This window comes from Scomber scombrus, chromosome 5 (genome assembly GCF_963691925.1).
Source record: "Scomber scombrus chromosome 5, fScoSco1.1, whole genome shotgun sequence".
NCBI classification, from domain to species: Eukaryota; Metazoa; Chordata; class Actinopteri; order Scombriformes; family Scombridae; genus Scomber; species Scomber scombrus.
In genome coordinates, this window is record NC_084974.1 from 16,081,498 (window position 1) to 16,225,676 (window position 144,179).

General features: G+C 39.8%; 3 protein-coding genes across 7 annotated transcripts; all 3 read left to right on the forward strand.

The window, feature by feature from the left end:
• Positions 1 to 18,167: 18,167 nt before the first annotated feature.
• On the forward strand, positions 18,168 to 89,591 carry LOC133980223 (muscleblind-like protein 1). 5 transcript variants are annotated; one of them, XM_062418876.1, is made up of 11 exons: positions 18,168 to 18,265; positions 41,937 to 42,961; positions 70,420 to 70,590; positions 75,610 to 75,828; positions 78,860 to 79,099; positions 81,224 to 81,277; positions 82,142 to 82,292; positions 83,748 to 83,783; positions 84,566 to 84,657; positions 84,988 to 85,061; positions 85,919 to 89,591. In XM_062418876.1, the coding sequence occupies exons 2-10, from the start codon at positions 42,788 to 42,790 to the stop codon at positions 85,042 to 85,044; spliced, it is 1,194 nt and encodes a 397-aa protein (XP_062274860.1). In that variant the 5' UTR covers positions 18,168 to 18,265; positions 41,937 to 42,787; the 3' UTR covers positions 85,045 to 85,061; positions 85,919 to 89,591. The 5 variants fall into 5 exon arrangements, with proteins under 5 accessions (XP_062274860.1, XP_062274861.1, XP_062274862.1 ...); XM_062418877.1 differs by lacking the exons at positions 18,168 to 18,265; positions 81,224 to 81,277 and adding an exon at positions 24,062 to 24,129; XM_062418878.1 differs by lacking the exons at positions 18,168 to 18,265; positions 81,224 to 81,277 and adding an exon at positions 24,062 to 24,129 and having other exon boundaries at positions 82,175 to 82,292.
• A 20,448-nt stretch (positions 89,592 to 110,039) lies between these two features.
• On the forward strand, positions 110,040 to 111,729 carry p2ry1 (purinergic receptor P2Y1). The gene is made up of 2 exons (XM_062419476.1): positions 110,040 to 110,297; positions 110,546 to 111,729. Exon 2 carries the CDS (start codon positions 110,575 to 110,577, stop codon positions 111,634 to 111,636), a length of 1,062 nt encoding a protein of 353 aa, XP_062275460.1. The 5' UTR covers positions 110,040 to 110,297; positions 110,546 to 110,574; the 3' UTR covers positions 111,637 to 111,729.
• A 15,945-nt stretch (positions 111,730 to 127,674) lies between these two features.
• Positions 127,675 to 130,521, forward strand: LOC133980649 (ras-related protein Rap-2b). Its single transcript, XM_062419416.1, has 3 exons — positions 127,675 to 127,714; positions 127,883 to 128,797; positions 129,421 to 130,521. Exon 2 carries the CDS (start codon positions 128,187 to 128,189, stop codon positions 128,736 to 128,738), a length of 552 nt encoding a protein of 183 aa, XP_062275400.1. The 5' UTR covers positions 127,675 to 127,714; positions 127,883 to 128,186; the 3' UTR covers positions 128,739 to 128,797; positions 129,421 to 130,521.
• The last annotated feature ends 13,658 nt before the right edge of the window (positions 130,522 to 144,179 follow it).

Here is a 144,179-nt window from a genome sequence, read left to right on the forward strand (position 1 = left end):
AGCGTGAGAGCTAGTGAGTGTGTGTTATGCGCTGGCCCTTGAGGAGCGAACGCTCCCATTAGCCTCTGTAGATTTTACCGTCCCAGTTCTGGAAGGTGACACAGTTAAAGCTTTATCACCACAACTCTGCACTAATTATCAGTGTGGTTCACATTTGAGAGTGAGTTAATTGGATCAAAACTTGAGGTAGCATGTAGCCTCAGGAGTGTTTTAAAGTGTATCGCATGAGATTGTAGTTGTTCCTCTAAGTTATATCTGAACAGATAACTGAGCAAAATCTTTCCAAAATGTCAAAATCCAGCAAAACATTGTTATTTTATCCTTAGCCATTATTCAATATCTTTCTCATTTAGATCAAATGTATTTCTACTGTCAGCAGGGGCGATTCTAGGATCAGACCTTAAGGGGGGCTCAGCTCCTAATGAGAATTTGAGTGTTCAAAATAATTAAAGTTGTATAAAATAATTTTTAGAAGAAAAAAAACAAACAATCTTTATTTATTTATTTTTAGGGGTGCTGAGATCAAATTTAGGGGTGCTTGAGCACCCTTAAAAAGGGTGTAAAATCGCCCCCTGACTTTCAGCCTACCCTAGAGGAAGAGATCTTCTTACCTTAAGGACAGACCAGATGACCTCAGATACAAGCAAGGCAGGAGATTTGATTGGAAAGTATAAAAAACAGTCCAGTTTTATATGAGGATTACAAGATACCGAAAGTAAAAATAAATGTAAAAAGTACAAAAGTTAACAAAGATTAATGTTAAAGTAAAACACTGTCTCTCTGGTTAAAAAGATTCCAAATTGTCCCGAAGGGAAGAACTCCTCAAAAGGCAAAAAGGCCAAAAACACAAAAGGCGATCATGGACACAGAGGCCCCGAAATATCTCTCCTTTGCACTTATATAGCCTTTTCAAGGCTGCTTACGTCACTTTTTTCACGTAAGGTTAGCATATTTCCTGGTATACATGTAGGTGCAAATCTCTAAAGTATTCATAGTCTTTATACTAAGTAAAGAACAGAACAGAGATGAGATGCATGAGAACAGAGATGCAAAAAGCCACAGGTTGCTTAATTTATCTGTGGTTTCCATTAAAAATGGCTTCCACGTGTCAGATTAAATGGCGTGCTACTCTGAGGTATTACGTTTCGCCATAGTAATGTTGCTCTTGGTCAATGTTTAATTTCAGATTTCAAACTGTAGAAAATGTGCTTTCTGCTGCTAAAGAGGTAGGTTTGAGTTGGGTGTGTCTCAGACATAATAGGTGGACACTTTAACAAGATTAAGGCAGAGGAAGTGAGAGAGTTGATCTGCAAATACCATCTTTTTGCTGCATAGTGTTAAGGGTTGTTGAGTTGATTCCAAAAGTTCGGCACGATATTCTATATAATTCTGGTCTCTGCATGTTTGAGTTATTGTTTCTGTGTAGAGTTTTCTCTCCACCGTGATCCTCAGCCTTCTCTCATGTTCTTTTTCAATCCTGTCTTTTTTTTCTTCCAGACCTAAAATCCCAATATGCTCTCATAGGTGTGAGAGGATGTTACAATATTTCAGCCATATAAGCATCAGTCAAACTGGCATGCTCAGACAGAGGTGAGATTGAGGACTTTATCTGCTCTTGTTGTTTGTGGGGCTCACAGCCAGAACCAGTTACGCAGATTGTTTTTTTTTCAATGGCTTTAAAAAGTCCAAAACATTATTTATTTTCATGTTTCAAATGTCCATGATCATTCTATCTCAATGAAACATGATCGTCGAGAAAATATACAGCAAGCTATTGCTTTTTTGGCTAATTTAAAGTTTCCCTTCTGAGAGGAACCAGTTAGACCCATGCTGTTTTATCTGCGTCAGAGGCACTGTCAAATTAAATTCCCATTTCTCTTCCCTGACTTCTGCAGCAAAAAAAAAAAAAAAAAAAAAAAAAATTCAACCTTAACAGAGGAAATAATTTTCTTCAGAATTCCTTATAAATCACAAGCTTGCATTCAAACATATCATAATTTATTGGGATAATCTGCTCATTGTGTCTGTTAATAGAAAATCATGTACACACTTCATACCAGATTTTCCTGTTCACTTTCCTGGAATAAAACACTATTTTGGAGCCCTGATACTTGATAGGAAATATAATGGAATAGCCAGAACCTCATTTTGGAACCTACAAACCCATCAGTTTGAACTTTGTACCTCCAACATATCTTTTTGTATTCTTTCTGTGGATCTATTTCATTTTCAGTCACGGTAGCAACAGAGGCTTGTTTTACACACACGGGTGGTGCATGCTGTGTCAGGCTTTCTCAGCGTTACTGATATGATTGCCTCTGCTGTCTACTGGGACGTATAAATTCAAAACCACCCTCAGGTCAGCTTACCGTCAACTAATCGCTACGCTAGTCACTGGACACGTCGCAGATCTAAGAGTCCCTGGCTTCAGCAGGGGCTAATATCTAACACTGTCATGTTTTCACTCCAACCTCTGGTCTCAGGGTCAGCCAAGCACAACCAATCCACATGCTTTACGTTTGAGTGTGAAACTCTTACAAAATCTCTGCTTTAATGCTGGCCTGCTGTGTTTTTGTCTCAAAGCAGATTTTAAGATAATGCTGGGTTAGCTTTTCAATATAGTCGAACCATCAGAAGTGCAGTAAGCAGCTGCCTGCTTTTAATTTTCCCTAAAATGGTAGCTTGAGCGAACCTTTGTGAAATTTTCACAAGCTATGAAAGTTGTTTCCCACATTAAACTGGCAGCTGTGTGACACACAGGGTTGCGCTTCGAACAGCAACATCTGTGTGTGATTTGCCTGTTGCGTCCCTGTCAGACTGAGTTCATGTGAATGGCTGTCATCCATTTCGGCCGGATTTCTGTACAGGAGTTGTTTTCCAAGCATATGCATGCATTTTCAAAGTCTTCTCTTGTTTAATTAACAGAATCACCAGGTTTTACAGATGTGAACATTACTGCACCACACAGAAAATAATGGCCCTCCTGTTCTGTGCCTCGACTTGGTGACATCATACAGCTGCTGTTGGGGGAACCTAGGAGCTGTAAAACAGGTTATATTATGTAAAATACACATTGTAATGGTTTAGCAGGTTTTAATGGAGTTAGTGAGTCTCTTATAAGCTTTTAAAGGACTGTACATTGCTCAAAACAGTAAGAAGGGGAAGTATCATTTATATCTCAGGTTCTAAGTAACCTCATAGTATGTCAGCTTTCCTGTAAGTCTTTCTGTGAAGCCTGAATTGGCAGCGCTGACCAGGGCCGGCCCTAGGATTTTGGTGGCCCTAAACAAAATTCTGTTTGTGGCCCCAAAACACTTCAGACACAACTACCAAACCACACACGCTGCTCATAACTGAATGAACATGAACACTCACACTAGAGATGGAAAATGAATTAACAACAACTCTCTGAATTTATTTGAAAACAAAAGTTTATTAAAATGTGTGAAATGGATCTATAGGTAGTGCTGGTACTGGATGTTAGGGGGTAACAGATGAAGTGTGAGTGGAGTAGAAGGCTGAGGTTCAGCAGTTATGATCTCTGGAGCTGCAGTCACATCAGAGGAGGGAGGAGATGACCCTGAAGACTCTGACCATGTTCCCTCAGCAGCAGTCATGTCAGCTGATGAGGTAGATGGTCCTGGTGCAGTAGAAGTTGCTCCAAAATATTTAAATAAAGCAAAGAAAAGATTATACATTAGATTATTATTATTATTTAAATATAGGCTGGAAGACATTACCAAGGTACATTACATGAATCTTCCAGACCTATATATTAACCACACAACAAATGCAATTTTATCAAAATATTCAAATGATCCAGTTATCTAAATATGTCCAAATATGATCTACAGAAATACAATTTAACATAATTAGAAAACTAATGGTTAGCCTGAAACTATTTGGGGCATTTTGGACACACAAGGTTAGATAGGTAGGTGAATTAAAATAATAAAATAAATAGTTACTATGGTTACACTGAGCTGTTGCTGCAGTTGTAAAACAGTAAATTAATAGTTTGAGCAGAATTTATCCATCTGTCCTACAACATTTGGACAATCTGAAGAGCCACATAATTAAATTATTTCTTCCGAGTTGAAGTTAGCGGATAGCTAACCGGAAGTTAGCTTTTCAACCAGCAGACGTACATTTATCCAGCCAGTTCAGGAGAGTGGAAAGTTCCACAGACTGAAGAGAATATGAACTACAGAGATTTATACGCTGTGATAGGCGTAATTGGTATTGTGTAAACTCGTTTGGCAAGGGCTTGAATGTAATGGTTTATCATTTATATGTAAAAATACCGCACTGCAGTATGAAAAGCTGGCAAAGCATAAAGTCATACTGATCGTGTGGCCCCCCCTAGCGGTTGTTGCCTGCTTAAACAACCACATAGACCGTTTATGCCATGGGCCGGCCCTGGCGCTGACAGTCAAGTGTGGGCTGACAACAGAAAACATCCCATTGCAACACTGACATCAGCCGTTCTTCGCTTCCTTTCAGCTTAAACTTTTCACACATCCCCACCCCCTTCTTGTAATTCTCTTGACTCTGTTTTGCTCCCTCACTCTTCACAACAATATCAGGCCCAAAGAAACACAGCTAGGGAGGTTTTTTGTGTCAGTTACAGCATTTGGACCAATGGCTTGTCATATCTGCAGCCTCCTAATTGGTGTCAAACAACTGGTTTCTCATAGAAACCAAGGAGGATGTCACTGAAATTGGTCTCCAGTTCACTCTAAAGTAAAGAGTGTGCAATGGGTGCTTAGAAGAAAACAATGCAATGAGCAGTGACATAATGTGAATGGATTTCACTGTATATTTGGATAGATGAAAAGTAAAATTATGCAGTAAGATTTCACATGAAGGTATGGTTAGATAAGTTGACAAATGTAATGTAAATAACTGCAGCTGCATGTTCAGATCTCTTTATATCAGGGTTTAATGTCAGAGGTAGAGAATGAGAATTTTTCTCTGTGTGGTCTAAGACTTCCTGGTTTGTGTATGTTGGCCCCAGAGGACAGGACTCACTCTGCCAGCCATTGTTGGAGTGGTCAACAGTTCTCCTAAATAACACACCCACAGGAATGTGTTTCAGTCTGCTTGGTTTTTACGAAATATAAAGAGAGGAAATCAGAAAAGATCACGTTTGGAGGTACTCACATGAACTGAGCCACTAAGAGCTTGAATGTTTGCTCCGTGGTTGAGAAGGGTTATCCTGTTTATTTCCTCATGTGGATTGATGTGTAATATAAATACTGTTAGATGTCAAATATGCTTCATAATGTATGCATGCGTGTGTATGCTTGTTTGTGTCTCTGCATATGGTGGCTTTCACGTCCATCAAAACACCTGATCCAGTGTTTTCATCCTCTAGAAGAAGATTCTGTCTTGTTTTCCCCTTTTCTCTTGTCCCTCTTTCATGATTGGTCAGTAGTTCTGCGTTTTTCTCCATTCATTCCTCCCCAGGTAGCGATTATGAGTGACACGATAGTAATGTCTCAAATTCGTGCTCTGATGCACACAGAGAAGGGAAAAAAAGGTCAATGTTAGAACGAGGGAAACTTTCTACCATTGTCCATTTCCACTCCTGCTCCCTTTCTCATCCCCTCTCTCAGCAGGTAGATGGGTTAGAGGTCTCGCCCTGTGACATCACAGCTCTTTGCTTGTCTCATGGCAGCTCAGATTTCAGCTCCACGGATTAGATTAGGCCCACATTGGCTGGCTGACTCACTGTCCTTGAGTTATGTTGCGCTGTGAAGGAGAGTCTGCATGGCTATGTAGTCAAAGAGGGTTGGATCTAAATTGGATTTTTGCTCAGATGGAGATGAATCTAAAAATGAACCTGCACAGATTCTCTCCTCTTTCTCTGGTGCAGTTTCTCATGTGCTTTGTAATTCTAAGCACTACCTTACGTTTTATAAAGGTCTGACTAATGAAAATGTTTGTCTGTTTGTTCATCACTCTGGCTCAGATTGAAGTATCACAGCAACCACTGGATTGATTACACTAAAATGTTGTACAAACATCCATTATCTCCAGATGATGAAGCCAAACAACTTTGGTGATCCCCTGACCTTTCCTTTTAAAGGGATTTCCATGCAATGTGGTACAGATATTCATGATGACTTGATGATCCTTTGACTTTTCATGTAGTTCCACCTGAAGGTCTTCTGTGAAATATCTCATATTACATTTGTGAATTTTTCGAGACACAAACACAAACATTCATGCCCCCTCTGGATGAATTGCAACAGTTTTGGAGAATCTTTAGTATTCCATTTAGTGCCACCATCAGGACAAAATTTGTACAATATGTTCAATATGTATTCTGTAAAACTAATGATATTGCCATCAGCCTTATCTCTACTTTGTGTTAAACTTTACTGCTGACTAGCAAATGTTAGCATGCCAACACGCTAAACAAATATAGTGAATATGGTAAACAATGTACCAGCTAAACATCAGCATGTTAGCAGCATGTTCACTGATGTTAGCATTTAGCTCAGACTCACTTAACTGCTAGCATGGTTGTAGACTAGTGTCTTGTTTTAGACGAGATTGTCTGTATTGTTAGTACTACCAATATCATAGTTCTTGAAGCACTTACTCCTCCGGCTCTTACTCCTTCACATGAAACAATTTCTGCCGTCAAATTAACTTTTTTTTCTATCAACACCCTGACACCACAATCCTGATTATATTACGCCTCCTTTCCGACTCCTGAATTAACTTGTGTGACCTCTGTTCCACATATACCCAGGTAGAGAACGACCTACGTGTCCTGAGGCATGTTTCTATCTTAAACCTTAAACCTTTAAATATCAACTGAAACTGATCATTATCAGCCTAGGACACAAAGGATGAGAAACTGACAATCTCTATTAGATCCTTTTGTTTTATTGGTGTGTATGATAGGCTATGGTATTTCTGTTTGGATACTGTCTTAATATCACAGTGTTATTAGCTGTACCCCAAATGTGCTGCTGATAGGCAGCATGAAACAAAGAAGCTGAATGCGGTCTGTCTGCAGTGGAGATAGAAGTGGTAGACATGGTGCAGTAGTACAGGAAGGGCTTTGATCCAATTCTAAAGAGAGCTTCCCAGATTTCATTAACCTGAGACTGCATTCTTACCCGGAGTGTAAAACTCTCCTCAATGGACAACTCGCTTGAGCTTTCTCTTTATGGATCCCATTCTTTTCTTTTTATTCCCGTTCCCCCATTTTCTGTCTTTTCTTTATTTTTCTTTTTTTACCCTTGCTTTGGCAGAGCTCCAACATCTAAGCTTTTTCATTGGCCTGCTGACTCTACAAACTGCTTTACAACATTCCTGAGTAAGAATCATGCCTCCTCCTCACCTCTGTGTACACCTTGCCCCTCAAAATTTCTGAAACCCTTGACGAGGACCTCCCTGGAACAAACTCACCCTTGTGTTACTTAATTCCTGTCCTGTATTAACTACAAATCCATGGGCTGCAGTCTTACCTCCTGCTCTGGTTATATGTCTTTATCTGATCTGTGTAAACACCGCATACACATACTAGTGTGCGCATGGTCAGCCGCATTCTGTGTTTATATGAGCGGTGATAGAGGCATGCTGGCGGTTTAAGCACTGTAAACATGTCTTAAACGGATGTCTGCTGCACAGTGTGGGTGATGTCATCTTGTGTGCGGCACAGGCCAAGTTCAACATTCTACACATGCAAACGGGGAATAGGGTCGTCGCACACAGGAAAACATATGACCAAAAAAAGGCAATCCAGCATTGGCTGTGGCATCAGTAGTCTGGAACAAACATCATTAAGCTAAGAACTGTGACTAGCAGAGCAAAGAATTGAGTTAGCTCAGACAGTCAGCTTTCATCCAGACTCATTAGGTTACAGCTCACTCTTAGGCCTGACACACCTCTGTGTTTTTGTCTTCCTCCTCTCCCCTTCATTCCTTTGTAGCTTCCTCCTTCCCTCCTCATGTCTACATCATTTGTCTGTCTCTCTCTTTCTCACACACACACACACACACACACACACACACACACACACACACACACACACACACACACACACACACACACACACACACACACACACAGAGCGAGAGAGAGAGAGAGAGAGAGAGAGAGAGAGAGAGAGAGAGAGAGAGAGAGAGAGAGAGAGAGAGAAAGAGAGAGAAAACAAAACAATATTGACTCTGCATAGTGGAATGATTACTTATAAGCCGATGCTGTGGCAGTCTGCAGCCTGTTTTCAAGTCAGTGACTCACTGTGAGGAATGGGTAATGGCTAAGAGATGGAGCTGGAGTCAAGAAGCAGAGCGTTTGGCAGGCTGGCTAACAGGGGCAGGGAGGAAGGAAGACAAATCCGCCGCTGGTTGGCTTGGTGTTGCTCTGCCTTAGAAGGCTGTGTTTGGGAACAAGGTTTGCTTGCACTGCAGGGCTAATGGACCATTCAGAGATGACTACACATATACCCTTATGTTCTTGTCCTCTTTCTCTCTCTCTCTCTATGTCTATTTATCTACTATTTATCGGGGCGTCTGTGGCATAGGAGGTGGAGTGGGTCAGTTTGTTTGAGTGTGTGTTTGAATGAGTGGATGACCATTAGAAACATTGTAAAGTGCTAAATTACTCCTGAAAAGCAGGTTGGCACCTTGCATGGCTGCCTCTGCCATCAGTTTATGTGTGTGTGAATGGATGAACGTTGGCTTGTGTTATAGACACTTTGACTGGTCAGTAGACTAGAAATCAGTAAATGCAGTCCATTTACCATATATCTGTCTGTCTGTCTGTCTGTCTGTCTGTCCGTCTGTCTGTCTGTCTGTCAGTCTGCCTGTCTGTCTGTCAGTCTGCCTGTCTGTCTGTCAGTCTGCCTGTCTGTCTGTCAGTCTGCCCTACTCAAGCACAGACACATACTGTGTATTGCTTTTGGATAAACAAACAACAAATGCTTGTCTGCTCTGTATGTAAATGAATAATTCAAAAACAATGCTGCAGACTCCAAACACACCAGGATGTGGATGTGAATTTCAATCTGAAATATTATGTTAACATTGTTTAACATTGCAAAACACATAAAGATGCTTTGCAAGTTCTTGAATGTGTTTTATTTTTCATGATTTTTTTCTTCTGTCATGCATATTTACATACAAAGTAGCACACATTGATTGGCAGAAAAGTTACAAACAGACCTGCTGGCTCATTAAATTAAATGATATTTAATTAGCACTAAATAAAAAAGTACAGCTGTCGTGGGATCATCATTAGTTTTGCTCATAAATAAAAGTATTGAACAGATTTAAGCTGATACCTGATGGTGTTGATGAAAAGTTTAGGGATCACCATTATTGTTACAGATCATCCAGAGAGGAACATGGATATCAGTTTGTATTGCAATCTATACAGTTGTTGAGATATTTTAATCTGAACCAAAGTGGTGTAATCTATCGGTTGGTTATTGCCAGCGTGTAAAGAGAAACAAATCATTTGGTTTATAGGCCTATATAACTGCCTCCACTGAGAATCTCATATTTACTGAAACCACTTTTATGATCTTCCATACAAATCTCTCCCTGTAGCACACATACACACTGCTAACTGATAAAATAGGTTAATAATGTTTTGGGTTTATCATGTTATCTAGCTCTCTGCTACATCTTTTCATTCGCTACTTCCAACCAGCCACCCACCAAATCGCACAGTATCATTGACAATATTGATGTAATATTGCACAGCTCTCTACTCTTTAGTTCACCTTTGTTTTACTGTACTAATCTGAGTAAAGATGAGTAAAGTGCATGGATTTCCTGAGGCATTATGGGAAGCGTAGTCCCCCAGGGTGTCTGTCTCACTGTAGGTCTGAGCTCTGTGCTCCCTGTCAGGACTAAGGGGATTGGATATGCTCTGCTAATGCTATTAGTGCTGCAGCTGGGGATTACTGTCTCAAAAGGAAAGGGGAAAAGGGCGTGAAAAGTGAAAAATCGTTGCGTCGGGGTGGATATGCGTGACAAAGATTTGCATGTTTGTACATGTATTCCAGAGAGAGAGAAAGAGATTACAAATGGGATATCCATGCAAACTATTACACACCAACAAAATACTCAGTCACTGGCTCTAATGCAAAGTGTTGTGTGAGCTGTTTTTTAATTTCATTCGGCTGTTACAGTACTCCTGTGATTTGAGTTAATTAGTCTATTAAGCTGGCCAGCACCTCTTGGAAACTGACTTATTTTTAGCTAAAGGAGAGAGATGTTGTGATTACTCTCTTTTCATGAAGGCCAAAGTTGAATGCTGAGACAGAAGCAGAGGGCTGATCCATTTTGCCTCGCTCGTGCCAGAAAAGCCCATAAAAGCATTATGTTGCATGTTGACACAGCAAAATTTGAGTGAAAACAAAAAGTGAAAATCACATTTTAAACACCCGACACTATTGACAACCTTGTGAGTGGCACTTACGGTAAATATCATGCACCTTTTTTTAACATTTCTGCTTGTGAACAATAGAGTCCTCCTCCAGTCAGTGTAAGTGATATTTCTGCACTGAGAGCAGATTTCTTAAACGGGAAGGATCCATACTGTCCAGTGTGCATATTGCTTGAGATCAATACAAGAGGAAAATGAGAATGATCCTCTCCTAAAATAAGGTACACCATTCACCACTTTGAGTATGAGAACAGGACAGAGTTTTGAGAGGTCAGCGTCTTGTTTTCTTGCAGGACTGATAAAATAGTGTCTTTCTCAGACGGCCAAGTTGCTGGAAACTTTACATATCACTGCTGTTAAAGAACGAATGGAAGACAAACAGAGGATAATGATTGGACACTCTGCCCACCAGGGTCTGTAGCTTGCCCTCTAGGTTGATCTGGTCCATGGATTGTGCATCTAACCGGCTGTTGAAGAAGAGTGTGTGCCTTCAGGGAAGGACATTCTGATTTGGGATTATGAAATAAGAAATGAAGAAATGTTCTGAATCATTAAATACCTACCTCATCTGGTGAATAATATTGCCTTATGTGCAGTGCAGTGAGTGTTAGGAGTCCGATTCACCACTGGCAGTACTATTTCACAAGGCATTTGTTTGTCCAATCAAATCAATCAATCAGATTTCATATTGCTTGGGGGCTGCTACAGGTGATTTTGTGAGGTTTTCCCAACACAACAAAAGTAAGAGTTTGATATTCCCAGTCAAATTTTGGAAGCAGTACAAACTTGTGTACATCAGGAGTCTGTTTTATCATCTTTGTTTATTATTCATGGCCCCTAAATCCAACCTAGCACATAAAGTCACTGATTCAGTTATGTTGTATGTTTTGTGATTGTTTTGTTCATGCATCTCCAATCAGCTCTTAATCTCACCATAAACAAAGTCCAGTTAAGTTATGTTTATGCATTATAACTGCCATAATTGCCAATTATTTTCATCAAGCAGTCATCTTTCAGACCAAAGCATCCTAGTTTTAACTGTGTATAAACCACCAAAACCAATAAGGTTTTCTGTTTTTTGTTAATCCTTAGCCCTTCTGTCTCTATATCTTAGCATCTGTTGTCTTTCTCTAATACGCTCTCCAATATTTATTATATTCTCACATGTTTACACATTCTTTCTGCTAGTTGCTATGAGTGGAGAGATTGTCCTTATGAATATTTACCAACAGTAAGTTACCAAAGGCAATCTGCTGAGATTTGTTCACTCACAACATGTGTCACGTTTATGCATGCATGTACGTCTGCGTGCTTCACACTGCATCACTGAGAGCACACTGTGAGTGTGAATTATTTTTCAGTGATAATGCATTGACTCTCCTCTAGGCAGGGTCAGGTATTTGGATCAAACCCAAGAGTAACCTAAGCTATCAGAGATTCCTACTGTAGATTCATGCTTAAGCATCTCTTTTTCTTTTTTTTTGTTGACTTAGTATTCCTCACGTATACATTACAGTACAGTACACGCTCTTTTTATTACATTGTTAGGTAACTGACTGTACCTACAACAGATGCTAGCCGTAAGCACACAGTATATGTTACATTTTGCACCCCCAACAAGACAGCTACGAACAGACAAGGTTGCAGCTACATTGCACCATTCTGTGTGAGTGGCATTAATAAGGAATCTTCTTTCATCTAAACACTTTTGTTAACAATTCACATCGCTGTCCCAACAATGGAGTGGCATTCATCTGTGAGGACCACAGTCAGAGGGAGCAGTGCTGAAGAGGTCGATCAAATTCGGCAATCAGATCTGATTGAATTACTTTTAAGTGAAACAAATGGGGGTTATTTGATGTCTATTGAATACTTTGCTTTATACATGGCGCCTTTTAGATACAGAGTGGTTTGCGTGTCAGCCTTGGCATTTCTGAGTTCAAAGTGAGAACTTAATTCTATCCATTTTAGGCATTTCACTTTAAGGGATTTCTTGATAGGAATTACCGCTATACAAACATCATTTGTGTGTTACAATATTCGGATTCTTGCCAAACTCATCAGTGTTGATGCTGTTTCCTTCCATGCCTTCTTTGTTTATAACAGAAGCTGCACTTGGCATTTCATTGCTGTTGTGCAGCAGTTGTTTTCTAAGCCTCAAACACCACACCACTTTTAATTTGATGGTGACAACAACATTTTGGTATTCTGTTTTGTTTCTCGCCCTAACAGGAAACAGTTTGCTGTTTAAGCAAAATCATACAGTTGTATCTTTTGTTAAAGTTTTTCAACTGGCCATGAGCAAAGAGGAGATTTAATCTTGCATTAATAATATTACCCTCCAGCTGCTATAGCATTAGGCCTTTATTGTGTGGACAATAGTGAAGGGACTATCAATAGTCTGCATGTGAAGGAATATTAAAAAGAATGCTAGACTGTGATGCTTGCCCATTCTGTTTGGTGTGAGCCTCTCTGCGGTAACAGACTGATTATAAGAGAGACAGACATCGAACCCCTCACCCATCCCCACCTCATCTTTCAAATTGACATGAGGGGGAGGTGTGTTTAAAAATAAATGGGTACAAAAATATAAAATATTAGTTGGCTGTCAAATGCACCATTTGAAAAGCCTGTTCAACTTGCCACCAGCAACTGAAACCCCACACTTTTAACAGTGTAGCTCTGATGTTCACAGGTTACACCCAGGATCCCACTCTTTAAATCAAGGTTTGAAGTGCAATGCTGTTTAGATAGTCAATGTAAATTTGCATCAACCTTTAAGATATCTCTGCCTCAAGTGACAAAATATAATAGGCAATACATCTGTTATTAATACGTCTGCAGATGTGAGATCATGAATGATATCCACTCTCTTTGTTTTGCTCTTATTTTACAAGCAATATTACAAAGTTACTCAGATATCATGTTTGGGACGCCTACTGTAATATAGATTGTTATCCAAAGCAAATATTGAGATATGAGGGAGCAATCAAAAAATATACAGAGCTACCATATTCACATTCATCCTTCAACAACCCGTGCTTGTAATATAACAGTGAGGGCAACACCAACTATCTTAAAAAAACAACATTTGTGTAGGCCTCCGCCATTATGGTATATGTGGTGTGTTTTTGTTTTCTGGGGATGGTTGTCATTCGCAGATCTCCATTCTGATAAAAGTTCAAATTAGATGAACTTTGACCCTGGGCTGCACTGACCTTTGTGAGTGCAGCCAGTTGCTGAAGGCTAATGTGTGCGTAAATTAAAGGGGACATATTGTGCATATTTCCCGGCCTATTTATTTTTTTGGACTCCAGTGAAATATCTTTTCATGATTTATAGTTCAAAAATTCATCATGTATCTTTTTACTGACCCTTTATGCAGCACCTCAGTTCAGCCTCTGTCTGAAACAGGCCATTTTTGCTCCTGTCTCTTTAAAGCCCCCCTCCTGATGAGCCCGTTCTGTTCTGATTAGCCAGCTTGCAATAGACTTCCACTGGCTAAAGAGTCTATATGTAAAAAAGTAATAGTAGTAGAATTTCACTTCTATTTCTCATTCTTTATTCAAAATGTCAACTTCTCCAATACAGCCATACATGCTTGAGCTGAAATGTGATCTAGAAATATGCAAATGGCCAACGTGAACAACCCATGTTACAACATTAGCAATAACCTTAGAAACAAAGACTACAGAATGAATTGCCATTTTCTGGTGTGTACAAACAATCTGAGATCATTTGAGGGGGGAAGTAGAGGTAACTTGGTGGTGCTTTCAGAGCAGACAGAAGCCCTGGCTTTTGCCTTTCAGGGAACATTTTTGCATATATTTGTAAGTGTTGTTGTATCTGTATTAAGATAATAATTTCATGTAGTTAAATAATTTAGATAAAAATGTTAAATAAGTAAAGTCATGGGTTAATTTCATAATTTGCTTTATAAGTTGAGTAAAGTAAAATTTGGTGCTGTTGTGTTTCGGCCCGGAACCAATGTTTATTACTTGAGTGACGGCAGACTTAATTGATGCTGCACTGTGAAGCTAGACTGCTAAGCATGGCCTAAAGCGCGTCAAGAACCTCTCTTCATGACTAGCGGATAACGAGGTATTTTTCTTTGTGTTAGTGATGCATTTTGTTTATGTTTACACAACGTGACATTTATGTTTTATTTACTTCATGTACAATCTTTGTTGTGAGTTGATATATTTGTATGTTTGTATTAACAGTTCTCACGGCATAATGGCATAAATGCAGAAAGGCATAACAGCATTAAAGAAGAAGAAGAAACAAAATAAATGCCAGTAAGAACATAACCGTGTGTGTGTCGTGACGAGAGCTACAATATTCATCTCAATTTTTGGAATGTTCGACATCATAACAGTATAACAATAACAGGAAATGACAAAAAGCACAATATGTCCCCTTTAAAAAGCTGCAGTTCTATAAGTATATATGCAATAATAAGTCATCATCATATTGAGATCAAACAAAAGCATATTTGCTGGGTAAAATGTCAGCCTACAGATTAAGCTACCAGGTTTGCATTCATATTGGATATAATCTTTTGCTTGAAACCAATGCTAATTAGTGTAAGCATTTGCAAATTACTGTTTACCAATACATTTTCTCCACCAGACTTCCTCACAGGCCACCCAAGAATCTGGCACAGAGCAATGGCAAGCTCAGCTCAAGAGCCTTTTTTCTGCTATAATGTGAATACAGCTTATGAGCTTGCTGCAATAATGCAAGATAAACATAGAAAATTGTAGGACTACTGTTGCCATATAGTTTTTGAAAAAAAAAAGTCTGAGGGGTTAATTCACACAGAATGGATTGAAGCTGTTGATAGCACTATAAATTGCACATGACTTGCAACTGCTATCTGCCTTGTCTCAAGATCCAATTAACAAAAGATATTGGACTTATGATATTACACTGTAAATATGGCAATGAAGTGTTGCAGCTGTGCAGCTGCAAGTATTGCATTAAATTATATTTTCAGACCACAACCTACAAGTCCTGACTAACGAGGTGCAGAGGAAAACTTAAGGTAACACATTTAAACATGACATGATCACTTCAAAGTCTGGGTATGACACCCCTTTTAAATGCTCTTCAGTTACCACCAACTCTCTGAAGACACTAATAAATTGATTCTAACTGCATTTGGCTATTAGCGCTGCTCTTTGTAAATTGAACTGTTTTTGCAATGAGGCTCGTTTGCATAGAAAGGGACCAATTTTGCGCCAAATTACTGTATATTATCTAATTTAAATACATGCAAATTGCAAAGGAGCACCAAAGCGCTATTTACTTTGAAACACAGTTAGGGGTGCATTTCACCCTTTGTGGATGCTTTGTAAATTACACAGTTTCTTTTTGTCTTATTTGTGCAGGTTTTGCAGCCGCAAAAACCGCAAAATCCTTTTGTGAATTCACCCCTGAGGGTAGTAATAATTACACCAGGAGTTCCACAACCATCATTATGCATAAGCCTAATCAATGGTCATTGCGCTTAAGGGGAGCTGCAATGTTGTTAATGAATAGTTCCAAAAAGCAGTGAGCTCTGTGTGTGTGTGTATGTGCGCAAGTGGTTAGTGTTAATGTTGCTAATGAATAGATGTGGCACACAGAGCCTGTGGACACCTGCTGTTGCCGTTAGTCCCAAAGAGCAGACTAATCACCCTGGCTTTTAAATCTGGGCAGGTTATTCAGTGTCCCTCAAACTCAAAGACCCTTCATTACACGGAGGACATGACTGTTCAGTGATAATGCCAGCTTGTTCACATATACTTCTTCCAGAGGCAAACCAATGACATGGAAAAGCCTGTCTTATTGATTTAATGCAGTTTTGTCTTCTATAGGGCACTGAACGCCTGGAGGAGTAGCTTTTACTTAGTGGCACATTCTCCACAGACCTGAGAAATGAAGTAGAGCAGAAAGTGTCAATTGGCAGCCTGCGTGCACAAACAATAACACAAGTGCTGGCACATTCACACTTGTTGCCTCCCACATTGTCTATACCTTACTTGCTCCCTCCCCTTCCTTTGCCAAGCTCACTGATTAAATCATTCTCATAAGAATTTCAACAGTCAATGCTCAGTGTATCCCACTTTCTACCTGTTCCCATGGCTACTGTAAAGACAGAGAACAGGGCTGTTGGAAATGTAGTTTTTTTCTTAACTGGTCTGACTAGCATGTTTTGGTGACAGAGAGGATTATTGTAGGGTCATGACATATTTGAAGTAGGTAGTGCAATACTGTGAGTAGTGGGAGAGAAAGAGCAATGACAGCTACCAGAGAAAAAAACAGGAAGCCTAGATGTTGAAAGATTGAGCTTTTGGGGTTTACCAGTGCAATGGTTGCACTGCAGGACTCAGCTGCGAGCTGCTGATTTACAGGGCCTGAAGGACAGCCACGGCCTTCCACCCACTCTGTCGCCATGGGAGACGGTGGAGAGGAGGTCTCATCTCCTTTTCTTCCTCACCTTCATTCTATCTCCTTTACACACTTATCTCTCTTCCTCTCCCTCTGTTCTTTTTCTGCCTGTCAGCTCTCCCTTTCTTGATAATTCATTGAGCTCCCATTATCACTCTGAATCAGCCAGCTAAATAACTGTTAAAAACAACTTCTAGGAAGATTAATAATGATGAAAATGGAGATAATTACATCAAAGGGTACAGTCGGTCTTTCCTTGTGTGTCTGTCTATATGGCTGCATGCATGTGTGCACATGACCCATTCATCTGGTCGGTCTGTCCAGCTGCACTTCCCTTGTTGGTAATGTAACTGATATTTGTGTTATCAAAGTGCTACAGGTCTCAGTGCACTGGCAGTAGCAATGGATAAAGGGGAAGAAACTACAAACAGGAACTACAGACTGCTTCCAGGAACCAGCATGGGCCCCCCCAACAGTGCCGCGAAGCAAGCATGAGGTTTTCACTTTGCATTCTCCCCTCAGCAGCAGTCAGATGAGTCCTTGCAGAGACACAGTAAGTCTTTGCTGTTTACTCTGTATGTATGTGTGTCTGCATGAGTTGTGTGTACATGTGTTACTTTGTGTTTGTTGAGACACTAGTGAGTGAGTTTTCTGCTTACATTTTCTGCCATATCGCTTTTCGAATTATCTCTCTCACTATACACAACCCTCTTTTTATCTCCAAAGGCAGAAGCAACAGTTAGTGATCATGTGATCTATCATCAGTTCTGTGTAAGCAAGCTAGCTCAGGCGCAAAGTAAATGTTAAATAGAAGAAGTAGAGTGAATGCAGTTTATGAAAAAAAATTTTGTTCCACGCTATTTCAATATTTAAACAGAATACACATAGAGAGGGACTGAAGAGCTACAGTAGGGAGAAAAGGGGAGGGAGAGAGGGAGGCTGTTGCCAGGGTAACCAGAGCCGCGCCGGTCGTCATCATGAGGCTTCTTCTGCATTGTGTGTGTATATGTGTGGACACAGCGCGTGTGAGTTCACCCTCCTCTCTCCATACAGGAGGCGAGGACATCCCCCTCTAACACTGTTCCAACAGAGAGAGGAAGAGAGAGAGACACACACAGAAGAGAGAGTGAGAGAGAGAGAGAGAGAGAGAGAGAGAGAGAGAGAGAGAGAGAGAGAGAGAGAGAGAGAGAGAGAGAGAGAGGAGAGAGAGAGGGAGAGAGAGAGAGAGAGAGAGGAGAGAGAGAGAGAGAGAGAGAGAGAGAGAGAGAGAGACTGAAACCCCATAATGCACTGCATGCTGCAGGGCTGAAGTCGTGCAGATTCATCAGTTCCTGTTCGGAGGGATTGTGTGTGAGCTCACACTCACTCATACACCCAGACCGAGTGCAGGAGAAACACACAGACAACCTGGCAGGTAAGGCAGCCTTTCTGTGTCCGTTGGACGGCTTCTGGGTTTACAAGATAATCTGTTCGTGTGTCTGTTACTGCCTCTGAGAGGAAGAGAGGGGAGAGTTGCTCCATCTAGACGACAGGGTGTCATTAATATTTGACATGTTATGATTCCGACAACTTCCCTGCCTGTTGCTGGTGATTGCTGCTACATTCTTTTCTGACTTGGAAATATTTGAGTTTCGGATTTTTCAAAAGCAGGATTTACTTTAGAGAGAAGGATTGAAATAGCTGATATTCGTGTTGGATATGTCTTAGTTTGCTAGTTTACTTTGCACAGTCTTACATTCTTCCAGTGTAAATATGCTGCCTTAACAGTTGCTGATTTAAATATACTGAAGCTGCTTTGCATATAGTTATAATATCATGGGAGTGCTGATGTGCACAGTTTAATTTTTAGGAAAAGACTACTGATATAGAATTGCAGAGCATTCACTTTATAATTCTGAAGACTATTTACATTTTCATCTACAATGTATACAGAACAGGACATTTATGAAACTGAATAGTTTAAAAAATACAATTTCTAAATATGGAATAATTGAAAAGTAATATCAATTCACCATTGTCATATAAAGTAAAGTTTTAAAGGCTGAATTGCAAAGTATCAAGTTAATGTTGCATTGATTTTGTTTAATATGCTTCATGTAACACTAAAGTGAGACTAATTAGGTCATTTAAAATATAAGCCTAATGTGCCCAGTCAAAAAACAACTTGATCTAATGATCCATAATGAGATATATACTCATGACAACAATCACTGATGAGGCATTTTAGGATTAAGTCTCTAAAGTTCTTTCTTTACAGAATTAAAACTATACTAGCTCGGTCCAAGATGCTACAAAATTCCTAAAAGCAAAGCCTGTTTTTTGTTTTGTTTGAGGTACTGTATCTGCAGTGACATAAGTGAAAGCTGATTGGTGGGTAAAAGTGTGGCTCCTCCATTATGGGTCATTCTGTGGTTTAACGGCCACTGAGGCTTGGGACCATATCTGTTGCACCAGAGACACAGACAGGCTGGAAAGCGCGATTGCAGCAGCTTAGGGCAGGGACTCTTAAACTTTATTACCCCAGGACTCAAATGGGAAATTTCAGTTCTCCACTCTGGGATCCCTTTGAGAAATCATTTCTCAACACTGTCATGTGGAGAAACAGTGGAAGGTCAAAATAAGGGCTAAGGAAAAAAAAATAGCTTTGAAATAAAACTTTGTGATTTTTAAATTAAATTCCAGGAGGACATAATTTAAATGTCAGTCATATATAGTGATCCCTGAGTTATATTATCTCAGAACACAACTTTTAAATGTCTCAGAGGAGCTTTGAGATTGTTTTACTGGTATATCTTTTGCACCTTTTGACAGAGTGTCTTATGTGGACGTGGAAAGCTGTTATGCTGAGCACTGTAACAGACTATGCAAAGAGCTTTGTGGCTTGGGACATGAAATGCAAAAAAGCCATAATGCAGATAAGACAAAATAAATAATCTTTTGAATATTCAGTTTGCTTCCATTTAGCACAGACAGTGCATGGTTTCTTTCTGCTCTTGCACTGCATAAATCCACCTGTCAAAACTCAAAATGGAGAGGCTCCTCTTTTTCATTATGGCTCCTTTCATTAAGAGCACCCCCCTTCACTATCTGTGTTGTCGCCTGATAGAATTATCCACCAGACACCTATGTGACAGTAGCATCTATATCTCTGCCTCCACTCTGTAATAATTCAGTGTTGGTGCTCTGGAGACTCAAAGCTGCCTGATAAAAGTGAATGTGTGTGTGTGGACATGTATGTGTGTGTATAGTCATCTGGGTGTATAACGTTGCTTGAAAGCATGTGTGTTTTATTAAGCTCCAGATGAAGCAGGAAAAAAGCTGAGAGAAGTATGTCTGTCTTATAAATTCTGTTATTCTGTTATAAATTAAAGAAAAAAAAGGGAAGATATGGTTGTTGGTTTTTAATGCAGACTCTTAACTTTGAACTGAATAACAGTGGTCATACCAGACCATCAGTGGTTAGTTTCAGAGTTTAGGAGGGATTCGAACAATGGTCATTCAGACACTCCATGCTGGTCTGTTATAGAGCTTTGTGTTGACAGATTTCCAGATTTTCAATCCTTGTATTGGTGAGGTCACATCTTGGGGCTTCAGAATGTGTTGCTACTAGTACTCAGGGCTGTTCAGTGAGGAGAAAGACACGGGTGCTACAAGGCCATGCAGTTTTAACAGAATAAAATAGCTTCTGCTGTTTGAAGATGATCCATTCAGTGATTTAACCTTGGATACTCAACAATAGAGCAGCAGTCTGTTATGAATGTTGAAAACCTCATAGAGTCACACTGGGTTGCCTAGCTGGATTTTCCATTTGGTAAGAGCCCTGCGTTTCTCCAGAAGATATTCTTTTGCTGTCAGTCCAGCTCTGGCTTCACATAGTAGCATGGATCAAAGGTGATATATGGATCCAGATCTCCTTGTCCAACTTCAGCTCCTCCTCTCTCTTTTCCTTTTCCTCATTTTTTCCCCTCATTCCTAGCTTTAATGATGTGGAACACAAGGGTTGGACATGTTCATGGAGCTATAGCCCCTTTTTGATGTGATAAAAATGAACCAGGATGTTAGGGCTTGTTGGCACTGGCCAGTGGGGGAAAGTACATTTACTCAAGTGAATGTTAAAGTCCGTGTAAAGTAAGAATAAATATTTGTTCTGAGTTTGACATACCACAGAAAAGTGTGTTGTTAACCACCCTGTCAAATTTGTATGATTAAAAAAATCGGCAAATATATTAAATTAAGCTTCAAAGTTGTGTAAAAATCAGCCTCTTTCTCTGCTCCCAAACGCTGTTGGAGTGCCCGCTGAGTTCGCTGAAACCCCTCCCCCTACCAAGTGTCACCTTTCAATCAACGTCACCACCTCTACCAGAAACATGGACGCTACTTCTGAGAGCTTTCTGCCGCTAGCTCAGCTGCTAGCTCGGTGGCTAACTCGGCTAACTGTAGACTGTAGTAGTACTAGTGTTAGATATTAACAATAACTCGCCACTAGGCAGGTTAACCACTGAGGAGAGCGGACTCTCTGTCTTATATTGTAGGGGAGGGACCAAGGTCATGCAGGCACGCCAGTATGTCACAGAGTAGCCTTTTTTTGCAGGCTCAGAAAATCTGGAAAAATGAGAGGGTGAGAAACAGTTTAAGGCTCTATCCACAATTCAGTACTGCATAGTTATCAGCCTTTTCACATGTTTTCTGTAACCATTTTCCAACATGTGTTTAGAAGTAAATCAATGAATTGACTTTACACAGACTTTAATTCTGTACTGTTCTGAAATTCTGACGATTTCAGAACCCAAACCTTAACCCATTACAATTTATGCTACTTTGCTTTGTTTTTGTAGGAAAAACAAAGATTCTCAAGCTAATAATAGTCATATAAAAATTATGTATTGCTCTACATTAAATTACCCAACAGTGTATACATGTTTAAGCTTTATAAAGCTAATAAGACACAAACATGACTCAGTATGAATGGGAATGTTGCTATCTATCTGTTCGATGTGTAAATGAGCAACTGTTCCCTTAAATCATTTATAATAACACATTTATAAAGTGACACATATGTAAATGTTGTGCTTAGTTTCTTGAGCTGCCCCGAAGTGGCCAGAAAAGAAATGCTGTTTTAAGTGAAATCTTAAAATGCTAGACCTACAGTGATGATGGATAATACATGCTTTGAATGCTTCTTGCCAGCACATTGCTCATTACAAGGGCAATGTGGCAAAGCAGTTGACCTACTGAAGTGATCATAAGCAGGGCTCCGAATGTGTGTTTGACATCTGAAAAAAAATAAATAAAAAAAATACATTTTTCCTTACAGAGGATAACACAGACATACTGTACATACAAATGGTTTTCCAGAGAAAAGCACCATCTCATCCTATATTTTTAAAATCAATCTGTATTCTAAATGATCATAACACAACATGTACATGCTTCAACAACACTAACTCCCATTCCCATTTCTGCGTAATCCTGGAGGACAACTGCAGGGCCTTTTTTGGGCACAGGACAGTGACTTGCCAACTCTAAAATCGAAATTCCATATTACCAGTGTCTGTAGTGTGTTGCTTTGACTCTATGAGCGAATTGATAAATATTTACAGAAGCAAAAGCTAAACATTAACACTTAGAGAAGCACAGACATCCATCATAGGTGATTTTGAGGGCAGGCTGCAGGCTGCAGCTCAATCAACACCCCTACACACTATACACACACTATACACACACTATACACACACACACACACACACACACACACACACACACACACACACACACAGACACACACACACACACACACACAGACACACACACACACACACACACACACAAGCCAATACAGTGATAGATTCCAAACACCCTGATATATTGCAGGCACAAGTCAGTGATGTTGCTCTGAGTCACTCGGTAACACCCACCTGACACATACACACACCTCCACAAACACACACATGCATGCTCACACATGCACATACACACATGCACTTGACGTAGTGTTTGATGGAGTTAGACACCATGGCAACAGAGCTGTGACTCTGGCTGTCCTGTGAGTGGACTAAAGCTGTGGAGGAGGGAGGAGAAAGCTACAATATAGCGATGCTACTCAAGTGCAGCTATTATTATTCTCAATCTCTCTTTCTCTCTATTCTCTGCTTTTCTCTCTTCACCACAGCTGCTTTATTTGCATGGTGTGTTTCTCTTTTTTTTCACAGTATAAAACTCAAACAGGGTAAGTAGAGGAGGTAGAGGAGAGGTCAGCAAGCATGTATTTGTAAAGCTATCAACTTTGCAAAACCTGACACATCATCAGAGGGAATTGCGCTGATTCTCACAGCTGCAACCAGACAGCATACCGGATGGCCTCTTATTTGTTGACATATTATTTTTATCTCCCTGATCGCTCTCCTTGTGCTCCCACTCGCTGCATTTCCTGCCTTCAATCATAGACCAAAAATCAATTAACTCTTCCTCTCATTATTTCTATTGTTTAACCCCCACACATACCCCACCCCTTTATTTGCAGTTTACTTGCCATTTTTCCTCTCTCTGTTTTCCAGTCAGTCATGTTTCTAAAGCCCAGATAAGGCGAGTGGAGGGAGGGAGAGAAGGGGGCGTGCAGGTGGACAGGTCTCACAAACAGCATCTGTATGAGATTTACTGCCTGCAGTTACAGATGGTGGGGAGACAGGGAGGAAGAAAAGTGGGGGAGAGGGAGGTGTTGGAACAGTGCAGGTGAAATGCATTTTTGGTCAATGGTAGCATTTTCATGGTCTGATTGTCAGTATTTGTTAACACACACACATGCACGCACTCACACACACACACACACACACTATAACGCAGTGTGAAATTGTCATGGCTGTTGACAGTAGAAGTTTGTCTGAGTTAAGTTCTCCTTTCCTCTCCTCCCTCTTTTGCATACGATCCAAGCACGAGCTGTGAAAGGTGAACTTGCAGCCTGCTGTGGATAAATTATGTGTGACATGTTTAGCTGTGCAGCCTTATATGGAGACGGGTGTATCTGAATACAGTAGGGCTCTGCCAAGAGGGAAGGAGGGAGAGAGAGAGCAAGGCAGTGAAGGACAGGGAGGGAGGAAGAGGAGAAGAAGGAGGAGGAGGAGGAAGGAAAAGAGGCAGGGGAGGGAGAAAGAGAAGGAAAAAGGAGGGAGGAGGGGGCAGTGACGGAGGGAGTGAAAGAGAGGAGTGCCGCGAAGCAAGCATGAGGTTTTCACTTTCCATTCTCCCCTCAGCAGCAGTCAGATGAGTCCTTGCAGAGACACAGTAAGTCTTTGCTGTTTACTCTGTATGTATGTGTGTCTGCATGAGTTGTGTGTACATGTGTTACTTTGTGTTTGTTGAGACACTAGTGAGCTTACATTTTCTGCCATATCGCTTTTCGAATTATCATTCACCATCTGGATATTGAGTATGGTGTGTTCATGTGTGTGTTTGTATAAGTAATTTATATGTCTGTTTGTGTGTGTGTGTGTGTGTGTGTGTGTGTGTGTGTACATATGCAAATGGCCACCGTGCTTCACTGCTAATGTGTGGTTGTTTGAGGTGGGACAGTTTTAATGTGGAAAAGAGCTGAGCAGACAAAAGAATGGGTAACGTTAGTGTTTAATGTTCCGCAGAGTAGTTAGCACTCACACATTCACGCACGAAGACACACTGACACACACTTTTTTTTCTGGCAGACTTCGCTCTGTCTCTCTCAGTTTCTCACATGCTCTCCTCCTTCAGCTGGACTACACTGAATTCCCTGTTGTGTGACTCCTACTGTTAACACTAAACCTAAAATGTGCACTCACATATATGGATGAATGAAACACACACACACACACACACACACACACACACACACACACACACACACACTCTCAGACATACACTTACTCATACGAACAGCTCTACACTCCCCCCTGTATAATGACAGGACTACTGTTTACACTACAGCTGCCCTCAGGAAATGATTAAACTCTGGCGTTACCCAGGCCATCTGCACCAGCCTGACACACAAGCGCAAATTCAGGCATACGCACAAAATAAATCATCACTGCCTTTGCATGCTGCTAAAAAAAGTGAACAATTTGGTTAAAGCAGCTTGATAATCTTTAGTAAAGATTGTGTATGCAATACTTGCAATAATTAAGTGATGTATATGCTGTTGTATTTCCCTGATAGTTTCTGAATGTTGATGGTTTTAGTTGTCAGTAGAGTGTGGGGCAACTACATGATAGAATTACAAAAGGCTATGTTCAATACAGCACCATTTAAAGGGAAATAATATAATAAACAATAATAAAACAGAAACAGAATTTTTGATGTTGGATATAAGCAGGACTTAACTTTTGTTTGCTTTGCATTAAAAGTTAAATCACTGGAATAGGTTGAGTGTGGTCTAGAATACACTAGCTTTGGTGTCTCAACATTTTCCAATTAATCTTCTAAACATGTACCGCTCATTTGCCACATTTCCATAGAGTTTGGACATCTGCACTGTGCTGTAACTGTGATCGCAGTCTATGATGCAAATTTTCCATATTGCATCCATCATTCTCTCATTCACCTGTCTGCTTACATGCCTTGGTAAGGTTTGCCAAAAGGTGTCACTTTACTTTGATGACTTGTTGTGGGTGCTATGCCTGCAGTTCCGTCTAATAAGCTCAGTGTTACTCCATTTACTAGTTTATGATTTACATCAATAGTACCTTAAGTTGCAGACTTCATTGCAGCTCCAGGAGCACGACTGAGAGCTGTTATGTTGGTTCCTTTTCTTCCTACCTCCATCTGCCAGAAGTGAAAGTAAGATCCTAAATTTTGAAGTAGAAGCAGTCAAGCTGGCTGATTGTTGATGGAAATATTTATGGAAGGGCAAACACAGATTCTTTCTAACAACAGTTATTACTGCAGTTTGAGCTCTTATGTCATTATTCACCAAATTGATCCTGACATGGACACCATGTCCATCTATATTTCCTCTCTTCTTTCACATACATGCCCTCTTCTCACCCACTAATCTGAACACCTCTAGCTATTCAGGTTCATCATCCTTCTCTGTCATTGTCTCTCTGCATCTTTCTATTTTTTATTTTATTTTTATGGCTCACTGTGTCTCTCTTTTGTCTGACTCTTGGTGGGTTGAAAGGCTTTGCTGCAGATCAGAACGGGCAGATCTACACAGTCATTAGAGTATAGAACAGCGAGAGCACAGAGGCACTCATACATGCTGAATTTCACAGCGCACACATCCCGACTAAACAACTGTGTGTATGTGGGACTCTAATGGAGAGGGAGTGCGAGAATGCATATTTACCTGGTTTTGACTGTTTTGATTAAAAAAAAGAATTATGTTTTCCCTCCCCCACCTTCTCTTTCCATCCTTCTACTAATCTGTCCTTTAGAAGTGATGTCATCTCCCTGCTGTCCTGAGCAGGCACAGGGCAGTCTGTTGCATGCAGATGAGTAGTGTGTTTGTGTGTGTGTATGTGTGTGTGTGTGTGTGTGTGTGTGTGTGTGTGTGTGAGAGAGAGAGGGATAGAGAGGGAATGAAGTGTATGTGCATAATGACATGAGCATGTATCCACTCTGATTTACATTATTCAATTATCAAGTGAGAAAATAGGCAAAAGCTCTGATCAAGGTGAAAGCAAGAGAAGGTGACTGGATATGACTTTGAGCCCCATGCTTCAATGCAGATAGTCAGTCATTCAGACAAATGGTTGGGGTAGTCCTACGAGACCACTTGGTGAGTGGCAAAATCACAGTGAGTCAGTCAGTGGTGTATGATTGCTGTTTTCCCTGCAGTCTGAAAAGCTGTCACTGGACTAATGCACACTAGTGGAAGATGTAATCTATAGTAAATACAGTTGGCTCCATGGAGGAGCCCTCTGTGATTTCCACAGATTAAGGTGTCAAATTGAATCACTGGTCATAGACAGCTGAAGAGTACAGATTATCCGTCGTTTAGCCAAGGGACTCCCTAAAAACTTGGTATTTCACCCAGGATGGTGCCTCATGTCCTGCATCACACAGAGTTTTTGTGCCTGATGCGCGTTCTCGTCGGCTGGCATTGGGTCACCTCATCACTTCTTGGACAAGCATAACTTTAACCTGAACAGTTGTTTATCAATCTAATCTTTGCCTAAACCACACGATTAAACCTGTAGGACCTGCAAATGAAGCTTGTAACTTGTAACTTCAAACACAGATGATTTTTAATTTTTTTTCGTGATCATTGATTCACTAACATAGATACACTTTTAATAGATTTTTGCTCCTCGTATTGCTAGCACAGCTGCAATGGCTACTAGACTTCCCTGCAGATTTTTAAATAGCTATTATCTGATTGTTGAGGAATTTTCAAATTGAAATAATAATAATAATAATGATACTGAAAAATATGTACAACTAAAAATCACAGACCTGTTACATTTACTTAGACCAGACACCGTTCTCACTTACCTACTTCTTCCATTGCCAGCAGTAAGTTACCTCTAGGTCTCAGTTTATCTATTTGGGGGTCCTTAGCATGGAAAAGTAAGGGAACTCCTCACCAAACTACATTTCAGCTGGTGCAATCACTGGTGGCAGTGCATGCTGCAACTCCTTCATTCTCACAATTTAAATTTTTAGTGTTTATCAAAACATGTCATTAAAAGTAACTGAGGACCCTATCTTGCATAAAGATGCTCAGCCACACAATGATTACTTCCATATGTACTAATGCGAGACTAAATATATACATTTTACTTTATTAGAATATTGGGTATACCTTCATATATGACATACATTTGCACAAATAACATACAGTATCTCATATTAAATGTGTGTTTTATTCAGTGTAGTTTGTCTGATACCCCCCACCCCTTCGTTCCAACCCCCGTATGAAGATTTCTCTTGGTGTGTGTGTGTAAACACGTACATGTTTCTCTCATACAACTGCAGTATTTTACACAATTTACATCTGTGAGAGACAAAACAAAAAATACAATCTATTCATTGAATAAAACATGTGAAGAAAAAAGGCAGGTGGAATGTCTGCATACATAAAGGTGAATTTATATTGTCAAAGGCTTTCTGTCTTTTATTTGGCACAATGTTTGGTTAAGGTCAAAAAAGAAGACCACAACTTAAGTATCAGTTCAATGTAATCCATGATGTAATTATAACGCTTTCTTGCTGTGCATTTCTCAGTCATGGTCACTCTTGTGGTCCAGTTCTTTCTTATCACTTCCAATTTTGCAACTTTAATCAACTCCTATTTCAGTATTCTACAACTTCCGTGGTTGCATATTTAAAAAATTATAACTGCATTATATTATTTTCTTTGCTTGTTCTTAAAATGTGGAATGGAGCACGGCCTGCTGGTAAAGGGAGAAAAACGGCTCGTCCAATGAATGAACAGTTTGCAAAATCGGGTCAAGTCCAATTCACAAATGTAGACAGCATATTCCTGGCGATTTTCAAGTCGCAGTTCAACATCTACTGCAGCAGATATTTTTTCTGGAAGTGAGCACTATATAACTGCGACTTAAAAATCTCCAGTAATATGCTGTGTATTATATATAGTATATTTGTGAATTTGTGAAAAATCTGCTGACGGAAGCGCAACACAGCTGGAGCTGTTCTGTAAGGAAACCAGTTAAATTGGAAACCAGTTGTCACATAACACCGGGGCCGGTGAAAAAATTCCCGGTGGATTTCAAGGCCTCACTCCACCGCTGGCAATAGCCGACTACTTTTGTTTTGACATGGCAGCGGTATCTGCAAGTACGTGTCACGTGACGGTCCGTTGATGCAAGGATAATTGTCTCGTCGGCTATTTTCACTTCACAATGAAACAAAACTTAAAAAAAAAAAAAACAGAGGACATGACCTTGGTGTCCTCAATGGTAGCTACGGCCATGCTAGGTGGTTTTCAGGGAGTCCTGTCTAGCCAAATTCTGCTCTGATGATAAGTCAGGGATTCTGCACTTCGTGTGTGTGGTTGTGATTAACTGACATTCACACCTTTGGTATGTCCTGATCCGAAATACCAGACTACGGAATGCCAAAAATTCACAGAAGGCCAATTCATTAGCATTAATAACATCTGAGTTAAATAATCTATAAACTATTCCTTTATTGTTTTATTTATTATTATATTTGTGTATGATTATTTTGTATTTTAATAACTGTACAGCACTTTGGTTCAACTGAGGTTGTTTTTAAATGTGCTTTATAAATAAAGCTTGACTTGACTTGACTTGACGTGACACAAATTCTGCTATTAAGATTTTTAGCCATTCAGTTTAATCAGTGATCATCTTTTTTTTTAAAAAAGGTTTTGTCTGGCATAGACACCTTTAGAGAGGGGTGTGTGACATGCAGCAAAGGACTTCCGGCAGGGATTCGAACCAGGGTTGGCTGTATATGTGGCATGCGCTCTAACCACTTGACCACCTGCGCGCCATCAGTGCTCATCTTGTTGTTACTCAGCTGTCACCTTTCAAGGATTTTCCCTGGCTCAAGTTTGTCATGAATCTCTCTCTGTCTTTGTATGCTAGTGTTCCTGTCTGAAACCTGTCCCTTTTACTCTGCATCATGTAATTACATGATAAATATCCCCATTTTGTCTATCCCAGGCCATGCCACCTCTACCTCCCATCTGTCTACCTGTTTGTCTAGATCTGTTAACTGTATATCTGCATGTATGAGCAAAGGAGAGACGGTGAAAAAAAGCAAAGACTGTGTATGTGTCTAATAAAGGCCCTGTGCTTGAAATGCCACATGCAGAGATGGTAAATGTACACAAGCTTATTTCTAGGTGGGCAGACTACTTTTTCACTGGCATCCGTCTTCTTCCTTTCCACCTATTGCATCTATATCCCTGGGATGTCTCCTCTCCATCAATCAGTCTGTTTCTCACCCTGTCCGTCTGTCTTTCCATCTCATTTTCTCAGTTTTCCAATCTTTCTCCATCTACCCTCCCACCCACACTCTCACACACATATATATTCTCATACACACCTCTTCCATTGCTATTCCTGAGAGGAGCAGACTGGTCTGGCAGTGGCTTGGTTTATGTCCATGAACTCAGTGACACTTTTTTTGCCGCTGCATTACACCACACTGGCACTACCACAGCCAAAAACAAGCAAGATGCATGTCTTTTATGCACAATACATGCACTCACAAACAAATAGGTAACCATGTATTTAAATGTTTATTATCTCACATCCTTATCCGTGTGGGTGTCTACTTTCGCATCACCCCCTGTCTCTTTGTGCATGTCAGGCTGTTTAAACACTTGTGCTGATATCACAGTGCAGACGACAGCTTGCACACGTGCCACTTGACTGCCCTCATCGTCTCCCCCCACCTCTGTTTGTCTTACAGCTGAAGGAGGGAGTCATAGATTGTGTATGTGTCTCTGTGTGTGTGTGTGTGTGTGTGTGTGTGTGTGTGTGTGTGAGAGAGAGAGGGAGAGAGAGACAGAGCAAGCACATGAGAGAGATAGTTGATGTTGTTCATATGCATACATATTACTCATATGCCTGTGTCCTGAATATCAATGCACCGGCTGACCTTCCATTCATCTCTACAGCTGTGTATCCTTTGCAGATGATGCAGATCTGCTGTGTCATGGTTTGTAGTCAATACTAATGTGTGTATGTGTGTGTAAGATTACCCTGATGGTAGAATCTGTGGAAGCATCATCGTAATGGAGTATCATTTCAGAATGACCAGCACTCAACCGGAAACTGTTGGATCAAATCTTAAGCTTGCTGGGGTGGGACATATTTCGCACGTGAGCCATATTAACACAGTTGTCCCCTCAGCAAGGTATTTGAGTCATTACAGTTGGGTCACATAAATGTCCCATCACTTTGTTTTCCTCAAGCTGTGTACATGGAGAAAAAAAAAAGTTTTCTCCAGATTTTAACTGTGCATTAAACTGGCCACAAAGTGAAATAATATTTTACATGGCAAGAAACCCCAGGTAGTAGAGCTTAACGGTTCAAGTCTCAATCGCATTGTGCTTGTTTTGGCTAACAGAGAGGGCTGCTTGTTAAAGCAGCTTCAAATCACCCTTCTACTAACTACTCACTCGTGCTAGTTTTAGAAAAACTCCTGTGGAAAACTCGCCACAAATTACTAAGTATCGTAAATCCACAACATCCCCATGGATGTCTTTTCAAGCTACAGTAGGTAAGTTACAATCATTTGAGATACTAGCTAGTGATGTTATAATGTCACAATTTATTATATAAAAAGATGATCTACTCTATAAGGTTTTAAATATGTTTTGGTTGCTAATGTTAACTATAGAGACCATGGATGTATAAACAGAACTGGATACAGTGTTGAAGGTGGGGCACCAGTCATTCCTATGAATGCTGCTTCGTGGCGCAGGGAGGCAAAAATTGTTCCTTCGTGTTCTTCCTCTATGGGAAACAGTCTTTTTTGGGCCCAATAACACCACATGATGTTGTAATTACATGCTTTGGCTGCTATGTCAAATTGGCTTTAGTGCTCAGTGCTGTTCCTGTATCAAGTTCTCTTTATACATCCATGATGTAGTCAAAGTTAGTTAGCTAGGTTTGCTAGTTACTGTCATTACATGTCAAAAGACGTTCACATGTTAACATCCAGTGGATGGGCTATTTTGAAAATATGATTTTATATTTAATGAATGTACAATTAATTATTAAGAATATGATTTGCTGATTGAAGTTTTAATGTAGATTGCAATTTTAATGGTTTGGTTTTACAAAAAAAAGTGTGACAATGTATTTTAACATTTTCATGGATTAGCATAATGCTTTCTGTGGAGAGGAAGGTGAGAAGGAAGAATGGATAAGAAGATATAAGAAGAAGGGTAACTATATAATTAAAGAGCCTGACAATTTATTATTCCAAACAATGTTCTTGAGATAAGATGCAAAATGAGGTAAGCAATGGGGATCTGTTTAATGTGTACTATTTATTATTAAAGATTGGAGAGGAAGATGGGAGTGAAAAGCAAAACTAAAGGGGATTGAAAATAATTAAGTGAGGAAAGTAAAGGAAAAGAAGAAAGAGAAATAAGACATGAAGAAAAGAAGAGGAGAAAAACTGGAGAAGAAAAAGTTGAGAGGAACAAGAGTGACACAAGAAGAATGAAGAAGAGCAGACAGAGGAGGTACAAAGGCTCTTTCCAAGACACGGAAATACCATTTTAATGACAACATGATGAGAAAATTTCCATTTAAACGCCCAGCTTTATAAGCCAAAGTTTACATGTGCTTGGACAAAACATGACACCATAGTGAGTAACAGCTTAGCACTATGGACACCTATTTTGGTAACACATGACCATGACCAGGTTGAGATGTTGTCCCTGTCCATTGATGTGTCCAATCATGGTCAAGTAAAGCTGCTGCCAATAGTAGTCAGATATTGTAAGACATATGATGGCAGCACATCTGTGGAAACAAAACTGCTTGATTTTGTTGAATTGAAAGGAGGAGCAATAGAGGAAATGGTACTGGTTGTCATCCAAAAATTTAACCTGGAAAACATAGTCGTGGCATTCTCTGCCGACAACTAAAATACCAAATTTGGAAAACTGAATAGGCTGAGGAGGATCAATGGATACCAAACTTAAAAATGCTCTGCAGCGGGAGGTGGCTTACATTGTCCTGCCCACATCATTTACAACATAACCAGAACAGCTTTGGATATAAGTCCCCTTGATGTTGTGTACCTGTTCACAAGGATATTTTCTTATATTCACTGTCAGAGTTGCAAGACTGAAGAGCTTTTATGAGTTTGTTGGCCAGGAGTACTGTAACATTTTAGGACACAGCAATGTTTGCTGGCTGTCCATGCTCCCTGCTCTAGAAAGAGTGCGGAAAATGTATGTGCCATAGAAATCCTTTTTTCTTTTTGAAGACAAATGCCTTATTGTCCTGCGAACAATGTTCGAAGATCCACTGACTGAACTTTGGCAGGCCTTTAACCACTGGAAACCTTACCGTATTCAATGACTAGATCAAGACGTTTGAAAGCCAGGACCACTGTACTGTGGATTCAACTGTAATATTGAGAAATTTTCAGGCTAAATTGGGACTGCAAGACGTGATGACTTCATTCAGTTTTGGTCAGAGGACGCTAGAGGAAAATGGAGGAATGTCTAAAGAGAACTTTCTTAAAACATCCCTATCATTCTTCACTATGTGAAATACTCTCAAGCATGAGAAAACCACACAGATAATCTAAAAGATTTACATTGTCTCCTTTTAAAAAGGCAACCTCAGCGTAAAGAGATCCAGAAGGAAGCAGCCACACTGCAAGAGAAATGCCCCAATGTGACCATAAATGAGGATGCATTGTTTGACGAGGTTACTGGCCTGCAAGAGTTCCTAAAGGGGGGGATAACTGGAAGAATGGAAAACATCTGAGAAACCGCTTAGTCAGAGATGGAGCACAGTGGTTACCTACTTCAAGAAGAATGACATCCCACATACTAACCTGGCTAGATTAGTGTCTGTTGTCATGGGGTTAGCAAGAAATAATGCACCAGTTGAGACAGTGTTCTCCCAAATGAATGATATATGGACAGCAGCAACACGATTAGCTGTTCCTACTATCAAGGCCATGCTTATTGTGAAGACAAACTATAACCTCCCCTGACAGGAGTTCATGGAAGTATAGTATATATTTACCAATCTCATCATTATATTATTTCTTTAGTATGTTGCTAAAAACTTCACATTAACAATTGTCTCTGTTTTTTTTAATTTTTTTTTTTAATTTAAGCTCATGTTCTCTTCTGCTCTTGTTCTACCCAGACTATCAGGACCACTGAATGGCTGTTCAGATCAGACAGTTCTCTCTTGTCTGTAGTGTTTCTGTTATATAGTTTTTCTCTGTCTATCACAGTGTGCCTGTTAGTATTGTCTGTCATAGTGTGCCTTTTAGTGTGTCAGTCTGGTTGTGTTGCTTGTCTGTCTGAATGGTCTTGTCTGTATAATTAAATTCACTGTATTGAACCATTGTAGTATGACCGTTTTCTTTATTTTGTATTCCATACAGTAGTTTATCATAGTACCATGGTACTGTAAACTATGATTTTCTGACATGGTTTACAAAGTTACTTAGTATCCAATTTTATCAGTCAGCCTGCACCATAGTTAATTACAGTACCACAGTTACCATGGTCAAAATACATAACACTGGAATTGTCCACCATTTTAATTTCATCGGTAAGAACATTGAATATTTTAATAATATAATGACCACTAAACTGGGAATGTGCCTGGTTTTCATTAGCACCCATTATTTACTGTCATGTGATTTAATTTTTTCTTAATTAGCCATTTCTATATCATAAATTATGATGTCATGTCACTCTTAAACCTGTATGTAAAGAAATACATCTACAGTCATGCTAGTGGCTTTGTGGGGCTGTACTAATGAACAACGGCTTCAAGGTAAATGCTACAACAGCATGCTAACATGCTTTCAATAGCAATGTTAACATGCTGATGTTTAGCAGGTTTGATGCTTACTATCTTAATCGACTATATTAGCATGCTAACAGTAATATTTTGGGCATAGACCAAAGTCTTCCCATTTCAACTGACTAAACTGGGTATTTTTAGTGATACATTGGGGCATTTGCAGCTTTTCTCCAGTGACAAAACCAGGTATTTTACCCTTAATTAACCCATTTAACCCTAACACTAACCAAATAGTTATTGTGCCTAAACCTAGCCAGATCTTAATCAAAGAGTTGTCATGACATAAAACATAATTATTGAAAATGACACACAAGTGGCTTAAAATGCATTTTACAAAACAGCTGCAAACAGCGTTTTTTCAATGTCATAAAAAGTTTAGAGGATGAAAGTATTGCTCTCTCGTCTAGGTAGGCTAGGTCTGTGTAGCTTTTGTAATTCAGTCTTTACAACTCCAGTATTTTATTTTCATCTACATTAATCATGTAGTCAGTCCTGCTGCTAGTCTATAGTGAGGAAAGATATGGACTGAAAGTAATTTTTAAGTCACATCCACAGCCCTGGAGAATGTTAAATTAACGTTAGCTTACCTTTGTATAATTGTTGGTGGGCTGGACTGTCTGTTTTTGTAGTCTTTACTATCTGTTTTGTTGCTGTCTTTTTACCTAATTTCCAGACGGATTGTAGATGAACTGAGTTCATAAATCTGCTGTAAACTGGTGAAGTTAGGTAACTTAACTGGTAGAGACAAAGCATCACTGAAATGCAAGATGCTGCTTATTGTGCAACAGGTCAAGCAGCTGAAACAACTTCTGAGGAAGAGATAGTTTACAGTTATACAATAAAATTGTTTTGTGACAAAAATTTAGATTTTTGCTTCATCTTTGTTTTTGTTTTCAAAGATTTACTTTTCATTTAGTTTTAGTCTACTGTAGTTTTCACCACAGAAAAAAAGATTGTCAACAGATATTTGTATGCTCTAGTTTTCATCCATAACATTCACATTACACAGGGCTGAAATCAGGCTATGACACACTTGTACTGTTTTTAATGTGTAACTTAAACTTAAACATTCGTAGAAACAGTAGGAAGTAACTCCATGAAATATATATATATATATGTATATATATATATATGTATATATATATATATATATATATATATATATATATATTTTTTTTTTTTTTTTTTTTTTTTTTACATGAAGCTCTTCAGATATGTACCATAGTGTTATGATAATTTCTATATCACTCTCAAGGAAGGAGACTGGATTCAGAATAGTAGAACATAAGTTGAATTTATTAGCTTGTACAAGCGGAGCGTTTTACAAATGCAACAACAACGGTTACAGGCGAAAAGGCTCCCAGAGGAGCGTTGTCAGAAAGGTTTTATACTGTTCTTTACTTGCGTTGTTCAGCCCCCTCCCATAGCAGGCAGGTCTATTCCATAGATAGTCATAACAGTTACTCAACACCTTAGCAGTCTTATTCCATAGATAGCATCATAACGGTTCTTCAGTTCCCTTTTTGAGTAAACATGCAGAAGTTCCACTCGTTGACCCGTCTCTAACCCTACGATACATATAGAGTTGAAATCTCTTTCTGCCAGCCTCAGCAACTTGTTGAAACAGGAAGTATCAAACAGTTCACATAAATATAGAAATGTACTCATACTCTACATGAACTCTTGACACATGGAATTCACCCTTATCTAATTTTTATAACACATAGTAAGTGTTTATTATTTGGTGAAAACTATTGTCTCTTGTTATTGAAAAGCCTTAACTTGCCGCTCTAGCCTGGACAGTAAACTGATTTCAGATTTCAGATTTCTTGGCAGCATTTGAAAACTTGATGATTTGCTCCGAACCAGCCTAGTATCAGGCAGGACCTGACACCATTAACCACTTTGTCCTTGCTTTAAACACGGTTTCTCTAGTTGCCATGGTGATGATGACCTTGCAGCACATTTCTGTGGTACTGCAGCATAAGTTGTGTGTGAACAAGGAACAAGAGCGGAGACAGAGAGGAGAGATAGAGGGGGCTGAGGCTATTAAAAGATGAGCCATGTTCACAAAGTTGTTTATGTCACATGATACTCATATGAGTACAGCCTACCAGAAGGCACTTAGATTTTTGAGAGGGAGAAATATTTGGGGAAAGAAAAAGTAGAAAAGATCGAAGCATATGTATAAAAATAAAGGAGAATAGGTGGAAATCAGAGAAAGATAAATGAAGAGAGATGAAAAAAAGACTTTTTCCCCTCTGATTTCATCTTATATCCTCTTTTATACCTGCCAGGATTCAACTTGTTTCTCCCCACTCACTACGAGACACAACCTCTGTCTCTCACCAACTCGTACTAATTGCTCCTGTTTGCCTCCCATCACTCTTCCTTTAGCTTCTTCCCTTCTCCTGTCACCACCCCTAGTTTCCTTTACTCTATTTGTCTCTTGCAGCCTCTCCCCCTCCCTTCTTCTTGATGCTCCTATCAGTATAAAGGGCAGCTCAGGTCGTATATAGATGATGTCCTGGTCAGCCGGTGATGCGGTGTAATACGAAGCGTCCAGCATCTGCTTTTTGCTGCTGCAGTCAGCGCCCTTTAACCTCTCACATTACTGAATTTCTCCTCCCTCCCTCTGTCTTACCTTCTCTTTTTTCTTTTGCTTTTCCAAGGCTGCACCAGATATACCACTGACTTTGAATCTGTTGTATAAACTTGTTAATTACATTTGAACTGAATCACAGTAATCCCTGTGTTTCTAATCAACTGTATTTCCCAGCATCATAGAAAGAAAGCATGAAAATCAGATTCTGAGCCCCTCACTGAAATTTGTAACAGTAAAGGAATGTCTGAGCTGTCAACTTGCTGCCTAAACAAACATGACTGTCTGATTGGCAGACAGCAACAAGTTATTATTATTATTATTATTATTATTATTATTATTTTTTAATTATAAATCAGAGTTTACACTCTGTCTCCTGGGCAATTTGGTTTTGAGGCTTTTTTGTTTTTTTTCTTTCAAGCAAGTTCTGACCATTGTTTTTTTTGTCTCTATCTGTTTGTTGTTTTTAAAGGTCAACAAAAGGGAACCAAACATGTAGCAACTTGCTTTTTTTCTTCTTTCCTTCCACCTTTTTTTCTCTTTATTTCTTTTCTGGAAGTCATTTGAGGTGAATTAATGGCTCCCATCTCTGGCTCCTGTTGACTTCCTCATTCTTTCTCCGTCTGTACTGCTCTCAGATGTAGGGCTGAACGTGGCTTTTGTTAACAGAGGCATTTTGATGAAATAAAGTGCAATTCCACATGGCTTGCACTAAAAACGGCACATTGATATCAAGATGCATAGCTAAATAAAGCAAAAAATGTGGTGCTGGTTTGACAATGTACACAAACTTGTGCACAATTATAATTTATTTAACACTGATGAATAAGATCCACTTTTCCTTGTGAAGACCGTAATTTGTGAATATTCCTATCTGTATTCTTAAAACATAACAGTCAGTAACTCGGCAGCAGTGCTGTCACTGGAGGCTAAATCGGTGTGTTTTTCATGGAGAGTTATCATAGCCATGAAATAATCCAGAGTTTGGCCAAACAAGCAGCACCATTTTAGCAGACAGATTAACACAAGATCATGTGGCTTGCTTTAAATGAGGAGATTCATGAACCCTGGTGACACTCGCAGCATTGCAGTCTGCTTTGTGCATGTTGACAGCTGAGGTTGGTCACGAGTGAGGCAAAATGTTTAGCCAAGATTTTATTCTGTATGCTTATAATGAAGTGTGTGTGTATGTGTGTTCAGGGATTTGGGGCGTTGAGGGGTTGGGGGTTGCGTAATATCCTCGGCTTTCTCTACCTCCCTCTCCTCTCCAACTTATTACCTTGGCTAGTTGATCTGATAGTGTAATAATATCTCCTGCCTCTGGCTACGGGAAATGGCCGCATGCATTATTCACACATGCTAAGATGCTTATTGATGACTCTTTTATTTATATATTTCCTCAACACCAGAGTCATTTGTCAATTTTTTTTTATTCCTTCAGATTAATCCCCTGTTATGAAATGAGCCTTGTCTAATGAGCCTCATTCACGTTTGGTGCTGTGTTTGTTTGATGGACATTTGGTTCAAGCTTTTGGCATGAGAGAACACTTTGCATGTTGGTGTGACATAGGGGCTAATAACACATGTAGGTGGAGCCTCATTTATTAAATCTACTTTATTTCATGTAAAAAGCTCATGGCAGCTCATTCTGTCCTGGCTGTTTCCACTGGGGGATAATAACAGTGCTGTATGAAAGTCCAGGGAAAAAAAACATAACTCATTTTAGAAAACTATGACATTGCTTTTGGACTTGTCTAATCTAATTTGTGTGCATTCTCCAGCTATTTGCTCCCTTTGCATTCATGCAGTCATTGTAAATGGAGTGTGTTCTCCTTTATCTCAGTGCATGCCAGAGTTCAATGCTACTGGATATTTTCTCTCTGAACCAACATTCCCTTTCTGCTTGAACCTCTGACACAACATTGGTGAGCTGTGTTTCTGGCCAAAAAATGATACTTTAGGTGTGCAACTGTGTGTGTGTGTTTGAGTTGGTGTCACTTTTAAAAAGTATTTATTTTATCTAAATATATAAAGTACATAAATACATATAAAGGAATAGTTCAGCGTTTAGGGAAAAATGCTTATATGTACTCTTGCTGCAACAGAAAAAGATATTTCTCTCATAACTGCCTCGGTATACGGTAAATAAAAGTTAAAAATAAATATCCTGCGTCTAGATCTAACTAATTACCATGTCACATCTTGTTTGTTTAATTGGTGACAACACAAAAAATGTAAAGCTAGCTGCATAATAGTTATCTAAAAACTAGAAGTGGTGGGAAAACAACTACTGTGTCTCTGGCCCACATAGCTTGGAATAAACAAACAAGGTGGAACATGCAAACTTAAAAGGTGCTGGTTGTTGGTTTTTGTTACCTTAAACTAATCAACAGCTGGTTGTAGTTTCATATTTTATGAGCATACATGAGAATGGTATCAATCATTCTCTGGTATCATCCACTTCTGAATAGAGATCTGACTGTTGCCTGCTCTGAAAATAACAACTCAAAGTAAAAAAGCCTGGAATTGATTTGCATTTTATATGTAGGACTTCCTTTTATTTGCAGACAGAAAGAAATACCAGCTACTATCCTGACATCTGGGCCTTAACAGTGCAATAGAGAAGAAAGAAGGAAAGTTACAGGAGAGGTCAGGAAGTGAGTAAGAATAGGCAACGCAGAAGACTAATTTTGCCACTCCATATTTAATGCACTGTAAATGGTAGCCCTCTCTTTATTCTCTGTCTTGACCACATTCTTCCTGCCAGATACAGTGGGCTGCCCTGGCCTCTTACTCTCATCCACACTCACATGCATTGCCCAAAATATCAACTTTGGGCTGAAAAAGTAGTTCACCACAAACGTGACTGGCCCAAATAGTCGAAGAGAGCATGGCACATAAGCAATCAATGTTTGACCAAGGGAGTATTTTTACTTTTTGGCTTCCTTCCACTCTCCCTCTGCTGTTTTTCCATGCTCATTTTTCTTCAAACCACCTGTCTTTTTTGCAGTATTAGTGGTTGCAGATCAAAAAAAAAAGAAGAAAAAATCAATTCATAGATGCTCTATCACTGTTAAATATCAGTATGTGATGTTCAGTGTGTTCCAGGGTTTATTTTGATATAAATAATTGTAGATCACCCTCTTTCAACCTGACTCATCTTCTGTTTCAGTTTGTAATTTCTTTCAGTTCTCAGAATGTTTTTTCACAGTACCCAGGGATGAATGCCTGATTTTTGAATACATCCACCACATGCAGGTAGCAAAAGAGATCGGCTTTATTTTATTGTAGATGGCTGAGATTGAAACGTTTTTCGGTCAAGGAGGTACAGGACTTCAGGTCTATCGTCAAGGATCATGCTATTGTCTTTTGTGTTTTTGACCAACTGATGCATTTAGCGAATGTGTGACATCCAAGGCTGCCAAAAAGTGATCATTTAATGCAAGATGCTACCACACACTACTTTTTCCACATCATTCATCAGTGTTGCTGTTTCTTCGTGTCTTCGTTTTCTACAATAGACGTGGATGTTAGTGTTTCCCACAAGCACAAAAAACAACTCAACAGGACATATTAGCCAATAGACAGAGACCAAACTGTTTTCTGTTTTTGATTCAAACCAAATGTATCACAACTAGTAAGCTTCTGAATAGATCTGAGTGTAGCCTGCATATGTGGGAAGAGAGGAGTGAATAACTGGTCTAGTTTATTAACCAGGGTTTCTCTAAATAAAGTCATTTTAAAGTTGCCCACAAACTTCTGTCTCAATGGCTGCTTTATATAAAGATCATATCATCTCTTCATGATAACATATTCACAAACACATTTCATCTGCTAGAGTGTGGGGGACCAAGAAGTGATGTAACCATATGTGGGATGAAGGCACTTAGTATTAACTGTAGGAGTTTTGGGGGGCATTTGGTGCTTTCAACATCTGAAGCTCAAAGGTCAGAAAGTGTTTGGATGATTTAACAAGCATGTGAGAATATGTTTAACAAAACAGAAATGTACGAGTAAAGTAATAAGTCATCACTTTATTTATTTCTCTTTCTGTGATGAGTGACTTCATGTAGCCCTATCTCTCTCTCTCTCTCTCTCTCTCTCTCTCTCTCTCTCTCTCTCTCTCTCTCTCTCTCTCTCTCTCTCTCTCATCTTACCTGGCCACTTGCCAGCTGTGATGCTGGAACCATCCAGCCAGCAGATAGGCCGTTTCCAATCTCACCAGGGATGGGCATATTGATAACTCAGTGATCAATATTTTGATGCTTAAACACTTGCTCTGTTGTTGTTGATACCTGTCTCTTTTTGTAATGCAGTTGCAAAGATGCAAGGTTTCTGCGCTTAAATAGCATGTTTGTGCTAATGACTGACAACACAGGTTTCCTCATTCTTATTAGGAGGGTCATTTGAAGTAGTTCTCTAAAGAGATGACTCAGTTTATACATGTATTATAGAGACGGAGAAAATGCAGTAGTTCCTTGTTTTAAGTCCCTATTGTTTTATTTCTTACTTTCTTTTTATTTAAATGTATGCTGTATCAAAGTTGCTAAAGACTGACCTGTCCCAAAGTATTTTTAAAGGAATTAGTGCTATAAAAATCTAAATGAGTCTGTCATAAACAGTCTTGGTTTAGTTATTATTACATGGTATTCAAATTTCTACCATAAGCCATCCCTACAAGTCAAGTCTTTCTCTCTCTCTTTCTTCTTTCTCTTGATTTCTCTTTCCTCTTCACTACCTTCCTTTTAAATAAATTGTCTGTGCCTGAATGCGTGAGCTTTACTGTTAGCGATATGGTGTTTGATTTGATTTTCCAGTTGAAAGCATGGCAGTGTCTGTGAGGGCTACTGCTAGAGAGGATCTGCAAGAGAATGAATGGGAAACATGTTCCAATGAAGCTGTGTGTATGAATCCGAATGTGTGTGAATGTATTAACCTCTGTGCGCGTGTGTGTGTTAAGCCATGCTCCACTCACATTATTCCCTCCCTCTCCACAGAGAGAAGTGCCTTCTTTCGCTGACCCCTGTGGCTGTTTGGCTCCACTGAAGCCGCCTCTGCCTCTGTGCCTGTACATGTCTGCCGGAGTTGCCAGCCACACCAGGAGCCGCAGGACTGCTAGGACTGCCAACCCCATCCACTGAGCCAGTCCCTACACCACTGACACCTCCCTCCCTTCATCCCCTGCTCTGTTTACCAGCCAGAACTCACTCCATCCATGCCACTCGACCCTCCTCTGTGGAAGTCAACCACTCTCTCTGCAGACAGAGCCTGATGCTGAAGACAGACAGCTTTTATCAGCTCCTGTGAGTGGAAGGAGATTGTCTCTTTGGTGTCCCCTCCACCACAGCCTTCTCCTCCTCCACCTCCTCTTCCTATTTCTCCTCCTCCTTCCTTTCCTCTAGCCCTGCATCTTTTCATCATGGGCCAACTCGATCGATAATGTGTTTTGCCATTCGTCTCATCTGACAGTTCAGCCAAGGAGTGAGGCGATAGAGAGAACTTGTGTGTGTGTGTTTGAGAGAGAGTACAAGGGAGAGAGATTACAAAGCAAACCTCTGTGGCCATCACCAGCTCAGGCCCTGGGTGACAGGCGGTGAAGGATTCCTATTACAGTCACAAACAGACTCTAAGGATGGGCCACAGGTGGTAGGCAAGTCCCAGGCCTCATAGGCTTCACCTCAGAGTCAGACCCTTGGGACATAACCTTCTAAAACTGGCTTTTTCTCATGTCATTTACTTATTCATTCTCACCATTTGTCCAAGTGTCATTAGAAACGTGCAGACGCACACATAATTGCATTTACTGGATACCTATTACTCTCAATCAACCCCTCTTGTCTGGCTCAAAATGGCGGTGAATGTGACACCGATCCGGGACACGAAGTGGCTGACGTTGGAGGTTTGTCGGGAATTCCAGAGAGGAACATGTTCACGACCGGACAGTGAGTGCAAGTTTGCCCACCCTGCCAAGAGCTGTCAAGTGGAAAACGGCAGAGTCATTGCCTGTTTTGACTCACTCAAGGTGAGTATGACAAACACCTGTGATGTTCATTCATCACACAGCCCTGTTTGCTTTTTTGTCTGGCTTGCAATGTTGTCAAGCACTGTCTCATGAAGTGTACTTTGGGGTTTTAGAGATGTTGGAATTCAGGAAAATGTGTAGCTGGTGAATCAGGCTTTGATGCAGAGAAGTTCAGCAAAGACTTTTTCATTTGGGTAGATTGGAGTACAGTTTGTAGTAAGGAAACAAGGAAGGAAACAGCCATATTTGTTCTGAAGAGTGAGACATTGTGTCTTAAAAGTACCACAGTCGGTCTCAGAGTTTCCTTCACTTGTGCAAAACTTTAGGGCAGGACCCATTGCAAAAGTTCCTGTGTGATCGTCACATCAACAGGCTGAATTAGAATTACAGAAGTAGGACAACACACTGTGTGTTTCATGTTTGTATGTGAGTCTGGAAGTGTGTGTCTGTGTGTTATTTTGAGGTCACGCAGCATAGTGGGGTGTTCTCAGAAGGCTCTGTAATTTACTATCTATTTTTGCCCTGGCACTGAGACAACACACCCCCACTATGCAGCTCTCTCTCTCTCCTTCTCTCTCTCCCTCTTCTCTCTCTCTCTCTCTCTCTCTCTCTCTCTCTCTCTCTCTCTCTCTCTCTCTCTCTCTCTCTCTCTTAGAGACAGAGGGAAGAAACATTTTAAAAAAAATGAGAGAAAATGGAAACAGAGAGGAAAATACAATGGACTGGGTTGAAAAGTTGTGTTGGAATTATATATGAAGGGTTGCTATTACAGAGTGCTGAATGTCCATTGTGACAAAAAATGTTAAGCTGATGCTCGAAAGCACAGTTGATTATTATGCATATAGTATTGGTAGACTGTAACCAAAGTGCTTGAGTTTAGTTAGGTAAACGCCTCTGAATTATAATAGCAAGTTTGATTTTCATTAGCTGTCAGCTGTCACTTTTGTCATGGTACATCAGCCTTGTCTCTGAAAATGAAGTTCATATTCTGTGAAACACTTACTTGTTAATCTAAAGTCAGCAGATCATCAGTTTTATGGCAGTTCAATCAGTTCAATGGTTGCTGAGACATTTCACTTGAAACCATAAATGTAAGCCTCAAAGAGGCATTAAATGAAAAATCAGGGAATCACCAAAGTCAGTAGGATTCATCCTCTGGGGTCCATGAATGTCCTTATGAAATTTCACACCAATTCATCCAATCGTTGTTGAGATATTTCAGTTGCTAAGTGGACTAAACACAGCCCATCTCTGCTTCAGAATTGGCTTTTTCAGTATATAATTATGTACAACCCACCTTGACCAAGCAATTTGAGTTGCCTAAACATAACCTTTAAACCATTAATAATGCTTTAGTTGCCATGAACTAATATTGTTGGTAAAACAAGTGCAAATATGTTTTTAGTGAATGTTCTACTGGAAATGTGTTGGATACAGAGATATCAGTTGAGTCAATCTGGGCATTTTGGCTCAAGAGGGCACAATGATTCTGGATACTAGAGTTCTGTCTACTGTGTTGTGCACATGTCCTATAATTTGTCTCCTATCTGATTGGCAAGTAGGGTGTTACTCAGTGTAACTGGAGACCAGAGTTGGAAGTCAGTCAAGCCAGGCTGGCTGCTTACCCTGGTTATAACTTGGGGGATTTCTTGTTAAGCCAGACACTGTGTTATTACAACTCTGGGCTGCTTGATTGGAGCCGGGATGTCTTGGGTGGGTTGAGTAGGTACAGGTAAGACAGGAATGGATAAGGGGGACTGCTGGGGCATCGTATGGATCATGAAAACAGACACGCAGGCTGAGCCAGAGAGCGCGAGAGCACACCAGGGAATGTGTGAGGAAGCGTAACTCTGTACTCAGAGCCCTTCCCTGCTCTCAGTGCCAGGACATTCCACAGTCTACCTCCCTTCCCTGCCTCCATGACAGTATGATAGATCTGCTTTATCTGCAGATGAATACATAAAACATAGCTAGGCATGGAGAGAGGGGCAATGGGATAGGGAAGGACAGACAGGAGGATGTGGAGAGAAAAAAGGGAGTAAAGGAATGGATGGTGGTACACGTGGCTTCACACTCCTGGACAATTTGTCATACCATCCACCTTTCAATTCTTTTGAAATGCAGTCAAGGAAAGAAATTGAAGGCCTACAGCAGTAGGAATAAACCAGCATAAGGCGAGCTCTTGCTTGTTTTACCTTTGCATTCTCTGTAAGGTTTAATACATTTGATCTTCAACTGCAGTTACTTGTAGGCTTACCAGTTGGTTTGTTTCTGTAGATGTCTTTATTTTTCCCTCTCTCTCTTTATGGACTTCATTCAGCCAGTCAGTGTTATCTCCAGAAAAAGGGGTTTGTCAGCAGTGAATGTGGTGGAAAGTTCAATTTGATGGGTGGCATAACAAAAGATGAAGTGATAGAGGTGAGCAGAAAGTACACGGTCGCCCATAAAGTTGGAATAATTTTGTTTTCAGACACATTCCTCTTTTTATTTTCTATTTATACACATCAGTAATCACCTTTGACCAGGTGCAATGAGATTGATCAATACAATTTTGAGAATATATACACTTTATGTATCAAGAATAAATCAAATTTTCACAATGATTTCATGGAAAGAGGTAAAAAATATTTTATTTCAACTTTATGGGCGACTGTGTAAGTCAGAGGCAAAGACTCTGTGGGATTAGCTGATATTAGTGAGGGACTGACTCTCTTAGCCTAAAGCCAAGATGACCAACCTTACTAGGAAAGGAGGAAACTGAGCACACCTTTGAAATATTTAGCATAACATTGATTAATTCATTCATAATTGTTAGGAGTACAGCTAAAACTCATAATAAATGCTTAAAACTACCTATTCATGTTTTCCTGATAAACAAATTCTCAGCAGTCTAGGTGTTGTGCAATTTTTTTGTTGTTTAAACATGATAACAGATCATGCACACTCATGCACTCAACTCATGCAACTTCCCATTTACTTTATAAACAATCATGATGAGTGAAAACTTAGCTTTACTCTATAATGACTCTCCTTTCTCAGTAGCAATGGCAGACTTAGTATTGATGTTGACCACATGTCGTATAATTTGGTTTTTCATATGAAGACCAGGCCATTCACATTGAAAACCACCAATTTGCATCCTCTGTTCATCTACTCTGAACAGTAAAATTAGTTTTCTTTTAACTTTGATTCAAGTTCCTTCTGTAACATTAACCAAGTCGTATTAGTTGACTAAGCTTAACCAAACCTAAGCAATAGACGTGGCAGATCAGAAAACTCATATGAGTCATTCCTGGAACAGCCATTTTGGAAGACACTGACAAACAACCGGTCATGTCATTAGGTATGAGGTCTTGTTGGATAACTGTCATCTTTTTATGAGAGAAAAAATCAGGGGAAATTTGTTTATCCTCTTGGCTTCTGTCACAGGAATTCAGCAGTGTGATGCTATTAGCAGCTGGGGAAAAAAATAAAAAAGGAAATCTGGGGGTATTTAGGCTAACTAAACACAATAAACTCACACTGTGCTATGATGGGAAACAGGTGAGAGTGAGCCAAAGAGCCACAGGGGCTCCACTACAGTGTGCTGGACCGGCTACTGATGCACATGCTGCAGTTGTCTGATAATGGAATGAAAGAAGTCATTTCTTGTAATTAAGATTTTCATTCTTTATTTCCGAGGTACTCAGTGCATGGCTCCTGGACCACATGGGCCTTAGTTCTACATATAGACCTACGGTATGTTATGCAATTTACTTGATACACAGAAACCACTTCTACACCCATCTTGGGGTAGTACATAGTGGCAAAAGGTAACAGGTTGAAACCCCATTTAATGAGAAGGCCATGTTGAATTATGGCTTTGTTTCATGATAAAACAAAAGCAGCCTGAAAAACAAAAGCCGACTGAGAAGGAAACCACAACACAAGTTGAACTTCATGAAACAAAGATGAATTTTCATGATGGAGACGAAGAGAATTAACTGACAAATGAGTGCAATGGAGGAGAGGTTAGCTAAAAAATAATGAGCACAGAAAGTTTCAGGAAAAATACACAGTTGTCTTAAACCCACTGTGCCAATATCAACAACACATTTCCACCTGTCAGCAACCTGACAACGTATAAGATTGAACAACTCAGTGCTCTGATTAAACGGGTGCGATTGGTTTCAACTACTAAATAACTAACAGAGATGACATGAAATGAGTGCATCAAACCTGGCAATGCATAAAAAAGCGTTTACATTTGTAGGTACAGTGAATGAGTGTTTTTTGCCATCTGCACAAATTTTGTATGCTGACTTCAGTAACAAAGAGGCGATTCTAAAACACATAAATAACTATAATTTGAGGGGTTGAAGCAAAGGGTTAGGGTTAGGGTTAGGTTACCAGCAGATGAACAAAGATCTGGCAGCCGGTCCGTGTCGCAGCTTGGCACGGGATGAGAGCGCTGACATTAGTGATGTTGCTCAACTATGCACCTGGGTCCGCTTCCTCAAAAATGTCTCTTTTCACGAAAAAGTTTTGTGCATAGTGCCAATACAAGGCCAGATGAGGGTGGGTGTACATGATAAATGGGGATGGGAATTGAGAACGGGTTCTAAATTCTCTGATCCATCATAATTGTATGCCTCCGGGCTTATCGGTTCCTCTTATTGACACCCAGGCTTGTGGTGTTGACGTTACGAAAAAAAGGCAAAACTCAACTGCGGGGGCAGTGCAGCCTCCAAACTGTGTACGCTAGTGTTATCTTTGGCTATCTTGTAACTAATTTCTTTCTTTCTTTTTTAATCGTTTTTTTTTGTTTTGCAGTGGACAGTCTTTCAAAGGGAAAGTTTTAATATTTTTTTAAGATATGCATCACATTATACTACGTCTATGGCCCGGCGCTCAAGAGGTAGAGCGGGTCCTCCCCTAATTGGAAGATTGGCGGTTGATTTGCCACCTCTTCCAGTCCACATGTCGATGTGTCCTTGGGCAAGATACTTGACCCCAAATTAATCCTGATGGAAGTATAGTATAACTATATATAAAACTTTATAGGCTGTGTAATCGTCATATTAAGGGTCAAATATGTTTTGCGGTTCCAGGCGAATTTTATTTGGTGGGAGAGGGGGCAAAAATTGCTCTTTTGATAGTAAAGGTTGCAGACCTCTGTCTTAGTTTGCTTCCTGTCGTCACAGTATTCCACAACAAAATGTGTTGTTCTCTTTCCTTGGCAAGTCTCAGACTTCTGCAAAATTTCAACCACACTTTTGTGGAAGTCTCTAAGGAAAGACTTTGAATCAAGATTCAAAGATGTGCTTGACTGCAAGGAGTTTTTTGACCTTACAGAGAACTCATTCGAGGTTTAAGTATGATCTCTGACCCCAGTCATCACATGCTGCTCTCCTGACCGTGCTGCAGTGAATGTCAAATTATTGAGCTGCAGTCAAATGAGATCCTCAAAACTAAACTTGGAGCAGGTGTGCACCACTTTTGGAATATGGTCTCTGACAGTCAGTGCCCAACTGTGAGGAATTCTGTGCAGAGGGAGAAATGTCCTTTTTTGTAAATATGTACACCTGTGGCTCCACATTTTCCATCATGAGCATTGTGAGAAAAAAACACAGGAACAGACTATCTAATGCTCATCTCAACTTTCTGACATGTATTGCCATGACTAAATGCAAGTACAACACAACAATAGACCAGCAGCAGTAAACATTGTTTGCAGGCCAACATATTAAATAGTTAATAGTTAGTAGTATTTCAGTTATCATTGCATTATTAGGCATTTTGTCTTATCAAAATTGTACTGAGAATTGACATATTTTAAGCTTATGGAGCTGAGTATTTGATCCTAAAAATATTTGGGGTGGGATGAAATCTCTAGAAACAACTTCAAAATGGTTCATTGTTCAAATTTACTAGATTTGAGTAATGTACTGTATATATTAGGAACAGATATAAATGATTTTCGTTTCAAAGAGTGGTGTTGTAATTGTAGCTTTCCCATCTATAAATACTTTTTCCCTAAACAGATTTATTTACATGCAGTCTAGCAAGCCAATTGAATATTTATTTATTGTTAGTCTTAACAGTACCCTATTAACACTTAATATAAATAAATAAATAACAATAAGGCATTAAATCAAACGGAAAACAAAAAAGATATTACAATATCAAATAATATAAACATTTTTAATTACATTTCATTCAGTAACACTGCCTCAACTGAAATGTCTTCAGAAATGTCACTCTTTATCACAAAAGTAATACATTCACTCAGATTCAGTCAGAGGCTGGTTGAAGTCACTTTTCAAAAACAGTGACTTCAACAAGATTTAAAAAAAAAAAAATAGATTCAGGGCTTTTAAGAAAATATTTGGGGCTACAGCCCCAGAAGCCACCCCCTAGTTCCGCCCCTGGTTAGTAAGTGACTAGTATTAACCCTAACCCTATTATTATTGTGTCACTTTCTGTTTAACAATCAGTAATCACATGTTGCACAATGTTTTTGAAAACAATACATATCTCTCTCTATCTGGTTAAATGTAGTACAACTAGAGTTAAAGTGCCACTAGACTGAACAAGGCCAGTGACACAAGCTATTAATAAAGAAAGTGTTTGATACTTGTTTGATATTTGATTTGATTGGCTCTTTGCTAGAGAACGAATGGCAAAGACAAAACACTATGTGTAGTTGAAACACGGAAATGTTTTATTTCTACCATTTGCTGGACAGTGTGGCATCTGACTGTTATTAAATGTACCTTATTTATCACACTCTGAGGGTGTTACTTTCACACCCTGTACACACTTGTAGCCATGTAAAGGTGTCTTATGAAATTTGGAAAGTGTGTAGTTGACAAGACAAATGCTATTTTAGGCCTCTGGGCTCTTTACAAAAACACAGTTCAGAAACTAATTTCAATTTTTTTTATAGGCAGTTATCAGTATGACTAGAGTGTGACTTTGGTCTGCGCTACACTTAGTCCCTCTTGAGTAATGACTCATCACACACTCACACACACACACAAATAAAAAAGGAGTTTTACACAACTACCAACTAGGAGTTTTTAGAGAGTATTTGTTCAAAATTCACCAAATAATTAAACTAAAATAAGCAGCTCTACAGCTTTTGTAAACCCATGTTTCAATGTTTCAACAGTGCTTCAATCAATGCAGCATGTTTAAAAATATGTTTCTTATACATGTTCATGCGATGGGCATTCTTTCACGTTGGGGTGATTGTAGGCTGCATTTTATAGAGTATCACTCACATGACCCCGGTCACAACCAAGCCAGTTAGGTGAGCCAGTGAGCTAGGCAACACACACACACACACACACACACACACACACACACACACACACACACACACACAGACACACACTCACACACACACACACACACACACACACACACACACACACACACACACACACACACACACACACACACACACACACACACACACACACACACACACACTCCTTGAAAATACACACAAATGGGGAGAGGGAGAGTGTGGAAAAAAGGAAAACAGAGCAAACAGATAACAAGAGAATAAGTAAGGCAATATGTATTGAGATAAGAGCCCTGTATAAAACAGGTATAGGTGTGTGTAAGTGCACAGAGGGATGCAGTATACTGGATAAGAATCCTTTGTAAGGGAAACCTACTCCAACAGTCTTAATCTGGTCTGTATCTGTATTCTGCTGTCATGCTCCTAGCTCTCATCCTCTCCTCTCATTACCTCTGTTAATCTGTCTCTACTCAACCCACCCCAAACCCCCTCCTACCCCCTGTTCTGCTTTTATCCCCCCGGCATCCCAGACACTTTCATTTCCATTTCACACACTGTGATTTTTATCTTTTTTCTTTATGGCTTTTCATCATATTTTGGGGAGACATTTGTTTTTCTCTGACTATTGTTACTGCAGCCAACCATCAGAAGGTGATGATTCATACCTGATGGGCACCGCTTACCTGTCTTCCGTGTGCGTCATCAGCCTTTGGTCTGCAGGGGTCACCTAGGGTGTGTGTGTTTAAACTACACATAAAAACAATGTGCCCACAGTAGGGGTTTATGCTGTTGTGTCTGAGCAGTCATAACTTCATTGTTCTCCAAAACCTCAGTTTTTCCTGTCCAAACAACAATTTGAGGCTAGTGTTTTGGAAAGCATCCACTTTGGAGACCATTTACACAAAGCTTGGTTTAGGCTTGTGTATTGGATCTTAAATATCCAGTCAGTAATTTTAATACATAAACCACAATGTGTGTTTCTTAACATATTTCAGTCTATAAAACAACAATAACATGACATCATTGGATTTTATTTTTATGCACTGTTGATCTATTTAAAGTTGAGGTATAATTTGAATTCTCTTTGCTTTGCATGTGTTTGTCCTCCCAAGAAACATGTCACAATACAAATAGGTTGTGATGTCAGTCGCCCAAAAACAAATGTAGTCATGTTTGAGTTCAGATGACGTTCACAAATCTGTCAACAATTTTCTTCATTTGAAAGAGGAAGGGCGGTTGGAGGATATAACCCAACAGTGGACAGTAGACCGCTGTTTATTTCCTGTTTCCAATCATGATTCAGGACAAAAAATGAAAAAATATATCATCTCCAAACCTTAAGCCTGTGGCTATTGTTGTAGCCATGACAACAAAGGTCATTTAACTTTAAGGAAGTGGAAACTGAACAAAGTGATCATGGTTTTACCTAAATCATGATCTTTCCCTAAACCAGACATGTTAAAACATAATTATTTTTCATGGTTAAGGATAAGGTTAATGATTTTGGAAAGCACAGACAAATATAGGGAGACCTCCTGTGTGACGTGGTAGAGTGCATATTGAAACAACCTATTTGTTTTTTTTTATTTGGAGGACCTTTCCTGTGGAAGCAGCGTCTAAGCCTTCAGCCTTGTTTTCATAATGGCAGTGGACATCAGGCAGCATTGGTGTCCAGGAGAAATCTTATGTTTATGTAAGTACTGTCACTGCGAAATAAACTAGTTGAACTTAAATTTATTGTTCAATTAAAATGTTGACAAAATAAGACCAAGATTTCAATTCGTTAAATCCCATATCTGTGTTTTTTTTTTGGGGGGGGGGATTTTGTTTTCTTTAGATCATGATATGAGATAATGATAGATTGTGCCTTTAAATTAGTGCATGTTTGTACATATCTAGTTCTGTGAAGATCCGTTTATAGAATATATTTTTGGGCCTAACTAAACAGGATATACCATATCTGATTTCTCTCATAGCTTGGCCTACACGGGACATTATGAAAGAAGGCTTTTATTAGCATTGCCATGAAGTAAACAGTGAACACACAGCCAGCAGCTATCAACTTTGTCTGGCTCTATTCATGAGCAAGTCCTCCCTCGAAGCTTCTCCTCTAAATGTCTCTCTGTCCTCAGAGAGGCCACCATTCCTACATCCATCTGTGGATACGCTGCCTCAGCATTGACACGCACGCACGCACACGCACACACACACACACACATCCATCTTTAAACATGCCGCATCAGCATGGAGACATGACACAACAACATCAGAGCCAAAATACATATAAGGGCATTCAGGAATAGCCTACCAACACATGAAACTGTTTCTCTTTCACCTTTTGGGACCCTTTCATTTCTTTCACTTTTCATCTTTTTTTCAATGTATTTGTGCGACTCACAGAAATCCTGATAACAGCAACTCTGCATACAAATGTCTCTCCCAATATGACAATTTTCTAGCATTGCGTATGTGTGCATCTGCTTGTGTTTTTTGCATGAAGCTGGAGGGACCTGGACGTTTAGTCAGTCTGGAGGTAATATCAGCATCTCTGCGTGCTGAGCCGAGATGTCCCAGTGCTATTGCTGCTCCTGCTGCTACTGCTGTTGTGAACAGAATATCTAATCAGTTATGGCCTAATCCATTCCTGTTAGTCTGTCTCACTCCCTTCCCACCTCTCTTCTTTCTCCAAGTACACCGACCACCTTCTCATCTTGGTCTTCTCCTCCCCTCTTTTCTTTTACCTCCCCATCCTCCAACTATACTTTAAAGCACACCATTTGTAATTCTTCACAAGGAAAGTGCTAAAACAAACATTTAAATTAAACTGCAGACAAGTAAGGCGTATAGGCATGGAGGGAGAGGTAGATGGAGAGTGGGTGCAACAGAGCATTAATTCACTCCAGGACAGCAAGTTGTCTGCCAATTTGTTCTCCCGCTTTTGTCGTTTGGCAGCACCGTAAGTCTGTCTACCCCTGTCTTGCCTTTCCTCCATCTCTTCTCCCCTCTATCTGTCACTGACCCCTCTGCTCTTCATCTGATCTCAGGAGTTTGGGCACTGTGCAACCGCACTTGTGAAGTGTAATCCTTCACTTTCAACCCCAAACACATAAACACACACATTGCTACTCAGGCAAACAGCAAACAAACACTTTCTCTCTACTGCAGATACACAGATGGAGCTCAGTAAAGCAGCAGCGAGTTCTGTAGAATCATGAGCATTCACCTCAGGTAGGTAATCACGTTAAAGTGGCTTTAATGGTATTGCAGGCTGCAACAGGCTGGAAGTTGGAGACAGGGCAAGTCTCTGCTGTGTTATTGGACATTTTGAATTGATTATGCATATGTGTTCTATTTTGGAAGCCATTGCACAATAGCACTTATGTTATGACATAATTGAAGAGAGTAATTAAAATCGGAGAAGAGAGAGTTTGAAAGATCCCATTGAAAAAAAGGAGCAGTATGTCAGGCCGGTATGGTAGCAGGAGTTTTTACAGCATGAACTTTGCATATTCTCTCCATGCCTACATGGGTTTCCTCCAGAAGTCCAAAGTCATGCAAGTGATTAATGAATGCATTTCAAGTAGGCGTGATTGTGAGTCTGAATGGTTGTCTGTCTATATTTGTTAAGCCTGGCCTGCAAAAGATAAACATGTGTACATAATCAGCTAAGATGTATAGGTACTGTCTGAGTAAAATTCAAAGCAGATCATTTTTGTATTTAAAACACCTCTGGAGGGGACCTTGAAATATCAAAAAAGTCAAAGGTGACTTGAACCACGAGACTTAACGTGTTTACATTAGTGACATTTAACAGAAAACACAATCTTTCCTTAATAAAAGTAGATGTAGATGCCTTTTCAGCTGATGGGTGTGGTCAGTAGTGTGCTGTGTTGCACCCGTGTCCACTCCCATCAGTGATGTCATTGGGTCCTGGGATACACGTGTACATCACTGCAGCAAATAAAACCACCAGAGGCCAAGTGTTTGGTTACCCTTTAATCAAGCTTTTGTTGCCTAAATTTAACCAAAACACTTGTGGGACTCTTGCAATAATATAGTTGACAAGTTATACAACAGTTAGTAGTATACAAACAAAACTTCTAGGAGACGGGGTTGAGAGGTATGTGAACTGGTGGAATTTCTGAATCCTACTGCTCTACCAAGGTATCGTAATAAAAAAAATATGCTTGCAGATGTACAATTTGTTAACAGGCAGGTCAAGCTTGATGAATGCATCTAAAACACTGTAATACTATGTGATTCATCCTTACATTAGTAACCAAATTTGATTTTCTGGTTTGTAATTTTTTTGTGTCCCAAACATTTCTTTCTGTCAAACGACCTCCACTCCTGAGGGAGTGCAGGGAACAAGGCACGACTGTCTCTGCATCTGTCATCAGCATGTTTGTTGTTTTATTCCCCCCCTTCCCTCACTGTTATAAACATGCATTCATGAATTTACTCATTGCCCCCATCACTCACTCCTTTAATTAGAAAATAATCAGAGTTGGATGAGAGGTTCATTAAATCCCATCCTTGAGAGCCATCAGCCACAAACACAGGAGTGGGATATTTATCACGCTTATGAAAAGAACTCAGCTACCTCCTCTCGCTTTGTTTTCTCTGCTGAGAGACAGAACATTGGATGGGAGGACAGAAACAACAGAGTTACACAGAGGAATGAGCAAGTGACGGGCGATTCTGGGATCAGACCATAAGGTGGGATCAGCCCATAATGAGAATGTGACATGCATACAGTGTCTTGTAAAAGTGCTCATTTCACTGGATAACAATTAATGCATTCATATGTTTCTATATATGAAAATATAATTTACAACAATAATACTTTTAATAGAAGTACAAGTAAGTACTTGTACTTATGCCACAGAATATTTATTGAAAAAAGGAATAATGGCATCTGTTGTTAGCAAAAGTATTCTTCCCCTTTCACTCTGGCAAACCTAAATTCAATTAGGTACATAATGTTACCTTTAGATGTGACCTAATTATTTAGGTGGTCTATTGTAGTGATATACATAATAACAATGGTTCAGATTGAACAATCACATATTTCAATATAATACCCTTGTTTTAGAGAGAACAAGGAAAAAGAAAGATACATCACATCAACTGCACAGTAATAATGACCAAAGGGGTAGTAAGGAAGTGTAGAACAGTGCTGTCTTTTAATTAACAAACATTTAAACCCTCAGACGAATTCACAAAATCTAACATTAGAGAGCTGAAAATGATTCCAGAAAAAAACAAAACTATCAATGTTATTTTAGGGGTGCTGAGATTGAATTTACGTAGGCTTGAGGACCTCTAAAAAGAGTCTAAAACCGCCAGCGGCAAGTGATGAAGCTAAAGAAAGAAAGGGTTTTAATGGTACGACTAATACAGAGAACAAAAAGAGAAGGAGTGTTGAGAGGAGGAGGGGAAAAAAGAGAAGATCATTAGAAAAGTGCTAATTAACAGAAACCACACTGTTTAGCGGCACTTTGTCTCCATGCAATATTGATTCTTCATGACCATTATAGAGCGGATGTTTTTTGCTGCTTTCAGCGTGGGTTTCCTCTTTCCCCTCTCTTTTTCCTTTTCTTTCCACAAAAGTTAATACATCAACTCTGAATCGCTGTCTTGCAGCAACCTGTGAAAATCCACTTGTTTTTTTTGTTGTTTTCATTTCAGAAACATGCAGCAAAAACAAAAATAGCCGTGAAGTGACCCAAGAAGTCCATTTTGTTGCGGAAATGCCTGACTGCTGTAATTGCATCATCATGACATTAAATATGAGGCAAAGAATGTGATCCCTGCAGAGACAGGCAGACATACAGACAGACAAGAGGGTGGTGTCAACAAGCAGATTATGGCCAGTGAGCAAAGAAGACCATGCAGCAATGAAATAGAGTGAAAGAGAGAGGGAAAGAGTGATGGATGGGTGCGTAGACATTTAATGGTGTAACATGGATAGTGATGGACAGATGGAGAGGAAAGAACAGCAGATAGATGGTGTATGGATGGACAGAAAACACTAAGAGGAGAGCATAGAAGTAAGCAGCAGTTATGCGAGTCGTTTGTTCATTGTGCACAAGATTGAAGAATGTCTGTAATATCCCCTTATTGTTATAGTGCATGTTGCAGGGCTTGCTGTTGGACATTGTGATTCTTCAAAAGGCTTTAACTGGATTACAGCGGTATCAGGCTCAGCCATCAGAGAGAGATACAGCAGCTGTGTTGTGTTGGGTCTGCTGACAGCACACTATCTGTCACCACGTTGTCTCCTACAGCAACTTCCGCTGCTGATATTTAAAGCCTAGACTTGATCGCATATCACAAAATATGTGATCAAAACGACGTGGAGATTACAGTATGTTCCTTAATGTCAAAACAAAATAATATTTTTGGCGCCAGGTTAACTGCTCTTAAATGGAACACTTTTTTAACCTTTAATCCAGCACATGGCGGCTCGAGAGTGGCTTAGTGAAGGTGATCACCCTGCCCACATTCCCCCCACTCTTTGCTGAAGTGGTACAAGCCGACTTTGATCAATGTGGATCGATATGGATGAGTGTGCAGCCGGAAGGCGCTACGTGGAGAAGGAGGGGGTGATGGCCCTCTCCTCTGTCGCTCAGTGCGTGTGTGGGCGTATGTCATGCTTTTCTGCGTGAAGTATCACACTAACAAAATGTATCCTTAACCTACAAATGACTCTGTCTTGGTCTCTTGTCTCTTTTCTCACTGTCCGTCTCTTTGTCTCTCTCTTGTGTGTCTTTGTGGGAACAGGACGCAGTGCCTGCTGAATTCGCAATGGCAAATTCAAGGTCCTGAGGGGGTAAAATGGTTATTTCACTGTTTTTAACAAATCTGCCTTTTGTGCTGAGTATTATTGGATAAGAAATGTGTAACTTCGGCATGAAAGCATCCAATTCTTAAACCTAAATGTTCTTCATCTGCTTCTTTTCTATTGTTTCACATTTGGGGCCTGTTTTCTTTTTTTCCGAAATTGTCAGAACTCATCATGAACAGCCAAAGCTTGAGTTTGAGGATTTTCCAGCTCTGCGGTTGTTCATGCTACAAAGGATTACATGCTGTAGCTCTGTATTACTGTTATTTCCCTTTGTATTTAGCTTTGATGGTTGGTCACAAAAAAATAAAAATAAAACAACAAAAAACTGTCCATTCTCCTTGGGAGTGCACTGAACATGCCTGTGCATTGTACTGTGTGTATGCTTGCGGTGGGTATCATCACTTTATGGAGTAATGAATGCTAATCCTCTCTTATCTCCTTTAACCTCGAGGAAATGACACTAGCTGCTGATGCCAGTGCAGTGACACACTGCGTTGGAAGAGAATGGTTACTGTGTGTGTGTGTGTGTGTGTCTGTGTTTGTGTGTTTGTGTGAGTGTAGTGTTGTGTGTGCAGACATGTCCCACATGTAAGAACAGATGTCTCTACTCGTTGTTGACAACTTTCTCCTCAGTTTTTCTCACTCTGAGCTTCAGGGCGTGGTCCTGTGATTATCTGCCACGTTCCCCATGACTCATCAGGAGTAGAATAGAATAGAACATTCCAGCCCTCTGACTCCACTGCATCTGATCCCAGCTCATCTCAACAGGGGTGCTGAAAAAAATAATATTGTCATTTGATACTAAATCCCTCCTCAGATCATATAAAAATGTCTGTTCACTCATGCGTCTGTGTCTGTGTTTTCTGCTTGCATCCACTAGTACAGTTTTCACAAGCCTGTTGCCAGCAATGTCTCTTGTTTTCACTTTGTGTGGCTGCTAAAGATCACAGCACAAACCAAAGGCAGCTGCCAGTCTTTGTCAGTGAGCATCTTTTGTTCATTCACAAGGACAACTCCATTTTCACTTTTCCCTTTTTTTTCACAATCTCTGACTTTCTCGTGTTTCTCTCTTCAAATAGTAACAACATTTTATGGTTGTTTAGAAGTTAAAAAAAGAGGTCTACTCCCAGCAGCCAGTGAAGCCCATATCTCTAGAATGAGTGTTACCAAGATGGGCAGAAAATAATTTGGCCTAAAAGCTGTTGAATCCTGTGTGCCTGTTCACCAGTCTTCCATTAAGGATGTTTTAATGGGCCTGCTCTCTGGCTGCCTCCTTGGCACACTGAATGGGAGATAAAAACTGAATTAGGCTAAACTTAAGAGATTGTGAGTAGAGAACGCTTAGGTTGAGAGTGAAGGAGAGATGAGGGCAAGAAAGTAAAAGACGAACAGATAGAGGATGGAGGAAGAGGGTTAATTGAAAGAGAAATAGAGAAGAAGGGCCAGATCTCAGGGGCTGTGGGGTGGCCTCTCTCTACATCACTATCTGTGTGAATGTGTGTGTGTGTGTTTGTCTGTCTGGGGGTAGACAATGTTGTGGACCTAATGAGAACAAAGCTAATTAGAGACTTTGCCTTGCACAATTCTACAATGATGTTCCCACAGGAGCACGAACAATACTTGCCACCTACACTGCACCCTCCAGAGAGCCAAAGAGAGCCTAGAGACTTTTACATTTTAACTTTTTTTATCCTCTGTGTCAAGCAGATTTTACAAGCAAGCAAGTCTTGGCTATGTGAGTACTGTGAGCACTGTCAGGTCAATGAAAGGAGCACAGTGAGCAAAGATGAAAAGGAGGCTCTCCTGCTGACTTTGACACTAGGCTTACATAATAGTTTTACACAGCCCAGCTTTATTTTGGTGACATTTCTGACTATGGGACTGTTAATGTGGTCATTCTGAATGCAGTGCTGTATGTATTTGTCCAATGCCGAGAGGATCTAATGATCATATGATATACAGTACAGATCCACTGTGTGTGGCTCACCTATAGTGTCCATCCTTTTGTCCACAAGGGACTAAGGCTGTCCCACTATAATCAGTTACTGCTTGGGGACTCTTAAATTGAGCCTTTCACATGCTCACTTCCCTTATGACGTTGCTCAAGTGAAAAACCCAAAGAGCACAGCATTGTGACATTAAAACATCAATGACTGTGTTAAAAAAGAGAAACATAAAACATGTCACCATTTGTACTTGTGTGCTATATAATTTTTCCAGCAGCATTATTTTGTGAACAGGAGGCACTCAAGCTCATTTAAATATATATGGGATATATGCCTCACGTTATTGTCAAGAGTAGGAGGCAACACGCACACCACTTGTTTGTGGTGCAGGGAATCAAATTCCCCCAAGTTTCAATTCCAAAGAAGAAAAAAGTCAATTCCCACACATGCACTCATCACCTCTGCATTGATTTTTTTTTTTTTTTTTAAAGAAAAAGAGATGAGTCGTTCAGTCGTTTCAGTCACTTAATTGTCCACACAAATTGAAGTGAAATCCTTTCAAATGCTGACCCATTTTTCATACAGGGTTTTAAGCCCTTACACCTTCCTGCACAGGCATTTACATTGATCAAATAAGTGATGTCAACTAAAGTCTCAGTTGTGTTGGCTTAGGTAGACATTCGAACTGTGACTGTACCTATATATCTATCTATCCATTACCTGTAGCTGCCCATCCTGTAGGGTCAGTGGGGTCTGGATCCTATTCTAGCTAACATTGTGTAACAGGGATTCTGGACAGGTTGCTCATCTATCTGATCCTCTTCTTCCCTCTTCTACAATTCTTTGTGCGGTGAGGAATTCTGCCTCTTCATCCTTCTCAGTTCTTGCTTCAGCATCTGCCAGTAGACCAGCCCTGTAGTCATCATTTGCATCGCTGACACATCTTGCCAGGGAGCTGAGCTTGTAGAACTCCTCTTGTAGTTCATGTTTGACCAGGCCATCTGCAGCTTTGCTCAGGTAGTTTGCCTGTTTGGTGAAGGCACTTTTAGCTGAGGTCCTCTCTTGCTTCAGTTGCTTGACTGACTTGCCAAGAGCATCCTCCGCCATGGTGGAGAATTTCCAGTCCTTCGCGTCGACAGCTTGACTTCAGGCCTTTAATCCTTGTCCTCACTGTCCACGGTGGTTATTAACTGTCAAGTTATGTGCTGTTGAAGTGTGTATTTGTTGACCACAGCTCTGCCCAAACTTGAAAACGGCTGATCAACTGCTGAAGGACACGATGGACAACTCAATTCTGTTCAATCTTGAGTTTTTTATTTTGGGTCAGAAGGGGATGAATGGGGTGTAACAGAATAGGTTAATAACCTAGGATAAACAGAAAGACAAAGGCATTAATAGCAAATAATTTCAGTTCACACTTCTAAATATAAAGAATAAATGAATTAAATCAAAGCATTTGGGAAGCATGGCCTCCAAACTTAAACATCTACTGTACTGTACTGTACCAGTGGTGTCGTCAATGGTCGATCAGGAGCTGTGGCTGTGAGGTGTCTCCAGGAGCAGGCAAGAGAGCTGACTGAGCCAGCTCCAAACATTTCAGACCATGCTTCCTGTATGGGTGCGCAGGTGAATGTGCTCCCTCAGGCACTTCCTTCCTCTTACCTGGGGTTCCACCACTGATGTGGTTGCCCCCTGCAGGTTTGGAGTGTCTGGGATCTGAGACTGTGGCTCCTTTCTCAGTGAACCAGGTTTTGACACAACAATCATCAAACATATAGACAGACAAACGGACCATATCCTTAGACTGCATTTAGACAGAGAGTAATAACCTGCAACAATTAGAATAATCAATTCATTGTTTCAAGCATTTATCAAGAAAAAATGCCAGACAGTTTTGATTCCAGTGAGATGATTGACCACTTCTGTGTTTATGTCATTCTAAATATTTTTCGGTTGTCATCACACTATGTTTTCAAATTAGAAATTTGGGCTGTGGGAAACTGTGTTGAAAATGTCTTCACTTTCATCGAACATCGGGTAGACTAAAAAATGAATCAGTTTGTAAATGTATATGTAAATGTAAAATGATTTATAATAATTCATTATGAAAGTTAGTTAGATTATTGTGATCATGTTATCACCTTTCATCCTAAGAACTCCCAAAATGAATCCCAAATGAAAAAGAAATATCTTTGCATTTGAGAAAAACTGCTTCCAGCAACTGTTTGGCATTTTTCCTTAAAAAGCGGAGTAAAAAGATAATTAAAATACATTTTCTTTTAATCGGCTAATTGATGAATCAACTAAGCCTTGCAGCCCTGTACTTAAATTAAATGTTCCCTTACTTTCTACATGTCATGTAAAGTTTATTGCTTAAAATGAATGACAATAGGGAACGTGCAAAATAAAAAATTGCTTTTGTCTGTTTTTGCTAAAAGTAACATTGAATTTAATTATTGTATTTACAGTGTAATACTAAAATGCATTACATTAAACTTATGATTATTATGATCAGGTTATAAATAACCAGCACTTTTATTTTCCTCTACATAACAAAACATGAAAACAACATGAATGAACCAGTTAAATGTCAGTTTAACATGGACCACTTGAGCCATGAGACATTCCAGCCATGTATAATGGTAGATGACAAACAGGGAACAGCTCAGCTCGACAGTGGCAGAGTGCCATCATTAGCCATGACGGCTAATGATTTTGCCCCATCATTAGCTTCCTGTGATAACGATTCTGTACCGGCATCCACCCAAAACAGGCTAAGACACTGCCATGCTAAGTAGTGCTTTTGGGGGCTGTAATTTGTGGCTAATTGAGCACTACAGCTAAAAGCTTTGAGTGGACTCTGCGTCATTTGTGACGTGCAGGAGCTTCACTGTCTGAGGCAGCGTTTTTTTTCCGTGAACTCATCAGCTGTTTTATTCTGGTTATAGTTTCTACTAACTGTGCTGTGTCACCTCTGTCTATCATTGTCGGTGATTCTTCTGTCCACACATCTTTCTGTTCTTTGTCTCAACGGCTTATCCCGCTGCCCAGTTAAATGGGATTTTAAGGCCATTAACTGATCCAGGCTATTATACTAATGCACCAGGGGTGTTCCAGATTTGATAGATGATTGGAAAGAGATAATGAGACTTATATAGACATCTAGTATGAGCAGTGGCACACGAGGGGATGGAGAGGGAGATTGGACGAAAGAAACAAAATGATTTTCTCTGTAGAGTGTGTGGATAAACCCCCCCCCCAAAAAAAACATGTTTGTCATCAGGTTTCCTTCCTACCACGCGGCATAGACCGGTGGTTTGCAGCTGGAGTGTATTGCTTAACACATTAATATGCCGTATTAATGTGTGTGAGTGTGTTAGTGTATGTTGTGGCCAGTCTGGCAGCACTCTCAGTCCTCAGACAGGCCGTTCTTTGTGCTGTGTCTGATGTCATAATTTGTCTGACGTATCCTTGCCAACAGGAACCTGTGGTCAAGAAAGCACATGCCCGTGTATTAGTGTTTGTGTGTGTGCGCGTGTGTGTGTGTGTGTGTGCATGCACTTGTATGCTTGTGTATTCTCATCACGTCCCTCATCCAGACACCGCTTTCTTGATTGATGGTTGTCTTTGGGAGCAGGAGGGAGAGGTGGTGCCATTGGGGGAGAATTAATAATGCACAGGGGTTTGGAATGGGGGCCGTCCAGACTTGAGCTCTACAGTTGTCACACTGGTCACGGTGTTCACTGTGCAGCAGCCGCGGTCTGAGGGGAGATCAGACACAGTGAGAGCAGAGAGAGAATGCGGAAAAGATCAGAGGCTGTTGGATTATGTGTGGTTAAACTGGAATGAGTCATTCAGGATGGGTAGATTAAAAGATCATTTAGAATCAATGGGTGATTACAGGAGTGAACATGCAGAAGGGCCTGGTGGAAAGCAATGCGCCATTCAGCCCTTGGAGGATGTAGATATTTGCCAGCAAAGACACTGCTCAAATCACTGGCACAGACTGCTTTAATTAATATTAATAGGAAAAGCGCACTCCGCATTCGGTTTTCGTACCTCTCTCTGACTGTCTACCTTCCACTTCTTCTGTTCTTGTTTTTGTCTCTGTTGCTAGTCCGTGAGTGGAATTTTGCCATGGGTTTTATTCTCTGGGATTCCACAGACACATCCTTCAGAGCACTGCCAAAGTACCACAGGCAACAAATGAGACTGACAGGCTGAGGTTTTGATCATATAGTCCCACAGCGTGCACACACACACACACACACACACACACACACACACACACACACACACACACACACATAGAGTATAGTAAGTGACTTGACAAACACCCAGACCCAGAAGTCCTGATCATCAGCTTTGCAGATGTGGTTATGATTAATAATTAACACGGCATCCTTAACATTTAATTCATTATAATTTAAAAGTACCCCTTTATTTCCTTTAATTGAGTGAAAATAAGTTGAGAGAGAAATAACGACAAGATATAAAAGGAAGGACAACATTACTGGGATTACGAAGAAAACGATAGAGCAAAAGCAACAGAAAGAAGTAATGCTTCTGGATCATGGGCAATAACACAATAAAAACTGAAATTATTCAGTTTCAAAAATCTTTTATGCTTTCTTACGAAGTTGGTTGTTTATTTTATATTTTGCAAAAAAGAAAGCAAATAGAAGAATAGATGAGAATATTGTGGATCCTTCAGTGAGATTCGCATTTTAGCATGTTAGCAAGGGGCAGCATAAGATTTAACATTTTCAGAAAACAGCTAGGATCTATTCTTGATTATGGAATCTTTTCATCTGTATATCTGTGTGAACTGTATGATAATACAAGGGAATATAATAATCTCTCTATGAAAACAGTGATCTGTGTCCTTTAAGGCATTATTAATAGTAGCTACAATTTCAGATTCCCTCTTAACCTTTTCACCACAGACTTTATGTTGTTATGTTGAATTTTCAAAGACTGTAATATATATGATAATTCCTTGTTGTGAATATAATCCCTGGACAATGCATGGTATACAACTGAAATTGTATTCATTTTCAGATGAATAGATTAACAGTTGAATTATTAATTAAAGGGTAATGCAACATTCAAACACCACTCTGACATTGTAGGGTTATATGGTGAAGTTGTCACCGAACAATTGGCTACTTTAAATCCAGCCAACACTGGAAAACATTAACACTTATTGGGAGATGTGATTCTGGTCACCTGGTGAATGTAGGTCCAGTGTACTGTTCACTCTTCTTTTAGCTCTGTTTCTACCAGATTCTGAGCACGCAGATGGTAAGTGCTCCAACATTTTCACCAGCTAATAGCTATTTGCCATTTGGTGCTCGGCAGGTAGTGTACTGTGCGGTTTTTAATATATTTTCACAGAAAAGAGATCCATAAGTGGTGAGAGCAAACCAAAATAGTTAAGTCGTGGGCTGTAAAAAGAAGAAAAGTAAAACAACAATGAGCTGAAAGATGCTAAAATGTTCTGCAGATTCTGGGTTTGTCACTATGAGTGACACCTTTCATATCATACATAGTCATTTGATCCAAAAATATTGACTAGCGCTGCTTTAAAAATATGGTGTATCTAGGGGGAATAGACGAGGGGAGGGTATTAAAAGGTAAAAAAAAAAAAAAACAAGGTCTATTGAACACTAATGTTTTGTTTTTTTGGATGGTCTTATTGACTTTTCAGTACTTGACATAGAGGGTTATGGGATGGGTTGCTGAGGTCACAACCAGCCAAATGCATGATACATGAAACTTAAGAGAAAATGTCACAGTGGTAATTGAAGTAACTGAAGGTTAGGACATGGATACAGTATGTAGGTTTGTGTGTGTTCTTGCTTACTTCCATACTTTTCCACTGTAATTCACCTAAATATAATTAATAAGCATTACTAACATTCTGCCACCCCAAACACCATTATTTGCTTTTATCCTAAAAAAAAAAACCCATAATGGTGTGTATGTGTGTGTGCAGGTGTCTAGACACATATGTGCATGTGAGTGTGTGTCCAGGAGCTGAAATATGGCTGAAAGATATCTGGTGTAATGAGGCCAAGGTGATTTATATGTGCAGAATGCTCCATTCCCCAGCAGGGACTCGTACATGCACACGCATACACTTTAAATGTGCGAAGCTGTGACAGCTGTTTCACTTGCTTTTAATTGGCAAGCAATTAAAAGCAAGTGAAACTGTGTTTGCCACATGCAACTTTCCTGGCAAAAGCAAATTGGTTCAACTTTCAGAATCTATATTTGGTGATGAGACTACTGCAGGTGGGGGTGCTGTATATCAAACCTTTACCCTGATATGCTAAAAGATGTTTTGTAGCTATGAATGGGGAAAGAGTATTATTTGTATGGTGCAACAGATTGTCCAGACTATCTGAAAGGACTGAATGCGTGAGAGACAGATGCAGGTAGTCTGTTAGCATATTAGCGTCTCAGAGGGGGACAGGTGAAGGCAGCACAGAGTCAACTTGAGTGGAGTCTGCTGGTCACACACTCTAGCCAGAGGGAGAACTGCTTTGGATCAGACTGGCTCACCATTAACCTGTGTTGACACTGTTTAGACAGTGGGGGAAAAAACAGAGAAAGGAGACAGGAAAAAGCATTGCAGGGAGTGATCGACTGTTCAGACAACAGCAAAACAGCAACAGATAATGAGGCTTTTGGTAAAAATAGAGGGATGGAGAAACATGTCAAGGTGCTGACCTTTCTGAATGTAGCTGATAAAATGTAGAGTCAAATTCTCATTACTACAAGCATAATAATTCTTCACCTTTATCCTAATAATAATACCTAATCCAGACAATGTCTTAACAGTGGTGTCTATCTCCAAAGGAACACAATAATCTGCGGTATTTCTTTCAGAAACATAATGATGATGAAAGTTATCCAAATCAGTTTGTGTTGTATTATAAGTGACTCTGGAACAACTGACACTTCATTTTTCTACATCTAAAACTGATTAAGCAGCCAATGACCTTGCCCTTTAGGAAATGAGAGGACATAACCGTCAAAAGAAAAACGCTCCCAAACAAAGATTTATTTGAACCATCACAATGTTATGTTTGCTTCCTTCCAGTCTGCTTTAATATCCCTCAAACTTTGCTGAGAATACATTTCCAGTATTCCAACTGCAATTTCAGACGATAAATATTCTGCACTCATTCATTCATTCATTCATTCATTCAAGTAGAACTCAGCAACTTTTAGACATGTCTCTCTGTCAAACTGTCTCTCTTTGGACGCAGCCAAGCTATTTGTGCACACTATGATTCTTTCCCATACGTCTTATTGTAGTACATGTTGGGGGCAGGCTGGAGAGACAGCCATAAAACCTCTTGAGTCATTATACAAACTAACTCTAAAAACTGGACAAAAAGCCAGAACAGCTGACTGAACAGCTGACTGAACGGTGTTTCAGCGGGAACGGTAATGTGATTTTTATTTGATTATATTTATATGTTATGTTTATATCACTGTACAACGCACATTACGTGACTTTTTTTTTTATTGTAGTTTACATCAGACTCTACAAGGCTGCACATTTGCATGTAGATTAGCCTGCTTAATAAAATGATTAGAGATCAAATAAAAATCACATTACCGTCCCGCTGAAACACCGTTCAGTCAGCTGTTCAGTCTCTCTGCATCCCGAGCGCCCCCTGCATGTTTGGAGCAGTGACCGGCTATGAAGCGTTTTGCTTTTGAAGAAGGTTTCTTGGTTTGAATCGTTTAGTGCTCTGCATCGTTTCTCTATTTGCAGCGCGTTTGATGATGCTGCATTTGTCTTTGTTTTTTGCAGCGCGTTTTTTCATTTGCAACACGTTTCTCCTTTTGCACCTCGTTTAGACTTGTGTTTGAGTTTGTATATTTGAATCGTTTCTGTACTTGAAGCTGTTTTCCTTAACGGAGACGCGTTTGGCCGTTGCAGTGCGTTTGGCCCTTGTCGGCCACCGTACAATTAACATGAAACCTTCTAATTATACCAGCTACTTACAGGCCACAAAATACTCTGATGCCATTAAAAACATGCATGCCTTACCTGCATTCAGGAGAGTTTGACGCATGTCTCGTGATGTTGCTTCCCTCAGGCTGGGTGGTAATTGTGCACTTATGATGAACTTAAAGTTTTGCTTCAGTTCACTTAGGTTAACATGTAAACACAGGTGGAAAGTAAATTAAAATTACTTCAGGTTTGAAGACCTATATTCTCTGCAGCATGCAAACTTTCTTGCATTTGTAGTGATAGGACAGGGAAATTAAAACTATTTAGGGTGTTGGCTTGCTAACAATTGATCACTATCACACAATACAAATAAAAGCTGGGGCTCGTTGGGGAAGTTTAATTTTGCTAATATTTGGTCATACACCAAAAACATATTTTAGCACTAGATGAAAAGTCAGAAGATCACTCATTAGGATTCATCATCTGTGAACCATGAATGTCTGAACAAAATTTCATGACAGACTGACATTGCCATCCAAAGCCACACCACTTAAACTAATAAAATTAAGATAAAAAATGTAGCTTACCATATTAAAAAGTGTTATTTAAAAAGCTACAAACAAATGAAGAGAATGCCCTCAAATAGTGCTTAGAGGATTGTTTTTTTTTGCCACAATAAGCTCTGCATTGTGCCAGCTAATCTCACACACACGGCTGGAGTTGACATGCTGGAGTCTAGTCACCCAGAGGGAATGTGCCCTGAAAATCAAAAGACATTAACCAATTAGCGCTGATCAATAGTCACAGCCACACAGGGATGAGCAAGACTAGGAACATTGTTAATGTGTGCCTCTAGGCCAGTCTGCAAGCTGGGAATACTGTTGCTCTCAGCCAATGAAAATGCTGCAAGAACTCTTGACATTTTGCCGCTCTCCAATGCAAAGTATCTCTCCCGCTGTAGCTAGGCAGAACAGACTGCATAAGGAAATGAAAGGGAGATATGGGAGAGATAGCAAGTGCCAAGGAAAGGAAAGGAGTAGAAAGAAGAGAAATAGGAGGAAAAGAGGAAGGGTGGGAGGCTGTATTTGTTAGGTTGTGAAAGCAGGTGTCATTGTGGGCCGCAGTGGGCAGCAGGTAATCTCACCGAGATAAGGAGTAGCATGACAGCCAACCTTTAATTCCCCATGGGAGGTGGCACTGTGGAGTTGTCCCAGGGTTGGTCTCCCCATTCCCTGGAAATAGATTTATATAAAGGAGTAATGGGGAGAAGATGGGAAGAGATGGGCAGAGGATGTATTTTGATGGAAAAGACTGAGGAGATAGAAAAAGAAAGAGGCGACAAAGAGGCAGTGAGAGCGTAGCACTTCTGTTTCGCATTTCCGGAACACATGAACATGTATACATACACAGATCACAGCAGCACCTCTGCGCTTACACTGCTCTGTATTCATGATTAGGAGAGCAAATATCAGCATGGGGCTCGGTATGTATGGGGATTGAGGTGAAAGGAAGGGAATGAAAGAGAAAAGGGGGTTATAAAAAAAAAAGAAAAGAGGTAGAGATATCTAAGATATTACACCTATCTGTGGGAGTGTTCAGTGGAGCAGGCATTATGAGAGTGTAAATTACATTCCCTCCTTCTCCCCTTGGGCTGCCGGCTGCTGCATGAATATAATCACCCGCAGCACCCAGACGCACACTTCACTGTCTATAGACACTAGCAGAATGTTGGATATAGTGCTGTAATATCTGTATGTTTATTGTCATAGAAGTCTCTAATTAAGTATTGATCCCACATTGGTTTTCCAAGTGCTTTTCTATTCTGAAATGGTGTAAAATATTGACACCTAACTCATTCATCTCAATTGGGAGGAGATCAATAGTGATTCACCGGGCCTTGTTAAACATCCAGCACCAAGTGAGACTGCTTCTAAGGTGGCAGCCACTGAAGGACTACTGTATCACTGCAGGATAGAGGAGAGTGTGGGTTTTTGCTAATTGAGTCCCAAAACAATTCCTCTTTGGCAGCAGTTAAGGTAGCATGTAAAAAGCAGAGTGTCTTTTTTCCTGTTTCACTGTAATTTTCAAATTGCATTAATGCAAAGAAATCAACACAATATTTACGAAAGTTTGCGATTTTTCTAAATTAGTGCAACTTTTCCTACATGAAATGACCAATTCAACAAACTGCTATTGACTTGAACTATTTGTCGCATTTCATGTCAATAATTTCTGCCATTGCGGTGCATTCAGGTGTCTCACCTGCAAACACCGAGCAAAACAAATGTCGCCAAATGAGGTTTGCATTTAGTTACTTAGTTGCTCTCTGCACATAAAAACACGCAATTTGGAAATAAAATTATATTCTTATTCATTTTAATGGCATTATTGACTGAACTTGTTTGGAGATACATTTATTTAATAAAGGCTGATAAATGGAACTGCATGGTGCAGTATTTTCTTTTTTATACAGCTTTGAGTCCATGTTCAGAAAAATTAATAAAAAAATTGCACTGAAATATACAGTAGTTGTTGTGTTGTTGTTTTGTCTATGATATGAAATATGCTTTTTATTGAAGGATTCATTATTATATTAGTCATTATGACTCTTAATTGGTATTCGTTTTGAAAAAAGAAGTGTTCCTTTGCTTGCAATTTTTCCCTATTCCTGCAATTTTACCATTGTTAGCGCAATAAAAAAATATATACATATATATATATATATATATATATATATATATATATATATATATATATATATATATATATATATAAATATATATAAAAAAATATTTCAAATTGTATCACTATTTTTGAGGAAAGCCACTGCAAAATCAAGCATTTTAGGCAGCAATAATCTCAAAAACAACTCTCCAAAATCCTAGAGGGACTGCTTTTTGAACTTCTTGTAACATCATTTATTTCCAGAAGAGAAAATACTGTTTAAATGCAACAAGAAAGATAATCCACTACATACATTGAATACTCAATGCAGTAAACCCAGGGTGCACAGTGCATCATTCTCCATGACTCTCTTTCATTCGCTCTGTGTATTACAATCTGTTAGCAGAAGCAGATAGTCTAGCTAATCCTCTTTATCGCTGCTTTTGGAGATAATTTGTCTCTCGTTGGGAAAAAAAAAATATGTGAAAGTCTCAAGCACAGAGCTTAGGTCATGAAGGGGGTAAAGAAAGCAGAGCTGATTGGTCTTCTTCACGACAAATCCAGTGGCAGGCCCAGATGTCAGGGATGTTAAGTCAGCACCTACTAAATGGTAGGGCAGCAAGTTGAGTCGCGGCCCATTACTTCTTTACATAAGGCAACAGTCAATGGAAAGTTTATCCTCCTCATCTGTCCCTCTATTCTTTGTCTCCTCCTCCTGTCTCAACCCTTTAGGGCCGCTGTTCCAGGGAGAACTGTAAGTACCTGCATCCTCCTCCCCACCTAAAGACCCAGCTGGAGATCAATGGAAGGAACAACCTCATTCAGCAGAAAAACATGGCCATGCTGGCCCAGCAGATGCAGCTCGCCAACGCCATGATGCCCGGCACACAGCTCCAGCCAGTGGTGAGAGGACACATATGCATACAGCATAAACTGCAGATGTGCACATGTATAAACACTTACAGGTCTCTACACACAGAGTGCACAAACTCTTGGCATGGTAAAACAGTTCCAGGTGTGCAGGGCCCTGTCTGATTCCCTGATGGTTTAAAATTTACTTTTAACTCAAGATGCATATTAGGATAATGTCAAGGAAAATAAAGGTTTAAAATCTGCTTTTAATGGTTATGATAACATGGTATTCACCAAAGTACTTGCTGAGATCTCAGAACACTGCGGCACTGCAAAAAATAAGTCAGACAGAGCAACAAACACAAGTGCCAGACAGTCATGAAGGCTGTAAACAAACTGACAGTCTTGCTAGATTAGCTACCACTTAATTTGGGTAAACCTTAAGTGAGTGTACCGTTAATATAACCCGTAATATCCAATAATCTCTCATTATAAGAATACTGTGAGTGTTCACAACTACAGCAAATGTTTAGGTCAAAACTGAAGCAGGATGCTAACAAGGCAATAATTTTACTATTTGCCATTGTTTTCTCTTTCAAATTATTTTGACTGATCTGTATGATCAGCTTACACTCAAGTTTGTTCCCTGTTAGGACTCTTAGCAATGTGGGCACATTTTCAAATCCCTGCAATTATTTTGGTGAGTGTAATGTTACAACCAATAGAACTGATGGCTGGAATAAATGTAATTTCCCCAATAAAAATTGATATACCTATACATGATGAAATAGACGAGACAAAATAAAAGCCATACACTTAGAAAATGACTCCAAATTTATTTTGCAATAAATCAAAGAGAGAAACTTGGTTGAAGGTTTCTGTTGTCAAACCAATACAACTAAAAAAAAACATGGCAACATTTTGAGTGGAATTTATTTTTCATTTAACTCCTTGATATTAATGTTATGATAGATTGCGGCAGGGTTTCATTTCAGAGAATAAGTTAGAGATTAAAGGGATCCTCTGCTTTAAATTAACTGTTGTCTGTAGCCATAGTGCCATGTCAGCATCAATATAATCCACATTCATTTATTATATATCTGCCTATGTTTGCTTTTATTACAAAATAAAAACGTCATAATTGTCAAAAAAATCTACTTCTATTTAAAGCACTAAATTAGCTGGATCGGAATTAAGAGATAATTTAATTTGATTGTGAAAGCTCATTATGGGCCTTAGAAACAGAAAAAGATAATGTAAATTTACATTCATTTACTGCCTTTATAACCTTCCAGGTCAGAATGGAGATTGCACAGTAAGCAAACTAAACTAAAAAGCTGATTTCTACTCCAGAAAAAGCTAGTAAGTGGGATAGTGAGATAAATAACATAATGTTAGCATGGATCGAATAAGAAATGCTAGAAAAGTGGGACCCAGGTATTAGATACTGATCCCTTTGGAATTTTTATTATACAGTCATTAATACTTTAATATTATCATTACACAATAACTGACACACCCACAAATCCATGCATGCACACACACACACACACACACACACACACACACACACACACACACACACACACACACACACACACACACAGTAAATTATATCAGAAATTTGTGGTAATGCTGCACGCTATAGGGATCTTCCAAGTGATGGTGGAAGCCCCGGTCAACCGGTTCAAATGAATGTTTCCCCGGCCAATCCATCAGACCATACAGAGTCAATAAGACCTGTCAGTCAGACTTGAAGTAATTCCTCTGTCTTCTCCTCCATGCCTTTATGTTTAAGTGAGAGCAGTGGAGTGAATTTGTCTCACACTATTCAAAAGAGCTTCAGATGCGGCATGCTTGGACACACACACACACACACACACACACACACACACACACACACACACACACACACACACACACACACACACACACACACACACACAGACACACACACGCACACACACATTTTTACGTAGGTCACTTTTGGGGATATTACATATACTAACTTTCATTTCCTGGAGACTTACCCTAACCCTAACCATAACCACAACTTGCCTCTTCCTAACCCTTACAGTACCCTTACCTTAACCTTAACACTGACCCAAAAATATTTTTTTTCACAATTGAGGACAAAGCTTTTGTCCCTAATTGGACAAGCCATTATCAATTAACTGGTCTGAAGTGTGTCCCCAAAAGTAGACTAAGTCAGAAATACACATACATGCACACACACATGCACATTTAGCCAATGGCTTATCACCCTTATCTGGGGAGACGGGCTGAGTCGAGAGGCCCATTGAGAGGAACAGAGGAAACCATGAAAGGGTTTAAAGAAGCAATAGATCTCTCTGGGACTGCAAATCCTTTCTTTTCTGTTCATGTCATGGGGAGAGAAAGAGTAAGGAGGGCAGAGGAGGAAGAAGACAGGCTGGCAGAGAAGGACACAGCAGAGGAACAAAGGGAGGACTGAGAGAGAGGCAGGAAGAGATAAATGGACAGAGTAAAGACAGGTAGGCAAAGTGAAGGAGATAGGACGACAGCCGTGAGGAGAGATGGCTTTAGTTCTGTGCTACAAAGAAAAGTCAAGGAAAACACAGCCACGTTGTGTGCAAAGGGAACAAAGGGTAAGACCGGGTATACTAGGCTTTCCAGGAATCCTTCCTGCTCAGACTTTCTTCCTCCCTCCCTCCCTTGTGCCTTTAGTTCAGTTTCCTGTCCTCATACTCAGTATCTCTACCACATTTTGTCTGTTACTCTCCCACTTTTTTTGTCTATGGCCATCCCCCCTTTCTCTACATGCGTAGGAGAGTGATTTCATTTCACGCATGGAATTGTGCAGAGGGTGAAGTAATTAGGGTCCATTACAGCCGGCTGTGAGCAATGGTACTCCTGATGCTTTTATTACAGAGTCAACGTCAGTGGACAGCCCACATCACAATTATATCTATTTACAGAACTGTGTCACTCACTCACTCACTCACTCAGTCGCTCACTCACTCACCTCATGATATTTGGTCCACTTGTTTGGTGCAGACATAAATTGAATAACTTAAAATGCAAAATGAATAACACAAACACAACAAGGGAAAGGTATTACAGTGCTGTCTGGAGTCTGTCAATGGATTTATTTCCATGTATGGGCAGGAGGTACATGTAGTGTTGAAAAGTTTGATGCACCATAAGAAACTAAGTTAACATTTTCAGTAGTTCTTACATTATTTATTTGTTTATTTCACTATTTTTTAATCTTACTGTATTTGTTGTGTATTGTCTCATATCTTATTACTTTTAATAGCTTGATTTTACATTTTTTACATAACAAGCACATTGGTAGTCCTGAAATATTTGAATCCTGATTTCCGAAGGTAAAGCACATTATCTCTTCATTTTTAAAGGCTCTGCACAGATAAAGTCCATTATTAAACTAAATCTTACCATTTTTATAAAACATACACATTTTTCATCCACATTGAATGAATGGATAAAGGATAAATGAGCTGCATACAATAAACAGGACACAATATATGGTAAATAATACTTCAGAACTACTTCCAGTTATTGGCTCTTTGGTCAGACATGTCCAAGATTAAAATCAAACAAGAACATTTAACATTGTTTAAAAAACCCATAATGTTACTTGCAATAGCATGACATTGAAATCCAGCTCTAGATGATCACATTGCTTTTGATCTTCCATAATTCATAAAAAGCAAGTTGTTCATTCTCACTCAGATGATAGCCTCATAGCATTCGGTTGTCACATAAAAATGTGGGGCGAAAAAGTTAGCTCTGATCTTAAGTGTGTGATCTACATTTTGATTGATGTGTAGTCACAGTGTGTATCTTGTATGATGTGTTTTTTCGATCTGGATTCAGGGCATTTAGAATGGGGCATCTTTACTGCATAACTATCAGATGTCACAGCTGCAATACAAAATGCTGACAAGAGGCATGAAGTGAATACATTTTCTTTTTCAACTGAGTGATTCATTCAACATAACTGAAAAATCTGCTAAATAAAACTATTCAGTACAAAGTGAGGAAATATTCCTGAAATGACCATAAGCATGGGTGCAAACGTTTAGCAGGATGACATCATTACATTGTTAAAACATCATGACTGTGAGCCTTTTCAATGACATCATTCCTAAGTTGTTCCAACCTTGAGCATGTGAGTGTCCTTAACTGATATCTGCACCTTGAAAGAAACATGTCTACTTTTCCAGAGCACTTTGTGATAGGACATAATTCTCAGACATTCCTGATGGCAACACTTGATGAATTCGAAAAGTCCATGCCATTATTCCTGATTTTCTGAGTCATCCCAGGGCTGCAAGGAGGTTTTGGGAGGAATTTAGCTGTCCAGCCCTGGCTGCCGCTGCTCTATTACTCACTGTGTCGTGTTGGCAGGGGCTCAAGAGACAGTCCTCAGACTGAGGCTGAGGTCAGGAACATGCAGGGAAAACTTGCAGTGGACTATGTCAGCTAGCATACTCCTTAGCCTCCTTTTCAGAGAATATCAGCGGGAGCAGTAACAATGATGTTTTCTATTTCAAACTACAGCACAACACATAAAGCAAGTTGCCCCCCTCTTGCAGGTACACACAGCTTGACATCCTTCATCCTTATTACTCCTATATGTGTGATCTCTGGTGTATGAAGCGTATGATTCCATCTGATCCTTGTGGGGAATAGGTGCCACCACATACAGGGCTAGACCTCCCTTATGTGTTACTGCAAATAAAACCCAAGCAGCCATCAAAGAAGACACGCTCTTCTTCCTTAGATCTGTGCCCATAATTGTCTGTTTTTTGCCATCTTCTTTCCTTCACATCCCCAGCCACAGTTCATATTCTTTGCTCAGCTATTTATAATTGTATACATCTCTTATTCCACCATCTACTGTCACATATCTTCAAGTGGAATATGAGTAGGAATGAGGAAGGTTGGCATTATACTTGATAGATATAATTAAATATGCAACATCTTTATATAGACTTAGTCAGTAATCTAAGTGTAAATTTTGCCCAACTTTGACCAGCTCTCTCATTTTGCATGTGCCCACAGCCCATGTTTTCAGTCACACCCAGCCTTGCAACCAATGCCAATAGTGCTGCGGCAGCGGCCGCTGCATTTAACCCGTACCTTGGCCCTGTGTCGCCCGGCCTGATGCCCGCTGATATCATGCCCAGCGCCCCAGTACTGGTCACCAGCAACCCCAGTGTCCCTGTACCAGCTGCTGCTGCTGCTGCTGCACAGAAACTCATGAGGACAGACAGACTGGAGGTGAGAAATAAACACATTTACACACACACAGATGCAGGTATAAATGGAAAAAATATGACCTCATTAGCACATATGCACACACACCACAAATCGCACAGATGCGAGGATTTGCATAATTATTTTGTCACTCTCATATCAATCACAGATTAAAAGATAGATTATTAAAACCCTAGTAAACACTGCATCTGATGCAAATCTTTTTCCCAGCTATGCAAGCAGATTGGGCTTTGAAATGTGGGGCTGTTCCCATTTGAATATTAAAGGCATGGGTTGGAAAGTCTTGCCTCAACAGTTTCTGTTTGTAGACTTAAATTACGTATCTGGTACACACTTTCTGTTACTGTAACTGCATCCCATTACCATAACACAGTCATTACTCAGACTTAAGCAAAGAGAAATAGACATTAATGAGAGGATCTCTCTACAAACATGACCTTAGTCAATGCTGCATCCCATCAACCGTCAGGAGACAGCATTGTTTGGCACAAGCTCAAGTCATACTGTCAGAGTGTAATTTTCAGAGAAATCTTTAATTCTCCTATGAAAGCAATCAGTCATTTGAAACTGGTGAGTGCCTCTCCTGTAGCTGTGTTCAGATTATCATTAATTGGACAGTAAGTCAATCTCATCCATTATGCAGCCCCACCCGGGAAACACTTGCAACGGAATAATGGGGAAATCGTTGGAGGCAGGCAAGAACGTTAGGAAGGTTACATTTAAAATGTAGCATTGGGTAGCCACATAATTAATGGGGGTGAGACTGTGGAAGTCTCCAGGCCCAATGAACGAGTGGACAACATGTGGAGCGAGCGAAACGGTCAATGACAGGAAAAAGAGACGGAGGGGGAGATAGGAAATCAATATGTGGACATGTTGTGGTCATCAGCAGAGAGGTTTGGGCAAGCAGAGAAAAAGATAGCAGAAAGAAAGGAGAAATTAGTGATTGAATTTTAAAGAGGTGTGACCAGTTAGAAGAAGTTACAGAGGTTGAGCAAGATTGGAGGCAAGAAGTTGTTGTCGCAGAAAAGGAGCATGTCTTAAAAAAGACCAAGGATTGAACCATTTGTCTGGCAAAGGATTGATAGCATTCTGCACCAAACTCTGAACAGACAAACAGATATGAAATATTTATTAGCCAAATGCAATAATTGGCAGTAGAGGCAAAATCTGCTCAGTTCAGTGTTTTCCCTTCAAGATATTTAAACCCAGTGGTCGACACTGCCTGCTCTGCTCAGCCTGCATATCCTATGAAGCTTTTTGATTGGGAAAATCCACATCCCAGCCTAATTTGTCAGGAACTAGGTTTGCTAAAAATGTCTTAGAAAAAAGGGCCAGCCATATTTTAGTTTCTAGTGTGTGTCGTTCAAAATAAACATAGCTGGAATTCTGTGGACTGACACACATACCAGTCAGTAGATATGTTACAGACTATTTCCTTGAGACTGAGAGAAATTCCTATTTTAGGAGACAATCCTCTCGGCTGTTTTCCTGAGAAATATTTTCCATGAGTCTTGCTGTCTCTATCATGCATATACTCATATGTTGCTTACCTGCAACCATGGTGATATAAATGGCCCAGAGGGACAGTTACCATGGGGACAGAAATATGATTAACAGGCCCTTTATTTGTTTCTCCAACTAAGCACTTTCACTGGGTTAGCTCCTTTTAATGTATGATTAACTGCCGTTAAGAGAAACACATTGGTTCACACCTGGTGCAGAGAGGACATCAAATTGCTTCCATTCAGTCTTACCTTTTTTCTCTAATTTTTAACCATGCCAGCCACACTCACTCAATTGCCTAAGACTCTCACTGTCACTCCTTGATCCCCTTCTCTCTGTCCTTTACTCCCTATTCATCAACCACTCTTAGATTTTCCTCCCCTCTCCCTTGTTTCCTTCCTCCCTCACCCGCCTCTCCAACATCTGCCTGACAACAAGGCAGTCTGTCTTTTTTTCTTTTTCTTTTTTTAATAAGACCAGTAGCAGCCATGGTGATGGTGGCAATGGTGAGGAATTAATGTGTGTGTGCGCGCGTGTGCGTCTGTGGGATCACATTTATATGTGAGAGAGGCACATAAGAGCAAAGAAGAGACAGACATAGAGAATCGCACCCCATCTCTCACACAGATCAGTGATTGCGGATGATGAGCTGTCATGACAGGAGACAGAGCAGGGTTAGTCTGTAGATAACGGTGCTGGTGGCCTTTTGTCTGGCAGCCAGTCCACCACAAATCAAATACTTTATGCATGCAGACAGTGAGACTGGTAAACAGACATTTGGTAAATGGCTTGTTCTATTAAAATAACTGATAAATTGATACAACGTACCATGAAATTACATTTCATTTGGTGGAAGATAGGATCCATACTAGTGTTGGCTGACTATGCTCAAACAGAGATCTTAAGTTATTGCATAGCTCTTTAAGTGTCAAAATTTCGTTGTGGGAAAAAAACAAAACGATGCTTTGTCATAATTTATTTGTGCATCCACCTTGTGTTTGTCTGTATACGTGTGTGAGTGGTTTGGTGATTATGTCAGCTACAGCCTCCTTTGAGGATAACCGGTCTCATATTTCCCATGAGCCCCATTGAGCCCCTATATTCAGGCTGAGACAATCAGTTTCCCAAATTCTCATGCAAATGCTGCCCCCTTCTGTCTCTTCCAGGAAGAACAACAACACAGTTCATATGAATAATGGATAAATGTTGTGTAATTAATGAGTCTGTAAACGCTGGTTACGGTCTGTTCTGCTTATCAATCAGCAGTAATGGCCAGACCTGTCATTAAGATTGGTTAGCTCTGTCTGGTAAAGTGATTGTCAAGTTCTGAAATGACTGAACAGATTGATTACTTCATCAAATGTGAAGTAAAGTGAACAGTAACTTCATAATGTATGTGTGTGTGTGAGTCTTGTGTTTATGTTTTAGTCTTGTGTGGATTTATGTGTGTTTTAGCTTTATGATCAAGCCCTATCTTTGAGTTGCAAAATGAAAATGAAAAGTAGTAAAATGTGTGTTTGTGCTCCAGGTATGTCGGGAATACCAGCGGGGCAACTGCACCCGTGGAGAGAATGACTGTCGCTTTGCCCACCCTTCAGATAGTACTATGATTGACACCAACGACAATACAGTCACTGTGTGTATGGACTACATTAAGGGCCGCTGCTCTAGGGAGAAATGCAAGTACTTTCACCCTCCGGCTCACCTGCAGGCCAAGATCAAAGCCGCTCAACACCAAGTCAACCAGGCTGCGGCTGCTGCAGCCATGGTAGGTATCTGTCCAGATAACACCACCAAGAGGTACTCAAGCTGAGGATCATCTATATCACATATATCATAGCATCCTCAGTCCTGTGCAGCGAGAGGAATTACTGTAATTTAAAACAAATGAAATGTAATATATAGAGTTCATATAGCTATTTTAACAGCATATTTTGTGATGACCTAAAACAAATCATAATATGGGCTCTTTACAATAAGGGCTCGATAAATATGACTTCGGTGATACTGTGTAGGTATGAAGCACAAACAGCATATTACTCATATTCAGTTCTTACAGACAGAGTTGTTTAAGTCAACATCTCCTGCCCTGTGCCTTTACTCAAGCTCCCAACACACATTTCAGACTCCACTGTTTACCCAATATGCACTGAGAAAGATACAGAATTGATGTGTGCTTTATTAGCAGTAGGCTGTATAGATGGTGCTAGTATGTGACTGAGCCTGCTGTTCCTCTCCCCTGCTCCTTCTACTCCTTGTTTTGCTGCTTTGTTAGTTGTGTATTTTGCTGTTGTTCGCAGTTGATATAGACATTTGTGCTGATATAAACAAGACAACTGAGAGCTATTTATTGATAATGAAGTGTTAATTTTCTTTAAACACACACAATATGACACTGTGCAGGATATTTATACAAAGCCAAAACAGAGCTAACATAGTCAGGTTAATTCCCTGCTTTGACACTGGAGAAATAGTTTTATATATATATACTTAAGTTTGGACTTTTCTTCAAAATATTTGATGTAGTGACAATATTTAAGGGTAAAATCACATTTTTTTTAAAGTTTATCCTAATACAAAACTCATATGCACAAAGTAGATATGTGAGTTCTTGGCCACTGTAATCTTTCCTCCTGTCCACACTGGCCATGACGAGATCCCTTCCTAATATGAGTAAATTCTAAGAAATAAGGGAAAAAGTCCACAGTCTTCAGCTGGAACTAACCTGTCAGTCTGAGTTTAATCAATAGGTATCTTCCAAAACTGCAGTCTTTTCAGCACAAATTTCCTTTTTTATTTTTCCACAGATAGCTGCAGTAGAGGGATACTGTAACAGAAATAGGGAATTTAATATAAGAAAGACTGTTACTTTTGAAGACACTGCTTGGTTTGGCTTACACAACGAGTAATGCAGCTGCCAAAACCCCCTATTAGCCTCAGCTGAACTTTAAATCACATTTTTGCACAAGTAGAGGACTGGGGATTTTGTCTCCAATTTTGTCTCTGATCTCATATGTTGAAGTTACATAAGAAAAAGGAGGGATGATTACAGCGACTAATAACTCTTTCAATTTGACAAGTGATTATTGTTTTAGGTCAGACTTCAAACCTATTCTGTAATTCTTTGAATCTCATTTCATGGTGAAAATACTACTTTCACAATGCGCCTACAAATAAGGACCAAATTATCTTCATGAGCTTTATAATTACATCCTAATTTGGTCATAATACATAAATGAGCAAGTAAAAAATATTGTAGTATATTTAAAAGCACATAATAAAATGCTTTGATGTTTTTTAGGCTTTCTATTTAAGTAGGTAATTATAACTGGGTTTCTGATACACTACACTCTACAGTAATTGTGACAATTTAATGCCAGTTTTTTATGGTGACCCCACCATGATGCAGGGTACATTGGTAATTGAGAGCTTGAGCCTGAGTCAGAATCAAGTTAATTTGCCATTGTAACAGTTTAGTTTCATTGCATCATTTTCTAAAACTTTGTCTATTAAACAGGTGATTTTCTTTTAGGATTTTTCTCAAATGGCTTCTCCTCCTCTCTGTAATTTTCTCCAGAACATCAGTGCAATCAAAGTTATACTTTACTAAACCAAATTCTCCTCTGACAGTAAATTATATCAAGGCCCATAATTCTTCTTAATAACCCTACAGCCATTAATGTGCATGCCCTAGTCTTGTTATTGTTGTATATTGCATTCCAATGATTTGTTTTTTTTATTTGTTTGTTTGTTTTGTTTTTTTGTTTGTTTTTTCTCACCAACCCACACTGCACTGCTGCCCCCATGATGCACCTCCGCTTGCTGGTTTATGTTAATGCGCTTGAACCCCATTGGCCCATTGCCATCATGTGCTCGCTGCCTGCTAATTAAGACTCAGTCGGCTGTCAAATCACTGAAGCGACCCCTCGACGCAACTTATGACCTGGTACTATGACCTTTCACCTTTTGGCTTGGCATGTAGCTGTGGTGTAATAGATATAGTTTTATTGTTCTGGCTAAATTAAGTAGAGATTTAATTAACTGAACTGAGGAAACCCTAAGAGGTGATGAACTGATTGCCACAAGCCATTACAGTATATTTGTTGCATACAACATTTTTAAAAAATGCCAATTGATTCTTAAATTAAGACAAAAGAGAAGAAACACATTTTTACTATAAAAGGTCAGTTCATCACCTCATATGAGTCTCAAAGGCAAATAACTGATGGCATGATGTGAATGTAATGTAAATTTAATATTTTAGTGTCTAATACAATATAGTAGTCTTTGCATGACCTTGTCACTTCCCATACTGCATGTGTAATTGTTAAAGAGGTGTCATGACAGTCTTAACGTGGCTTATAGTGTACTATTATCATGGAGCGAGCAGTGCAGCTTCCCCTAACTACATCTTTTCTGTTGATGGTCCAAGTATCAGTACTGTAAAGCCTCTATTAAAGCTGACAGTGTAGTTAGCCCCTCTTTGCAGAATTATGCCTTAGACTGCAGAATTAGTATGTTTTAAGTTATATAAAATCATGATGTTCATGACATTGTGCTGAAAACTGTTTTTTTGTCATCACTAGCAAGATAGGTGTCACAGTGTGTTAGCTAGCATCACTGTCCTGCCCTGTTCTGACAGAGGTAGTGTAGTCCACTGCTTGCTTGCCAGTGTTTGTAATAGCTGTATGGAGGGGCAACTTTATCTTCTAATGAAGTTCTTTCTTCTCTCTGTCCTGAATGTCACTGCTATCATCCTTTGATTTCCCTCACTTCCCATCCCTTTATTTTGATGTTGTCCCCTACTCAGGGGCTCCCTCCCGTCTTGCCTCCTTTACCAAAGAGACCTGCACTTGAAAAAGCCAACGGTGCCACCACTATGTTCAATGCTGGCGTATTCCATTACCAACAGGCCCTGGCCAACATGCAGTTTCAGCAGCAGGCCGCCTTCATACCATCAGGTAAGGCCTGATTCTTCTTCAGCCCATGTTTGTCGCAGTGATCACGTTGCTATTGGCTGTCAAAGCACATGTACTTTCTCACAAAACCTCCTGACTATGTTTTGGCATTAGCAGAAAATGATTGTGTGATTTGTTGGTGACAAGGTGGAAAATTTTACTTGCAAGAAACTTAATTGTGCATGATTGTACAGCAACTATGTAGGCCAGAAGTGTGTGCGTGGGGGGAGGGTTCTGCATATATATAGACCTTTAGTGCAGTTTATCAAGTGTAGTGTCAAAGGACCTGCTGTTATAGTGTTGTGCCTTCTATAATTAAGATCAAGTCGAACAAATCAACTAGAAATGCTGTATTTATATTAATATTATTAATGGTTTAAGCTTGTTGAAAAAACTCATGAATACAGTTCCCTCTTTTATTGATTCTTTTTTCTTGTTTTTTTCGAAAAATATTATCATCAACTGTTAACCAAAACTTCCCCATAATCTTTCCCAAAAATGCACAAAAGCTCACATACTGCCATTTTTTCTAGCTCTAACTTACAACAAATGCCACCAATCAGATAGTTGAGACAGCCTGACAGGCAAAACCCAGGTCAACCAGAAAAAAAACAGTAGGTGAAAAATAGGTGAACCAGATGAGTGTTTTTTATCAATCCCTCTTCTCTGATGTGAATTTTGGCAGCTACACAGTAAGAGGACAATACTGAAAACTGTAAAAGTGGATGGATGGGGATGGTGGGCGGTGTTATTGGTGGTGGTGGGGGTTGGTACATCATGCACCACCATCCATAGTGGAAATTACGCCCTTGATGTACAGTGTGTGTGTGCATGTACGTACATATGTGTATACAGTTTGCACACACACTCCCACACAGCTTATTTGAAGTGCTCTCCTCTGGCCACCACATAGTCATCTTACATTGCGTCCCATATTCTCATCTGACAGGCTAAGAATAGCCTGCCATCGATTCCCTTCTGTGAGAGATTCAGATACTCAGATCCTCATATGTCCCTCGCTACTCAGGTCACTGCAACACATTTTTGAAAGCAGGTCATTCAAGTGTACCACTGTACAAACAGCTCTTAATGCTGCAGACAGGAAAATGGGACCACTGGAAGTGTTTAATTTGCCCTTCAGTTTAATGGAGCAGAGATAGTTGAACAGTAAACTTGGCCTGGACAGACAACTCTGCTCACTTACAGTGTTATAGAGTAGCTCAGGATTATGTTTCTTATGCAATATGCTGTGCATGTGTGATTGCAGAAATTAATATGTTTGAAATGGATAGATTATTTTGTTCAATTATTTATAATCAATACTGTTACACAATCAGCTAAAGCATGTATTGAAGCCATATCCAGATGTTGTCTGACTTTAAAACACTTGTAATTGGTTTTCTCGATTTCTTCTTTTCCCTATTTACTCCACTCCCTGTTGCAATGCATGATGGGCAGGCTCGATATTGTGCATGACACCTGCAACAAGTGTTGGTAGGTGCCAGCTTTCCTTACTGATTCTCTTTGAGCCCATTTTAGTCACTCACATTTTCATTCAACTCTCCACATAATGTGAGCACATTCTCCATTTTAGACTAAAACTATGCAATCTCTCTTCTGTACAATCGAACATGTGGCTGATAAAATCATTTGTGTAATTTCAATTGGAAGTCATGTGTTATACTATGCAATACTGTTTTATGAATATCTTTTTGCTCTGCCACAGATTTGTCTGCCACCTAATACTTGTTGCAGTTCAAAATCCCCTCACCCCTGCTTCATTATACAATACTTCCATCCCAAGCTCTCTAACCTCTAGAGCACCTCATTATACTGTCTGGTTATACATGCCTTATAAACATGAGGAGTTGTTATTGTCAGTAGAAGTGATGGTAGAAGTTGTTGTATAATGTTTGCAATAATTGTTGTAGTAATAGTATTGATTTGCAATTTTACTATTAAATTGCCAAGAAAAAGTTGTTGCCATCTGAATTAATCAGATTGGAAACGTTACTCTTGTCACTTCTTTGCCACTTAGCTTAATTACACCCTTTGGTTCTGTTTTTCATCCTCAACAGCACACATGACTATCTAATTCATATTGATAGAGTAATTGACAAACAAAAAAGGTAACTAAAAAATAGATCTTATTTTGAGCTATTTAAAGATTATCTCATGTTTATTAGCAGTCTATAGACAGACTGAAAATGAAGTGTAAACATTAAAAGCTTTAAATCTGCTCTGGTTCAAACGCCTGTGTGATCTTTCCCTCCAAGTACCCATGATGCACGGTGCTACTCCAGTCACTGTGTCTGCAGCCACCACATCTGCCACAAGTAATCCCTTTGCAACTGCAACAGCCAATCAGGTTTGCTCTCCTCCTGCCTCCTCTCTCTCTTGTTCACTTCTGCTAACAGCTCTGACTTTTCAGTATCTGTATTTATTTTTACTCTCATGTGCCTCTTAATGAAAAATACATGAATACACAAGGCTCATCGCTGATCTTTTTGGGCTTTTGAGAACATCTGATACTGTAATTACTTAGATACTTAGTATGCATATAGTTATTATCAATTCAAGTTGAATTAATGACAGAGTGGGTGTTATTTGTCCTCATTTCAACTAATCCCCACCATCTTTGTCCCTCTGTGTCTCCCTCTCTCTCCATCTCTCTCTCCCTCTTTTCCTTCTCAATCAGATTCCAATAATATCTGCAGACCATCTGACTAGTCACAAGTATGTGACCCAGATGTAGGAGTCTCAATCAGAACAGTATGTACTGCACCTCTACCTAACATCTAACATACAGCTTTCGGACCAATGCTGTCTGTTACATTTCACCCAAACAGCCACAATATCGTAACATATGAAGCAGTTTCTACAGCTGCTTTTTGTTACTTCAAGTAAGAATGTACTTAAGCAAGGGAGTTAATTTCAGCATTCAGGCTGCAGGAAACATGGTAGCACAACCAACAAACATCTGTTGAATTTCCTAAATTCGGATATTGTGGAAGTTTTTGGGGTCATGCACCATCAATCATCAATCTGACTCCTTGCTTCCTTCCTTTGAAGCTACTGTCTCTGCTTCCCTGTAGTGATAAATGTGTCATCATGTTTGGAAGACAACTGAAAGTTTGAAATATATTATTTGTTTATACAAACTAAGCCCAGTGTCACACCAAATTATATTCATATTGGATAACTCTACACCTCATGATCTACTTCCAGTGCCAATGCAGGAAGTCGTGTACCCTATATGCAGTTAGTGGGGAAGTATGGGTGTGCAGGTTGGGTTGGAGGAGTGTGTAGCACATCTGACTTTCATGCAGGAGACCAGAGTTTGTGTCTACTCACAGACTTGTAATCAAGCATGACCTCTCCCTAACCAAGTGTGCATCGTATCCTATAATATTCTTTCCCCAGATTTAACCATACCATAATTATAATGCAGAAAATTAGAATTAAAAAATGTTGCTATTGACCATAAAAAAGACAGCTTGAAACATTGCCTGTGATGTGAAATCAAGGGTGGATTTCAAGGAAATAAGAAACATCTGAACTAAGCTTTGTTATGACTCATCCTTGTGATTCATGTCTTATTTTGGTGTCTTTTCTGACCTTCTTTCTAGATGGAACTGGAGTGTGCCAGTGTTGAGTCCAAGATTAGTGGTCACCCGTCATGCCTGTAACATCGAGAGCAAAACGGAGAACCAACTCTGCATTGGTTTGGGATAAATCTGCATGTAAACATAGGAGGCACAGTTTGTTAGGGTTGTTTTCATATGTACTTCATGCACACTATTACACAACAACAGAAGAGAACATCATTTACATTAAAAGACTGCCTTTCACGCTGTAGAGGCATATTACCTTTATTCACCGGACACACTTTGAATGTTAACATAAGGTAAACGTGTGGTGCAGTCATCAAATCGGCTGGATTGGTACGTCCATTTACCAAGAATCATGACTTATTTTGTCCGTTCGTTCATTGGTTGTTGGTCTTTGACCTAAATGTGTTCATTTGTTTACACAAAGGTGCACCTTGTATTTCAGTTGAGGTAAAAGAAACATAGATCTGACTGAATCATATATGCATGCACAATAATTTTGTTATGTATAATTTTATTTTATTAAACCAGTGATAAGGGAAATTACAAGAGTGCACTCAGAGGCAAAATAGCAACTGAATGTCTGTGAGGTGTCTTTCAAACCTTTGTAGCCTATCTTTCTATCTCTTAAGCACATGTCTTTAACCTTGCAGGCATCCCTGTAAAGTGCCATACATCTCAAAACACATGAATGGTATTTAAGCAGTGTTAAAAAGTGTTAAATTCAAAAATTCCCTTTAATATTTTCTCTCTTGGACAGCATGTAGTGTCTCATCATTACCTGTGATTCCCAATAGCACCACTGCTGATTAAATTATCTTCCCCAGATTATCTGCTATCTTCAAATCCAATCTACTGAATGAATGAATAGCATTTATAATTGTTTTCTGTTGTTGATGTCAGACCGGAAATGACTGGATCTGTTCTGACACATGATCATAAGTCTATTGAGTCTAAATTCAATTATAAGAGGGGTCTTGGCCTGCACGAGAGCACAAGACTCTCCCAATGATCAAGACATGAAAATGAATAGCTGAAATAGATTAATCGGTATCCAAACTGCTGTGAGACAGACGTCAAAATCCACGGTTCAACTGGTGATGGATATGTTATTTGTATGACCTGATTTGTTTTTTATTTGATATGGTCATGCATATGTTAAGGCAGATTGTCAAAGTAAATTCCGTGTTGTGTATATAGTCTGACATATTTAAGAATATTTGTTTAATACGTCTACCTGAGAACTATTTTCAGATAGTCAGCCAAAGTCTTTTTGTGTCACTGTTATTGGATATTGTTGGTAGACTAGTGGGGCTAAATTTTTAGTAAAGTCTAGGCTGCAATAGCGAGCCCAGAGAAGGATTGGGTGTTTAGAGTAGATCTCTAGAACTCTTTGTTTTTGTTGTGTTCTGGGTGTTCTTCAGGCATATTTAATCGGTGGATAGTACAGGGAAAGTGGCAAGAATATAACGATTGTATTACTCATCCAAAGCCTTAGAATGTACCATCGGGTCAGCACAATGCAACATGCCATTTTGAACCATCCAGTTGCCTAATCCACGCCATATTAACACACACAGAGCACTATGTAACTGTCACTTTTTTTGTCTGAGTTTTTCTTAACTTTCTTGTAGGTTTTTTTCTTTAGACAGGAGTGTTTTATTTCATTTTGTTTGGATGATATTTTGATATTTAGTTCTGATTTTTAGTTCTGCTAATTATATTTATCTTTCTTCTAATGAATATAAGGTAAAGTGTGTGTTTGTGTGTTCCTCATGCACAGTTTCCTGAAATTCCATGTAATGTTAATTTTAGTATGATTATGATTGTAAACACAATATTTTCTACGTTATGCATATTGTTGAACCGTATGCATATTGTTAATTTCTCTAGTCTTTTTGTGTTCTTTGAACAAAGATGTTTTATATGAGTATCTAACAGTGATGAAATAATAGAACAGAGAGGCTAAGTTGTCACTGTGGCAACCGTCGCCGATAACCAAGTAATATTTTAATGATTGTAAGGTTTGTAACTAGTCATATAAGAAAAAAAAAGACTATTATAAAAAATCTAGTTCTTAGATGTTTAGAGTAAAGATGTTATTTTCTACTGTATCCATTTCAAATAGTAACTATTGTTTTAATATTTTTACTCTCCCTGGAAATTGGGCCATGTTGGAAAACAAGCTGCATATTTGATCACTTTTTCGGGGGCGTTGCTGGCGGGGTCAGGTGAACGTGGTGAGTAGAGAAGTGAGTCTGCACACTCCTCTCTTACTTAGCTAACTGCAAACAACAAGGGTGGGGTGGGGAATCTTGAGGCGATCAAGGTGATAAAGGTTGACTTTTTTGCACTTCTGTACATAGTCAAAAAAGAGAGAATCATGTATATTGAGATCTTATTTTGAATAAAAAAAATAATGTCTATAATGACAAGGAATTTTGCTAGGATAACAAAAAAATCTTATGAAAGGCTGAACAAAATTGCTTGCATCAAAAGGGCACTGAGTTCTCACTCTCCTACCCCTTTCAGAAAAGGCCAAGTGTTGCTCTTCTTTTTTGTCAGCAGCTTGTAGTTTGCCAGGTAACCTTCCGGAGGAGGAGTCCACTACCCTCCAGCGTAAGGGCCTGACTGGGTTTGTCTGGTCCCCTAACCTGCCTGTACTGACAGGTCTGTGTGTCATGGCCACGCCCTCCCAGGCCCAACCAATCACAACCCGTCCTGTCTCTTTACTTTACTCAGAGAGGAATGCATGTTAAAGGAAATACATATACCGTTAAAAAAATCACGACAGTTATATTGAATAAGAAAACATGTTACACAGAAAGATGTATTTACAGTATACAATATTCTATCAATGTAATGGAATAAAATATATATAAAAAATACAAAAATAGAATAGTGGTTTATTTAAAAAAAAGATTCCTGAGACTATACTCACAAAAGTTTCACCACTTGGAGAGTTAAAATACATGCAACACAAACACCATAGCTATAAGTATGTTCTTTATGTTTATGTAAGCTGTGCTTCTAGTAGATGAAACTGACCAAACAGGAATGTAGTTCAACATCAGGCAGAATTTGAGTAAATTGATAATTTGCTCCGTGGTTTGGTCATGAACTCGTTAGTTTGGAGTTTTGTCCTGATCATCTTTGTCATCTCTCATCTCCTACAAGCACACATGCTTACGTTTTATGATATGATGTAAACTGAACTTTTTTCGTTTGTTGTTTGTTTTCTCTGCTTGTAGTGCTAATATGATGTATTCTGTCTTCTGCTGCAGTTTGTTTCTGCTTGTTTATCTGTCCCAGGCCCCCTGAAAGGATGTGTCATGATGTTAGCATGCTGGCCACCTCCTCTGAAAAGCACCTGCAGTGAACACTGATTGTTACAGTCTAAAGCCATAAAATATAATCTCATCAGAATGAAACGTGTGAGGAGAAACCAGAGAGGAAAAAGAGGTGGAAAGTTGATGGTTGGAACATATTTGCAGCGGTTATATTAACAACATCATCATGTAGTAATTGAAGTCATGAATGTCGTTGATATAATCTGTTGTGTGCTGTGCCAGCTTTGATGGATGTGTGCACTTAACAGTATAGTTGGCACATTTTTTCATGGGGCCTGCATTGCTATATTTGATTCTTGCTGTTATGAATTTAAAAAATGAAATAAAAATGTACAAATGAACTGAAGAAACTGAGGATGCATTATTTCATATACACTCTATATGTGGATTGTAGCTAAAGGTAATTTTGTCTGACAAAGGAATAGTAGACATTTATTTTTTTCCAAGAATGCCAATGCCACTCTCATGTCCTGTCATTCTATAAACTATATTCCATCTACTTAAACAGGCCATTTAAATTACAGAGATAAAGAGACTGCTTTGAAATGGATCTAAATTACTGAATATATGGTAATACATGTTGTCAGCACCCTGTACATAATGTACCACCCAAACTTGGTGAAATATTACTAATTTCAATTCATTAGTAATTAATCCAGTAATGTACATACTCATTTACATTGCTTTTGATTGACTTCCTAGAAGCTAATTCGAAAATGACATTTATACTTGGGCATTATGGTTCATTCTTGACCTTAGCACCTTGATCTAGCCTGATTATTTATTATTGGGGTTTTTTTAAACAATGTGTCTGCAATCTCAAGATGGCATCGGCATCAACGATGAGAGGGTGGTGGTAGTCCAGAGATTCAAATACCTTGGAGCCCACATCAGGCAGGATCTGTGATGGTCCATGAACACAGCAGCAATGGCTAACAAAAGGTCTTCAGAGGCTTCATTTCCTTAATTTGCCTGAAGAAAGCAAAATGTCCACAACAGCTGCTGGTCACCTTCTACAGGTATGCCATAGAGTCCATCATTACATACATTACAGCATAGTACTGTGGCTGCACCTCTGAGAACAGGAAGCCCCCCCCCCCCCCCCCCCCCAGTGCATCATTAAAATGTCTCAGAGGATCATCCTCATAGCTCCCCAAACTGGAAGAGATCTACAGAACCAGCTGCAGCTGCAACACCACAAACATCTGCAGAGATTCGAATCATCCAGGCATCTTCATCCTTCTGCTGACTGGTAAGCCCTACAGACCCCTGTTGATCATGTGCAACTGTTCGTACTGGTATTATATTTCAACCACTGTGACTGATTAATAGTCATCCTGCTTCTCCTCAAGTGCAACAATGGAATTATTTATCAACCACTGTGACTTCCTCTATTTATTTTACTCATTCACTCAACTATAATCTGTTCTATGTAATATATCTTTAAGTGCAATGATCTGTTCAAAGTAATATTTCCCCAAACGGTTGTACTACTAACTCCCCTTGCTCCCAGTACCACACATTTTATTTTTTGTTTATATACAGCATTTCATTTTTATCAATTTCATATTTTTTGTATCTTTGACTGTATAGTGTCTTCTTTATAAGTTTTTATTCTAAATAAGGCATCTGTAGGCTTGCTCCAAAGAAAATGTCATTGTACTTGTACAGTGACTATAGAGCATCTCATCTTTTTTTGTCTTATATTATCTTTAACTGAAATTAGCAATTGATATAATTAAAACCAAAGTTTTGCAGTAAACTCATTCACGCAATTATCTTACAAACATCAAAATTAGTCCAACATGTCTAAAATATGTTTTACATGTTTTCAATGCGCTCAGTGACTCTGAGCCAATTTTGTTATTCATTTTTATGTCTTCACAGTATGCACCAATTTGTCCTAGCCACTGAAGCTTCTAATTAGGAGAAAATATGTTAATTGTGGTAGACGTGTATGCCTCATTTCTTTGAGAATCATGAGTTGCTATGCTGACAAAGTCTGACTGAGGATGTGATTCAATTTAGATGCAATCTTTTTTGCGTTTTTTTTTTAAAAAAGAAGCCAATTAAGTCAGAGGGATGAGATGCTGAGGTTAGTCATTCAGCTATAATCCAGCAATATAATATGGCAAGTGCACACACTGTGAAGACTGAAGTCGGCATTTAACATTTAAAATGACACACATCCTCAATTTGAGACACTCCTGCTTCTCTGGCACAGGTGTTATGAGTTAATTTGGCTGATCAGACCTCTTGATTAGGTTGAAGTGTAGTTTAATCAGCCAGAATGTTTGAAAGCACATGTAGGTTGGCAGGGGCTTTAAAGTTTGATGTGTTTATGCAGAAAATAAGTCAGAGGTAAGGTGTCCCTTTTTAGAATAAATTAGAAACAGTGCTACTTGTTCAAGAGTGTGATGCACAGTACAGCCACCAGATAGCACCATCCCTTTATCAATTTGGACTCAGTGCAGCAGTGACAGCATAGTATAACTGCATCATCACCTGTTTGTCTATTATCAGAGTTATATACAGATTAAATAACTGCACTTGTATTCTTGAATCATATAAGCATTTCAAAAAGCTGATGTGGCAGAATCTGGATGCCCTGATTGTGCCCCACATGACTTAATAGCAACAGATGTCATATGAAAACGAGAAAGACAAACAATTGGATAGATGGATGGGAATTAAATGCTGAAACTTGGATGTTGTGAGCTATTAGAGGTCAACACATGGCTTGAGTTGTTGAGGAAATGTTGGCTATAGGGAGCCTTAACAGGAATCCTCAGGCCATTATCCCTAATGCATTATTTCCCTACACTCCGACTTTTACGTCAAATTATCTGCTTGGAGGGGGAAAAAATCATTAAATCACCTCAAATTACAGAAAATTGTGCATGACTGCGGTTTAGTCCCACAGATCCTTTTCCATATTTATTCTCACTCCTCTCTCTCATCCCCTGTCGTCTTGCACAACTGTTTTGGCTCTCTCTCTCCTCCCTCTCCTCTGTCATCAGCTTCCTCTACCTTGTCTCTTTCCTTCCATCCTTTTTTCTCGCGGCTTTCATCCTTCCTTTCCCTGTCACATCCCTCTTTCCTCTCTTCCATTTCCCTCCATCTCTCTGTCCAGAGGCGTTAGCGGCAGACTGTGTCATGTGGGGACTTAATGAAGCAGTGTTGATTCAATAATGGCAACTTCTGTCGCTCGCCTCACAAAATATGATGTATGACCTCATGTCCGCAACACGTAATGAATCTCACTTACCACTGCCCTCTCTACATGCCTAGTTTTTCAATTAGGCTACCCTTAAAACAACAGAGGAGCCTGAATCATATGGGTGATTCTGTGTGTGTGTGTGTGTGTGTGTGTGTGTGTGTGTGTGTGTGTGTGTGTGTGTGTGTGTGTGTGTGAGGAGAGAGAATGCAACTCCAGTCAAGTTGTCTAGTGTGCAGTGGGAAAAAATTGAAAGGAAGAGCCGTAAGTGTCCATTAATACACAATAAACGTCATTTAATGAATTACCTCTCAGGGGAGGAACACACTGAGAGATAAAATACAAATTTAAACACTTCTATTTAGATACAGACAAAACTGTGATGCGCAAAGTCTTTTCAATTATGAGGATTTTTTTAAACTGACCCCATGATGTTCTAATGCTCTGACCCTATTATACAAGGCATAATGAGAAAAAAAGAGGGAGGGAGGAGATAATGGAAAGCAGGGGAAGAGAGCGTGAAACGAAGGGAAAGAAAGATGAGAATGAGTCTTTAACTCATGGGTACTAGAGGTGGCAGGAGGTTTAATAGTGAGACATGAGTGCATAAAGAAATAATCGTAACGTGTTTTCTATGAAATGATAGATAAACAACAGATCAGAGAGGAGGCATCATGAGGAGTTTTATGTGCAAACAAACAGAGACAGACAGGTAATTCTAGCTTGATATACGATGCTCAAAAAAGATAGACAGCTTCATGTTCTTCACTCTTCAACATCTTCACATCAAAGTAATGATTTCATTATTTTTATATGCACCATCCTCCCCAACCTTGACTTCAAACCTCTTTGCTGTCTCTCCCTCACTGTTATCGCACCTGTCTGCTTAGTCACCACTTGACTTTCACGGAGTGCTGCTTGGAGCATGGCTCGAACATCCAAATTTCCAGGGAGTGTGTGTGTGTGTGTGTGTGTGTGTGTGTGTGTGTGTGTGTGTGTGTGTGTGTGTGTGTGTGTGTGTGTGTGTGTGTGTGTGTGTGTGCATCCAGTAAGTGTATTTTTGCCTTCATGTGTTTACAGTAAGTGTCTGTGAATGTTTTCCTGCGCTGGTGGAAAAAAGAGAGTGGGAGTTGCAGAAGGTTAGTTTAATCGCATCTTCTTCTAGAAGAGGAAATGTATCGATCCAACTGCTTGAGTCCCACTCAGCATTTAACACCAGCTGTATGTAACAATAACAGGCCAATAACAGGTCTGTGATTTTGTTGTGTTTTGATGGACTCATATCACTGATTACTGTTGGAAGACATTGGGCCAGTGTCAGTATCATTAAGGCACAGCTGCCATTTCAGTTTTATTTTTTTTTTAATCAGAAACAACTCCACTGTACTGATAATCCTGGTATTTTCAAACTTGCTAGTGTTTCCACTGATATTTCTCACTTTATTGGCTAATCGATGACAACTTGAAATTTTTCAACTATAACAGTAAAAGAGGACATCCTTAACATCCTTGAACTTAATTAGTTTTGGCCGATTTGAAGCTTGAACAGTAGAGGTGCATTCAGGCCAGTAGTAATTGTCAGAAGGCTATACATTCATAGACCAAGTAAAGAGGGGGCTTCTAAATTGGGTTCAGTATCTTGTATAGTGTGAACACAAACTCATACTGTGCACAGAAAGATGCACCTAATGAGGTGTGGCATCACCCATTGATTTGCATTACAGCCAGTACCTCAGCATGTATTTCAGCTTTGGGTTCAACCTCAAACTGTGGTAGTTCTTACTTGGAAGGAGTCTAGAAATACCTTTTCAGCCCAATGGCACCTGATGGATTTCGCAAATTTGCACAACATATATTCATCTATCAAAGTTACAGTAGTATTGATTGACACATTTGAGGACGCGAAACTTATCTGTTCTATGACACAAATGACTGATGGACAGTGTGTGCACATTTTTCTCTGGTATTTAAACAGACCTTACTGTCAGCACTGTCCTAGCTTCCAAATCAGTGCAGCAGGGATTCGTCTCTTATGGAGTTTAAACTGGTCTTTGTCCTGGACACCTCTCCAAAGAGCAATATATGTTTATTCTTAGTCTTCAGTATAAATGAAGTTTAGATCCATAGTTAAACAACGATAAAGTAAAAAATCTTTAGTTTAAAAGTTGCTCTTCTCTTCTTTCTACTTCTGGTTGTGCCGAGAGTCCATTTCTGACACATAGTTTTACAAAACTCAACTAATCCATCAACTGTCCAGCCTTTGCCAGCCATAATGGGGCACTAGTCTGTAACTATCCATCATTTATTCTCCTTTGGAACGAACAACTTATACTTACCATCAATCTGACAATGTATGAAGGTGTACATGTGCGTGGCATGCAGCTCTATTTTAAGACCCACTTGCAGTACAGTACAGAGGGAGTTTTTATATAACTATTTATATATATATATTCCATCATCATCACTGCGAGTGCAGCCAGTGGAAGTTTTGGCCAAAGCTGCATTTAAGTACTAAAAAACAGTCTTTCATTTTTGCTCCATAGTGGGAATAAATGTTCATTTCTAAAAGACTTGTGAAAGTCACAAACTACTTATTTTATGTCTCATTTAAATTGAATTGAATTGAATTAAATAAAAAAATAGTTAGACTACAACTTTTAAGTTATGATCAGAACACCACATATTGTTTTCAAGCGTATGGCATGACCTTGAGCGTATTCTCAGTTTAGTGAGTGGATTTTCAGATTACAGTTTACTGAATATTTTAGCTCTTAGATAGCGGAAGAAGAACAAGTCAGGGGGTACATAACAACTTGCAGGCCATCTTGCTTACAGAATATGGGTCACACGAAGAGGGTACTGAGGGCACAGCTGTACCCAGAGATGAACGGCCACTATTCACATGGTGACAGGATGTCCCTCTGCGTTATGTGTAGCACATAAAGACTGGAATAAAGGCAAGCGGGAGGAGGTCAGGAAAGGCATGACGTAGGTCCTATTAACATACTGTAAGATATCTTTTATTGTGAGTTAATTAGCCAGTCATTTGTCTTTATAGGACTATGGTACTATTTGAGGACAAATGAAACAGTAGTGGGAGGAGTCCACAGAGAATGAGAGCTGTGTACAGAGAGAGACAAAGCCTAAAGAAAGATCCCACTGTGATACCAGAGCCCACAGGAAGAAAAGGGGAAAAATCTGTTGTAACAGCTGTGGTGTAAGCTAAACTTTAGCTCTACGGACAGCTAGGAGGATGAAGTGAAGAATTGCATCAAGTCACAGCGTCACCCTGAAGCATGTGAAGCTGGGGAGGGGAGGAGAGAGGAGAGGGTGGGGATCACCCTTTCAATCCAAAGACAGACTGTTTGAAGCTATAAATCTGCACCTTGGGGTAGACCAAGTGTAAATCAGTATGCTGCTCGTGTATGGGTGTGATACCCGTAATCCATCCCTCTCATTAGGAAGTTTCCTCATCTCCTTCTGTCTTTTTCTCCCTCACTCTTCCTTATCTCTTCCATCTCTGCCATCCGTGTTAAGCTCATAAAACAGCCTGTTCACCGAGGCTATCACCAAGCTATCGGCACAGTGACGATTGGCATCTAAATCACCTGTGGTGTAATTAATTCACAGTGATTTAGGAAGAGTGAGAGGAGCCTATTGCTGAGACAGGCAGTCTGGCATATAAGGCTGCAGCCCTCCCCACCTCATAGTGTCTTGTCTCAGTTTTGCAGAGATCAAACCTCTAATGGTTGCGTTATGTGCTGTATTACAATTTAACAAATTAATTATTCCAGTGCTTTTTCTGTAACAGCCACTTTTCTGAAATGGCAAAAGATCAGCCTCCTCCCCACTGGGCTTCTTGTATTGGGATATCTTAAAGCAGTCCTTTAATGCCACATTTTATTACACATGCTTCCCACTGTGAAGGTACTATCTCAGTCTTAAATGTGAACTTTTTGGAGGCAGCTGGAAAGAGGAAATGTTTGTGTCATTTATACAAAAGATAGCAATCACAGTAGAGGAGATCTTTCAGCTTCCTTTGCTTAGATTTGTCTTTTTTTTCTCCCTTGGATTGCCACGGCACGGAGCGCTGTTTTTCCCTGAAATTAGGTCTTATCAGGTGGAAGCTTCATTACACACTTGATATGTGTTTTAAAACCCACAAGGGCTCAAAATTCAGGGATAAATAGTAAGTTGCTCTTTTATCTAGGGCCTGTCAGTCTAATTTCTCAGCTATTTCCTGCGCCTGTGCCCAACCCACCACAGTGCTCCTCCATGTGACCTTCAGCCTGAATGTGTTCATGTAGGCAGGTAAACCTGAGGCAGGCAGTTTCTCATGGACCAGCGTGTGAATAATCCTCAGTAGCACTGTGACTCAGACAGATACTTAATCACACAAGAACAAACATCTGCTCAGCAGGCTCTATTTTTATCTGAGCCACTGCTGGATTCAGGCAGCTCCTGTGTTGAAATCAATTTCATTTCGACCAATCTTTATATTTGCTGGACAACTATTAATTAGCCAATAATAACAGGGCAGTTGATGGAGCAAAGTTGTACTGACTTCCTCCTGTAATCCTTTCTGTCACCTTATTAGGCTTGGAAAAATGGTGCTCGCCAGACCATAAAGCTATCTAATACGAAGAAAAAAGTGGCATAACTGTTCATTTGTTAAATTGGTCTGAGAAAGTACAAGGGGGTAAAGGCTGAAGAATGCAGGGAGGAGGATAAAAAAGAAATATTAATTTCCTAAAAGTTACTGTTGTGGAGAAAGATTACCAATTAGAAGCAGTATACAGTTGTTGGTGTACAAACTCAGGAAGATAATTACTGAAGTAATTCTTGGGCTAAAATATATGTTTTCCCTACACATGACTACACAGCTGAAGTCATGACCTCCAGGCTACGTACTGATCCATTTGCTTCTGTAACTGAAACTATGATAAATGAGCATCTACAGTTTTAACAAGTTAATTTGTTAGCATACCAAAATACTTACAATTTCAATGAAAATTACCCAGCTTTCATCTCTAGTGTTGATTTTCAAACTTTTTAGCTGTAATCTGTGCTGTCTAAAAAACATCTGCACTGGTATGCCCACTCTATCCTGCTGTTATTGCAGAAATGTCTGAACTAGCCCCTTGCAGCCCCTTGACACCTTTTCTGTCAAGCTGGTGACATAAATGCTGCATTCATGCAATGTTGGTAAAATAGGAAGAACAAGAAAATCTCCTGTTAATATGGACTTGGAAGTGCTCACACATTGTCCAAGATGGCTTCGCTGAATGCTAGCCTTGTGGTCATACAACATTTACTGTTATTTATATACTGTTAAGATGTCAGATGTCTATGTTAAACATGTCAAAGCTCCAAACCTTGAGGTCAACATATGTAAAATGTTCAAAGCTCAGGCTTTAGCCTGCTCTGAATGCTTGGTTTTCAAAATAACTTCAACTTCCTCACTGAACTCACGTCAAATTGCAGGTGGCCGTCTGTCCTTTAGAGATTGTTTTCGAGGTTGTTCGTGTTTTAGACATTGTTCGTGTTTTCAACTCACATATTTTGGATTAGATTTTGGCTCACCAATGAATATATTTAAGAACTTTCCATTTTAAGTAAAGAACAAGAAAAAGAAGCGATTCATAGGTTTTCTGAGGGGAGCTATGTCCAAACAGAGTGGGTTCATTGGGGGGAATGGGGGCCTTAAAGATACTGGAGCTAAAACTGAATAAACAGGCTGCATAAAGGGCCAGGATAAAATAAATAAGAACTTTTTTTTAAAGACTCAGAATATACATATAGAAGGGGAAATGTGAACGATATGTCCCCTTTAAAGCGCCACCAGACCCCTGAGATCCTCCCATGTATGTTGGCATGTTGGTTGTGCCTGTTTCGTGGGGAGAGAAAAAAGGTCGGAAACCGGCACCTTTGGCAGCGGGTCCTCAGCTCAGGAATGATGCTTTTAAGATGACCCACTTTTTTCCAATTGTGATTAACCTGTTTTTATTTGTATTTGATTTCTTGAGTTTTAAATTGTGTTCAAACTTGTTTCTATTTTTTTTTAATCTTGTTTAATTTCTACAACATCTGTTATGCACATATACAGTCTTCATGTATACATGTATTTCTGTCTTTGTGATGCACTTTGGTGCTTTAAAATGCTATATAAATTAAATAAACTTGAAACACTAAAAAATAAAATATTAAACAAACAGCAATATTGTTTAAAAAAATACCATCCTTAGCTGGACATATGGAGTGAACCTCTCTTTAAAATGTTGTGAACCTCTGTTTAAAATGTTGTGTATTTGTGTATGTGTGTTTGGAGGCTGGTGTGATTTTGAAAAGAGTTTTCTTACTTACTGAACCTGGAAGTTCTCCATAAGTTTCAACAGTGAGATACAGTTGAAAGTTTAACCTAAACATTCAATTATTTTTCACTCTTTCTACTCAGTTTGAACCTGGCTCTCAGCCTGCTTCTCTTCATCTGCAATTAAATACTTCAGAACTCCCATGATGCACTGCTGCCTTCCTGTCCTTTTCTTTGCCTCCAATAACAAGAAAGGATGGATTGTTTCATTCTTGGCGCTCCCTTCTCTCCCAGATGTAACACACTGTTGCTTCCTTTTTCTTTTCATATTTGTCAGTTTTCCCTCTTTTTTGTGCTCTATATTCAGAGTCTCCTTCCCTAACCCTCACTAACTGCTTCTCTTTTATTCATTCACCCGTTGGTCTCTCTCTCTCTCTCTCTCTCTCTCTCTCTCTCTCTCTCTCTCTCTCTCTCTCTCTCTCTCTCTCTCTCTCTCTCTCTCTCTCTCACTAATGCTTCCCGTTGTCACATCTCTCTTCTCTCTATGTGCTGTCACTTCATCTGCCTTTTAAGTCTTCCTCCCTCCTGTGCTTCATCCATCTCTCTCTACTCTCCTGTCAGGGTGCAGAATATTGATAACACTCTGACAAGGAGAGACCCTCAAGTGCAACGCATGAAAAACCTCCATAACATGGCAGTTGATGTTTTTCTTTTATGTTTCAGGCATCGAACCAAGACTTGCTGTAATTGGCAAGCTGCCTTGTGATTTAATGTCATTTCATAATTACAATTCTCGTGTGTGTAACCACAACCATTAATTGTTTCTAATTTTCTACAATCGCAGTGATGTGCAGTAAAACACTCCTGTGCCAATTAAGAGAATATAAACTAAACTTTGGAACGTGGCTAATTGATCGCGATTTCCTGAGAAAATGTTAAGAATAACGACATTGCATCGTTGGTATCCATGATAAATGCAGGTGTATTTGGATGTGTGTGAGAGAGAAATAGTGCATGAGAGAGAGTGAGTAAGCACAGAAACTTGTTGCATCATGCCATTTCCACTTCTACTCGCCATTCTTTCATATATCTTTTTTTCTTTCTTTTTGTCTTCCTCTCCCTTTCTTTCTTTTGCCAAAGCTGTGTATCATGGCAGCCAAATGTGCTCTAAACACCTCTTGGCATGTTTAGACATGCTAGTTTACACACCATACAGTAGATCCCATTCTGAGAAATGACTTACTGCTCACTCTTTATGCATTGTCTCAAATACATCAAACACATGTTATTTTTCAGGTGGTCCAATTGCTCATAAAATGCACAAACTCATTCACTTTCCACTCTGAATGTTCAGCAATTTTACGGTGGCCTGGTCACCTAGTGGGAAAAGTTTGACAAAGTAATTTTCTCCCCTCTTTTCTCCCTTCCCTCCATTTGTCAGAGCCGTCTTTCACCACCAGGATTTATTCCATTAAGTATTTAGTGAATAAGAGCCATTCTGATTATGGTTCACAGAACGGAGGATAATGTTAGTTCTGTGAGATACTATACATTCAGGTGGTCCCATTCATTCACTCATTTGCCTTCCTGCACACAAAATAGGATATTTAACCTAAGCACTTAGACACTTGTACAATATGAACACAATTGCAACTCCCTTTCCACTCATCACTACCACAAGCACATAGTATATGCTGTGGGGAAAAGGGCAGCGATCCAAGCAATATTGGATTAATATCCAATTTTGTTATGTTTTTTTGGCAGAGTGTGGATCGATGTGGGGCTCTCCTGGAAAGATAATGTACATCCTGTATGTCTCTCCAAGCGCCTGAGTCTTTATGAGTCAGCATTAGTCTGACTTTAAGGCCACACAAAGAGCTTTACGCTAATGTGCACCATTAGCCCCTACTCTTTCACCTTCACTTTGCTCTAAGCATCTCAGCATCTCAGCATCCTTGTTTCCAGCTTCTGGGAAAACAAAATGAGTAACAGAGAACCCTCTCCATTAGACGACAACACTGCTACCGTGCTTCCCTCTCAATCCATCCATCCATCCGCATTCCTCACATTTGACACTTAAAACCTTCCACTTTGGAAATGTTTCGTCATTTGACCAAACGCATCTCATAAATCAGTTTAAGTGCCTAGTTTCCCTCTGTTTTTACAGCTTCACTGTTGCAAATTGAGTTTAGAAACATGCTTGCCTTTTTCACCCTAAGTTGAAATTGCTGTTCTTTGCTGTATGAAATAAAATAAAATAAGATTTCAATCTGGCAGTTTGGAGCCCTCAGGCAAACTTGAGATCATTTTTGAATACAGAGAGATAATGATAGTGTAGTTAATAAAACAAACATACCCTAACAAAACATGAGAAGTTTGTTGGCCTCACCCTGCCTGACTCTAGTTACTATTATTGTGCTTGCAACATAAAGAAGTCAGTATAATTTCCGCTTGATATCTGTTCTTAAAGGATGAGGATGGAAATATTCTGTTTTTCATTTTGTCATCAAATTCCATGAAAAGACCTAAACCAACAATGAACTGATCCTACAAATTAATTAGGATTCTTCATAGACCTCTTTTGTTTTCTAAAAATATTAAAAACATATCAGTGAGCTACATTGTTGTATATCATGAGTGACATGGTTGTTGAGTGACATGGTGGGCAGTATTTGAGACCAGTCCCACATATATGTAAATACTGAAGCACTAAATGTGTATTAATCCACATCTGAAAAATAGTACCCAACAAAGGCACTATTTATTCCTGTTTAAATAATGCTCCTAACTGTTTTAGGGAAGTACTAAGGTTTTTTAATTTGTTTTAATTGTATAACATGCGTAGGAATAGGCTTGGTGCTGAGTATAACAGACAGAGTAAGGAAGTCAGAAAGTACTGAGAGGAAGACAAACACATTGATGATTTTGGTCTTTAAAATGGATTTGCTGACAATATAGAATATGGACAGCCTTATCCCTTAAAAACTTATACAGGATCTGGCCACAGTTAACTCTACATTTCATCATCCTTCCCTGTTAACTGTATGTCAGTACTTGCATATTCAGAAGGGAATTAAGACCGCTTAAGTTATGTAATTTATGCAGAGTTCTTTAATATAAAATTACCTTTCACATATCTCCAAATGAAAATCATTTCCAACTTGCCAACAAATAAAAATTGCCCCTTACCCCCAAAGCAATATAGATTTTGTATGAAATTATGAGTAATATAATGTTATTTGGAGGAGTAAGTTGAGGGAAACAGATGAAATAATCAATCATCAGCTCATCTCGGTTTGCCAAACATCATTCGTAATAGTAATACAGCTTTAGATTTCTTTAAGCATCCATTTAACTAATAAAATAGCACCAGTCAAATGTATTCTGACAGAATCCTCATGCCATCAGTGTAAAGGCTAATCATCACACTATCTACCTACAGCATATATTTTGGTCTTCTATTTTTAGTGCTTCCTCAAAGATGTGTCAAATTGATATTTCTCCCCAAACCCATTTGTGCCTTAATTACATCTACTTCAGACACCCGCTCCATTAGGAAGTTCACTCCCTTAATTGCCAGTAAAGTCGCTCTCATCGCCTGGAAACAGCAATCACCATCATGGCTTAGATCTGCTCTGTAATTTTTGAAACAGAGAAATGGGAGTGGGGAGCAAAAGAATTTAGGGCTATTTTGACACTTTGTTTTCATTCCCCTTTTTTTATTACTTTGATTTTAGTCTGGTATTTTTATCTGATACTTGAACTTGCATGCAGGCTACTTCTGCTGCCATTGTGCATTCTTAAGGGCATTCACATTTATTTTCAATAATCAGTCTCAAATGAATCTGGTAGGAGATAGTTGACAGGCAGGATGGTGTTGGGTTAGTGCAGGTGGCATGAGAAAGTACTTGTCAGAAAAATTAATTTGAACAATGTTGATACTTAATGTCTTTCATGTAAGTAAACATCCTGTCTATTTTGTTTCACATGTAACATTGCCAAGCAGAGCAAGCAGAAACCGATAAAATGAAATGTTGTGTGCACATGTAAGCATTTTCTGTTCACTTTTGACTCTGTGTAATGAATGTGTGTTGACTTGATGACATAAACATAAACTCTGTGGTCTGGTTGTTTGAGGTTCAGAAGGGTCTCATTTTGGCTTTATAAGGATGAAGAGAAAGAAGAAGAAAGATGCAGGAAAATAAACAAGAAATGCATTAAATCTTTTGGAAGGCAGGATGAGACTGGGTTGAATGTGACCAAACTGCTTGGACTGTTAGAAATTAAGGTCAGCGGATATTGTTAGCGTTTTTCCCTGGAAAAGCTGAATCAGTACATTTTACAAACAAATTATTTAAAAGGAGACTAAAATGAGTGTGAGAAATATGATGGCAAATCTCCAATCTTGGGTTTGAAGTGGTGGTTTTAGTTTGATATATTCTGGTCCCATTTTGGCAGAAAAACATAATAGCAATGTTTAACAGGATGTGATTAGTTTACACCACTTCACTCATTTACGTGGCTGGAAACAACTATCTAAAACAACTATTGTATTCACATCACAGTCTACTTGCAAAAATGCACAAATATCAGCCACACTTTGACTCCCTCCACTGTAAAAGGTCTGGCAGAATGGTGGCCCAGGAACCGCATTACTGTGGTATTTACACAGAGCAGATACACTGACCTTCTCTCTGCTTGATAGAAAGCCTCTGTGACATTCAGCAGCATTGATCACATTATAGAAAAGTCAGTTGCTTAATGTGGAACAGCAAAAGTAAAAGATACCTCGCCATTTGGTTAAGAATGACAGATATCGGATTTGAGTAAAATGCAGATGGAGTGATACGAATGTGCAGAGAGGGGAAAGATGAAAAGAAGGGGAGGAGGTGCATGTGGGGTTGGTCATACGGTTTAGCCTGTTGATCACAGTTGCAGTCAGAGGAACCCTGGGGAGCAGCTGACCTTTTTGTGTATGTATGTGTGGGAACACACCTGAGCTGTTTACTGAAAACTAAAGAGGGCACCTGACTTAACTGACCTTTCTTTTAAGGTCTGTTCTGTGTGGAAGCTAGTTCTCTGGTAATCATATCGGGAGAGCAGGGGGATATTGCTACTTTTAGATGAGTTACAAATGTCACTGAAAATTTGTCAAGGTCACTCGGAGAATATGCTGTACATCAAACTCTATATGCCTCTCATTGATTTTTTGCCCACTTGGTCGCAGTGGAAATATGCTGTAATATATGGAATATAGTATAACCTATTGTAGTATGTTGATACAGTCAAACAAGTTAGCAAACAGTTCTCTATTAACACATTCAACAGATAGCCTACAGAGCAATATTAGCATCGATTTGGGGTTGTGTTTGAATCCATCGGCATATCTAGGTCCTATTTACCTTTTGCATTTTATCACCAAAGAACTTCTCAGCGTCTGTAATTTTGTATTCCTTTACTATGTTGTGTTGTGTACACTGACATCAGTTCCTTGAGATCACATTGTGACTACCTTGCGAAAGACTGATCTGTAAGATCATGAGACATTCTTCTGCAGCAGTCTGACAAACACTGAGCACTATTTTTATCGCGGGACCCATTAGATAATTTCTCCCACACAGCACATGGATCACCCAGTCACACTGACAGCTTGGAATGTGTTTGTTTTATGAGTTTATAACAATGTGTTATAATCAACAGCAACATAAGTGATAAGTGAGGTAATTCAAAGCATGCTCCAAAACACCAAGTGCAAAGTGGAGACTCATTAAGTTAGTTACACTATTACACTGCACAGTCCAGTTTTGTTTGTTTCATGACATGGGCTTTTTACCAAAGCTATGTTGTCAATAAAATAAACATCTTATTGCATAGTTGGGTGAAAAAGATGTTTTAATTTATGTTGATAAATCAGATAACAGACCACAAAAGAACCTAACATGCAGAAGAATGAACTAAAACAGTAAAGTGCCTGGCCAGAAAAACAAATCAATAAGCTGAAAGATGTTAGAGCGCTCTGTATAGCTGCAGATCAGCTGTTAATTCAAAATAATTTGTTCCATTGTTAGCATAAAGTTATACTGCAGCAGCTTCAAAGAAGTTTCTTTCCGTTATTATAAACATACTCACATGAAACGAATGATGGAAGATGTCAGATTTCTTGTGAAGTTCATTGAGTATAAACACACGAGTCCAGGCATGAAATAAAAATTGTAGTTTTTATACAGTTATACAGTGTAGACTGTTTGGAAAAAAGACATGAACTGTAGACTGAGTTTATATTCACATGGATTAAACAGATCATCACTGAAAGCCCTTGTTTAGTCAGTCTGCAGCTTTACACGGTGTATTTTTTTTTGTGTATCTTTTAAATGTCAGACACCCTTCAGGACTCACATTAACTTGAGCACGTTATCTGAGTTGCAATATACATATCATAAATATTATGCTTTGATTTCAAATATGCAAGATTACAAAATGTCAGCACTGTGAACACAAGCCCTACTCTCTACTACAAACACAACATTAACATTTTTGACAGCTGACGCACTGTGATCTAACTATGTTTGGTAGTGAGTTCATTGCTAAGTGAGCCAAGCAGTGTCATTACAGTCCCACAGGGAAAGAGTCAGCCAGGCTATCAGACATGCTATTACTGGAAATTAAGTTAAATGTTTCAGTACTCCTGAACTCTCAAAACAAGTGGCTGGCAAAATAGAGGCAAGTTGTAATGGGTGTTTAGGCTGAAAACACAGAACAAGCACAGGAATATACAGGCAGGTAGTTGAGAGTTCCAATCAGGGTAAAACTCTCATTCTACATTCAAGTCGGCTCACCTCTTCAGGCGTTCATTCAGTGAAGGGAACAGGGACTGTGGACGTTCATCTGAAGCATATAAGGATGAATGCAAGGGAGAGGAACATGAAAGAGCAAGCAGAAGAGTGTGGAATGATGCAGAGTGACAGAAAAAGAGAGGCAAAAGTAGAATTAATTATATTCCAGCCCAGTCTGGTGGACGGCTGATAAGAAAGATCAATACCAGCAGAGATGTTCATCGGAATCACGCATGCGTTGTGTGTGGTGGTCTTCTTATGGGAATACGATGAGTCTGGAATTGGATGAAGCAACATAAAGAAGCCATTGAATTAAATGGGAAAAATATATATATAAATAGAAAGAGACAGGGAAAGAGTGAAAGAGAGATAGGCACAAAGAGAGACAAAGAAAATAAATGCATGAATGAAGAAATAGGAGCTTAAAAGATACTGAGGATTTTAACAGCAAAGAGGAAACACAATTTTTCCACAAATCCACTAACTTGTCAAATTAGATTTCCCTAATGACAGAGACACATGAAGAATGCTAATGCCAGTTAGTGTCTCAATTTCATCGCTTAGAGACTTGGTTCGACTACAGCTAATGAGAATGACACAAGCAGGAAACACTGTTAGCTTTCCTGACTCAGATGGTGATTGGGTTGTCAGAGGAGCCAGTGAAGCGGCATGTAAAGAAATACAGGTCAAGGCCTGAGACAAATAGATTTTCTCTTCTGTGCCTTAAACTTGTCATTATGATTACATCTAGGACATGAAGAGAAGTGTTATCACATCCTATCACTTTAAGGGATTTCTGCAGTGGGTCTAAATCCGCTTGTGCAGCTGAGAAACAACCAGACTCAATGGGCTTGTTTGAGTTAACAATGTGTTGTAAACCATTTCACTTGTAAATCACAAGTCATGACATGTTTCAGTGTTTTAAAGTGTCTGTAATAATGTCATGCTCCTCTATGCATTCACTTTGCTTTTCGCACACTTGAGACCAAATGAGGCAGCAGCTAGGATGTTTTGGACTGGAAGGCAGTGATCCATACGCTGCCTTCCAGTCCTACCCTGAGTGAGGGGATGCGAGCTGCAGAAGGTAATTTCAACTGTGTCCTTATCTAACTCCACACCTGGAAGCATGTACAGGGTAACACTGCTCTTGCAGACATGGATTGGTTCTGACTGGGAACACCTGACTCACCAAAAGCTGTGACAGCAGAGTAACTGAGAGTCGGGCCAGGTTTATCCATACATAATTTTCAACATGCAGCACTGTTACAGGGTGTTTTTGCATTTTAATGAATCCAACATTGACTCTGTTGTTTCTTTATATGTCTTCATTTGCAGACTTTTGAAATATTGAATTGTTTGTATGACTTTGGTTTATAGTGTTATTAGTTACTTGTACAAACCTTCTTTTAAAACATTTTTTAATTGTTTATATTTATTCCATGCCAACAGGGCAAACTCCATCCAAACTGATATGCTTAAAAACTATGACAACTAAATTGACCTTGAAGTGTCTTATTTATAGATCAACTATTTTGAATTAACAGTCCAGGACTTTCTGTTTCCAGGTTTCTATTGTATGTGGCTCTTATGATACATTGCTTTTATGTATGTATTGTGTCAATTGTTTTAAGGTATAATTGTCTCAGGTGTTTTGATTTTAATTGGTTGTTGCAGCCCTGGCCTGTAAAGATAATGCTATTTTTGTAATGTAAGTTTAATGACTGACAAAGTTCCATGAGCAAAGCAATGCATTTTCAATCAGCTTAATGCAGACAGGACAGTATGTGCGCGAGTTACTACTTTCTTTTCCATTCACTCTTTTATTCACCTGCCAACCAATGTGCATTTGCCTCTATTCAATAGAGGGGACAGGGAACAGTAGTGATAAGAACATACATAAAGGTAATGGGAAGAAAGGAAAGAACATTACATCTGTGGTTTTGAGTAAAAATATCTAGACTTTTTCAGGCTGCTTTCAACTCCATTATGCCTTACGCTTAGAAACACCACCTAACTATAACTAATGCATCATTGTTTGTAATTCATGGATTTTTCAAATAACGAAATGTTGTGCAAACCATCTTAAAAATGTTAAAAACGTGTTGAAAACATTAAATCACAAAGCAGCTCTTAGGTACACTGCTCGCAGGTACACTGACCTCACCAGTGTTGGAGCTTAAAACATTTAATTTCATCTTACAGTGCATGTCCAGCCATGCCTAATAGTTCTCTGTCCCTGTCAGCCTCTAGGGTAGAAAATGGAGGTCAGAGCCAAATAGGATAGGGTCCTTGGCAGAAAATGTAATGGCAGGTGCAGAGAGCATGTCTTAACTTTGCTCATCCTGCATTGAGAGTTTAAATTTTGCATCCTTGCCTTTAAAGGAACTTCTGTCTTATACAACAACATGCAGGGCAGGTTTGACAGAGAAGAGTAACATTTGCTTACTCTTCACATGCCAAACTGGCTCCACTGCAGTATTTTAAGGAATGAGTTTGCACAGTCAAAATGCCTGAAGATGTCTGTTTTAATTGAAGTCTTGGCCTTGCTGCCAACAGCTGCACACTTACATGCTGCACAGACAGGATAAATTGCAAGAGACAAATTCCATCTTCCTGTGTGTTTTGGCAGATGTATATTGTTAAATATCATTAATATATGAAGTAATTAAATGTTAATGTTGCCTTGTTGCCAGTTTCCTAAACAGAGATACTCTAATTAGTCGCTGAGAATCTTTACAATCATTTCAACCTCCACACCTATTAGAGTGGTGTAGCGTAATGAGGTTAAATCCGTTCAAAATGCTCATCCATTCGTACATAATTTCTCTAAGATATTCTTCTTTCTATCATGCAGTAAAGCACAGATGCACTGTGACTCTAATTAAGACCTCTCACTTTAAGTTGAATAGTTTTCCATTACAGTAATACTGTATATCTCACACTTAATAATTTGAAATTATGTGAAAAGTGCAATTATACAGTTGAGTTGACACTAATGTTATAAGCAACTCGGTGTTGAGGTATAGCCTCTTACACAGCATGTTAGCTGGATAACTGGGAATTGTCTTATTCCCTAGAGACTAGAGATGTGTCCTGTCTTTACCTGGTTACATTGATTTAGTTTCACATCAAAAATGCTTTCTTCCTTATGAGACATTATTCAACATATTACAAGGAACCTCAGATGAGCTTGTGAAAAAATGGTCTCCGCTTAGCAAAGTCTTTTGGTTGTGAGTGGCCAGCAATAGTTTATTAAGCTCACTAAGTATCTTTTTTTGTGGTATTTGTTTAATTGCTTAATATGTCGTGCTTTGTTAATGTTTATGTCTTGTTGTATTTCTTCATACTTACTACTTGTTGCTAAGTGGTGTTTGGATGGGATGAAGGAAATAGTGTTTGTTTTGGTCTCTTTTTTAGAAATTCTAATGAATTTGTGCACTTATGCTTTCTTGAAAACATTTCACATCATGACTACATAGAAACTATATCTGCAACTCACGCAATATCTTCTGATGGACCATAATTTACATCTACCAAGTTTATGGTGGACATTTATTTTCTGTCTCATTAATAACATCCATTAGATTATTGCTACAACCTTGGCTCTCTCCACTTAATGCCATTTTTAAGATATTTGGCATCACAGCTTAATTAACTTAACCTTTGCCTCTCTCACTCCACAGCACCAATCCCTTCTCTATTCTCCACCATCCTCCCTCTGTCTCCTGTGTCTGCCAGTGTGTTCTTTGTCCTTGGCTGTGTGGTGCACATATCCAGCTGTCTGTCTCAGCCTTTTTAGGAGGCACAAAATGACCATCTTGATGTAGAAAACAGCAATTCATTGTTTTTATGCTCCCTGCCAAGACTTCTCCTTTTTCTTTTTGATTTATTTTAGCTTTAATATTTTTATTGGCCCCTGACTCCTCTTGATTGACAGTCAGTGTGGAGGAATCAAGCACAATGTGAACTGCAACGACATAGTCATTACCATGACATATGATTATTGTCCATTATGGCTCTGCCTACTTGCCATTTAAATGATTATATATGATTTCCCTCTCAACACACTGCCCACAAAATTTTCAAATCACGTAATGTCCAAATGACATGTAGCCTAATACTTCATCTAATCCTTCCATTTCCAATTGAAACAGCAATGCTATTATGGTAAATATCTGCATCTAATAAAGTAAACTATTAAATTGCGCAAATCTTAAAAGCTGAAATCTGGATCCCCGGATATCATTTTTGTATTATTTGGGATCCGTACCTTCCTATAGTCATATCCCAGGTCAGGTCTCACAAGGGAGGAAGAAGGAATAAAAAGAGCGCGTTTAGAAATGGGAAGCAGCTCAGTGGTTTTGTGTGTTGCGCACCTCCCCTCTCCGTAGTGCAAGAGCCTCCTCCAATTCCTGCTCTTCATGCCAGAGCCTGCAGCTGTCTCTGTTGCGTCCCACCGCCGCTGTTGTGGGAAAATCGTTTCTCCGCATGACGAACCGACGGGAGACTTTTTCCACCTTGAAGTGTCACAGTAAACCCGAAGGATCGCAACTTTTAAACAATTTCCAACACTCCTAGAAGGCTGAATGAAAACACCTGACAGCTCCTAACACCCCGTCCGTGTGTTGACTGAAATCTTTGCAACAGTGAAGATTACAGGAATGTGGAATACAAGTGTATCTCAGCGGTGAGTGTTGTAATGCGTTTATCATTCCTCTGTCTATGTAGTATTTGTTGGACTGTGCGTAGGCGTTCTGCAATATTAACTTAGTGTTTCCTGTCCGGGCATGACTGGTTTTGAATGCAAATGTCATTTACGTTGAACAACTGTAGCGTGTAGCAACAGATCAGTGAAATTTGAATGTGTTATTTTCTGTCTAAGAATGCATTTAAATACTAAAAATAAGCCTTAACAACAAATATCTCTTCATGCAGTAAAAGGACGTTCCTCTGCCCCTGACACCATGACCACAGACCTGAACTTGACCTCCCTGCTGAACGTGACAGATCCACACAATCATACAAGAGGATGTTCTCTCACCAAAACAGGTTTTCAGTTCTACTACCTGCCCACTGTCTACATCATGGTCTTCATCACAGGGCTGGTGGGCAACAGCCTGGCCATATGGATGTTTGTGTGCCACATGAGACCCTGGAGCAGCATCTCTGTCTACATGTTTAACCTGGCTCTGGCTGACTTCTGCTACGTCCTGTCTTTGCCCTTCCTCATCTTCTACTATTTCAACAAAACCGACTGGATATTCGGTGACGTTCTGTGCAGACTGCAGCGATTCATTTTCCATGTGAATCTGTATGGGAGCATTTTGTTTCTGACCTGCATAAGTGTTCACAGGTACACCGGGGTGGTGCACCCGCTCAAGTCTCTGGGTCGACTGAAGAAGAAAAATGCAGTTATTACCAGCGCGCTGGTGTGGGCGGTGGTCGTTGTGGGCATCTCCCCCATCCTTTATTATTCGAGGACCGGCTTGAAGCGCAATGCAACCACTTGTTATGACACCACTACTGAGGATGAGTTACCAGGTTATTTTATCTACAGCATGACTTTGACTGTGTTTGGGTTCTGCATCCCTTTTATTATCATATTTTGCTGCTATGGCATGATTGTCAAAGCATTAATCTGCAATGATATGAACAACGCACCCCTGCGGCAGAAATCAATTCACCTGGTTATCATTGTGCTCGCAGTCTTCGCTGTCTCCTACCTGCCTTTCCACGTGATGAAGAACCTCAACATGAGGGCCAGGCTGTACTTCCAGAGCCCTGACATGTGCGATTTTAATAACCGCGTCTACGCCACCTACCAGGTGACGCGGGGGCTGGCCAGCCTCAACAGCTGTGTGGATCCTATTCTTTATTTCCTGGCTGGAGATACCTTCAGGAGGAAGCTGTCACGGGCCACTAAAAAGCCCTCCAGGAAGGGGGACAATGTCCTTCAGTCCAAGAGTGAGGAGACAGCGCTCAACAGCCTGGCTGAGTATGTGGAGAATGGGGAACGGAGGATGTAACATGGCCTCTGTGTGCTTAGTCATGGCTGTGGATTTGGGAAGTAGTACTAGAAGCCACAATGGACCTGGGATTGAATAAGTAAAAGCCTATGACCTAGGATTGAATGAATAGATGCACTGTGTGGACTGAAGGCTGTGTGTAAATTCTGATGGGATGATGGTTTATGGAACTGTAGGATAAAACTTCATTTAACCCTGTGATAACCATCAGTCGCTTGCAGCCCGTCGATATTGATAAACAATTATACTGTATTGTACTGTACATGTATAGTACCATAAATGTTAGAGCCATCACTCTTCATTGTTACTGAGTAGTTTGTGTTGTTTACACTTTGGACAAAATGAACATTACGATTAGCCAAGCTGGGGGGAAAAAGGTTTCCCTACACGCAATAATGTCCTGTTCATCAATTTCTTCAGGAAAAATAGGACTGAGAATGGATAGCACCTTCTGCAGCCACTGAGCTTATGCTTAATCAATAGCTATTAAGCAGGTGAGAGCCTGTGGTTAAGGAAGTGTACCTGCAATGACTTTTAGAGGAAAAAAGTAAATGCACTGAACCTGAGATTGAAGCATGGATGTGCCGCACAGACATTGTAATGCACTATGACCGGGGGACTCTCTGCTCAGAGGGATACCTATCATTCCTCGTTTCTTGCTCCATATATAACTGACTGGGGAGGGGATGTGGTCAAACAATTTTTCATATTGACAGCTTTGTGTTTGAGGTCTGCAACGGCTCTGTTACCACAATCTTTCTCGACTTGTTAATCTGTTCACCACAGAGAAAAAAACAGAAGATAATACTCAACAGTATTTTGTATATATGATATTACAATAAATGAAAGGTGCACTGTACAGGATGTTGTGACGTTCCAGATTAGTTTGTGTTGTTAACTGTTTTGTTCAAATCAATATCATTAATTGAGACCTTTTTAGTGTATGAGTCAAATATCAAAATACTATCAGTGAAACATTGATTTACCACAGCTGGTTCTAACTACACACGTACAACATAGGGAATAATAGCTTTTAATGAGCAGAGCACACATACACACTCAATCACCTGCTTTGTGACTCCATCAACATATTGAAGACTTGTTTGTATGAGATACCTCAAAGTAAATACTGCACTGTACCCGTGTGTTGACAGATAACCATTTCTGTTTTGTATCTGTTGTAATCATTCTGGAGAAATGATTGTGGCGCTCTCTTGGTATATTTTACCCTGGATTATGTAGATGTTTGATGTCTGTACTAATATACCTTTGTAAATCTGTAACATGGCTGACTATTGTGAAGAAAGGAAGTGAATCACCTGTACAGAATATCTGGGGCCACTTGTATCTTTGTCAATAAATTTTTATATTTAAAACAAGCAAGAATATGTTATAATAATTATTTTCAGATGGTGGCTAATTTTATATCCTTGATAGCATTTATGTCATACCAGCTGTTCCAACTTAAGTGTGTACACACTATGACAGTGAGTTCTGTCTTGCTACTTCCCCTCCTCTTTCTCCACACTGCTGTTGACTTTCTTTTTCAACACAGCCAGGAGGAAGTGAGAGGACGAGGGAGGAATAAAGAGTGGCACCTTTTTCTTCTGGCTTATACTAAAACGGCTTTTGTGTCTGTCACAATGGCGTGAGGTTATTGATGCAGACAGGGGTGAGAGGCTGTCGCCAGGACCCAAGGGTTGCATGGTGCTGTGGGCACAGAAACTGACCAACTTTCTTCCTCCAAACAAGGCCCATGAATACAAACAGCTTTTGATTTCCTGGCTTTGAGGTTTAAACTGCATAGCTGGCCTTGGCAAATATGTGTGTTTGTGTGTATGCACGTGTGTTTGTGTGTTAGATGTTGGAAAGCCAGAAGGCAATGGAGACCTTATTCGAGTAGGTGGTTGTTTTAGTCGTAATTTCCTTTTGTTGGGTGCTGGTTATTGTTTCTTTGTTGAAAGCAGCCACTGTGTCATGCAAGTGTACCACAGGGGTATTAATACATATGTACATCTGTCTATTTGTGGGACAGATGTACAACTAAAAGTTATTTTTCTGGCAAATAAATAGCTTATGATACAGTTATAGTCTTTTGTCATGTTCAGAAAAACACGCCATTGTCTCTGCTGTGTGTACACACGGTAAGATGAAAGAAAGGTTAGATACAGCCAGCGCCAAATCTTAAGGCAATGTCAGTGCTGTTGAGCTTGAGTGTAAAAGGTTGACTTGTAGAAGGTTGGGATGCTTGCCAGTATCTCCTCCCTCCCTTTTCAGTCACCTTTCACCCCTTTTCGCTCACATTCTCCTCGCTTTATTCTGAATACAGAAAAAAAGTTTTCTTCACAGCATTTCATTTCTAGTGTTGAGAAGAGAACAAATGGGATTCCTGCAAAGTGCACAGTAATGGCAGTTACAAAGTTTGTATGTGTGTGTTTCATGGGGACACTGTTGGTGGCAGGGGGTCCAGAGGGTAATCACAGTCAGGGCAGCTAAACCAAAACACTGAGCTTTGTTCTTTGAGATTTACAGTGATGGTGCAGCCCCATCTATCACAGGGGCCCCATCTGCTTGAGCTAAAACCTACCGCTAACTACACAAAAAACGAAAGCAATCAAAATGTCAGCATGTGGTTCTTGGTGAGTAACTCATGATTCAAACAATCATGGGACAGCATGATCACAGTGATGAGTGGCAATGCTGCAAATTCAGGTGACTCCATTGACACTGTAAAAAACGAGGCATTATAAACTCCTATAAACACAAATTCCCTGCTGCATTATTTGTGAATCATGCACTTCTGATATTTACATCATAACGACATTACACTTCTGCATAGTGATTTTTGCAATAAGCAGTACTTGGAGGAAAATTGTATCCATTATTGAGGCTGTGTAAAGCTTTCCTAGAGTCGTGTATAACGGAGGACCAGTGTGTGTTTGTACACAACATAGCACCCTCACAACCAGGTACATGTTTTCCAGCTAAGTAAACATGTTAGAAAAATATTTTGTTCACGTGCTCTTGGTTACAACACCACACTGTTGCACTTGCATGTTAACATGTGTTTACTTGCTCCAGTCATGCATCACCCTACCGCCCAAACCAACTCCAGAGTACTCATGGGGTGTTATTGCACTTATATGGTAATAACCAGGCTGTAATGGCTTCTTTTTCACTTAAACTCTTTGAAATAAAACATAGGAAATGTGTGTGTATACAACACCTCCTACAAGGTACTTTTGACTCAGACCAAACACTATGCAGCTCAGGAGGATATAGCTCTCATCACACCGACAGTCAAAATACTAGTCACAGGATTCAGGCTGTTGATGCATGTGCAAATGTAAACAAGTGTGTGTGTGTGTGTGTGTGTGTGTGTGTGTGTGTGTGTGTGTGTGTGTGTGTGTGTGTGTGTGTGTGTGTGTGTGTGTGTGTGTGTGTGTGTGTGTGGTTGTTAGTATTTGCCAACCAAAGATCATCCCAACCAAAGAGAGAAAGCATGCACTTACACACACACACACACACACACACACACACACACACACACACACACACACACACACACACACACACACACACACACACACACACATTTATAATCAAACAGAGTAATAACAGTTTTATTCGCTTGATGCAGGAAGCTATCAGAGACTTAAATAACATTTCCACTGTACCTAGCCATAAATGGGTGAAATTGGGATGACAAATGTAATCTTTTTATAGATGATTATGTTTACTCAAGGAATGTGTTTAAGTGCCAACCTGTTTTCCTAGTGATGCAGGATGAATTTAGAAGTTATCTTCATTTTGCATAACAGTAAATATACAGCCCATGTAACCACTGAGTGTTGTTTTATATTCTGTCTAAGTGTCTTTTCTTTTTCAGGTTTCAGTTGCTTTCTGTTCCCCAAAATGCAGCTGGTAAGAAGTCTGACATTGTCGACACTAATTGTATGTGTAAAACAAAGGTTATGTACATAGCACTTTTCAAACAGAAGTTACAAAGTACTTTGGAATAAATACATAGCTTATAGCACATAGTATCAAAGTGGCTCACAAAAAACACAGTAACAAAAGAAATAAGATTAACAAAAAAGCAAAACATAAGTTAAGAAAAGCAATGGAATATAAGTGAGACATTTGAATCGGATGATCCACTAGTGACCATCCATTTTGTTGTGTTCATACTGTATGTCCACATCTTACAGTGCCTCTGTCCGTAACAATACTGCCAAGATGGAAACACATAACGCTATACTGCATGAATGATAGGCTATCAGAAATTAAGATGACCTGGGGCGTGGCTGCTTTTGACAGTGAAAGTCATTTAAAATGAGACTGCCATGTGTGTCTTTGAGGCAATATGTTTACAGTCGCCTCTGGAGTTGCTTCTGCCTCTTACACCATGAAATGATTTCACTTTCATCATGATGTCAGGCATACATGCAAGGGTGTTAAAGCCAGTTATAAGCCCTGATCTAATACTTGTATGGACAAGTAAAAACAAAATGAAATACATTCTTCTCACTCTGTTACTGTATAGATGGTGTAAGCATAGCAATGAACAGGAAGAAATCATTTTAAACTCAATAGGTTACTCTAAAGTTATTCCTAAAGTAAGCCATGCAATGGCTTGGACTTCTGCCAGTAACAATAATTTTAGACTGGTACTGTATATAAGATGTGCAAGGATTAGATGGGACTGGAAGAACAACTGGGAGAGGGCATATGAGACAGAGCGCAGGCCTGTCATATTTTGGCTGTCATAAGGTTTATGATCAATATCTCTGCAGCCAGTCCTGTCTGGCTTCTTGTTGATTTTCTGCCGCTTCTTGGGGCTTTCATCGATCAACTTGAACGATCGGTTTACTGGCTGACATCCACAAACTTACGTCTTTCATTTCATACAATGGGGGTCACAATAATCAGATCAAGCAGTATAACCCCCGACAGAGAGGAAGATGTCTAAAGGTGGTTTGGCTTGGTCAGTTTTGGACAAAAAATTCATTTTTATTCCATGTTTCTCATTCAATATATGTACATATAGAAAAGGTTAAGCTGATGCTGTTTCAAATTTAACAGATATCAGATGACGCAGTTTTGCAAATACACCGACACGGCTGGGAGATGAGAGTGTTGTCAGACAGAGTACAGATGAGCTGGTCTGTGTGATAAGAGTTATGAGATTGGATGTGTAGCTTTGAAATGAACTGAGGTTAAATAAAAGGGGTCCTGCTGCTTGTGAAGCATAGGGAAGAGACAAGATAAGGCAAGGTGTGAGAACAAGAAGCTGAGAGGTACAGTGATACTAAATGTGCTACAGGCATACTAAAAAATCTGTAGCAGAAAGAGAATGCATCACTAAGTAAGAAATAGGGCCATTCTGAGAGACTGTCCGGTGAAGACAACTGTTAGTACAAAAACAAAAAAAGAACAATTTTTTAAAAGCATGTGACTAAATGCTTGATTTTGAGTTCAGAGTGCAGAGTGTCTGAAAGTTACGAAACAACTGTAAAGGGTGATGAGCTATGCATTCCACTGAGAGTCCAATGCTTTTATTAGCTGGCAACACGTTAGTCTGCCTGCAGCCCTTCTGCAGGATGGATGACACATCTCTTAAAACCAAAAGTTTATGTACTGGTAGATTACATCCACTGCTCCATATTCACAATGTGTCAGTGTGTGTGTTGAAAAGAGTGGGAATAATCGTGTGGGTCTGAAAAGGAAAGGAGAGAGCTTTGCAGCAAGCTGCATGTAGGCATATCTATATACAGATGTTGAGTAATGGAAATGTTGGACAAACATAACCATATATGCTTTATAGGTAAGAAGAAGGGTCGTCTTTCGCCTCCACAGGTTGACTCCTCCTCACCATGTCTGGTTTGCTGTCATGTAGATCCTGAGCTGTGTGTGGTGAGGAAGAAAGCCTCTGTTTCATGTGAGGGATTCGGAAATATCTACAAATCCTGTGCTGCATGCATCTCATGAAGATTCATTTTTGTTTAGATCTGTTTGTTCAGCTGTGTTTATGGGTCCATTATCATCTTAAAAGAACATCTTAAAGAAATCACTTGAAGCTGAAGAACTAATTGCATGTCCTTTGAATTGACCATTACATGACCCTGGAGAGCAACCATCCGTTTTTGTAGTGACACTCACAAAATTGCTGACAGTGTTTGGACAGACTAAGGACCAGGTCCTTAACCAAGATTTTAAACAAACTGAGTTCATGAGTTCAAATTTCTGCAGTAAGGTCAATAATTCACCAAATTCCCAAAGACAATACAGAAGACATGATCTGGACATGACAACTAGTCTTTTCTAGAAAATATTCAAAGGACTAAATTGACTCAATTTTAGATTACATTTCATTTCAGTTCTTATTATACCAGTGACACACACACTGTACTCACTCAGCTCCAAAACATGCTGGTAAATTAAATAATTTGTGGCACTGCTTACATTTCATTTTTTGATCCAACTGTCAAAAAGGGGAAAATGTCCATCTGAACTCATATCTTTTAATAAAGTAGTTATTGTTGATGCCATTGGTGTTTATTTTACTCTCCCACATGAGCCAAAATGTCAGAATCTATTAAAAGGAAACAGAAATGTTCACAATTTATGACATTTAAATAATTTGCATGCATGTTGAATTTAAGGTGAAACGATTGTTGTTAAATAAGTCAAAAATATTCCTTGCAGGTGTTTATCAAACTTTGTGGAGTAATTTGCTGGAAAGTCAGAATCTGCACTCTGTTGCACATTTAACAATAAATACCCATGTGCTTCCTGCTGCTTGCAGATTGCAGTGGACTGCAAAACATGGAGAATGTAGCAATTTTGTTTTTTTCCCCCACGTATGTTGATTAAAAACAAACAAACAAACAGACAAACTAAAAATGTATCACTATCACTTCATGTTTTTTGTCCATACTGTACACCAGAACAGGCAGTTCCAGGAGGTGTCAACTGGTGAAACTTTAAAAAATAAAACATTTTAACATCATGTAAAACTTTAATGCAAACTTATTTTACATAATTACTTCGAAAAATCTCAAAATATTAATGAAGGTCTTAAAATCAGTTACAATCTAATTAACAACCGCAGCTTTGAAAATTCGCACACCAGAAAAGTGATAGCTGATCTCTTTTAAAGCTGACACATGGTGCTAATTGGCATTTTACATTGCCTTTGTAATTGTGATTTAACTACTTCAAACTTAATCACTTTAAAGTTCATTTTGTGTTTCCATTATTTTGTCACTTGTGTGTGTGTGTGTGTGTGTGTGTGTGTGTGTGTGTGCGTGTGTGCGTGTGTGTGTGTGCGTGCTATACACATGCACTCTGATGAACTCAATTACTTCATGTGTTCTGCATCCTATTGTAGCTCGTGACTGTTAATGATCTACTCCAGATAAAGCTGCGTTATCTTGCCAACTCATGTTTTCCTACCTATCATTAGTCAGAGATACACCTTGCATGCTTAGAATGTGACTCAGATGTTTGGTCATTTTATTGCTTCTGCACGATTGGTTTAGGTGTGTCTTTCTTATTTTGCGACTTTTTTGAGACTTGAACTTTATCTTTTTTTTACTTATTTTGAATTTTATGCACACATGCAACACATGCATTCACATATATTAACAGCCATGCACAGATGACTCCATTATCCATTAATAGAAAGAGAAGATCAACATTGAAGTGCTTTCTCCACTCAAGAAAATAGCTGACAGAACAGTTTGCCCTCTAAAGCCGCTGCACTAACACCTACACACATTTAGGGAGCAAGAGTTAATCAAAGAAAGACACCAAAACAGCCTGCCAAAACAAAATTTACATTTTTACATTTTTATAGCCCCTACTTTGTGTTACCAATTTCGCCTCTAAGCTCTTCTTCTTGGCCATAAATTATCCTCCCCTTCCCTGACCCCCAATGATTAGTTGCTTTTTCTTCAGGCACCTCCCCTTCCTATTTCTCCTTTCCTCTTTCCTCTTCCCCTCCAGCCTCGTTGTTCAGATTCTATTATCCTGTGCTGCTTGGCTGCCTCACCCTATTAATTCCTAGCAGTTCAGTGTTTGTGTGTGTATGTATGTGTATGTGTGTGTATTTGTACGTGCACATACACATTGACACTGTGACCACACAATGAAAACATGCACATACACATTGAAAACGCGCACATACATACTGAATATTTTCACACCACACCACCCTCACACACAGTGGGATAAAGGCAACGTGTGTGTGCGTAGGAGTATCCAAGTGCATGCTTGTAAAATTATTTTAGTGTACCCGGAAGTTGCTGTAATAACGGCAGGTTGAGTTTTGAATCTAGACCTTCCTGTTCTACAACTGGACAGTAGCAGTCTTGTATAAATTGGATGCAGTGCACAACCTGGACAAAAAAAATGGTACGATTAATTGTAATAACTGCATCTTCATCTTTGAAAGGGCAACACCATAGAGCTACGTAAGTCCAGGCTGCACTCTGAATCTAAGCCTTTAGATTCAACACTCAACCCGCCTTCACTACACTACAACAACTAATCCTTCTTAGTCTATATCCCTCTGTGTGTGTAGGTGGTGGGTGTGAACATTTTAGGTTTGTGTGTGCATGTTTTGAGTGTGTGTTTGCACATTGTCAAAGTGTATGTGCATGTATTTCAGTGGTTTCACCCTAGTTGAGCTTTCATGGTGCCGGTGTCAAAGTGTAGTGGCTACTGAATGCAGAAATGTGCACCAAGTCACATATAAACACTGACACAGACAAACACATATTCACCTTGCGCAGGTGTCCTGTTAATATCTTGTCTGGAGGGGTTTGTCTGTCTGGAGTACGGTTGTGTCTCTGTCAGTGGAGGGGGAAGTGAAATAGGGATGTAGTGAAAATGGCTAAAAGTGGTGTGCTTTAAATGGAGCGTAATTGACCAATAATGAGGAATTTAATTTTGAAACTAGCATTGGTGATTTTAACAGCTTAAAACTGAACTATGACAGCTAAGACACTAGTTCATGTGTTACAAGAAACAATGTAATGGATATTGTTGCGTGACATTGTTTGAGCTTCTACACTGGTTGCATGTTTTTTGTCTATTCTCTATACAACTTTTTGTTTTCTCTGTTTGTGTATTCCCTGTGGGCTTAAACGTGTGTGCATATGCTTGTGTGTGTGTGTGCGTGCGTTTGTGTGTGTGTGTGTGTGTGTGTGTGTGTGTGTGTGTGTGTGTGTGTGTGTGTAAACTGAGCCACTTGTCCTGGATTCCCTGCTAAACTTAGCCAAGTCACTGTGGTCATGATTGAGTGGTCATCCACATGGTTCAGTGACTGGGCCATAGCTGAGCACTTTTGTCTGCAGCAGGCCTCAGTACCTGTCACCTCAGCCTGCTGATTACACACTGCGTGAACTCACCGATCAGCAGAATATTGATTCAGCAGTGGACAACAGCTTCACTATAAGTCCAAGACACTTGGCTTTTAGACTGCGGGCTTAAGGTCAAGTTCACCCTCATGTAAATACATTTTTAAAAAATAATTTTTTTTGGACTTTCTGAGTCTGAGTTGTTGACAATTTAATATCGATCTTTTCAAAAAAAGGCTCATAAAAATGTATTTATTTGGAGATTCCAGTTTAATGCTTTAGTGCAAGAAGGAAGACTTACTTTAAAAAAAATGCTGACATATGATTACCACATGACCAACCTTCCAACTTAGTGAAAGCTTGAGTGGTGTCTGCCTTACAAGCACCTGCTCTCCTGAGAGAAGAAAATGTTTGATGGATGTTAATAGTCTTTGGAACCATTTATAAACAAACAGTGGTAGCCAATACCTTCAGGGTGAAGCATGAAGGAACATGTCATCCAGTGTGAAAGTGCGGCTCATTGGATACATACATAATATTTGCAATAATTAATTAATAAATAATTAAATAATAATAATAATTTGTTGACAATAAGAAAAATAAAGAGAATCACTAGCCTAAGGAGTGATTTAATAAATGATGTCAATAAACCCACATAATTGCAGTATGGACTGATTTGCTGATTTATAATATCAAAAATATTTAGTTCATAAAACACCTGCATTGTGTACTCTACTATAGATATTGAAACAAACAAAAAAGTGATCATAGAAAAGAGCAGCATGTGATATAATCAAGTCGTACCCTGTGCCATATGCCGTGAATAAAATCACAACAGCTACTGAACTTGCATGTCTACATATCCAGCTCCATGAAAACTGAGCAAAGTCTATCTGCAGATAAGAACCAGAGACGTAAAAGCTCTGGAAAAGGTTTGTTCTGCAAGTGGACCTTGAGTTAGGATTGTTTTGTCCATCTATTATTTTATGGTTTGCTCACAGCCATTAAACTTAAAGAAGACAAAATAAAGACGATATTTAAGTATATTTAATGTAGTTTTGCCAAATTAGACTGAACGAAAAAGAAAAGCTTAAAAGGTTGAACAGACATCCTTGGACACACAAATGTAATTTCCGTATTACAGTGGACATGAGCTAAATGTCATTTAAGCACATACTGTATTGGCAGCAGGGAGTCTTATATAAGGTGAGAAGTCAGTAGTTTTATTTTAGTCTTGCATGAAACCCCAGTAGAGCCTTTCCAATTCCATTTCCCATTTAGCACTGATTGTGTCTTTATGGAGTGCCCCTCAAACACGCACACACACACACACACACACACACACACACACACACACACACACACACACACACACACACACACACACACACACACACACACACACACACACACACACACACACACACACACACAATGCACATACACATACGCACACCTCATATTTTAATGGATGAATTGCTCCCATTGTATTTGCAAAAGCAGTAATTACATTGCTGCTAGGATTCTGTCGTTTCTTGTTTGCCACAACATGTAAGTGTGGACATAAAGTTCCCCAGAATGTCATGTGGTTATTACAAGAAAATTCACATCTGGCTGAGTACTTTACAAATCTGCTGCAGCCTCCCTCCCAAGGCAACCTTGAAGCTGTGAACCGGGAAAAAGAAAATGCTCCCTCATTGCATTTCTCATTATTACGAAAGTCCCCGTCAGCCTCATTGAGGAAGTGAGAATGTCAGATCCTTCTCTGTGATGATGATGGTTACTGTGACTCTCAACCCTAAACTTTAACCCCCAGCAATCAACTGTGCTGGACTGGATAGAACTGTATGTATTATTAATGATGGCCAAATTCCTCACATGAAAGCCTTGCATTGTGGGCTGGATGAAAGACCCTGTGTCTGCTCTCTCACTGTCACACTGTTACTTTCTATCTGCTATTTCTTCTTTCATTTTTGTCTCTCTCCTCTTGTCTTACATCATATATTATCTCAGACTCTGTTTTTCTTTAATTCAGTCTGTGATCAGTTTGGTTGAAAAGGCATATGACAAAATCTCAATGACTGAGACTTGATCAGTTTCTCTGCAGAATGCTCTTTCTTTGTGAGTGAACATAATGACATTTGACTGAAGACAGGAGCCTTTGGTCTTCAGTTTGAACAATATTGCATTCTCACCCAGAAAAACGTCATTAGAAAATCCTGCATGCTGTGATGCTGTGAGTTACATTTTTTTCTAGAATTGCGAAGCTGTGTTACATATTTATTCGATAAAACAACTTCTGACACAATCACCCATTAGTTATTTCTGGCTTAAACTAATATTAATTTTATTTGGTTATTCTGATTTTGCCACATAAAATGACAAATACATAATTTATTTCAAAGCAATCTCACCTCAGTGTGAAGCCTCCAGTTCACCAAAACGTCTGAGCTCATGTAAGACATCTCAGGGCACTCACATGGTTAGATGCAAGTCTGCTGCTCTCTGCTGGAAAACATGCCTCATTGCAGAGAAAAAAAAATAAAAAGAGGCAGAACATCCTCTTTGTTCCCATGGTTCCCAAACTTTGCAACCTGAGCCCTGAGTAGGTAAAACGCTCCAGTATCTTAAGATAAAATGCAATGATTTGATAACATCAGAGACAAAAATGTGTGTGTGTGCAGTAGAAATATATATTTTTTTATATTTTTGGCTTATTTCCTACTTTGTAAATCATATTGCAACCCCCCATATTGATTCAGCTACCCCAAACATTGTGAGAAAAAAACACTCTTTGCTGCATTTCACCACCAAATCTTTGGCTTTATCTCCATTTTAAATCTGCATTTTCTAACCTCAGTAAATGTGACAGCATCAGTTTGAATTTGGCCCAGAACATCTGTCACTCCTCTCAATCTGTCCCATCTGCTTTTCACATCATTTGCATTCTATGTATGAGGTGCGAAAAAATGTCGCATAGAGAAAAATGTTATCAACTTGCTCAAACTCTCTATGTGATGAAGATGAGATATGGTTGAAAGTCTGGAAAAAGCAAAACATTGGGTGTTGGATTGATTGTTTGTTTTTTTCAAACTACAACTTCTAAGGCTTATTAAAAAAAAAAACTCTTGCAAATGTATGGTACACTGATAGGATGAGTGCTTGTGTTATGTTTTTCAAGGGAAAATGGGGGGGGGGGGGGGTGTAACAACCCTTTACAGTCGTAAGTAATAATACACATCTTTGTTGTTAAAACATACCATTTTCCACAGAGGCTGAGTGGAATTACATACTATTCAAACTGAAGGATTCATTCAAGGTCAGGCTATACACAGTACATCGGAGCCAAGTAATAAAATAAAGTCTTTCCCCTTTGAAATTATAGCCTAAAAATGTGTTGTTTGAAAGTCCCTACAGGATGAAAATGTTGGAGGGGACTAAACTCTGTCATTAATTAGCACAGTGGTCTCAGACATTTTAATTAGTCTACTGTCACTCTCACAGGACCTGGAGTGAGGATTAAAGACCTGTCGCTGTACATCTGATTGTGTTGTTGTAGATGTTCACCTTTTACTGAATAGATCACCCCAGGGCTGTCGTCGGCCTGTTTCAGGCTATTTCAATTACAGCATGCTGGGAATAATATGAGATTAAAGTGGTATTACTGTAGTTGAGGAGCAATAAGACAAGGTACCTTGGTAGAGGTTATAAGGTAAAATAAAGTCTTTGGATTAAGAAAGTTTTAGGAATGAAAACACAGCAGAATACTTTTATTTTTTCAAGACACATCATCCAGATGTAAAATAAAACGTTCAAAGAATTAACACACTATAGCACTAACCCCTACCATAACCTTAAAGCTTATTATACTACTATATAGTAGTATAATATACTACCCCCACACACACACACACATTCACCACCCCTCAAAAAAACATAACAAAAGGAACAAAAAAAAACAAAACACTTTAGCAGGGGACAAGTGGAAGAAACCTCAGGAAGAGCAGGGGATGGACTGACATGTAACTGATATTGTGTGTACAGAATAGATCAAGTAATTTAATAACATACATGAAGACAATGATTGGGAGAGCATAGAGGAACGTCCAGGTGCTACTACATAGAGATAAGACCTGAGTCACATGACCCCCTCTCACCATGGAGACCTGTTAAAAAAAAAAAAACAGCACACACACAAAGGAGAGGAGGAAACCATACACACAAACAGGAGATGGACAAATTTAGAGACTTACTGGAGAACATTGTGAAGCATTAAGCTGCTAAAGAGCCAGATAGTTCCCTCAGGAGTTACTGGAGAGCAAAAAAGAGATGGAATATTTGATTAGCCAGAAACAAGACTCCATATCTCTAAATTGGCAACTGTTAGCCAACAAGTTCAACATACCAACTTAAAAGGTGTTATCAGCTATGGCAGTTTCAAAGATTCAGATTTTGATAAATACTTTGTATACAATTACAGAGTTTATCCCCAAAACTTTTCCAATGCCACTGTAATGATTCCTTCTCTCTATACTAGAGAGTCCACCCGAAGCTATTCTGAGTTAGCCAGTGCAAGAGGGTTTCTTCCAAAGTTACAGTCTGAAATGTACTTTCTGATCTGAAAGTCCCTGTTTGTGTTGCATTAGGCATCTTACTAAGCCACAGTAAAGGAGCAGCTATTTCATAACTCTTTCAGTTTACATATGGACATATTTTAATTGCATGCTATTTATATGAGTTTACAGGTAAAACAAAAAAAGGTTATGTAAACATCTGCTGGATAATGTTTTTATTAATATCAAGGGAGCTTTTTATTCAGTGCATACATGTGTGTATGAGAGAAAGAGAGAGAGAGAGAGAGAGAGAGAGAGAGAGAGAGAGAGAGAGAGAGAGAGAGAGAGAGAGAGAGAGAGAGAGAGAGAGAGAGAGAGAATTATTAGTATTAGTGCACACAGTTTAAGCAGACTAGTTAGAGTGAGGCCAGAACACTTTAGCAGCTGTGTGAAAAACCACGCATCGCCATCACCATCAGCTACATTACCAGCTCTTTGTTGGTTTAGTTTTTGGGAACTTACCTAGAGGGATGGGGGTTGTGGGGTGACGGGGGCATACCATTACTTGACAAAGTGACCATGTCTATCTAATTATCATTGGTGTGTGAAAATAAACTCCACTCTTCTCTGACAGAGCTGCCTGGTCCTTATACTCATAGTGATCACTCTCACAGATGTGACAATCCACATCACAAGGCTCTATAGGTCATGTTAGCCTCACTCCCCATGGGGCAGAGGCAGAGCGCTGATTGTCTTTGTATAGGCTTTGACTTGATGTTTTTAATGGGGTTTGGGGAGGGTGGGCTGGCTGCAGGGCACTTGGGAAGCCCACATGATAAGCCAATCCACATGCTTCACCTACTGTCACCTAAAACCAAACCTGAAACAAAGTCCTCTGAATGTGTACAAGTGTGTTTGTGTTGTTTGCTTGCATCTGTGTGTAGGTGTATGATAATACGTGTGTGAACATGTGTGATGCATTCTTTGAACTTCAGTAATCACATACTGACTATCAGATTTCCTCCTCCATTCACGAGTTTGGCCGCAATGTGCGAATGTGCTTTGTATCGCCGTTGGTGATTTGTGGATGAATTAAAATTTTATTGATCCAGCAGAGTTTCCCGAGCCATCCCTCGAGGTGATGAGGTCACGACTTTGGTTTAATCATCACTGCGCTGCGCTGATGGGCATTGATTGGAAACAGTGGTTATTTCATAATGAGCTTGTACTCTACTGCATGCACACACAAACAGGCAAATGTGATGACTTAAATAATTTCATTACAAAGTTATTACATAGCGCCATTTCCACTCAGATTAAAAATTACACCACAAGTCCTGAGTTGTTGATAACTTCCAGATTCAGAAATAAGTTCCAGAAAGAGAACAAACAACTTTCCTTCTGACGGCGGCTCTGAGGTTCAGAATAACACAAATCAGAACAAGGAGATAAATCTGATACGAGATTGCAACAACAAACAAAATACACACTTATGAGTGTCTGAACATGCACAATGAAGAGTCATGTGGAGTCATGCTTCACAAGAATAGTAATTTGAGTCACTTCCTACCTCACTGCTCTTGTCATTCAGGTTTGCTGATATTTTTGAACATATGGGTACCATTACAAACACAACAACATCTTAATTCCTGGTTTCTCCCTAAAATTAAGATATATTGTATGTGTTTGCCATTTTTACAACATTTCCTTGTGATACAATTTGCTTGCCATGTTTGGTGTTTGGAAACATGAAATTCCACAAGTTTGAGTTTAAGAAGAAGTGAAGAAGAACACATTACATTTAGGGGTTACACAGAGGCTTGCAGTAGACGGGCTTTTCCAGTAAGTTGTGCGAGAATGAGTCAAGCAGTAGTAAGCCTAAGAATCATCGATGTCGAAACTAAGGTGTGGCAAATCTGCGTGGGTACTGAAGGCAGCTGACTGTGCGATAACAGCCGCACTGCACCTTTAAACTCAGCACTGGAGCGTATTTATTTGAGTGACGTGGGACGCAGACTGCGTGCTGAGTGTGGGCAGGAAGCAAAGGGAGCTCACAGCAGTCAAGCCAGCTACATGTAGCAGGAACATTACCGGAATCACATAGCTCGCTTTCAAGATAGTACGTATCACGCTCAAGTAATGTGTCCTCCATAACAATACGTAAAACAACAATATATTTCTAAATCTGTACGTGAGTGGTTTTATATAAAATTTAGTGAAGCTGTATCCGGATAGACTTTGCGTGACACGTTGCGTGTCTAGACTTTTAATTTGAAAGCTACCACCGGAAATATCGGTTCTCCGTAACAGCTAACTTGATTCTTACAGAAAGAGCAACGATTGCACGGTGGCTACTTGAACGAAAACGGGGGGAAGCTTGCACAAAAACCGGCCGGGCTGTCGTTGGGGTCTCAACATGCCACAATTCAAATGCTGAGTGTTGGGTCAGAAGAACCGTATTTACCTCCTGAGCTGCGATAGTTGACGACCACGCCCCGCATCCCAGACCGGAGCCTGCACAAAAACTGCTGGCGGAGGCACAACGGTGCACGGGTTGAAACCCAGCAGGGCGGCTAGCTGGCTCAGAGCGGAGAGAGGAGAGGAAGGAGTGTGTTGCCTCTTTTTGGGAACCATGAGAGAGTACAAAGTAGTGGTTCTCGGGTCCGGTGGGGTCGGTAAATCCGCACTCACCGTCCAATTCGTGACGGGGTCCTTCATTGAAAAATACGACCCCACGATAGAGGATTTCTACAGGAAGGAGATAGAGGTGGACTCCTCTCCGTCCGTCCTGGAGATTCTGGACACGGCTGGGACCGAGCAGTTCGCCTCCATGCGAGACCTGTACATCAAAAACGGGCAGGGGTTCATCCTGGTTTACAGCCTGGTCAACCAGCAGAGCTTCCAGGACATCAAGCCGATGAGAGATCAGATCATTCGGGTGAAACGGTACGAGAGGGTGCCGATGATTCTGGTTGGAAACAAAGTGGACCTGGAGGGGGAAAGGGAGGTCTCGTCCGGGGAGGGGAAGGCACTGGCGGACGACTGGAACTGCCCGTTCATGGAAACTTCAGCCAAAAATAAAACCTCGGTGGACGAACTGTTTGCAGAGATAGTCCGACAGATGAACTATGCCTCAACACCAAATGGCGACGATCAGTGTTGTTCGTCTTGTGTCATTCTTTAAAGAAAAAAAAGGACAGCCTAAAAAGTTTTATTCTTTGCTCGGTTTTTAAGTTTGCAATGGTAAGTTTGAGCATCCATACAGTGAAAAGGAAAAGCTGACACAGTTTCATAAAGTGACACAGAACCAGTGACAGTGATCTTTGTTATTGAAATGATGTCTATTTAAAGTGTAATGTAGTGAATAGCTTTAACACTGGACGCATGGTCAAGTTTATATCAGGAATCTAGCCCCTCAGTTTAAAAAAAACATCAGAACCCCCTCAGTTCAGTGCCACTGCTGTTCATAAGAGCTAACTATTAGTTTTATCTCTTAAACTACAGTAGGACACTTGCAGTCTATTGTTTTGCTAAGCAGATTGGGGAAGTGTCTGACTCATTTGCAGAACTGGAAGGGCAAGCTATGGCTGATTTAATTAGGCTTACATAGATAGTGGTTCAATCTTTACACCTACAGCTTGAGAGTTGTTCAACAAGCCCTCAAATGGCATTTTTCAGAATGAGGTTAAGAGGAGTCGGGAGATTCCAAAGTTCCTGTACGGCCTAGATTCAGGGATCAGCGAGTCAGTTTTTGTTGAGTCGAGCCTAAAATTAGCCTGAAAAAGCACAGTGTTTTTCATGATCTTTCTCTAAGAGGTTGCCTCAGTTCATTCATGACGTTCTTCTTATCTCTTGTTTTGTGGTAGTGTGTTGCAGCAAGTGTGTACTGTTGAGCTCTTCTTCGTGTGTCTCACCCTGGCCTTGGAGGAAAATGAAGGGAGGAATGCTGCAGGGGGAAGAGAGGAGGAGGAGGAGGAGGAAGGGAGCAACTGAGACAGAGGGAGGGGTCCACTCTTCAGGAATTCTGCTGGGTTGGAGTATCTTTGCTGCACGATGTGTCCGCCGTTGATGTCAACACAGTGTCAGATCCAGAGTTTCAGCAACAACCCCCCCTCCCCCAATCCCCACCAGTTCCAACTGTACTCACAACTGGAACTAAACCCCAATGGAGAAGATATGGAGAGCAACACTTATAGACACTCATAAATGGATATTTCTGTATAAGAAGAAGACAGAGTATATTTTGTTAAATAACTGCACAGTCTGGGGTGGGTAAAGTTTTGGGGAATATCTCTGCCTAACCCTTATTGGAGCAATGCTCCACAACACTCCAAATCCTATTTTTTTTCCAAAGTCAAAAGAAATCAACACCACTTATCTGCTGGTGGAGTAACGTGACGAGTGCCACTTTTCTCTTCAACTTCTTTTTGAGTGTGTGAGAGGACCTTAACTGAAGTGACATGGGGACGGTGACCCGATCGCCCTTGTGTTGAGTGCCTTTCCAAAACAAATCAGCTGTTCAGATATAGTGCCAACCTACATGTATCACCAAAAGAACCTTTCAACAAGGCAATCCACAAACTAGTGAATTGTTCTTCTGGATAATCTCATGGGGTGGAGGCTGAAAAAAAAAACTGCCATTAGGCTTTTTGTTAATGGAATGGCGGTTTTCTGTATGTTTTTACGTTGGCCGTTTCGAAGTCTAAAAGATGTTCTATTTGAAATGTCTGCTTGGTCTGGCCAAACCTATATCTTGAAATGCACAGGTACTGGAACCCCATAGACATGACGACAGCACCAAACGCTTACCTGCCAGACCACTGAAATCAAAGGAATTTTGTTTCTTCTTACTATTTTTGTTGTTGTTTTTAGCAGGAAATGTGATGATGTACCGTTGACAAATCTAACCTGATTGTAAGTTTAATTTCAGACCAGCCCCTTAACCGTGGGCTGTCTGTTTGAAAAAAAAAAATTACAGGACTTTTAATACAAATGCATTTTTAAAAAAAGAAACCAGACTATGTTTTCTCTTTGTTGACATCTGCTTATTATATTATTTCACCATAATGGCTTACTGCCAGATTGCTGGAGTTGATCATGGCTATAACACCAGTTGCACATTAATTCTATAAATCAATATCTGAATGCACACAAACAACTGGTCTACTACAAATACTTATAGTAATATAGTAGTAATTGTTCATTTGAGTGCATAAATTACAGTGACTTGATTTACCCCAAAAACCCAAATTTGCATGGGTTGTTTGATAGTTTAGGATGTGTGGTATCCCATATGCTAACAGGAAGTAAGTGTACAATAGAAATATGCTGCTACTTTGGTGGTGTTTGTTGAGTTTTATGTGACAAGTTTACTGGGCATTTTTATACAAGCTGGTGTTAGGCGTGACATAAAAGCTATTCAGCTTATTCCATGTTGCTCCAAAAATCGTATTTCTGCTAGCCTACAGCTATCTAACCTTATCGCTCTTTCTTTCTCAAACACAAACTGTCAGTGCGGTTAACGCCATAACCATTGTGGTGCATGCGCAAAATCAAAATCGGAAAGAAAACAGACCAAGGTGTATACATAGTGTGACTAGTTTGAAAAAGAGATGAGAAACTCGCCTCTGTTAGTCTCTGCTCGTATGCTGTTTACATGACACTGCTAATAATCTAAGCATCGCCTCACTCTGGTTATTTTCAGGTTATTCCAGTGCAACTCCCTGGCCAGCAGGAATGCGTGCAAACATAATTGTAAAGTACCTGATGAGATTTGTCATTCCTGCCTTTTCGATAAACCGTAACTGTAAAAAGTAAACAGGATCAAGATGAAAGCACCTCTGTCTACCCATCATCCACACATACCTTTATAGACAAGGCCAGGCTCTGCAGCTCCAGAAAAATGTCTCTTTTAGCTGTGTGGGTGTAGTAGCTTTTCAGCCCAGGGCTTCAACCTGGGTGCAGCATGTGTGGGTGTAGTGGTGTGATGTGGAGAGGCTGGTATGACTGAGCAGGCCCCGCTCTGCTTGTGTTTACCTATGGGGATTACCTAGACCCGGCTGGCTGGTCGGCCACAGAATGGCTTGGGGTGGAAAGAGTAAACAAACACAAGACGAACTTCACATGGAATCCTGTCTTTTTAGAGAGCTGATATGCGCTGGTCTTCAAACTGTCTGAACGTGTGTTGTGGTATGAACTGTATGCGTTTAATGAGTGAGTATGTGTCTCTGCCTGTCGATGCCCTGCACAGGCTCAAACCTCTATGTAGGACTGTGTAGGCTTGGGTATGTGTGCCTGTTAGCTAGTGTAAGCAATGGTATCATATGTATTCTTTGGCTTTAACTGCACCATGTGAATATGGGGCATGTGAAGGTCAGAGTACAGGTGTGGGGTTTGTGTTTGGGGAAGTAATTCAATAGTGTATCTAACAGGTGTGATCGATAGAGGTATACATTAGAGCTGGGCATTATGGTTACAATCAATATCACCACTATATCTAAAAATATTTTCTTAATAATTATGTATATAATCATATAGCAAATGTATGCAAAATCACTGTACCCAAACTAATGTGTTGCAGTGAACTGTGTTCCACTGCTTTGCATTACAATAGCAAATGTTCTCATTTGAAAAGAGAACCTTATATGATTTATAATTTTACTTTGCTTAAAATTGAGTTAAGAGAATATGTTCTTATTATCATGGTACAATTTCCCAGAGAGTTAAGCAATAACATTGAATTATTGCCTAGCCTTATATACATGTCCATTCTTGCTGTGTGTGAGAATATGCACAACAAGTATGTTTCTCTTTTCTACGTGTCTATTTGGTTTCGGTTTGTGGTGCAGATGTGCTAATCTCAAATCTACCCTACATTTTCTACAAACTGTGGCTAGTTTACAATACTGCCACTGACAGTATGTGAAGTCAAGGTTAATGGCATGTTTCCTTGTGTAATTAGATCTGAACAGAGCTGAAGTCGAACTCTGCCTTAAAATAATATAGTTAAACTGGTGGTTGATGAGCGGTAGAGGAGTTTTTATAGCAATGCCCCAGATACTGTAAATGTACACCCCATCTTCAACTACTGCACAGCTTCAGTCTCTTGCTGTGGTATAAACATCTGATAGCAGAAGAATTTGCCCTTTGGACAGAAAGGGGCTTGTCGAAGTTCTTGTTTCTTTTTTATCTTTCTCTTTCTAAGGAGCGAGAAGGTGAAAGTTTCACTTCCTGTCATTTATTTCTTATTTTATCTTTTTTTGCACAACTAAGCACTGTTATCTCTGTGGTTGTGAGTTTAATGGGTTTCAACAGTGTTATGTTTCAGTATATTGCAGCCACATTTTTGCAACTACAGTGTTTTTTTATTTCTTTATTACAGGGAATTTGATTAGGCTATTTTTAAATTCATTGATTTTTTAGTTGTATCCAACAGGAAATCAGCCATGTTCAGGTTTACAGATGGCCTGGCTTGTCAGTGGTTGCTGGTCATGGGAGATGGTCATGTGATGTGGCTGCCATGGTTAAGGGGGGTTGGGATGTGGTATGGCTGCTGAGGGTGGCCTCGTGACCTATGGGAGTTCAGTCACTGCTGGAATGGTGACTGTAAGAGAGGAGGGTGTCGGTCTGTTTGATCATCTCTCTTAGTTGCCACAAACATATATTTTCTTTGCTCACGATGACTGGAAACGTGCTTTTAAGTCTTATACTAATTCCTGCGACCTAGAGAGAATTGTAAAGGCCGCTTTTACAGCTCCACTTAAATAATTTCCTGCTTTAATTACATTCAACTAAGTATTGATTTCTTAATGATTGAGATGAGGGTTAAGTGCGTTGCACAGATGCAAGAACTGTGTTTTGGTGTTGGAAGCAGTTGCACTGACAGGAAGTGTTGCGACAGAGCCAGTGAGAGTGGGCGGTGTGTGTTTGCATTTTTACATGGGACTTAATCACTATATAGGCTCCTTGCTGAATTACAGGCTTCTCTTTCTCTCCCAGCGTCATCATGCTATTTTTGAGGCTCTGTTGTGTTCAACAGTGCGGTCTTGGCTTTTTTTCTTGGTAGATGTGCCGCTGTACTGTATCTATCCAAGGCAGTATGCTCTCTGAAATTCTTTTGACTCTATTAGCCTTTCTTTCTCTACTGTGCTTTGTTTTGACCTATCAAATGATTTGACACTCATGACTGTGACAGTCACTGCGTTGAATTTATATGCAACAGGGTAGGTAATTTTGTTGTGTGTGTGTCAGCGCTGTTTCTTTTAGTGCCAGGCATTACCATAACAACACCGGAATAACCACTGGCTCCCTGTTTGTCTTCCCCTCAAAGGCTGAATGAGCTTTGTTTTTTCTGTGTCGTTCACTCACACATGAACACACACACACACACACACACACACACACACACACACACACACACACACACACACACACACACACACACACACACACACACTGCAGTTAACTTGTGTTGTGCACATTTAAACCCACTGCAGTTTAGATTCCTGCAGCATTCCAACATAAAGACTTTGTCCAGGCACAAACAGGAGAGGCATCACTCACCTCCTCTATGTTCCTGCACAGCAACAGTGGGCTGAATTAGACCTGACAGTTCCCTTAATTACCCAGTTGCTGTTTAATCCATACAACCTTATCCTACCCTTTGACCATGTTGCACCTTGAACACTGATATCTTGCAATCTCATTGGCAGTGGATTATATTATAAGATATCTTTAAATATTTAGATTTTGCTGAACACATGTTTTTAAAAGTTCAGAAGTACAGAAGCGTGGGCTTGATAGGTGAACTGCGCATGTCTGCTGGACTGAGTAAGTGTAGTATGGGTTGGTTAACATTTCCTGAATCTTTAATAAGAGCTGAAACGTCATGACTGATTATTGATCAGTTTCTTCATTCAGCTCTCTGTAGATTCGGGAGTGGCCTTCTCACTCTGCGCTATCTGTGCCGAGATGGGAATGCCCCGGAATTCCTCTCATTCCTGTCATTCCTAGAACTGTAATGTCTGGACATGTCTTTAGTCTGAACTTAAAAAGCGATGGAAGAGGGGGAGAAAGTTAGGTTATGACAAGTAGGGTTTGCATAGCAGCAGGATTTATGTGTTCTATTTTGCTTTCATTCATGGCTTCGGCCTTACTTGCCTTATATGTCTGATTGGAAATTACTTTTCCTTGTTGTCTAACTTTCCTTGTTTTAGTCCTCCATAGTCACATTTCTGATGGAAACCAAGAGAATGGGATCAGTGATGAGAGCATAAAAGGAATATTCCTAGGAACACAGAGGTAGAAAGAGTGAGAGCCACAGATATAAAGGATAAAAGAGAGAGTGCAGGGTTTGTCTAAACAGGCCCCCAGACACCGCCCCACTGTGTCACAAGATGGATCCCACTGGGCACACAATCAAAATGCTCTTTATACCCATCTTTAGATAATCATAGCACAGTTGCCTTGGTTCGCACCAGAGCTCGATCTGAAAAGGAAACTAGGCCAAAGGAGCCAGTCAGACAGTCACTAGCACAGTCCCCTGTTTGGATTAATAGCTTTTGTTCCCTTGGTGTCAGTGAGGACAAGTAATGCTTAAGGACCCGATTTGTAATTGAACTCGGTAACAATCAGTGTTTTAATTATGATGGGAAAAATCAGGTCATTAAGTGTGTGTTGAGGCATGGCAGACTGCAGTTTGAGGTATAATTAAATATATAATTAGTATCTTGAGCTGCCTGGATAAATTCTCAAATGTATAGGGTATTAAGATCTTCAGTAACATCTAGTGTGGTGTTAACTTTGGCCTGCATGAGTCAGACACTGTCAGTCACTCTGGCAGGCTTCAGATAGAGCTCCTGAGGTCTGGGTGTGGTTTCGCCACTTGAACGACAGGCCAGCTTTTCTGCCAGAGGACTTAGAAGAAGTAAATAATCTTGGATGTTTCCTTGTAGTTTGTTTGTGCGACTGTTTGAACAAACACCCACATCAAATGTCTAAGCGATGCACTGAGTCACATTTGGAAAAAGGAAGAAGATATAGAGTAGTTGACATCTGACCATGCTATTAGTGTGAGTTCAGAGGGTTCATGTGAAACCACAGAAGAGCAAAGTTAGAATTTTAAACTTGTGTGATAATGGTCAGAGTGTTTTTTTGTAATGTAATAATACCCACACCCCCTAACCACTGCCACTACTACCACAGGGAGGTCTCAGGCACCATCAGCAACAGAACAGCACCTCAGTATCTGGATTGGATTGCACCAGCTATTCTTAAATCCAATGCTTAGTTTGTGTGTAAAGGCCTTCCTATAGTAATTACTAGCTAGTTTCAAACCAGTGGTTTATTCAAGTGGGTTGCGCTATTAAACTATGTTTAATGTGAATATCACCTGACTGGTTTCCTTCAGATCTACTGAGCTTTATAGCATCTTCCAGCTCATTGTTTTAGTTTTCCGGCCCACAACTACTGTCCTGGTTCACTCTCACTGCTTTCATAGTGTTGTACGTCGGCCGTAGCAGGCAGCTGTTTTCAAGAGGAAAAACATTTTCTAAAACCCCTATCCACACTACCTGTCCAGCCCCAAACAGCAGACAAAGTTTGGTGAACATACTGGAGCATTTAACCGCTCAAGAGCAAAAAATGTTTCTCAGTAGCGAGTAGAGATAAACATGACTCCAAAAGAATGCTAATGTTGATCTCTATCTACTGGATGTGTAAGTAGGCAACTGTATATGAAGACGTTCGCCTTATCAGATTTAAAGGTGATAATTACATCTTTAAATTGCATGTTGAAGTGTCAGGGCAGATGGTACACCATACTCCATATTACTTTTACTCTTTTACCCTTAAATCCAAAAAGGTAATTTGTTGGCAATCTAAAAGAAATTCTGTCACTATGTTCAGCTAACTACATAACAGCTACACCTACCATTTACTGGGTTGAAATATATAAAATCTCTTCATATGAACGGGTTTCTATGGTGCAACCTGTTTCAATTCAATTCTGCTTTGTAAACCTTTGCATTAAGCTAAGTTTGCACTCACGAACAGCTGGTGTAACTGTCTCCTGGAGGGAGTTAGTTTCTTTCTATGAACACTTCAGCAGGGCAGGATGCTTGATGTCAGCGGGGCGTGAGCCTTGGCCTTCTGTTGAAAGAAATCTGTCTCCACTCACTACATTATTCTGCTTCCCCAGTCTTCAGCACTGTAGACCAAACTAAGCACATATCACGTGCATTTTTCACACTTGCATAAACCTGCAATTGGCTTTCAGTTTCATCTCCCTGCCCTTGTTTCTTTTCCATCCCCCCATCTGGCAGATCTCTGGTCACGAGAGTGTTTGTGGCATCCTCCTCCAGGGCCTGACGCCGGGTCATGTGACTACCTCCCACCAGCCTGGCGTTGCCCTCCTGTCACCACGACAACTTCAGCATTCATGCCGTGACATCCGTGACCCTCCTCCCCCATTTGCAAACCCATTTCTTTTTTCATTCCATCATCTTTTTCCCCCTCCAGTACTGGGTCATTGACTGTTCTCGTCATACCCTGTGATCTCCTGCCACCTTTTTATTCTAATTTAGGTTGTTATGCAAGTTGTTAGGTTGAAATGAAGAGGTATTTAGATTGCTATCATGTTCAGGTGTTTTTATTTAGTTATATACTATTCTTCTGTCTCTGTATGTTCCTTCCCCTAGTTGAGAGTCCAGATTCATCATCAAACTTTTCTCCTCCTGAGGCAGGTTTACGCAACATCGCTTTCATAACCTGAGCAATGAGGGGAGCAGAGAACCATGTGGGAGAGAGCAACTACAAAAAGAAGAGCTAAAGGTTTCATGTATAGTGAGAAGTATGTGCTACGTCTTTAATGTCTTATTTTGTGAGCTCTAAGAATATATGTGTTTGTCATCTCATCTTCCTATCAGTTTGTTGGGAAGAACAGCTTTTCAGCTTCACATTTTTGGGCACTTTCTGCCTTTATTAGATAGTTACTGGCAAAGAGACCAGCAGAAAACATGGAGAAAGAGTAATGGGTATGACATGCAACAAAGGTCCCTTGCCGGGCTCAAACCAGGGACAGTTATGAGGCACGTACATTAACCACTTGGCTACTAGAGCACTCCATGCTTTTATTTTTAGCTTTGATTCAATCTACTAACCAACCAGGAGGCCAGCTTGAGAAAACGTATTTCTTCAGAAGTAGTAGTAGTAGTATTAATATTATTATTAGTATTATTTTACAGCATTATTTTACAGCAGCGCAACTGTCAGCCAAGGTGTCGGATCATGTTTATTCATCTTTCGGAAATATTCTCCAAATATGGTCTTGGCAGGAGGTGTGCACTGACAAATCAGTGTGTGTTGTACAGCTGACTTAACCCCATGAAATTACACAAGAGCCCCACCCAGAAAGTGCCTCACACAGAAGTAGGAAGTGTGCATGACAGAGCAGTAGTCAGAACCAAACATTAATTCCTGCATGCCAGATTCCTGATAACACCTCCAACTCCAGGTTATTAACACATGAGTCATGCATCACTTTGATTTTCGTCGAAACTGCTGTGACATTTTTGTGTTGACAAGGTACAGTGTGTATGCATGCAATCATACCTGCATGTAGTTTCTCATTGTTCCATCATGTAGTGAGCATAATGGTCATACATGAAACTGTCATCATAGCCTACATGTTATCTTTAAGATATGGAAGATGCCCTTGATATGACCCACATTGAATTGATTTTTCTGGGAATTTTGGAGAGACTAGGCTGTGAGGAAATTGCTCATATCCTGTGTGGAGCTGTGGAAGAGGAAGTCTCCTGTGACACTGGGAATCTCCAGCCTATTGACCTACATCACTGGCTCTGGATCCTGCTGCACTATGTGGGGCTTACCAGCACTTTTGTTGTACAGTATATACTTGTATATAGTTTACACCAATGAAAGCTTAAATTGCAAGTCCCAGTTATTATGTCAGTAATTTGAGAATGTGTTGCAATACTATTTTTTAGGCAGTTTTTTTTTTTTTGCTTTATTGCGGAGAGTCAGATGAGAAGATTGATACTGCTCTTGTGTCTGTGCAGTGAATATGAAGATGCAGCCTGCTAATTTAACATGGCATAGTTTGCATCTTTTTGCACCTTTTTTTGTACAGATAAAACACACTAGATATACTGTGTTAACTTGTGATCTTGTGGTGTTGACAGGGTAGCTGTTTCCCCCTGCTTGCTGTCTTAATGCTAAGCTTGACTACCATTTCTAAACATTTTGAAACTTGCTTTGTTTACATCTCTTAGCAGTCTATTTACTTCACCTTTCGCTGGTGCTTTGTTACATTTCTTATTATCATCAACCTTTGATCAGTGGAATAGAGGAAACCTGCCAATATGAACATGTTTGTCCTTGTTCGAAAATACCCACTCATCAGAACACTGCTCTACTGTGCTGGTCAGAAATTTTACATGCCACCTTTGAGGTGCTTAAATCTGAGTCCATCAGTGGAATTGGGGAAGGTGTGTGTGTGTGTGTGTGTGTGTGTGTGTGTGTGTGTGTGTGTGTGTGTGTGTGTGTGTGTGTGTGAGAGAATTTGATCTCTGTATAGCTATTTGCCATTTCCTCCATTATGACGGATCACAGTAGGATAATTACATTTGAAGCTTGTTTTTACTCATATGCAAATATCTTGCTAGGCTTCATGTATACATGTGTATATATATATATATATATATATATATATATATATATATATATATATATATATATATATATATATATATATATATATATATATATATATATATATATATATATATATATATAAGATAACTGAAAAGCAGGTTGAAGCTGTATACATTATGTCCACACCTCACTGCTCCTTTCTGCCTTTGGCACCGTATGCTTGGTTACAGACTTATTTGTCATCAGTATCAATCATTGGGTGTGCTAAAATTCTCTGTCTGGCTGCTGAGATTTCAGTGGCCTGTAGGCTTTTACAAAAAGAAAACTTCACTAGGGTAAGATAAAATATATACCCCAAGGAGATACATTTTTTCATCACAGGCACTGTAATCAAAATCATAAAAAATCCACTGTTCCCCGAGAAGACACACTGACTGACTACTTGCTGAGCCTTAGTCTTGGACTGATTGCAGCAGTTCTGCTAAAATAAGTTACTACAGGCAACACATAGCCTTTAGTATCACTCTATATAAACAGCACAAAGTACAACACATGGTAGTGTCCACCATAATACTTGTCACATGTGTCATGTGATGTGAGACTGAATGGTGTCCAGTGTTGGTGATCAGTGTGCTGACAGGAAGGAAGGGTGTCTCCATCTAAGACTTCCTGCCCTGCTGTGTGACTCAGTGTCGGTCCTTGTGCTGCTCTTTTCCTTTTCCCTTCACTCTTCTCTTCCTCCCTGGTCCAGAGCATACCATGTCCATCCTCACACTTCTTTGACTCACAATTGTTTTTCATTTACTTTATTAGCTCTTGTTATACCATCTGTCCAGCTTGTGGACAGCCAGCATGTTATCGAATACATGAAGCCCCTTGCAACAAGAATCATTTTTTGATCTTTTTCATTTAAATAAGATAATTTGCTTTCTTCCAGAGAGTTATATGAGAAGATCTTTACCACTCTCATATCCAAGCACAATAACTTCAATTTTTTCTGAGTTTAATAACAGAAAGTTGCAGGTCATCCAGGCCTTTATGTCCTTAATGCATGTTTGTAGTTTAGTTAACTGGTTGCTTTCATCTGGCTTTATTGATAGATATAATTGAGTATCGTCTGCATAACAATGAAAATGTATTCGGTGTTTCAGAATAATGTTACCTAAAGGAAGCATATATAAGGAGTAGTATTTGTCCAACCCTGAGGAACACTGTGTCTAACTTTTGTGTGCATGGAGGATTTATCATTAACATGTACAAACTGAAATCTATCAGATAAATAGGATTTAAACTAGTTTAATGCAGTTCCATTGATGCCAATTAAATGTTCAAGTCTCTGTAACAGGATGATCAATGGTGTCGAAGGCTAGCCTGGGTATACCAATGCTCTCATTCGAGCGAGATTCTACTTCGCTCTGAAAGTTAGCATGGCCACCAAGACAAAATCTTCGCCTGAGATAGGGAACCAATCACAGAACGGGGAGGCGGGCTCAAGATGATGACGACCGCACAGCAACTCTGTTTACATCCAGCATGGCGGCCACGGAGGTGCAGCAACCGTTCGAAGCAGCAGTAGATTGTGTGCTAAATAAATTGGAAGGCAAGTTCACTGTGAAAATAGAACAAAAACTTGCGCTACATGATTTCCTTCATAAAAAGGATGTGTTCGTGCTGCTCCCTACAGGCTCTGAATACATAATTGTGTATCGTTGATATGATTGGCTGTAAGTTTGTCCAGTAGCGTACAGAAGCATTTGATCAACATTCGTTGATCCCGCCTGGCGGTCTGGCGTTAGCCAGGCTAGTCAAAGGCAGCACTAAGATCTAACAGGACGAGTACAGAGAGAAGTTCATTGTCTGATGAAGTTAAAAGGTCATTTGTAACTTTTACCAGTGCTGTCTCTGTGCTATGAAGAGCTCTAAATCCTGATTGAAAATTCTCAAATAAACTGTTACTATGTAGAAAGTTACACAGCTGATTGGCAACTGCTTTGTCAAGGATCTTGGAGAGAAAGGGGAGGTTAGATATAGGCCTAGAGTTGGCTAGAGTAGGCTTTTTGAGAAGTGGTTTAATTACAGCTACCTTAAAGGACTGTGGTACATATCCTGTCACTATCATATGATCATATCTAATAAGGAAGTGCTAACTGAGGGAAAGACTTCCTTAAGCAGCTTCGTTGGAATCGAGTCTAAAGCCCAATTTCCACTGGGTCCGTCAGCGGCACGTTACAGCTGCACCGCGGTCACCGGAGCTGATAGGTAACACTATAATCAATGAGAGTATTTCCACAGGGAGCGTGTCAGCAACGTCTCAGCAACATCCCAGCAGCGGCTCTCCGCGCCGCAGCGCTATCAATCCGCAGCATTTCTATTTTTCACGGACACGTTTCTAACTCGCGACAAGCTCAACAGAGCAGATTGCACCAGACAGGAAGTCAGACACAGAATCGGCATAATAAAACTTCCGTCCCCTTTCAAAATAAAACACGCAGATCACAACCTCACATCCACATTACGTCATAACCGGTGGCCCCAGGTCAGCAGTCAATCGATCAAAGGGTCTCGTTTCACGTCCGAGAAGCAAAGAAACCAGTTGTTTCTTGTTGTTGACTTTATAGACCCAGTTCGCGGGATCTCGCGGGAATACTGCTGGCTCGCAAGGCATCGCTCCGCTGCTGTAAGGCTCCCGGTGTGAGTTGACGCTGGGCAGAGGATGGACCTAAACTGTGGCGCAGCTGTAAGGTGCCGCTGACGGACCTGGTGGAAATCCAGGGTAAGAGACAGGTTGAAGGTTTGGATAAAGTAATCATTGAAGTTAATTCTATGAGTCGACTGGAGAAAAACAGTCTAAATATATGTCAAGTTTACCAGCAATTTCTAAGTTTCAAGTGTTAGAGGATCAATCAGTGCTTATTGAGGGCAGGAAGTGATTCATTTTGTCCCTAATAGTTAAAATGTTATCATTAAAGAAACTCATGAAGTCATCACTACTGAGAGTTATAGGAATACATGGATCAGTAGTGTTATGACTCTTTGTCAATTTAGCCGAAATGCTGAAAAGAAACCTTGGACTGTTTTTATTCTCCTCTGTTAGTGATGAGTAATAGGTGACTCTGGCATTACAGAGGGCCTTCTTATATGTTTTAAGACTGTTTTGCCAGGCTAAGTGAGATTCTAAGTGAGATATTCTTTCAAATTTTCGTGAAGTTTGCTTGAATTGTCTAGTTTGAGAATTACACCACGGAGCTGTTCTCTGTTGTTTAATTACCTTCTTTTTTAAAGGAGCGATGGAGTCTAGAGTTTTTCTCAGTTACTGCTTTTCCACCAAAGCAGTTCCCGTGCTGGTGCTGGGTTCACAGTCGGTTCAACTGCGAACCAGTTGAGAACCAATTTGCTTTTCCACGGCTCGGTGATTAGGGAGCAACGTCATTCCGTCACTGTATATGTCAGTTACGTTGCTGCCTTCCCATAAAGGCTCGTGCCAACTTCGATGCAACAACAACGATGGCAGACTACGCATTTGTACAGCTGTTGCTCCTGGCTCAGAGCACAGCAAACTCACAACGCAAATGTGTATGAATTTCACCATTAGTCAAATGTTCAAGGGATAATTCACTCCTTATCTATTCACCACGCGGTCTTGTTTGTTGTGGTTGGTCTCAATAACCCCGCCCCCTAACGTAAGCGGTTCGTTCTCCTAGTCCAGCAAAGATTTGGGGCCACTCTGGAACCGTTTTTTTCTGGCTGAGAGCCAGTTCTTTGTCTGGCGAAACAGGAAAACCCGTTCCAGATTAAGCACTGGCCCAGAACCAGCACTGGAACTGCTTTGGTGGAAAAGGGGTAAGTGAGTCTGCAGCACTATCAACAATACAGTCAATCTGGGTTTGAAGCTTTTGACTCAAGCTCCATATTTACTTTACCAGGATGAGAGTAGTATCAATCTTTTCATCTAACTCTCAGCAAGAAGGGAATAGTATTACCCAAAATTTCAAACTATCCCTTAATTTGTCCACTGTATTAGACTCTGTGAATGCCAAAGAAATCCATAATAGCTACAGTACATTTTCAAAGTTTTAATCCACATGTGCCATGAAGCAATTTATGTGATAATTCCCAGATAATGACTCAAATCTAGCCACAACCCCTGACACATCTGATCTTTAATATTTTGATTGCGGTAAGAATCTTTCAGTTTGGAACTGTGAGTTGATGCCGATCATGATAACACTGATTGACATCAGGGATGTTTATTTTCAGCTGTAATGAGGTCTTTTCCAATTAGGGAGGTGGGAGACGGTAATCATTGTAGATACAGTCCATCTAAAACTTGAAATAAATCAGTGAATAAGATTGAACAGATGAATGCATCTTTAAATGAGAGAAAAAGTGTCCGAGACCAGCTGGAGATACAGAATAAGAAGGGAGGGGAGAGAGCACACAAGGAGTGTGTGGGACAAGACGAGGCCCTGCCACAGGTCTCTCATTCAGGATAATGCCATTAGTGTCACCATGCAGACGGATCATATGACACACAGTCATTACTGCTCTTTATTTATTTACCCTGGCACACGCACACACATAAATTCCACCATGTCACATATGGAGTTGGTTTCTTCACACAAACCCCCATAGCCTTGAAGCCAGACAAATGGCTATCCAGACACACAAATGGATTCACAGAAATGACAACTTTCCTAGACTGTGTCACACAACTCTGAATGCTCGTTACATGCTGCCGGTCTGCATCCCCCTTTGCTCATTGTTCCTGTTTCTTCTTCTTCCCTTTCATGGAGCTCCAGCCTCTGGGCTTGCCTTGTCATGTCATCTCGGGGTTTGTAAGTCTCCAGACCATATGGACTTTGAGGGGCTTAGTGGACCTCCAGCCTGCCCCCCTTGGAGGGCCTGCTGTTTGAGGGGCATTCAGGGGTATTTTGTCATCTTTTCAGCTGCT

What these genes read in the sequence shown, in the direction of transcription:
- LOC133980223 (XM_062418876.1), top strand. Translation starts at nt 42,788, where the DNA reads ATGGCGGTGAATGTGACACCGATCCGGGACACGAAGTGGCTGACGTTG. An exon ending in GGCCGCCTTCATACCATCAG is followed by an intron (nt 82,293 to 83,747) that starts GTAAGGCCTGAT and finishes CATGATGGGCAG; the next exon opens with GCTCGATATTGTGCATGACA. An exon ending in GACACCTGCAACAAGTGTTG is followed by an intron (nt 83,784 to 84,565) that starts GTAGGTGCCAGC and finishes TTTCCCTCCAAG; the next exon opens with TACCCATGATGCACGGTGCT.
- p2ry1 (XM_062419476.1), top strand. Translation starts at nt 110,575, where the DNA reads ATGACCACAGACCTGAACTTGACCTCCCTGCTGAACGTGACAGATCCA.
- LOC133980649 (XM_062419416.1), top strand. Translation starts at nt 128,187, where the DNA reads ATGAGAGAGTACAAAGTAGTGGTTCTCGGGTCCGGTGGGGTCGGTAAA.